Genomic DNA, 119266 nt, shown 5'->3' with positions numbered 1-119266 from the left:
GAAGCAACACTGCACAGTTGAAGTGGAACGTCAAACGCGAGCCGCACGAAAGCCATCGCTAGCTCCACTCATCTTAAAAGCTCCGCCAAAGAACGGCCTCAGCAAACTCCGATGGCTGGCAACGATATCACCGTGCTAACAAAAAGCCGCCACCGCAACACACACCACCAGCAGCTCTCTTTTTTCCTTTTCTTTTTTTCTTTTTTAAGAGGAAACTAGAACACCTCGAATTCAATTCAGCATCCAACATGCATGCGCGTGAGATTTCAAAACGACGTCTTTGAGAAAGGACATGTGTGCCGTAGGCGGTCGTCCAACCAGATAGTCTGAATTTACACCTTGAAAGCACACGACATGGGGGCAACGGGCAACTCGATGGACGCTTCCGACGACACCTCTCACCTCGCCGCGATGCGACCAATCCAACTCGCGTACCGAACGGGCAGGTCTCTCCGCGATGCATGCAGCGTTCGACCGGTCCCAGTCCAAAGCATCAAAGCAGCCAATCCGGCGGCCGAGAGGGGTTGGTGAGTGGATTCGGACGGAAACCTGGGCTGTGTCCATCCACTTCCAGGCACCACATGCTCTCACGTCCGTCTCACTCACCACTCTACCCGGTGCCGGCCGGACTGCCACGGGTGAACGAAGCCAACTCGTCCTCTGCTTTGGTTACTGACCACCAGAGTTTCCCCGTCGTACTAGTACACGTGAGCGGATCGGATGAGATCGCACATGGAGAAACAGGCAAAAATTGGCCATGCCGCCAACCAATATGGCAGTATTTTATTGCAGATTTGCAGTAATCAGTGCCCGATCTGGACATCTGGTTGGACAAGTCCCAGCAGGCATCTGATTTGCCACCTCCTCTCTCACCTCTGCCCGTAGGAGTGATCCATCTGCATGATGATGGTAAATTGATAAATCCCTCACCAAATGGCGGGGTTTGGTGTAATGGCGTTTCCTTTGTTCGCAGTGCGTGCCACACGGCACAGCACTACGCATGTCCCGACCAATTGCTGCGAAAGTATGGTGCAGGATCACCAATCTCAAAGTCTTGGCACGACATCGAAGCGAGACGATTTAGTATACACCCCGCTAAAGTTTAGCACCTATCATATCGGATATTTGGATGCTAATTAGGAGTATTAAATATAGGCTAATTACAAAACTAATTGCACAGATGGAGTCTAATTCGCGAGATGAATCTATTAAGCCTAATTAGTTCATGATTTGACAATATATTACTACAGTAACCATTTGTTAATGATGAATTAATTAGACTTAATAGATTCGTCTCGCAGATTAGCACAGGGTTCTGCAATTAGTTTTATAATTAACTTATGTTTAATCCTTCTAATTAGCATCCGACATTCGATGTGATACTGCTAAATTTTAATACCTACTATCCAAACACCACCTCTCGTTATTAATAAGCTCCCGCGTTTTCAGTGCCGTACTGCTACTCCCAACTAACCTCACCGATCAGCATGCGCCAAAATGCCGGCCAGTCATCCCTTGCGGCAGAAAGATACGGTTACGATTGTATAAGCGTGGCAACACGCCAGACTGCATCCACTGACCGAAACCAAACTCCATGTCACATCACCTTTCTAGTTTACGAGTCGAGACTGTTTGGACGCGGGACGCTAAAGTTTAGCACATGTCACATCAAATTTTTGGATGCTAATTAGAAGTATTAAACATAGTCTAATTACAAAACTAATTGCATAGATGGAGTCTAATTCGCGAGACGAATCTATTAAGCCGAATTAATCCATATTTTGACAATGTGGTACTACAGTAATCATTGTCTAATAGTGGATTAATTAGGCTTAATAGATTCGTCTCACGAATTAGCTTATATTTAGTCCTTCTAATTAGCATCCGAATATTCGACGTGACACTGCTAAACTTGAGCACCTGGCATCCAAACGCCCCGAAAGCATCAGCTGGGACCTAATGATGATGCACGCTTCATATTACACAGAATAATCAAGCCATACCATAACAAATAATGACGGTGCACACCAAGTCATCCATCCACCACCGCAACACAACCACCAGACACGGGGGAAATTATATGTCCTCCGTATGAGTTAAGCGTGCACAGCTCAATGCTACGTGCAGCAGCTTTTTACCCTGCAAATCGTTCGACATGTTCGGACGACAGCCAAGTTCTGGTAACTTGCAATACCAGAGTGAAACAGAGGTGAGGCATGCCTTACAAATCTACCGTTGTTTTAATATAGAACTAAAATTTTAGTTTCATCTGGTCTCGTTTAGATTCTATAGGATAACACCTTCATCGACATTCACAATCTCTTTGTACTACTGATCCTAAATATCGATGTGTAGCAGCACCAATGCTGCACCTCATACACCCAATTTCAGTTCTACTGCATTTGAATTCTAGAATCCACCGCCCCAATCGCCATAGACATGCTAAAGTTTTTTGACAGTGCATCATAGATGAAGATACTGGGAGGGGAAAAAAAATAGAGAGCGCATCATTCATTCAAAACTGAACGGTATTGTCTAAGCGAATGGGCGCTCGCCGTTGCAGTCATGGGAGGACCCTCCTCATTGCTATCTCAGTCGAGTGGAACCAATCAAGTTTGACCCCCGCCTTGTGAGCTTCCAAACTCATCTAAGCAGCATTTTCCAATCTGACCCAGAAAAGATTAGGGCCGGTAGTTTACACAGGTGTTGAACCCAATACCTGGCTACCAAACAACCCTAAAGATGAACTGTCTGACATGGAAGGCCAACTGACTCTTCACAGGCACAGCTTAGTAAATTACAAAACTTTTCATTTGGATACTCTGAAAGAGCAAGATGTAAAGCTAGGAAAACAGGTACTCCCTCTGTCCACAAATATAAAGCTTTTATAGGTTTCTCAGAAGTCAAACTTATTAAACTTTAGCTATCAATAACAAGAAATTCATAAAGATTACTCCCTCCATCTATATGTTTATAAGGCATGGTATGAATTGGCACAGTCTTCCAAATAACACTCTGACCATTCATTTATCTTATATTATATTTTTTATGGTTATAAACTTATAATCATTGTAAAGTATATATTTGATTACGAATCCAACTATATAAAATTTAAATTATGAAAATAAAAAAATAGTAGTTAAATTATTGGTCAAAGATTACAAAGTTTGAATCTTGATATGCGTGTGCGCCTTATAAAAAAACGGAGGGAGTACTACCGTAGAAATGATGTTACTAGATTCATCATGAAACCAACTATCATAATATGTAATTGTTTCTATTTGAAATAATTTATTTTTATAGATATTATTGGTCAAAATAGTATATTGAAGACAGCGTCAATATCCTAAAATGCTTATATTTGTGGACGGAGGGAGCAGTCAACAGCTAGTAAACTACACACTAATTTTATGATCAGCTAGAGAATGACCTATGGATAAAAAAAACATACAGTATATACACAATAACAGATAGAAATTACTAGAGACCCAAACCACCCCAACCCAGAAGCAGGATAATGGTTGAAACCTATATTGAAGGTCATGTGTGATCCCAAAAAATTGTGAATTTGAAAATATAGTAGCAATGGAGTGGGTCAGTGTCACGAGCAAACAGCATATCACAAAATCACCACAGAACAATTTAACTTAACATGAATGTCAGTTGAAACAATATTGATCCTGACAGCGGAAGTTGAAATGAAACTTATAGCAGTAAAGAAAAAAGAACATAATATACAAAAGAACCAGTTCAGAGTTCAGACCTACAGTCAGCAGTTCAGCTATAGTATGATAAAAAGATAAAGGAGCAACAAGCAGCAGAAATGATAACGCAATTATTAAGACACAATCATTGCACTCAGAAACAGGATAATGGCTCAAACTTGAGACAGCATTGAGAAAATATGGTAAAACTCAAAGCATTAGAACTTATAAAACACTGTGACAGGTGGCAATATGAAAAGGGAAAAACAGATTGTTATGCCCCCAATACAGGATAAGGGTTGAAACAATGTCGATTTGAATGGACAACGGAATTCAAAACTTAACTTAAGGAACACCGCCACATTTTAACTTATATCAGTAACAGGGAAAATAAAATATATGATAACTGACAGATGCGACTCAGGCATATGCATATGACCTGCAGTGAGCGCCAAGCCTTCCCAGTGAGCAATGAAGAAACAAAGTAGCAATATTGATCATTCCACCATCCCAGATTGAACGATGCCTGCTACAGCTTCATCCCCTTCATCCTCCTCATCATCGCCAAGGGTAAGGTCCTCAATCAGCTCCTCAATTGGCACTGTAGGGACATCATCACCAACAGTTGATGCCATCTCTGACCTATAGTCCTCATTCTTGTACAGATTTATCGTAAACCTTAACTCTGGGTCCTGCTCCAAATCCTTGAGGAAAGACTCATACTCATCTAGCCTCTTCTCTTCCTCACCCTTGGCCTTGTTCGCAGCATCTTCCTCCACTGGCAACCTCTTCAGCTTCCATCTCCGTGTGCGTGGCCTCTTCTCATAGCTCTTCTTGACAAGAACCACCTCCGGTAAGCTGTACCGTGTCATAGCCGTGTCCATGTCATCATCATTCAGGTTCGCGCCATAGAGATCATACCCAAGGGCATGATCACCAGGATTCAGCAGATGGCCAAGATGCGTCCTAACTGTAAAGATGGTGTCGTTCTTCCCAAAATCCGACACCCGGGCAACCTGTGCATAAGCCAATTGGTACCGAGACCCATCAATGGAAATTTCCGGCGATTCTTGCTCAATGTCCAGCACAATGTACTCCACGAGCTGCTTGCTAGTCAGAGCTGCTTTAAAGTTGTACACCCTGTACTTTTTCTCCTCCAGGTGGTGAACACGCAGCGTGAGGGGATCAAGAAGAGCAATGGCATTTGTGACCTTAACACAGAGGACGAGCGGGCCAAGACCTCCCATGTCCCGGGAGGCCTTTGGGCTGAGCGCGATGAGGTCCTCGCGGCAGATGGGGCATATCTCGACCGAAAATGTGTACTTGTAGTTGTAGACGCTGCTCTTGGTGTCGTGCGAGACGAGCTGCTTGGCTGTCTGAGTTTGGATAGGAGCGACGGTGGCGAGGAAGTCGACCAGGCGAGCGGCATGGGAGCGCGAGCCGAAGAAGAAGTCGAGGCCGCCGGGAGCGGCGGCGACGCGGATCGCAAGGGAAGCCTGGCCGTGCTTGAGGAGGAGCTGCTCGAGGTAGAGGAAGGTGCGGCGGTGGGGCACGTGCTGGCGGAGCTGGACAACGGCGACCCACTGGTCGGGGTTGGCCTGCGCGCGGGAGCAGGAGTCGCAGAGTCGGTCGTGGACGACGAACTCGACGGGGTGCGTCTGCTCGAGGACGACGCCGTGGAGCACCTCGCGGCGGAGGCGGAGCTTGAGGCGGAGGCGCTTGGAGTGGGGCTCGGAGAAGACGAACTCGGCGCCGGAGAGGGAGACGCGGAGCCGGGCCAGCGGTCGGTTGATGCGGCGCAGCAGGATCTGCATCAGCTCGGGGGATTCCGGGGTCGCGCGCAGCCAGGAGCGCGGCGGCTGGAGGTAGGAGCAGCAGTCGGGGCAGTAGACCACGGCGGCGTGGCGCGGGACGCCCTCGGTGATGTCGATGCGCCCGCGGAGGCAGCGCGCGCACATGTTGGCCGGGTTCGGCTGCATCGCCACGCCGCACATGCAGCAGAGGACCGTGCCCGCGGTCGCCGCCGGGACGAACATCCCGGCGCCCCCCGCCGGCGCGGCTGATCCGGGCATCATCCTGGTCGGATTCTTCGATTGAATCGCAAGGCGGGTTTGAGTGATTGGATGGAGTGGTGGAGAATTTTGCTAGGGTTTTGTAGTTGCGGCTGGGGAGAGGAGGGGAAGGGAAGGGGAGAAAAGGCGGCGGCGGGGAGGCGGCGGCGGTGGTGACGAATGCGATTACGAGTCCACGGCCGCCTGGGCTTCCGGGTTAAGAAGTGCTGCCGACTTGCTGAGGCCTCTGGATGTAATGGGCTTTTGGGCCTTTATAGTTTTCTGGGCTGTGAAATCAAGGAATCGATTGTGAAGTTTCGGTAGAAGGGGGAAAATGTTGCAGTCATCTTGCCAGTTCATCTTCTTTTTTGATAGAATCAACTCGTGTAACACTTCAATTCTGATGCCACCAGATAAAAAAAGGGACAAAATTCGATGCTACCAGGGCTCTCTCATTCAGCAAGTTAATACGTACTGAACATACGTTAAGTATAGCATGGGCTGATTTTCTGTAAAGAACACAAGAAAAAACCATTTTACATAGCTCATATGTAAAGCTGTGAGGGAAGAAAGAAAACTTCCTCAGTACGGGTCTGTTAGCTGTATCTGATTCTCTATGAAAGCTGATTCTCTATGAAAGCTGATTCTCTAAGAGAGGTAATAATATGGCTAAAAATGATTCTCTTTGATTCTCTAGCATAAACTTCTCTGAGAGAGGTAATTATGTGGCTAAAAGTGATTTTCTTTGATTCTCTCGCATAAACTCTTAGAATCAGGATGGAGAATCACTTCACAAAATTAGTCATTCCAGAGAATCACTTCATATAATCAGCAGAGATTCACTCTTCTCTAGAAACTCCTCTCTAGAAAAGTGTTCAGCAGAGCTCCCTACAACTGCATACAAGATCACTATGTCACATCAATCCTATGCAATCTTTAAATTACAGGTTCTGTCAGAGGAAAAATGAACTCATGACGCTACATTGCAGTGTCTTTGCATTGCAGGTTCCGCCAGACATCGGAAAAACAACAATGAATTCATGACGCTACATTGCTGTCAGTAACAATTCATTCACTAGCAATTTCCGGAGCCGGCGACAAGACAGTTGGTAATCACTTGAACAGATAATTGAACCATGACAAAGTATCTTCTAAATTGAAAACCAGGGCAATGTTCTTGCTGAAGAGCAAGAATTCTTTGTTAAGCCAGGCCTTATGGGCATTGTTCTCTCATCAAGTCACAAGCTAGGGTCTTGAATAAGCATCGGAAGAATGCAGAGCAGGCTTTCAATTCTGAGCTTGAAAGTCTCCTTCAATTTTGTTCCCTCTTTCATAATGCACATTTCTATTTACATCACATTACGGCACCTTTATATAGCACCCTGTCCACAAAATGAAATCAGGTGAATTTATAGATTCAATACCTCAAAAGAGAGCAGCTAAAACAGTACAAGCAGAGGATATGATGTAAGCTTTATACCTTCTAATATTCTCAGCAAAGGTCATGAATCAACATGCTTCTCCAGGAAAGCATTAGCCATGTTGCTGAAGCTGGTGTTAATAGCTCCAACTGCAGCATACTCTCTTATAATCCTAACTACATCAGGTTTCAGGATCTCTTTCTTAGTGGACGGGTTGCACAGATAATACAAAGCCCCAAGTGCATAAGTCACCTGTATGTAACCATAAGAGGAGAATTGCAGACATCAGCAAAACGTACTGTGAAAAGCACAGAATCATCAGAAATAAAGCCAGCCCAAAAAACAAAACGTCATTTTGTTAGCTTCAGATCTACTTACAGTATTTCGCACCGGGCTTGATAAGCATTGTATAACCAATGGGATTCCACCGCACTGAACAATGACTGAAGCATTTGCAGGATCTGCATGTACATGGATGGAAACACAAAATGTAAGTGCTTACTTAATTCCCATTAAATAAGAAATAGAGTCCAAGGTATTGTGTTGCTCACCAACACATGAGTTACATATTCCACCAATGCCAAACTCGACAAGCCTTTCATTTGGCTCTGTAATGCAGTCCAAGAACAACTCAAGAACATTCAGCTGAGAAAATAAAAACAGAGTTATTAAACGGTAAAGCTAACTGAAGATTGTCATTAAAGAAAATTTGCTGCAAGTGTTTCAAAAGAAAGGTTTAGGATAATCAACAACCTGACGCATAAAGGCATAGTTAAAAGGGTCATACGCAAAATTTGCCAAGTTTGCAGCTATCTTCTCTTTAGACTCTGAAACAAGACGGATGAACTAAGTGAGAGTACAATTTATAAAAGCATGTAATTTATAAAGTGCAATAAAAAGAACACATCACTCCATAAGCTTCTCCTTTACAAATTGACCCATGTCTAGTTGTTCTTTGTTGTGTTAATTGGAACCTCTGTTTCAGTTGTATCTGCTTTTCCTTCAAATAAATTTCTCACCAAATCTTTTGCACCCTTTTCAAAAAAAATTGACCCATATTTATCAAAAGTCTGAATATTTATGTGTAGGGTCTATCGGAAGTCTAAATATAGTATCCAGAAAGTATATGTATAGCCTACGCAAGGACCAGATTTTCTCCCTGTTGTTTTGATTAGGGTGTTTGGATACGAGGTGCTAAACTTTAGCATGGTAGTAAGTAAGGATCGAAAAGGAAATGTCCGACACAGTGGAAAATGAATAAAAGCATATCGTTCGATGTTTTGGTTCTATTCCCTTTGACGATTGAAAAGTCAGTCTAAAAAGAATCCTGGGCACTAGAGGATAACTTCTTACTAAACGACTTAGTCTCAAGCTGGATCATCAAGAATTTCTTAACCTTGGATTGGTTGAGAGCTTAGTGGGAGGGCGCTAAGCTGGGAAAAGAAGATATAGTCAGTTGTAACTTATTCTGGTAACATTTCTGGGAAATCCAGAGAGAGCTATTCTAGATAGAGGGCTCCGGGGCACGAGTTGTAAAGAACTAGTTCTGGTAGTTCAGCTCACCCGAGGCAACTAAACTAAATAGGTCTAGCTGGGGTCTCTATCTTCAGGTTCAGGACGCATAGACGGAGCGAGTCTGCTTCGGTAGCGTGAGATGGCATAAGGAGATTGAGTCTCACTCTTTTTTTTCAAAAATAGACCACGAACCCCTGTCCCTGCCAAGTAGAAAGCTAGTAAGCAAGTACTGAACTTCAATCCAGCATTCCCACTTTCGCTAATTGCATTCATCAACAGGATGCTTCTTTAGCTTCATGGGTTAGAAAATGGGAAGTTATCCACCTATCGATGGTTAGAACCAGCTGAAGCCGATTGAAGCGTTCTTGATACATTATTGCACATCTCAAGCACAATAACTTATCTAATTACAACGTATTAACCGCTAATGCACCTTTCCTATTTTTGCATTTCATTCTCTATTTGGCCCGCCTCATGAAAAATGCAGGGTCACATCGGATGTTCGGATGCTAATTAGAAGGACTAAACATGAGCTAATTACAAAACTAATTGCATAGATGGAGTCTAATTTGCGAGACGAATCTATTAAGGCTAATTAATCCATCATTAGCAAATAGTTACTGTACCACCACATTGTCAAATCATGGACTAATTAGGCTTAATAGATTCATCTCGCGAATTAGACTCTATCTGTGCAATTAGTTTTGTAATTAGACTATGTTTAATACTCCTAATTAGTATCCAAACATCCGATGTGACAGGTGCTAAAGTTTAGTACGGTGTTCCCAAACACCCCCTAAATCTTTGTGCTGCATATTTTCATTTTACCCTCTAGATCTTTACAAATGTTGCATATCTTCCTTAGGCCCTCTAGATCTTCAATGCAGGTGCAATATGCTATTCTAACTCTCTAACATATTCAAAATTAAAATGTAATTCATTAGTAGATACTTCTCCATGAACCAATCCATGTAGTGGATTCCATTCCAACGAAACAATCAAACAGTAGCAACAAAGCATCACATTTACACGATGGTGTTTAGGCTATAGTAAAAACAAGTTAAGGTTCTGATCAAGCAAATTACCAGTACAATTCAGACTAAAACCAGTTACTCTCAAGACTGCTCCCTATACTGACACTCAAGCTGCTAGAGAATTACACGGAAAATGAGCTGCACGGCAGCGTGTGAAAGAAAAGAACTAAGTAAAAACCAGCCACAAACCTTCATCCGTGGCGTTCTGGAACTGGGTCACAAGATCCTGGACACGCGCAATCAAACGGAACGGATTAATAAACGCGAGACGGATTTGCAGGATGGATTCCAGCAAGAGGACTCGCCAGCCCCGATTCCTGGGGAATAAAAGAAGGGAGGGGGGACGGGACCGACCTGAAGGTACTGGTTTCGCGGGGTGCCAGAGCGGCCGGTGCGCTCAACCTGGCGCTGCGCGTTCGTGAACATAGATCCCCTCCAGCCAGAACCCGGCGATTGCCCCCTCGAGGCCGCGGCGGCTTCCTTCTCCTGGGTTGCCGGCGAACCACGAGGTAACGAGGAGACCGGCGGCGCAGTCGAAGAACTCGTCGGACTCTTTTGTGTGGGCCTCACTTTGGTACGTCTGGGCTTTCTCACCTATTCTCTTTATGGGCCTCAGTGTCATGGGCCTCGATTGAACAGCATGTATGCACCACAGCACAAGTTACAATCTTGGTCCTCTCATCCATCTACAATACAAGAATGAAAGAAACACGTGTTCTTAGATACCATTGAACCAGGATGTCCTGCTCAGTGCAATTTTATTGAAATAAGATGTTCTGTAATAGATATAGCTGTTGGATTGTTTGTTCAATTCAACTCCCACAAGACTATCAACCAGGAGCATCCAAAGCCAAATAGTAAATATCAACCAAGTCAAGCATCTTCCACAAGACTATCTAGAACTATGGTCCAACAAGATGAGTTCGAATTTCTACACTATAGACATGGTAGGGTTTCCTTACCTTGGAGAGCAGGGGAGGCAGCGGACAGGAGGGGCGGCGACGGGCGTCGGGCGAGATCCAGCCGGAAGAGATGGGTGACCGGGTGAGGGGAGGCGGGCGGATGGGAGTGGAGGCGGCGGAGAGTAGGGAAGGCAGACGGGAGGGGTAGCGACGGGCGTCGAGCGAGGTCCAGCCGGAAGAGATGGATGAATGTGAGGGGGGGCGGCGGATGGGAGTGGAGGCGGGCGGAGGGTAGGGGAGGCGGCGGATGGCAGGGACGGCGGCGGATGCGCCTGGCGGCGGGGGCGGAGTGACGGGGGTGGGAGGGGAGAGGATACGGCGCGAGCGGTGAGCACGCGCGTGACGCACGGGGTCTACTCGGCGTGGTCCGTTGGTTTTGGAGAAACTCAGTGAACCCGCATCTCGCTCGACTCGTAGGTCGAACCCAACCCACGTACCTTTTGAACCAACACACATCGATCCGGTAACAAACACATGCTCAGTCAAACACATGCTCAGTGACTCTCGGGGCTCCGCAAGCGGAAATCCTATCCATCTTTGGAAGATTTTTTCCATCTTACCTTCCGATGTTTGTTGGTGCAGATTCCCTCCGCTGTCCAATCTCCCAACTCAGATGCATAGACTTTTTTCTTTTTCGTTCGTTTGATTTTCCCATTCCGTTCCGATCTGAACCTCACCTTCCTTCACTCGGGGCTTCGAAGAGGCAACGACGCGGTTCGCTGCTGCCGGCTCGCTCCCCGCGCCGCCTCCCTACCCCTCGCCAAGTCCTTCAATCCCCACATCACGATCCCCTACGGCCTGCTTGTCCTTGGTGGCGGCATCGCCGGCTACCTCAAGCAGGGGAGCACCGCCTCGCTAGCCGCAGGGGTCGGATTCGGCGGAGCGCTCCTCCTCGCCGGCGCGCTCAGTGCCTGGGCCTTCATGCGCGGCGGGGGTGGCGCCGGCGCCGTCTTCGCTACTGTCCTCCAGATCGGTCCGTTTCTTGTTGTTGCCGCTCTTCTCCCTCCCCTTCCCCTCCTGTCTCGCTTGCTTGACCTCTCCGCCATGGCGTACTCAATACTACTCATGAATCATTATTGTTTGGTTGATTGGTGGAGCAAACAAAGCAAACAGTTTCGAAAATCCTGACTTACGCATAGATTGTAGTAATTTGTACTGTGTAAGGAAATCCACTGTGACAGTGACATTAGGTTTGAAGCTGAATGCAGAAGGATTTGTACTCTGTGTGAGGAAATCGGCTGTTGGCTGTTGCAGTGACATTATATTTGACGTTGAATGCATATGATGGGATGTTCACAATGCATTTCTCCCCCGAATATACCAGTTTTCCAGCTCCTAAACTAATTGACTGTGTAGAGACAGGTAGCTTTAGAGTTCAAAATGCTAATATCTGAATGCAAGCATGCTATTATCATCCCTATTTCCAGTGAATTAAAAACTCTTGCGGAGTTGATTACCACTCTGGTAATGTGTTATGCTAGTTCCATATTGCTGCTTCGCTAGTGTATGCTCTACCTTATTGCACGTGTTTTACATGGATTTGTATGATATGTTATGTCTGTTTCCATGTTTTGATCAGTAACATTGATCGTAGCGGCTGGTCTTTTGTGATTTTCTATTTAGAATGTATCAAGCTTCTCTGCTGTCTGAGACTTAGTATGCATCAGATAGTATCTTCTAACCTTGTTCTTGTTTGTGCTGTGGTATTGACTGTTGTCATGGGAATAAGATATTTCAAAACAAGAAAGATAATGCCTGGTGGAATTATTACTGCTATTAGGTTTGTTTGAATTTCTCTCTCATATGGGCATATGTTTGTTGTGCCAAGTTCTTTTATATGTATTCTAATTTCCACATTGTACATGATTTGGGCCTATATGTTATGTCAATAAGTAAATTTGGTTTCTCTATATGGTGCATAAAAATATTTGGTTCGTTGAAGCTAAACTTATGTAACCCATTACATAATAAGGCTTAGCCTCAGTGAAAAAAATATGGCTTCAGTTCTGCAGTTTAGCGCTAGTGTTTATTTGAGTGCACTGCGACTTGGTGGTTCACATAAATCTAAAGAAACAATGGAGCCAAGCAGTTTCACAGCTTAAGGAAAGCATTGCTACAATCAAATCATGTGGAAAAACATGGAAAGGGACAGAGGAAGCGAATTTTCTTCCAAGGTTGAATGGTTCTGCACATAATGCTCTGCAGTTGCTCAAATCACTGCAGTTTCGGCTTGATCTTCTAGCATAGTAGCTTCCCACTTTTGAAGAAGTGCAGTCTGGCCAAGCAACCTTAGAGTCATGAGATGAACAATACAAGAAGTAAGATAGTCTTGGAATCTTCCATGTTGCTTTTTTCATATTGACCATCATTTCTTAATGTACAACAACATTCTCATATTTTTATACTATAATCAACAATTTTTTAAACAAAGATCAACATATTTTTACGTAAACCAGCATTTCCACTCAACTTGTTTTGGACTCATCATCAACATTTCTTGATAATTGTCAACATTTTTTACATACCCAAACCTTTTTTAACTTATTTCTGGTACACTCATCAACATTTTTCTTGATATTCCACTAACATTTTTTCACGTATACAACCTTTTGTTCCCTTTAACTTATTCTACACTCATATCAACATTTCTTGATATTTGCCAACAATATTTTCTACATAAATCAACATTTATTGATGTTTCTACAACATTTCTATACAGTAACCAACATTTTCTTGAGAATGAGTCAACAATTTTTAACACGCACCAATTTTTGTTCTTTAATGTAATTTGAAAATTCACCAACATTTTCTTGACATTGACCAATATCTTTTTCACATACATAACTTTTTTTCTTTAACTTGTACTGCTTTACTCACCAACATATTTTAATATTGACTAACAATTCTTTGACACTCATCAACATTTTGTTTTCCTTTTTTCTATTTTTTACTGCTATTTTCATATTACTTAAGACACAATCTAGTAATTGTGTTCAGATATTATTTTCAGGAGCTATTAAGCAACAATTTCCTTTTCCATAATGATCTCAAAGCCACATTTGCACAAAATGTTCTTGGAGTTAAGCTTGAGAATGCTGATCATATAAGAGATACCCTTTTCTTTAATGTGCACTTATTTACCTCAAATATTTGCCTTTGCTACTCACATTAATTCTTCCCTGAAATATTAGTGCGCTGGTCAGTTCCTGCCTGTAGGTACTTTGTTCATCTTTGCTATGCACAGAAGTCGATGTTTTGGTTCAACATTTTGTAGTGGTTCAATGTAACATTCTATACATCAGTTTAATCATTTCCAATTATAAGTTTAATTTATTTCAACAATTCCACTCTTTGGTCCCAACATTTTATACTTCCAGTTTCAACATTTCCAATGATATGGTTCAACATTTAGTATTTCAATGCAACATTTTAAAATTCAGTTTAAATAGTTCAGAAACCAACATTTGATACTCAACTTCTACATTTCCATTATATTCTCTGACATTTTATATTTCCAGTTTCAACAATTCCGAAATGGTATTGAATATTTGCCTTTTGTTGCTCATATTAATTATTCCCTGGAATATTAATTTTTCCTATTTCCAATTACTCTTTTCATCAATGTTATGCACAAAAGCTATTAGTTTGTTTATTTACAAGACCGATCAGAAATTGTTCCATGTCTAGGTATCTGGAAGTACGAGCTATTGTTTAACTCAATATCTCAGTCACCTATTCTTGTTTAGAATGAGCCTCATTGCCAATTGTTAATTTAATCATTGCATAAAGCTTTGTTTAGTTTTGCTATGATGCCTAATTTCAACAGTTTTTAACACACTCAAAATTTTTCTTCATATCATGTGTTGCACAATATTTATTTAAGTTGCCCAACATCATTTTAAATACACCAACATTTCTTGATATCGATCAACATTTGTTTAACATGCACCAACATTTTTTCTATATTATTCAAATAATTTTTATACTCTAACCAATATTTTTCTTGAGAATGACCAACATTTCTTTTCATACACAAACATTTTCTTTAACTTATTTCTGGACACACACCAACACTTCTAGATATTGACCAACATTCTTTTTACATAAATCAACATTTTAAATGTTTGCAGAATATTTTTTCACACTCTCCAACAATTTATTTGACATACACCAATATTTTTCTTGATACACCAACATTTCTTTAAACAATTCAACATTTATTGATGGCAGCCAACATTTTTTGAGCATGTACCAATATATTCTTAAAGCTGTTTTTAAACTCTTACAAACATTTTAGAATATGTTCAATTTATTTTTGAACACATCTCCAATATTTTCTTTATATTTCTCAACATCTCTTTCCTAAATCAACATTTATTGATGATCGACCAAGATTTTCCACAATCTCCCACATTTTCTTGACCATCATCAACAATTTTTTCATACACAGTTTTTTCTTGAACTTATTTTTTAAATATTATCCAACATTTTATTAACATACACTAACATTTTTCTTTAACTTGTTCTGAACACACAACACCATTTATTGATATTGACCAATAATTTATCTGACATTCACCAATATTTTGCTTGATGGACCAACATTTCCTTTCTATAATTCAACATTTTTTAGCATATACCAATGTATTCTTAAATTGTTTGCCCAACATTTTTTTTACATACTCCAACGTTTTCCCAATAATAGCCAACTTTTTTTTTTGACATGCACCTAACATTAATCGGAACCTTACTTTGCAGGCTAGGGTAGTGTGATCGTGATGCACTAGTCATTTTCGAAACAGAAGTGTTGTTGTCAAGATTAGCGGATCAAGACTACAGCTAGTAAATTTCTTTTATACACGTAAGGCTTCGGATGGTGGCGTGGGAAGACACGGGATTAGACTGGTTCGGGCAAGGAAAGCCCTACGTCCAGTATCAGGAGCTGCTCGTGTTGCCCACGCGGGGTCTGTAGTAGGGGGTTACAGGTAGGCGAGAGAGGGAGCCGGTCCCAAGTCTCTTAGGTGTGCACTGATGCTCTCGTGGAGAGTGTATGTGAGTTCTGTTGGCTTGAGAGTCCCCTGTCTCAGAGCCCCCGGTTCTCCTTTTATAGTGCAAGGAGAGTCAAGGTTACAGATGAGTCAGGTGTGAGGAGAAGTAAAAGAGATAAGCTAAGTCAAGTAAAAATACAAGGAGGAGGACCAAGTCCCTGGGTCACCGCCTCCTGCTCTGGCCTTCGGCTCCTGTCAGCGCATCCACTGGAGGAGGGCGGCTGCCTTCGGATCCTGTCGATGATCTCCCTGGCGACCATTGCCGCCAAGCATGATGATGGTGTCCAGTCGTGGTGACTGTGCACGTCGGGGAAGACGGCTGACCCACGGTCCCTGTTGCTAGATACGCGGGGTGCGAGAACGGGCGGAACTCCCTCCTGTGCCGGGCGGTGTAGGCCATGAGTGCCTCTTGACGAATCAGGGGGAGCCACGGCGACTGTAGCCTGTGGCTACAGTGTTCCGCCCAGGTACTTGTGGCGGCCACGTCGAGGGGCGCGGGCGCCTTTCTGCGCATCAGAGTCGCGGTGCATTTATGGCAAGATCTGTGAGGGGCCCACGAGATCCGCGCCCTTGTCTGCAAGTCTGCACCCGAGGCGGATTCTTGTCTTGTAGGCTAGGATGAGTCCGACCCCCTACGCCCGGGGTCGGGCGAGGTGGAACCTTGCGGCGAGGGGTCAGGCGCATCCGACCCTGGGACCGTGGGTCGGGCGAGGCGGAACCTTGCGGCGAGGGGTCGGGCGCATCCGACCTTGGGACCGTGGGTCGGGCGAGGCGGAGTTTTGCAATTGAGGGGTCGGGAGTGTCCGACCCCGGAGCCCTGGGTCGGGCGAGATGGAGCGGGATGTTCCCTGCCCATGCTGGGCTGGCGGCAATTTCCAGTATCGCAGCTGGGCCTGGGCCTTCATGATTGTTGTCTTAGGTGTCATTGGGAGGTCATTCATATTTCCCCCCAACAGTAGCCCCCGAGCCTGTGGTGGAGCGTGAATGCTCCTCCAGAGGCTGATTTCGTCGTTCGTTGGGGATCTCTGCTCGTCCTGCAAGCTGCAGTTAATCAGGGATAGGGAGTGTTGTTTGCTCGGTTTGGTCGGGGAGATTGATCAGGCGAGGTATCCTGCGGGCGACTTGGCGTGTGAGGATTTCTTGTTGTTCCATAGGGCACCTTCCGTCTGGAGACCTCAAGTCGTGACCGTTCGTGTGGTCATTGGTTGCGATGCTAGCCCCCGAGCCCCCGCGCATTGCAAGAGACCGGTCGGGAGGCTAGATCGACTTTCGAACCTTACCCCTCAAGCGTCCGTTCGCTGAGACGGAGGGGGTGAGCCGTGCCACGCTATCCTCGCCGGACGAATCGTGGTGCTCGTTGAGCTGCAGACGGGTCGATTCGAGTGGGGTCCCGGTCCCTGTTCGGAGGGGTCTGGCTCGGGCCAAGCTGGTGGCGTACCCCAGATTCTGGTCGGCCAGTTCATATAGTTCCCGAGTCCGTTCGATCGGATCCGGGGGCTCGTTGCCTTTCTTCGGGGAAAAAACATGAACTTTCGTGCCGGTCCGAACTCGAATGTGAGGTTGGGACGCCCTAGGCTGTCGCTTGCCCGGGTGATGGTCGCTAGCGGACCCATCCCTTCTCACCCCTCGCTCGGGGGTATCCTAGGGCGGCTGTCGAACCCGTAGTGGGCCAGCCTTCGAACCCCTGGACCGTAACCGGCCGTAGGGGCGTTTTCAGCCCCGTATCCCTTTTTTACCTTTCGGTGGGCCTTGGGCCGGATGTGGAGGAGGTTGTGCGTGTACGTTCTCTGGGGGGCGAAGTTGCGGAAGATGCTGGCCCGTGAAACGAGGAAGGAGGGGATGTTTCCTGCAGCGGGTCGTGCGCACAACTTCCAAAAAAGACGGGCGTGACGGGGCGTACCTAGCGCTGCATTTACTGCGATGGGGTCGCCTGTTCTGCTTCCCACGCACCTCCCTATAAGACGGGGAGTCCGCCTCGCCAGTTCCGCCCGCAACTGCCCCAAAGTCCTTTCGCCTTCTCGCACGCCCTTCACCTTCTTGCGCGCCGTTTGCCTTTCTCCACCTAGCGCATCAGTTTCCCTCGCCCTCCGCCGTCGAGCTTTTCACCCCCTAGCGATGGAGTCCTGGTCGCACTCGAACTTAGGGTCCTCACGCGCCGACGGCCTCATGAGGAAGGGCATCCTCTGCGAAAGGACCGAGAGGGACGAATGGCGGTGGCTACGTCATCTCCTTCGCGCACTTCCACGAGAGGGGGTTCACGTCCCCGCCAAGCCACTTCTTCCGCGGGCTGGTGCATTACTACGAGCTCGAGCTGCAGCACCTCAATCCTAATGGGATCTAGCACATCACGGCGTTCGTCGCGCTGTGCGAGGGGTTCTTGGGCATCGAGTGCAACTTGTCACTCTGGAAGTACTTCTTCATGGTTAGCATGTACTAGAGGACCGAGAGGAAGGGGAGCCAGCAGCGGACGACCCCGGTGTCGATCGGGTGCGCCACCATCCATCTCCGCCAGAACCGCGCCAAGGAATATATGGCAATGAAGACCGCGGCGTCCCACAAGGGGTGGCATCAGCAGTGGTTATATGTGAAGAACTACTCCAACCCCCCCTTGCCGGTGTCCACCAGCCACGTCATCGAAGCGGCGCCGGAGCTGTGGTCGTACGGTCCGGTGGAGAAGGAGAAGAAGCGGATCGCTGGTTTGCTTTAGGCCATCGAGCACCTGAAGGAAAAGGGGCTGACCGGGGCCGGAGTTATCGGGGCGTACCATGCGCGGAGGGTGGTGCCGCTGATGCTCTGGGTCCGCTTGCTCGCTGAGATGGCTCCCGGCACGCCGACCGAGGGCACCGTCCTTGCGACGGGTGTGCTTGCCGCCACCGAGATCCGGCAGCGAGTCTGGGAGGCGCTGGATGATAAGGACGCCGATTACCCGGTGCCCGGTCACCCTCCAATGCGCCTGGACACGAATTTCGTCAAGCTGGTGAGGACTTCGTGCTCTCGTTCTTTTCTCCTGCATTTCTTGGTTCGTTGCTCTGACACGAAATTTTCGTGTCTGCAGGGCCACATGGCCAACGTCATGGACTCGCGCCTGCCGGTGCCAGAGGACGCTGAGCGGCGGCAGCAGAACCGCTTCCTTGGCCGAGAGGAAGAAGAGGCGTAAGGAGAAGGAAATGGCGAGGAAGAAAAGGAAGGATGCCAAGGAGTTACGACGGCGACGGTGGGACCTGGTCGTGTCGGACGACGATGACGACGATGAGGAGGAGGAAGACGAGGAGGAAGAAGAGGAGGAGGAGTTCGTTTTGGCCCCCCCGGCCGGGCGCGCTCATCATCCGGGAGTAGCGCCCCCAAAGGGCCGCGGGGGACAAGCCGAGCGGACCGCCTGCCCAGGACTCGACCCCGCAAAGCTCTTGGGCCGCGCCCTAGGGGTCGGCGCGGGGCGCACCTCGGGAGTTGACGGAGCCGACCCCTGATCCTCTGCTTGCGCCCCAAGAGCAGAGGAGCAGCGGCAAGCGGCCGCTGCTAGATGCTCCGGGGTCGGCGTCGGGTTCGGAGGCAAAACGCGCCCACCGTCCTCGCGCTGAGGGAGTGTAAGTGGAAATTCCTTGCGCATCTCTTTCCTTCCCAAGCCGTTTTTGATGATGTTGCTGTTGCTTCACAGCACCGCCCCTCGGGACTTCGTCCCGCCGCTGGCGCCAAAGAAGGCGCTGAGGGTGTCGTCCATGTCCGCGGGGCAAGCCGCGACCCCACCGGCAGCTAGCAGCGGTGTCGTCGGGGAGGCCATGGAGCCCACCACGGAGATGGCCACCTCGACGACAACTGGAGGAAGGATGCCACAGCCGGGCACGGGGCAGGGTCCATCTTCTGCCTCCGCGGCCGACCTTGCGGGACAAGGTGTTGCCCCTGGGGTCCCTCCACCCGGCGAGGTGATAGACCTCGACGACGAGGCGGAGGAAGAGCCTGCGGCTCCGGCGGCGGCGGCGGAGATGGGGACGGTTGCCCCAGTGACCGCGACGGAGACGGCGTCCACCTCCGTGGCTGCGACGGGGGTAGCGGTGGTGGCGAAGACAGGGACATCTACCCCAGCGACTGTGACGGAGACGGCGGCGGCGGCGGTGGGGACGCCTGCCCCAGCGGCCGCGACGGAGACGCCGACGGTGGCGGGGGTGGGAACGCCTGCGCCGGAGATCATGACGGAGGTAGGGATGCCTTCCCTGGCGGCTGTGACAGAGGCCGCGATGGCGGCAGGGACGGGAAAGCCCGCTCCGGCAGCCACGACGGGGACGGTGGCGGACGTGCGGGGGCCGTCGTCGAGGCTGGCAACGTCAGAGGCGATGGCCCCTGCCCCGGCGGCGGCGTCGGGGGCAGCCAGAGCGGCTCCCACCCTTATCCTGGTCAATCCCGTTCCCAGGGCGTGGGGTGGGCCTACCCTGCGCTGGAGGTTACGCAATGACCCGCAGAGACCCCTCTTCGTGCTGGACGATGCCGAGGAGTGGGGTAAGTGGTAGGTGGTGCAGGGCGGGCTTGCGAATGTCCGCGCTGCCCTGTCTTCCACGATGGGGAAGCTGGACGACGTCGTTGTCCCTGGTGGCCAGGTATGGTGTTCTCCTCGGTGGTTGTTTTCCTCTTATCTCTCCGTTGCTGAGCATAAAATGTTTTGTAGGCCCTCCAGGAATGCAGCCGGGGGAAGTCCGACTTCCTCCGGCTTGAGCAGGGGCTCTGGGAATGGTTCTCTACGGAGAGGAAGCGGACTGGGAAGCTGACTGCGCAGGTCGCCGCTGCTCAGCAAGTCATCGACGACCTGCGCAGGCGTGAGCAGGCGGCGCGGGAGGACGTGCGGCGGGCGGAGGACAAGTTCCAGGCCGTCATCGAGAAGGCTCGCCTTGATCTTGAGGAGTTCCAGGCTGCTGCTGAGAAAGCCCACCTTGATGCCGAGGAGCTCGCACGGCTGAAGGGGGACTATGAGGCCCTTCAGAAAACCGTCGAGCGTATCCGACGTGAGCGGCAGAAGGCTTTGCAAGATCGGGACTTCGAGGCAACTTGGAAGGTCGAGGCTGAGAAGGTAGCGGCCGAGGTCAGGGCGAAGGTCAGTCAGCACCACATGCAAGTGTAGGGGCTTTAGAACACCGTGGCCCAGGGGCTCGACCGGGAGCGTGAGCTGAAGGCTCGGTCCGAGGGTAAGGCTCTTCTCGTTCTTTTGTTTTTTGCTACTTTGTGATGGTTTCTGACTTGGACTTCTGTGGACGGACCTCACAGATGAACTCGCCCAGCTGAGGGAGGTTCTCGACGCGGAGCGCGCCGAGCACGATAACCTGCGGGACGCGGTCCGCGTTGTCTGCGACAGCCTCGGTGTGGTCCAGGGGGAGGGGACGAGTTCGTTGGCGGCTCGTGTCCTTGGGGCGTACCGGCGGGCCCATGAGATCTCTCGGGAGGCGCTTCACGTCGGCGTGAGGCGGGCCTTCGGCGTCTTCAGCTTCGACTACTCCGGAATCAACTTCGCCGGGATGAGCGGGGTACGCCTCCGGCTACACTGAGGCTGAGCTGTTCGAGATCGACGCGTCGTAGCTCAACCCAGCGGAGGCCTTGGCGAAGCTTCTGGAGGATGAGGCCATCCTGCTGGAGGACCTGGGGACGAGTTAGCTGTATCGGGCTTAGATGTCCCAAAATATGTAAATATGTTAGTCAACTTTGAACTTGCTTTTGTTATGACACCAGAGGCCTTTTCTATAGCTTGTTGAAAAAAGTTTTCGATCCTCTTTCTTGTTTTTTGGGTTTTGAAAGTTTAGAGCGCGGGTCGGGCGCGTCAGTAAGCGCTGATGGGCGAAGGCACCGTAGCCACTGGGGCGTAGGTTTTTTCGTAGTCCGGTCAGTCTTGCCTGAATGCCATTCGTGCACTCTCTCCTTTTCACGCCCAAATGTTTAGGAAGAGGGTCGGTTCGGAAAGAAATGGCGTTTTGACAAGATGTCAAGTGACTTGGGCCGGAGCCCCTGATAGCCCCTGAGGGATATGCGGCCCTGGGGCAGAGCCAGGGTCGATACGAAACTTGAACGAGATCGACTCAATATTCCCTTTTCCGTTGAATAAACAAGTTACAGAAGTATTTATGTACAGAACTTGGAAACAAAAACTAAGGGTAGAAGCATCTTAGCTGCTCTATGTTCCAAGCATTGTTGAAGATCTGTCCGTCAGGGGTTGCCAGCTTGTACGTGCCTGGCCGCAGTACTTGCGTGATGATGAAGGGGCCTTCCCATGGAGTGGTCAGCTTGTGCCGGTCTCTGTTGTCCTGGACGAGGTGAAGCACCAGGTCGCTGACGTTGAAGGCTTGGCCTCGTACCTTACGGCTGTGGTATTGTCGTAAGGCTTGTTGGTACTTGGCCGAGTGTAGTAGGGCCACATCGCGCGCTTCGTCAAGCTGGTCTTGCGCGTCTTCGAGCGATGCTTGGTTCCCTTGTTCATCATACGCCTTGACTCTCGGCGACCTATACTCCAAGTCTGTGGGGAGGATTGCCTCGGACCCGTAGACCATGAAGAACGGGGTGAAGCTGGTCGCCCTACTGGGGGTCGTCCTCAGAGTCCATAGGACCGGGGGAGCTCCGCGATCCACCGGCCGCCGAACTTTTTGAGGCGGTCGAAGATCCGTGGCTTGAGACCCTGGAGTATCATGCCATTGGCCCATTCAACCTGCCCATTCGTGCGGGGATGTGCCACGGCCGACCAGTCCACTCGGATGTGGTGGTCATCGCAGAACTGGAGGAACTTCTTCCCGGTGAACTGCGTGCCGTTGTTCGTGATGATGGAGTTGGGGACTCCGAAGCGATGGATGATGTCGGTGAAGAACTGTACTGCCTGCTCGGATTTGATTTGCGTGACGGGTCGCGCCTCGATCCACTTTGAGAACTTGTCGACGACGACAAGCAAGTGGGTGAAGCCCCCGGGCGCCTTCTTGAAAGGTCCGACGAGGTCTAGTCCCCAGACCGCGAACGACCATGTGATGGGGATGGTCTAGAGTGCCTGCACGGGCAGATGGGTTTGGCGCGCAAAGAATTGGCACCCCTCACAGGTGCGCACCACGTGGGTGGCGTCGGCTACTGCCATCGGCCAGTAGAAGCCCTGTCGGAAGGCGTTCTCGACGAGGGTTCTTGGCGCGGCGTGGTGGCCGCAGCCCCAGCGTGGATATCCTGTATCAATGCCTTTCCCTGCTCGATCGGGATGCAGCGCTGGAGGATGCCGGTGTGGCTCCGTTTGTAGAGCTCCTGGTCGATGATGACGAAGGATTTGGCGCGACGTGCAATCCTGCGTGGCTTCGTCTTGTTCGCCGAGAGCGTCTCGCGAATGAGGTAGTCGAGGTATGGGGCTCTCTAGTTGGGCCCCTCTGCTAGGTTCACCTCAATCTCCATGACTTCGGGGTCGGAGGGGTCGGCCTCTGTGTCCGAGGCAGTTGGAGAGTCGCCGACCCTTCCGGGGTCGGCGCCTGAGTCCGGGACAGGTGGCGCGTTTCCGACCTCTCCCGGGTCGGCGCCCGACTTTGGGGTAGGTGGCGCGTCGCCGATCCTTCCCGGCTCTTTGTAGCGGATGGAGGGCTCGTACTGGTCGCTGACGAAGACGCCGTCGGGGATGGGCTTTCGGCCGGATGCCGCCTTCGCCAGTTCGTCAGCTGCCTTGTTGAAACGCCTTGCGACGTGGTTGAGTTCCAGTCCATCGAACTTGTCCTCGAGTTTGTGGACCTCGTCGCAGTATGCCGCCATCTTGGGGTCGTGGCAGCTCCACTCATTCATGACTTGTTCGACGACTAGCTGAGAGTCGCCTCGGATGTTCAGCCGTCGGATGCCCAGCTCGATGGCGATGCGAAGCCCGTTGAGGAGGGCCTCGTACTCAATGACATTGTTAGATGCAGGAAAATGGAGACGGATCATGTACCTCATGCGCACGCCAAGAGGAGAGATGAAGACCAGACCCGCTCCGGCGCGGGCCTTCATCAACGACCAGTCAAAGTACATTGTCCAGTACTCCTGCTTCTCCGGCGCGGATGGCGTCTGGATCTCCGTCCACTCTGCGACAAAGTCGGCAAGTACTTGGGACTTGATGGCTCTGCGGGGGCGTAGGTGATGCCCTGGTCCATGAGCTCGAGTGCCCACTTCGCGATCCGTCCCGTGGCGTCCTAGTTCCGGATGGGAGGTGAAGTAGTGGCACCACTTCCTCTTTGTGATGAGGACGGCGTAGTTGAGCTTCTGGATCTGCGGGTAGCGAGCCTTGGACTCAGACAAGACCTCGCTGACGAAGTACACCGGGCGCTGCACCTTGAGGGCGTGTCCCTCTTCCTCTCATTCCACCACCAGAGCCGCGCTGACCACCTGAGTGGTCGCCGCGATGTAGAGCAGGAGGGGCTCCCCGTCGGTTCGCGGGACCAAGATCGGGGCTTTCGTCAGGAGGTTCTTGAGCCGGTCAAGCGCCTCTTGGGCCTCGGTGGTCCACTCGAAGCGGTCGGTCTTTTTCAGGAGTCGGTAGAGAGGGAGCCCCTGTTCGCTGAGACGCGAGATGAAGCGGCTCAGGGCCGCCAGGCATCCCATGACGCGCTAAATTCCCTCTATGTTTCGAATCGGCCCCACGTCGCTGATGGCTGCTATTTTCTCCGGATTGGCTTTGATGCTGTGCATGGAGACGATGAATTCCAGCAGCATGCCCCTCGAAACCCCGAAAACGCACTTTTCAGGGTTGAGCTTGATGCGCTTGTCTCTTAGCCTTTGAAAGGCTAGTTCGAGGTCGGGGACGAGCTGGTCGCCCCTCTTGGACTTGACTACGATGTCATCTACATAAGCCTTAACGGTCCGCCCGATGAGGTCCCCGAAACACTTAAGCCTGCATCACTGGAACGTAGCCTCCGCGTTCTTGAGGCCGAATAGCATCTCAACGTAGCAATAGGGGACGAAAGGGATGATGAAAGAGGTCGCGAGCTGGTCGGACTCTTTCATCACGATCTGATGGTAGCCGGAATATGCGTCAAGGAAGCTAAGGGTTTCGCACCTGGCGGTTGAGTCGATTATCTGATCTATACGTGGAAAAGGAAACAGATCCTTTGGACACGCCTTGTTGAGACCGGTATAATCAACACACATCCTCCATTTCCCATTCTTTTTGCGTACAAGAACAGAATTAGCTAGGCACTCTGGGTGGTACACTTTTTTGATGAATCCGGCCGCCAAAAGCTTCTGGAGCTCCTCGCCGATGGCCTTGCGCCTCTCCTCGTCGAAGCGACGCAGGCCTTGCTTCACCGATTTGGAGCCTCGGCGACTTCCCTCGGGATGCCGGGCATGTCCGAGGGTTTCCACGCGAAAACGTTGCTGTTCGCGTGGGGGAAGTCGACGAGCGCGCTTTCCTATTTGTTAGATAGGGTAGCGCCGATCCGTACGGTCCGCCCGTCGGAGCTGCTGGGGTTGAGCGGGACCTCCTTGACGCCTTCGGTGCCTCGAAGGAGGTGGCAGACTGCTTGGAGTCGGGCTGGTCCTCAGCGTTTCTGCGAGTTGGACCGCAGGATCCTCCGTGAAGGTGATGGCTGCGGCGTACTCGCAGCATTCTACGTCGCACTTGTATGCCTTCTGGAAAGACGTACCGACGGTGATGACCCCGATGGGCCTCGGCAGCTTGAGCTTGAGGTAGGTGTAGTTGGGGATGGCCATAAACTTAGCGTAGCACGGCCACCCCAAGATGGCGTGGTAGGTTTCATGGAAACCCACCACCTCGAAGGTGAGGACCTCCTTCCTGTAGTTGGAAGGATTCCCGAAGGTGACGGGCAGGTCGATCTGCCCGAGAGGCATCGCCTGTTTCCTCGGCACGATGCTGTGGAATGGCGCCTTGCTGGGGCGGAGGCGGGAGCGGTCAATCCCCATGGCATCAAGAGTCTCGGCGTAGAGGTTGTTATGGCTGCTACCCCTGTCCATGAGCACCTTGGTGAGGCTCATGGTGCCGACGATAGGGTCGATGATGAGCGGGTAGTGTCCTGGCTGCAGGACGCGCCCCGGGTGGTCGGATCGGTCGAAGGTGATGGCGGATCCTGACCAGTCGAGGAAGGCCGGTGTAGCAGGCTCGGCCGCGTAGACCTCGCGGCGCTCCAGCTTCCGGTGGCGCTTGGAGTCGTAAGCCACCGGTTCGCCGAAGATCATGAAGCAGCCGTCCACCTTGGGAAAGCCATCTTCCTTCTCCTCGTCGTCCTTCTTCTCTTCATCGAGCTTCCATCTCCGGTCGCCCTTTACTGGGTTGCCTACAAAAATACCTCTTCATGAGGTTGCAGTCCTTGTAGGCGTGCTTCACTGGGAACTCGTGGTTCGGGCACGGTGCCTCGAGCAGCTTGTCGAAAAAACCGGGGGTGCCCTCTGGGGGCGGCTGTCCCCGCTTGCGTTCAGCAACACCCACGAGGGGAACCTCGCACCGCTGCTTGTTCTTCTTCTTCTGTTGATGGTGGGAGGTGCCCTCGTCGGCGTCCTCCTCCCACTTCGCCTTGCCCTTGGAGCGGCCGAAGATCGCTCCGACGGCTTCTTCGCCTGAGGTGAAGCTGGTGGCGATGTTGAGGAGCTCCTCCGTGGTTCGCGGGCCTTGGCGTCCCAGCTCATGGATAAGGGGTCGGCAGGAAGTTCCTGCCAGGAAAGGTCCTATGACGTTGGCGTCCGCGACGTTGGAGAGCTCGGTGCGCTTCCTGGAGAAGCGCCGGATGTAGTCCCGGAGGGACTCGTCTGACCCCTGGCGGCAGCTCCGGAGGTCCCAGGAATTGCCAGGGCGCATGTACGTGCCCTGGAAGTTCCCCACGAAGATCTCCTTCAGGTCGTTCCAGCTGCGGATCCGACTCGAAGGGATGTGCTCCAGCCAGACTCACGCCGATTCGGCCAGAAAGAGTGGGAGGTTGCGGATGATGAACAGGTCATCGTCCGCTCCACCGTCCTGACACGCAAGCCGGTAGTCGCTGAGCCACAGCCCGGGGTTCGTCTCCCCGGAGTACTTGGCCACGTTCTTGGGCTGCCTGAAGCGCGCCGGGAATGGCGTGTTCAGGATGCGTGCGGAGAAGGCCCTGGGTCCTGCTGGGTCGGGGCTCGGGTTACGATCTTCTTCGCTGTCATAGCGGCCACCATGGTGGACGTGGTAGCCGTGGTCCACGCCCTCCTTCCTGTCCGCGCGGGAGCGCCTCTGCGCGTCCAGAGTGTCGCGGGCGTCGCGGACGAGGCTGACGCGCCGGTGAACGGACTGAGCCCTGCCTCCTGCGGGAGGCGGTGTCCGTGGAGCGGGCGCGGCCTGGTTCGCCCTGGGGAGAGTGAAGCGTCCCCACATAAGTAGAAACTAAATGTGATCCAATTATCAGTCCCAGGAGGCTGATAACTGTAACAGCTGCCATTTGAGGCATTACAATGACTTTGAGAAATTAGAAGCAATTCCAAAAGAAAAAGGAAAGAAATTGGCAAAAAAAAAAATCAAATTTGGTCAAATTTGGTCGAAATTTGAATTTTAAATTTGAAATTCAGAAAAATTTGTCAAACACATGGAATACAAGTGTAAGAGTATTTGGAACTGAGGGATCAAAAATTTGGAACTGAATTAGTGCTAAATATCTCAAAGGAATCAGAGAAAAGAAAAAGAAAAAGGATGTTTACTGTTCACCGTCCGAAAACAGCAGTCCAGAAAAACAGCAGCAGAGTCTGTTTTCAAAATTGATTTGTGGAGAATTTTTCAAATAAGTGCACCAAGACAACTACACTATACTGAAGTATGAACCTTGGACTACAATATTCAGGTGTTGTTGGCCAGGAACAGTGAAGGGAAGGAATTCAAATTTGAGCCCAAAGTCAGCACCTTGTCACACTTATCTGACACTCTGAAAAATGACTAAGTGTGAACAGCAGCACAACATCAACTTTGGACTTAAATTCAGAGAAATGTAGCTAAAAAGGGGTACTTGTTCATGAGCAAAATGGAACATTGGGACATAGTAGAACATGTTTGGGAAGAAGTTGGACTTAAAGGAAGGGAATTGGATGACTAAACTCGAGCACAAAGCAAGGTCAGTGACACTATCATGAACTGATGAACTGAAACTCGAAGTTCAGTAGAAATTCAGTGAAGCTGGTAAAAGAATTCAAATTCGCACTATGTTTGATGTTTATCTCGAGCCCGAGCCAAAACAAAACATGACGGGTTTGAGATTATCTCCAACTTCTGTTAAGGCGCTGGAGGCCGTCGGATTGAAGATCGACCACGACTCGGCTCTGAAGATCACGGGAGGTGACAGAGCACCCAGACGTGTCGCCGCCGCCGTCGTCGGTCGTCCGCCAGCGCGTCTAGCTAGGCCACCTCCTCACCACGCAAGCCTAGGGGTAGACCACGGTGGCAGCCATGCGCGCGGTAAACCGTTCGTATATTTACTGCTCCCACGCCGCCGTTTCACCGTCTTCCTTTTTACCGCCGCCAGCACTCCTCTGTCAAAGCACCGCCGCCGAGCAAAATTCCACCGCCACGTCTCGCCTCCCGTCGATTCCTCTCGCCCACTCCTCCACAGACACCCCAGCTACACCCCAGACTAGTTGTTGTCCAATATCCCTGCCGGAGTAGCCGTGCTCGCCGCCGCTTCTGTCCGCCGCCGTCGCGCCGCCCGCTCATGGTGAGAACCACCTTGCGCTGCTTCTCTTCTGTCTTGAGTAGTCGTAGTTGAGTCTCTAGGGTCCTAGGATGTAGTAGAGGTAGTTGTTTGAGTCGGTTGTGCCGTTGTCATGAGTAGCCACGGCCGGCCGAGGGAGTCGCCGCCCGTCGCCGTGGAGGGGATGGCTCCGGCCATCTCCCGGGGAACTGTTGCCGCTCGCGGGGCCGTATAGGTGTAGAAATGGTGTCGTGACCTAGTCCCACCGCCGGGAGGGCGCCGGCCAGCGAGCCGCGCCGCCCCCTGTCACGGGCGAGTTTTGGCGGGAGGTAGGAGAAGACGCTGGAGCCGGGGCCCGCACGTCAGTGGAGAGAAAGGAGGCGCAGCAGGAGCAGGCAGGCCGAGCGCGGTCGGTTGCTGGGCCGTGGTCGTGAGGCCCAGTGACGCGTGCGCGAGCGACCGTAAAAGAAAAGGGCCGGCGCGTCGCGGAGGCCCAGGGAGTTAGCGTGCGAGTCGGCTGGGAAAAGAAGAAGAGGCCAAAGGCCCAGAGCAGTAACAGGCCGGCCCGCGGGAAAAGAAGAAAAAGAAAGAGTGGGCCAGTGGGCCGCTACTGGGTTGCGAAGTGAAGAAGAAAGGAGAAATCGGCCCACGGAGCCCGTCGGGGAAAGGAATAGGGCCGGCGGGTAAAAATGAATAGGAAAGGTGGGGTCCGCGCCGTGGGGCCCAGTGCACGTGAGAGAGGGTAGAAGGGGGTTGAGTAAGAAAAGTTTTTCCGGGTGATTTTCGGAAAAAAATTAGATTCCTTTAGATAAATAATTCATTTAAATCCGTTTTACACCATTTTAATCACAGAAATTTGTAGGAGTGTCCAAAATTAGTGAAACCAATTTTGTTAGGCTTATTTTATTTTCCTTTATGCATTAAAATTTTTACACCCTAGAAAAATAATAAAAATTCGGGTATTTATTTAATGTCTTCCTTTTAAGGTAATTAAATAAATACTTAATATTTATAAAATGTATAAAATATGAATAACACTTTCTTAATCACAAATTATTCTTAACTCATAGGAAATTAGATTTTCAAGTTAGAAAATAATTATAACTTTTTCTAAAAATAAAAGAAAAAGCTATAAGAAGGGTTAAATAAGAAAAATAAAATTATAGGTTAATCTTTTTAGATTTTTGTGTGTTGGCTTGCAACTTTATCATGATAAGTCGTATAGTCCTTGTTGGCTTGCAACTTTATCATGAAGGAAAGTTGTATAGTCTGTATTAAAAAATTTTGCATTCTAACCCCTGCATGTATTTATGCCGTAGATCCCGAAGCACCGGAAGGAGATTATTGGGAATTCTCAGAAGGACCTTCGGAATCCGAAGAAGTGTTTGAATTTGTTCCCTGTGAAGCAAATCCGTCAGCTTCTACTAATCTTTTTAGCGAACAAGGCAAGCCCCGGTGCATTTATACCTATCTATTTTGGAGTCGTTATTTCATGTGACTAGTTATAGGTTATTTGCTTTATGTATGCACTAAGTCTAGGAATTGCTTGAAACCTATTCTTGTGTATGATCATGCCTTATTTTGAGGACATCTTTGCCACTTGTTCAAACCTTAGAAGATACCCAAGTCTAGAATTGCTTACTTGCTTACATGCTTGGCTTACCAACCTTAAGGAAAACTTTTAAATCATACATGTTGCTTAGAGAAGATAGCTTGGAAATTGAAAACGGACAGAAGCTAGAGGTATAGTTCTGTCTGCTAGATTAATTTGGTTAAGGCCCGATTCGTTGTCTTAACCTTTGATCAAGTGATAAGCATCTGATCACTTACTGGGTATGGGACCAGTAAAGCCCAGTAGGTTAGTAAACTCTGTGATCAGGAATACTTCGTACCTGCGCTTGACGTGCTGGAGATTGGCAGGGGTGTAGCCTGAAACTCACATGGTGATCAGGCCAGATGTGGGGTCTCATGTGGGGGTGCATCCCTAGGTCCGGGTAGTCGTATTCCTAATCATTGAATTTGCTAATCGAGAGGTTGTTAGATACGACCTGGACAGTCGTATAACGCTGGTGATCAGGGTACTCTCCTGCAGGATGTAATTAGATCCGGATCGCCGTAATTCTCGGTTATGAATGCACTTGATCACTGTTGAGCATCGTAGTATCAATTCATGCAATATGTATTCTCCTGTTATCAATAAATGTATGATTTAACAGCTATGGTTGCTTTTACTTCTGTTATCATTTAGAATGGTTAGGTAATGACTTAACTCAAATAAAAGATAAAACTAAGGCCTTACTCGTAGTAAGCTTTTCGGCAAAAATTGTGTCAACCAAGCACACCCAAAAGCTGGCATGCATTTCAAAAGAAAACTATTTATATTGGTTAGTCGGGTAAGACTTGCTGAGTACCCCGTACTCAGGGTTTTCCCCTTGTGGCTATCTTTTAGAAGCTCCATAGGAGGCTACAGAGGAGGAGACCCCGAAGCCCTAGGGTATTGACCCGAGTCTCACAATACCCTAGAGAAAAGTTTACCTACGCATCTTCTCCTGAACTATTTATGTTTAAATCTTAGAGCTTGTCTAACACTGCATCACTAAGTTTGTTTCAACTTACGTCCTGTAATAACTCGTACCTTTTATATATGTATGTAAAAATGTAATGTTTGTTGATATTATCCCATCGCGGATATTATCCTGATGTATGGTTATGAAACACGTCGTGGATCCTTCGAGGAGTCCTAGGGACACTCGACGGACTACCGGACTTATGCTGTTTTAGGTGCGTTCCGGATAATTATTGTTCCGACAGCGATTAGGCGCACTTAAACCAGCTTAAGTTGGGCGGTTCCGCCACAATAACACATTTATTCAACAGATAGTTCAGAAACCGTACAACTCTCGAAGGAGCGGGCGAGCAAGCCACACCCAAAGCAAAACTAAAGCGATAACAATACAAATCCAAGTTGCAGTCCAGTCGGACTCCGGGCTGCAATCGGAAATATGCGTCAGTGGAAGCATCCTACAAAAGGACCCACACCGCAGGCAGCGTTGGGTGCAGACGCAACCTCCTACTCTAAGTCCTCGGTGACGTAGTCCGGATCCTCCTCTGAAGCAGCAAAACAGGGGTGAGTACAAAAGTACTCAACAAGTCCAACCCCATCCACGGAGGGGGATACAACAAGAATATGCATAGGATTCAACAAGGATAGGGTTAAGGTCCATTTGCAAATAAGCTATATTTTCGACTCATGCAAGGGTTCATTTTCAAAGAGTTTTCACAAGTATTTTATTTAGTAACCGAAATATTTAGTGGGGTTGATCCTACACAAAGGATCCAAGTTTTATCGCTACCGAACTCCCCGTCCGCCGTAGCGCACGGCACAATTGCCGCACACTTCCAAAATCCAACACACGCCATAAAACCCACCCATCTCCAAATTCTAGTTATGTGACCAAGCCATAACTCGTCCGATACCGTGGACACGGCTACCCGGATAGGTTTTAACTTTGCAGAGGTTGTACACTTTTCCCACAAGTAGGGTACCGCATCACGATCACCTTAGTGACGGTGCGGATCCTAACAAAGCCATTACCCACCTTAGCCAACACTGACTAGTCAACACGGAAGCACCCAAGGGGTTAACGACCCATCCACGAGGCCGAAATCGGGACCTAAGTCACCAAGAGCTTAATCCTTTTCCATGGGCCCCTGTCGCTCACCAGTACACCTGAAGCCTAGTAGTTTAGCGAGTGGGGTTTAAGCTAAGCCGTTGCCCATACAATGGTCGAGTGGTTGCACGATGGTTGAATTAGGCAAGATGACACATCAACTCGGTCCTTAGCCATGACAAGATGGATATCTCCCAACTTTGCTCAACCACTAAGGTACGAGCTCAACAATCCGGCATTTCACACAAGAAACGCCCATCCATCTCATCCACACACCACTTCTTCTTACACCCGAAAACCCAACTCCTTAGTTAAACACACTCACACATTTATTTTCTGAATAAACAAGTGTAGTCATGATTGATTTTGAGTAACGAGTTCCTAAGCATTCTAGCCGTGTTTATCATCTAAACAGAGCAACTCATATTTAGAGATAAATATAGGACAACAAGGAATAATCATAACAATCAAGGGGTGGCTATCCAACCATGTCTTGCAATAAAAACAATATGCATGTTATAAAACAGGCCAATAGGTTGTGTTTGAAAAGCTGGGTATTAAATATGCATCAAAGGATCAGGTTGGACTTGCCGTTCTCAAAGCCTTCCGGGAGCTCCTGCTCGCGGTACTGGTCCTCGGGCTCAGGCTCGCGGTCGAACTCCTCCTCGTGCTCCTCCTCGGGTACTCCGCGATCTACGGCACACACAAACGAGCACACAATAAATAAAAAGGAAAAAGATTTTACCCGTTGAGCTCCGAATAGGAAATGTGAACGGAAAATAGGTAGGAAGGGTATTTTCATGAAATTTGGATATGCCTCGGCGGAAATATATGAGAGGAGGCTGCGGTCGAATTTGGGATCGATTGAAGGAAGTTTGGCGCATGAAATGACGAGTTAGAGGGGTATTAGGGGCTTTAAAACAAGGTTTTAGGACTAAACTGTGGGAACGAGGGACCTATTTGTATTTTTTTTGTAAGGTGGAAGGGCGTATTCGCGAAACTTCTTTGAGAGAGGTGGGAGGGTTGGTTTGTAATTAGAGGAAAGGAGGGGGTTAGATCGAAATTGAAGGGGATTCTCCCCTTCTTCTTCCTGGAGCACGGGTACAGGGAGGTAGGAGGCAACCCGGCGGTGAGCCGGCCAGTCAAGCTCGCCGGCGGCGAGACCAAGCGGCGGGGGAGGAAGAGGAGACCGAGGGGACTCCATTTTGACCCTCACCTTGGGGATTCGGCGATGGGAAGCTAGGGGGCTGGCGTGGGAAAAAAAAGGCGGTGGGCGGAGCTCTGGTGGCGGCGCACCGGGTCGGTGGCGAAGGGGGAGGCGAGCTAGGAGGCAAGGCGAGGTGGTGGCAGGGGCCGGACTTCCGGCCGGTGGCGTGCCGGAGTGGACGTCCTCATGGATGGCGTGGTGGTTCGGTCGACGAGGAGCACAGGGAGTCCACCGAGGTGATGGCCGGCGTGACGTGCGGTGGGACGGTGCCGACCGACGGCCAGCGACGCGGCGCTGCGGCCAGGCGCTAGGCGCCAAAGGCCGGGCGTGCGGTGCGCAGGCGGGCCCTGGGCGAGCGGGCGCGCTGGCGCAGGCGCTCGGGCAGGCGAGTGCGGCGAGCGGCGGCCTGGCGCGGGGCGGCGAGCGGAGTGCGGGCGGCCTGGTGCGGGCAAGCGGCGTGCTATGGTGGAGCGGCGGCAGGAGCATGGGCGGGCGCTTGGGCGAGCGGGCGCGTGCGAGGGGCCAGGGGTGCGCTAGCGCTGGCGCGTGCGCTGGTAGGACCGAGGCCAGGCGCCGGAGGTGACTGAGCGGGTAGGCGCACAGGGCCCGACGCCAGGTGCAGTGTTGGCCGCGGTAGAGGATAAGTGTTGTGCGCATGGGAGCCACGCAACGCTGCATGCAGGGACCAGGCAGGGCCAGGTGCAGGCACGTGTGCCAAGGAGAAGCAAGCACTCGGCCAGTAAAAAGGAAAGAGAAGCCTGCATGCGGAGCTAAGCGGTGCATGCGGCCAGCACCAGGTTCCAAGGGAAAGAAAAAAAAAGGTGCATGCATGCATGCATGCATGCGTAGGAAGAAAATAAGGTGCTGCTGGTGCGAGAAGCATGCATGCATGTGTAGGAAAAAAAAATAAGGTGCTGCTGGTGCGAGAAGGAAAAAGGAAGAAAAGAAAGAGAAGGAAAAAGAAAGAAGGAAAAGAAGGGAAAGAAGGAAAAAGAAATAGATGGCGGCGATTGCGGAAATGGTCGCGGGCATGCGCGGCGGTCTTCCGTCCGGCACGCGGCGAAATTTGCGGGGAACGGAAAAACAGGGTTGACGACGTCGGGTGCCGGGATGGCGGGTCTGACAGAAAGGAAAGGATTTTTCGGGAGCTCAACGGTCGGAAAATTTTGGAATGCATTTTTAGCGAGTGATTTAATTTTGTAGATTTTTTTACGGGCGTTACAAACCTACCCCACTTAAATTGAATCTCGTCCTCGAGATTCGACTGAACTCTGAAAAGATGGGGAAACTCCTTCTTTAACGCATCCTCGCGTTCCCAAGTAGCTTCTTCTTCACCATGCCTACTCCATTGGACTCTGCAAATCCGCACTACTGAATTCCTTGTCCTTCTGGTGACGGTGTCCAGAATCTTGACGGGTACCTCCTGATATCGTAGATCCTTTTGTAAATCTATGGTTTCCACCGGTACTTGCTCTTCTGGTACTCTCAGGCATTTTCTTAGCTGGTACACATGAAATACCAGGTGTATATCCGACATTTCTTCGGGCAGCTGAATGCGGTATGCTACAGCCCCAACTCTTTTTAACACCTGGTATGGCCCAATATACCGAGGGGCTAATTTTCCTTGCACTTGGAACCTTCGGGTACTTCGAATCGGAGAGACCTTAAGGTACACGAAGTCCCCTTCATTGAAAATCAACTCTCGTCTTCTTTTATCTGAGTAGCTTTTCCGCCTAGACTGTGCTGCCTTCAACTTCTCTCGTATTTCAGCCACTCGTTCTTATGCTTCTTTGATAAAGGCAGGTCCCACTAGGGTGCGCTCTCCCACTTCCGACCACATCAACGGGGTTCTGCACTTTCTCCCATAGAGAGACTCAAACGGTGACATGCCTAAGCTGGCTTGGTAACTATTGTTATATGAGAACTCTGCATATGGTAGACTCTGTTCCCAGTCCTTGCCATAAGTAAGGACACATGCCCTCAACATGTCCTCCATAATTTGGTTCACTCTCTCCGTTTGGCCATCGGTCTGAGGGTGATAAGCTGAACTAAAATCCAGTTTGGTGCCCATAGCTTTATGCAGACTCTTCCAGAATCTAGAGGTAAATTGGGTCCCTCTATCCGAAACAATTCTGCTAGGCACACCATGCAGCTTCACTATGTTGTCTACATAGAGTCGAGCTAGCTTTTCGCCACCATAGGTGGTCCGTACGGGCAAGTAGTGGGCAACTTTAGTGAGTCAGTCCACTATTACCCATATGGAGTCATTCCCTTTTCGAGTCTTGGGCAAACCCACTACAAAATCCATGCCAATCTCGTCCCACTTCCAAACTGGGATGGGTAGTGGTTGCAGTAAGCCGGCTGGCTTCTGATGTTCGGCCTTAACCCTTTGGCAAATATCGCATTGAGCGACGAACTGGGCTATGTTCGCCTTCATCCCATTCCACCAGTACTTCTGCTTTAGATCCATATACATCTTGGTGGATCCCGGGTGGATGGAATATGCTGAGTTATGGGCCTCATCCATGATGGTTTGCCGGAAATCTCCTTCCTTGGGCACACAAATCCTATCCTTATACCACACGGTCCCTTTGACATCCACTCTGAAGTCTGGGGCTTTATTCTCTCCGGTTTGCTTGCGAATCCTCATCAAGTCCTGATGCAAACCTTGGGCCTCTCGGATTTTATCCTCCAAAGTGGGTTGAATGCTTAGCTTGCGGTTAGTATTCTGGGGAATAATGTGTACATTTAATCGGGCCATTTCCTCTTGCAAGTGGGTGTCCTTAGGTCCGATTTGTCCATAGGATTTTCTGCTTAAGGCATCCGCTACCACGTTAGCCTTACCGGGGTGGTAGTAAATTTCCAGGTTATAATCCTTGACCAACTCTAACCACCTTCTTTGCCTTAAATTCAGGTCTGGTTGGGTGAAGATATATTTTAGGCTCTTGTGGTCTGTGTAAATTTCACACTTGTTCCCAATCAGATAGTGTCTCCAGATCTTGAGAGCATGCACTACTGCTGCAAATTCAAAATCATGGGTGGGGTAATTTTGTTCATGGGGCTTAAGCTGGCGGGAAGCATATGCCACTACTTTCCCATCCTGCAGCAGGACACACCCTAACCCTTGTCGGGAAGCATCACAATAAATGACGAAGTCCTGCTGGATATCCGGTAGGGTTAATACTGGGGCGGTCGTCAATCTCCTCTTTAGTTCTTGAAAACTCCTCTCACATGACTCTGTCCAATTAAATTTCTTGTCCTTCCTCAGCAGCTCTGTCATGGGCCGGGCTATCTTAGAGAATCCTTCAATGAACCTCCGATAATACCCAGCTAGACCGAGAAAGCTCCTGATTTCACTAACATTAGTGGGTTGCTGCCAGTTGGAGACGGCCTCAACCTTCTCAGGATCAACTGCTACTCCTTCGGCCGTTAAGATGTGACCAAGAAATGCCACCTTCTCGAGCCAAAATTCACATTTACTGAATTTAGCATAGAGTCGGTGGGCTCTCAATTTCTCCAATACTACCCGGAGATGTTGCTCATGCTCTTGGACACTCTTGGAGTAAATGAGTATGTCGTCGATAAAGACCACAACAAACTTATCTAACTCCTCCATAAACACCTTGTTCATGAGGTTCATGAAATAAGCAGGGGCATTGGTCAGTCCAAAGGACATCACTGTAAATTCAAACTGGCCATAGCGGGTGACAAAAGCCGTCTTCGGGATATCACTTTCCTTGATTTTGAGCTGATGGTACCCTGATCTCAAATCTATTTTGGAGAAATACTTGGCTCCCTTCAACTAGTCAAATAGGTCATCTATTCGGGGAAGGGGGTATTTATTCTTGATGGTGACTTCATTCAGTGTGCGATAATCCACGCACGTCCTCATGCTTCCGTCTTTCTTCTTGACAAAGAGTACTGGGGCTCCCCACGGGGATGAGCTAGGTCTGATAAAGCCACTCTGTTGCAGTTCACCTAACTGTTTCTTCAGCTTTGCCAACTCGGACGCTGCCATTCTATAGGGTCTCTTGGCTATAAGGGAGGTTACAGGGATAAGGTCGATTACAAACTCTATATCCCTGTCTGGGGGCATTCCAGGTAGTTCTTCAGGAAAAACATCACGGTATTCACTCACTACCGAGACTCCTTCTATGGCCTTGGCTTCCATGCTAAAAACCATTGGGTCGGGTCCACTTCCCCGAGTGTGACAGGTCACTTGTACAGCATCCTGATTAACCAGGCGTACTACCTTATCAGCACATCCTATGTGACCATCATGTAGGCTTAACCAATCCATTCCAAGGATCACATCTATCCCCTTAGACTCAAGTACTACCAAGTCTGCTAGGAATTCTACCCCACTTAAATTGATCCTTACCCGGGAACAACCTAATCGACACTGGATGTCGGCTCCAGGTGTCCGGGTTATTAGGGGTACCTTTAGTAGTACTGTAGGTATGTGGTGCTTATCCACAAAGCTCGATGATATAAATGAATGTGATGCTCCAGAATCGAAGAGTATTGTTGCTAAGGCTGAGCTGACTAGAAACTCACCGAGTACCACGCCTTGAGCTTCTTGAGCCTCTTGTGCGTTGATGTGGTTGACGCGGGCTTGTCCGAACGACTGCTGGGGTTGCCTCATCTGTTGGCTGTTGTTGTTGTTGCCGGGGTTGTTGTTGCTACGGACGGGAACACGGTTGGCTCCTGACACTGTTGCCCTTGGCCCAATCACTGCGTTGGAGAAGGCCGACGCAGCTGGCTTGTTGGCGTAGGGGCAGTTGGCAATGAAATGCCCTGGTTCACGGCAGTTGAAGCATGCCCTGCCGTTGTTGGTGACTTGACTGGCGCTGTTCTGTGGGGCCTTGATAGGGTTCTAGCTTCTGAATGAGGCATTGGTCTGATGGGAATCGGAGGCTTGAGACTGGGTCCGGTACTGCATGGGAGCTTGGGACCTGGGCGTGGGGTGACCAAAGCTCCTTGGTTTCTGGAACCTATTCTGCTGGTGGGCCTTGCTGTCCAGGAACCGACGCTTGTTGTCCATCCTTTCATCTGCCTTGGCCCTCTCAGTCAGGATGGCCATGTTCATCAGAGTATTGAAGTCAGGGTAGATCTGAGGAGTAAGTAGGGTCCTCAGTTCTGCGCTCAAACCCTTCTTGAACATGTCTTGCTTCTTCTCATCCTTGTCTACTTCTTCTGGAGCATAGCGGGCCAACTCCATGAACTGATAGGTGTACTCTTCCACGGACTTGTTGCCTTGGTGCAGTTCACGGAACTCATCCGCCTTGCGCTTCATGGTAGCCGCAAGAATGTGATAGCGGCGGAACTCTGTCACGAACTCATCCCAGGTGATAGTGGAGGCATCTTGGGCGGCAGTGCAGTAGTTCTCCCACAAGCTAAAGCAGTCCCAGTGAGTTGATGAGCAGCCAGGAGAACCTTGTCCCTGCTCTCAAAGCCAATGGCTCTAGCTTCCTCTGGATGACCCGCAGCCAGTCATCTATGTCCAAAGGGTTGATGGACCCACCAAAAGTGGGTGGCTTGGTCCGGAGGAAGTCTGTCAGTTTCTCATTCATGCCCTATCCGCGGGGCCTTTGGCGAGTGATGGCATTGGCCAAAGCTTCCAGCAGAAGGGTCTGGTTGTTCATGACTTGTACCAAATCAATGACCGGTTGGGGCGGTGGCTGCTGTGCTCCCACTTGGCTTTCCCCCCTGCCCTCGGGCTGATTCACCTCTTGCTCCTCATGGTGCACCACTCGTGGGGGTTCCTGCCTTTCCAGCTGTCTTTCCGCACTAGGAGTGGCACGTGCTTGACTCGGGGAGGTTTTGGTGGCACGCTTGGGAGGCATCTGCAGATTGAGTGAACTTTCATGAGACTTGGATTTGGATATTAAAGTGATGTTTAGTTAATTAATTCGGATTTTCGAAGAGACAGAATCCACCTCCTGTCGACAAGCACACAGACTAACAAACAACAAGCACAAATGATTTTATTATTTTGCCAGGGCGGTTACAACACTTGGGGTAGGGCCAAAACACGCACTACTTGACCGGTACAACAACACAACAGGGGGGTACAAGTCTAGACTCAGGACAGCTTCTGGAGTACAACTCTAGGTGGGGCACTCTACTCGCGGGACGAATCTGCACACTGCGCGGAGTGGTCTTCTGGCGGAATAAGGAGGGCTAGCACCTCGTCCCTTAGGGTCCCACCTGCGGGAGGGGGTTCCGAGGCTTCTCCATTGGCCACCTCAGAGTCCCTTTCTGAAGGCAGTGGTGCTGGTGGGGCATCGGGGCTCTTCCGCTTCCCGGACCCCTGGGCAACAGGGACTCCATCCAATACTGGGGCCTCGTCGTCCTCCACGACCCGCATTTTCCTTCTCGTGCGGTTCGAGTGGTGGACTTCCTTCAATGCCCGCGCGTGCCGGTCCTCGGCCTCTTTGAGGGCCTCGATGGCGAGGGCCTCATTGCTTTGGGTGGCCGCGGCTCGTGCCTCAGCTGCTGCCAATCTCACCTGGAGTCTCCTCACCATAACCTCTGCGTCCTCGGCTCTGCGGATCTGCTGCTTCAGATGGGCGGTCTGCTCGTCACAGAGTTCATCCAAGGTGAGGAGGTAGGCAGCCATGTGGAGTACGGTGGGGTCATCCTCGCGCTGTCCACGTCCTTCCAAGGTCCTCACCCAGGCCAGCCAAACTGGGCGGTTCTTCTTGACAGGCGGGTAAAACCTTATCGGTGTGCGACCGATGTGCCTCTCATAAATCTGGCACAGGTAGTGCAGGGCTTTCCGAGCTGCCACCTGGTAAGTGTCCTTCCGCCCGAAACCAGTGGCGGACACATTCCAAGGCTGAATGTCGAGGAAGCGGCTGCTCCTGCTCACGTAGATGGTCATCTCACATCGGAGGGTCCCACGGTCTTCATACTCCCGGCTAGAGTACTCCGGACGCTCGTAAATCCCGAGGCGGTCCATGCAGGCAAACAGCAACCTGGGAAAATCGGGCTCCTCCAGGCAATGGCTGTTGACCCAACCTTCTTCGGCCATCTGGAAAGAATCGGGGTGTAAATCAGTTTTGCAATTGAGCAGAGGAAGCAAGAAATTTTGTAAATCATTTAATTTGGTCAAAAAGGCTTTTCCAGTCCTAATGGTTACGTCCTACGGCCAACGACGGCTCTGATACCACCTGAAGCGTCCCCACATAAGTAGAGACTAAATGTGATCCAATTATGAGTCCCAGGAGGCTGATAACACATTTATTCAACAGATAGTTCAGAAACCGTACAACTCCCGAAGGAGCGGGCGGGCAAGCCACACCCAAAGCAAAACTAAAGCGATAACAATACAAATCCAAGTTGCAGTCCAGTCAGACTCCGAGCTGCAATCGGAACTATACGTCAGTGGAAGCATCCTACAAAAGGGCCCACACCGCAGGCAGCGTTGGGTGCAGACGCAACCTCATACTCGAAGTCCTCGGCGACGTAGTCCGGATCCTCCTCTGAAGCAGCAAAACAGGGGTGAGTACAAAAGTACTCAACAAGTCCAACCCCATCCACGGAGGGGGATACAACAAGAATATGCATAGGATTCAACAAGGATAGGGTTAAGGTCCATTTGCAAATAAGCTATATTTTCGACTCATGCAAGAGTTCATTTTGAAAGAGTTTTCACAAGTATTTTATTTAGTAACCGAAACATTTAGTGGGGTTGATCCTACACAAAGGATTCAAGTTTTATCGCTACCGGACTCCCCGTCCGCCGTAACGCACGGCACAACTGCCGCACGCTTCCAAAATCCAACACACGCCATAAAAACCACCCATCTCCAAATTCTAGTTATGTGACCAAGCCATAACTCGTCCAATGCCGTGGACACGGCTACCCGGATAGGTTTTAACTCTGCAGAGGTTGTACACTTTTCCCACAAGTAGGGTACCGCATCACGATCACCTTAGTGACGGTGCGGATCCTAACAAAGCCATTACCCACCTTAGCCAACACTGACTAGTCAACACGGAAGCACCCAAGGGGTTAATGACCCATCCACGAGGCCGAAACCGGGACCTAAGTCACCAAGAGCTTAATCCTTTTCCATGGGCCCCCGTCGCTCACCAGCACACCTGAAGCCTAGCAGTTTAGCCAGTGGAGCTGGCGCGGGGCGGCGAGCGGAGTGCGGATGGCCTGGTGCGGGCAAGCGGCGTGCTATGGTGGAGCGGCGGCAGGAGCCTGCGCGGGCGCTTGGGCGAGCGGGCGCGTGCGAGGGGCCAGGGGCGCGCTAGCGCTGGCGCGTGCGCTGGTAGGAGCGAGGCCAGGGGCCGGAGGTGACTGAGCGGGCAGGCGCACAGGGCCCGACGCCAGGTGCAGTGCTGGCTGCGATAGAGGATAAGTGTTGTGCATGTGGGAGCCAGGCAACACTGCATGCAAGGACCAGGCAGGGCCAGGTGTAGGCACGTGTGCCAAGGAGAAGCAAGCACTCGACCAGTAAAAAGGAAAGAGACGCCTACATGCGGAGCTAAGCGGTGCATGCGGCCAGCACCAGGTTCCAAGGGAAAGAAAAGAAAATAAAATAAAAAGGTGCATGCATGCATGCATGGATACGTAGGAAGAAAATAAGGTGCTGCTGGTGCGAGAAGCATGCATGCATGCGTAGGAAAAAAAAAATAAGGTGCTGCTGGTGCGAGAAGGAAAAAGGAAGAAAAGAAAGAGAAGGAAACAGAAAGAAAAAGAAAGAAGGGAAAGAAGGAAAAAGAAATAGATGGCGACGATTGCGGAAATGGTCGCGGGCACGCGCGGCGGTCTTCCGTCCAGCACGCCGTGAAATTTGCGGGGAACGGAAAAAGAGGGTTGACGACGTCGGGTGCCGGGACGGCGGGTCCGACAGAAACGAAAGGATTTTTCGGGAGCTCAACGGTCGGAAAATTTTGGAATGCATTTTTAGCGAGTGATTTAATTTGGTAGATTTTTTTACGGGCGTTACAAAGAAGCTGGTGGACAGATGGCCCCCGCCTCTCGGGGGGTGCGGTGGGCGCTGCCCTGCTAGCGTTTTGCCCGCGTCTCCAGGATGCGGAGCTCTCTGCCTGCTGGATGGCGGCACACTCGAGCACGTTGCGCACCTCCTGGTGCGCCTGACGCTCCTCGGGCGTCGCCGGCTCGGGGAGTCATCGGAGTAGGGCTGTTGCTGCGACGATATTCTGACTGGCGCGGGTGAAGAGCTGAGGGCGATCTTCATACGCGCAGATGCGTTGCTGGACGTTGCGCGCCCGTTGTTGTGCACCGCCTTCGTTGCGGGGGCGCTCAACCTCCTGACAGGACGCCGCGCGCGCCTCTGGCTGTCGTGGTCGCACCAGGGCCCTGGCGAGGGCCCCAGTCGTGGCCACGACGCGCGGTGGGGGAGTCCGCTGCCTCCCTCCAGTGCCGTCATCATTGGATCCCTCGGAGTGCACGTCGGCCATGAAGCACTCGCGCGAGGGGTGGTGGCTCCCGTTGTTGAAGCCAGCGTTGGAAGTTGTCCTCGCCACGCCCACGAGCTTGTTGCTCGCGGGCGGTCATGGACCGCGCCAAGGAGCGACCGTAGGCCACCGCGGCATTGCGCAGTCGAAAGGGTCACTCCTCCGAAGGAGGCCCCGTGGCGCGCGCCCGTCCGCTCGCCACTATCCCAGCGGCGGAGCCAGGGATGACGGGGCGAGCGAGCAAGACAAGGAGAAGGATCAGCTCGATCCCCTCCCCCGTGGTGAGGAAGTCCAAGCTCCCGAAGCGGACGAGGGAGCCCGGAGCGAAGCTGGCGTCATGGCTTGCCATCTAAAGCCGGTGATGTACGCGCAAAGGTCCCCTACCTGGCGCGCCAACTGTCGTTGTCAAGATTAGCGGATCAAAACTACGGCTAGTAAATTTCTTTTATGTGCGTAAGGCTTCGGATGGTGGCGTGGGAAGACACGGGATTAGACTGGTTTGGGCAAGGAAAGCCCTACGTCCAGTATCAGGAGCTGCTCGTGTTGCCCACGCGGGGTCTGTAGTAGGGGTTACAGGCAGGCGAGAGAGGGAGCTGGTCCCAAGTCTCTTGGGTGTGCACTGATGCTCTCGTGGAGAGTGTATGTGAGTTCTGTTGGCTTGAGAGTCCCCTGTCTCAGAGCCCCTGGTTCTCCTTTTATAGCGCAAGGAGAGCTCAGGGTTACAGATGAGTCAGGTGTGATGAGAAGTAAAAGAGATAAGCTAAGTAAAGTAAAAATACAAGGAGGAGGACCAAGTCCCCCGGTCGCCGCCTCCTGCTCCGATCTTTGGCTCCTGTCAGCGCATCCACCGGAGGAGGGCGGCTGCCTTTGGATCCTGTCGACGATCTCCCTGGCGACCGTTGCCGCCAAGCATGATGATGGTGTCCGGTCGTGGCGACTGTGCACGTCGGGGAAGACGGCTGACCCCTGTTGTCCTGCTCGTGGTCTGTGGAACACGGACGTCGCGTCCCTGTCGCCAGATACGCGGGGCGCGAGAACGGGCGGAGCTCCCTCCTGTGCCGGGCGGCGCAGGCCATGAGTGCCTCTTGACGAATCAGGGGGAGCCGCGGCTACTGTAGCCTGTGGCTACAGTGTTCCGCCCGGTTACTTGTGGCGGCCACGTCGGGGGGCGTGGGCGCCTTTCTACGCGTCAGAGCCGCGGTGCATTTATGGCGAGATCGGTGAGGAGCCCAAGAGATCCGCGCCCTCGTCTGCCAGTCTGCGCCCGAGGCAGATTCTTATCTTGTGGGCCCGGATGAGTCCGACCCCCTACGCCCGGGGTCGAGCGAGGCGGAACCTTGCGGCGAGGGGTCAGGCGCATCCGACCCTGGGATCGTGGGTTGGGCGAGGCGGAACCTTGCGGCAAGGGGTCGGGCGCATCCGACCCTGGGACCGTGGGTCGGGCGAGGCGGAGTTTTGCAATCGAGAGGTCGGGAGTGTCCGACCCCGGGGCCCTGGGTCGGGTGAGACGGAGCGGGATGTTCCCTGCCCATGCTGGGCGGGCGGCAATCGCCAGTATCGCAGGTGGGCCTAGGCCTTCATGATTGTTGTCTTAGGGGTCATTGGGAGGTCGTTAATATTTCCCCCAACAAGAAGCTCAAAAGGTCTTTTTAAGACATTCAATTATGATATTCTATGAGGACAATAGCTGTTCATCTTATCTTTATTCCAACTCCTCTCTTACAAGTCTAACAAATTTCATGAAAAGTTTATCGACATGCTACTTTAATTCAAATGTTCTCTACCTTTTGCTTCCAGGTTTGTCACGAGTTTCCTATCAATGATTATATATGTTTTATACTTTCAATGTTATGATATAAAAACTGCATCTTTCTAACATTTTGTTACAATTACACGACTAGTAAATGTTTTGAATATTTCTACCTGCATGGTCACCTTTTATGATGAATGTTTCCAACATTTCTAGTTTCCAACATTTTTTAGTTACCACTAGATATGAATGTCTAACAATTTTACACGAATAGGCTCAACTGTCCTGAATTCAACAATTTTTTCACCATTAGGTTCATCAGTTTTAGAAAATTTAACATTTACTATTTAACAATTATCTTATCAAAGTTATTCTGATAGTCAATATTTCTAACAATTTCTTTTTCATATCCCAACATTTCTAAAGCTTACTATAATTCTATGCTTATTATTAACAGGTGCTCAGTTCTTCATGAGGAGATGATTCATTCTAGGGTTGTTGATGTTTCTTAGTTGAAGATCAAATAGACCTGGAGTTTATTTAGTTAATTATTACTGATTTGTTAGTTCTCAAATTTCTGTAATAACAACTTCCTTCTGACTTGTGTTTTTTTGGTTGGGCATATCTTACCGATCACATGTAAAAATTATATATTAGTATATTAAACTTCAAACTTTAAGTTGCAAGTGCCCAACCTGTTAGTATCCCACTTTAAACCACGTGCCAAGAAAAAAGTCAAAAAAATGCGGCAGTCAGTTAAGAACTGGTGTCATGTGAAAAAAAAACATCCTCAAAAAAGTTAAAAAAGTCCGACGCTGCTATATGTCCGACACGGTGCGAGAAAATTAATTAGTCCGACGTGGACTTATAGTTTAATCCCTTAACCATCTTCCGGTAGAGAGCCCCTCCGCAAGTACAAGCGTAACAAACAATTATCAAACTTCAAATGATTTTTTCTGGCCATTGGTCAAAGTAACTTGAAACTGTCTGCCTTCAAGCAGTAGCAGGAAGACTATGAGTTAAAAAAAGGGGTAGCAGGAGACCAAGCTTTTAGATGGACTAAGTCGGTGTATAAAACTGAGTAAAAAAGGGAACACCACGTCAAAAAAGTGTGGAATTCGTGTGATTTTCAAGGGCAAAAATGATTCATGTGAAATACTGATGTCCATACATCGTCTCAGCATCTTAGATGATGCAAGTATGCAGGTTTCACTCGACTCGATGCAAAGGCGCAGGAGGCATGAGTTTTTCCTACCCAGACCGTGACCATCACCGGCGACCGTACCTCGTGTTCGTGGTAAATCTCTGACGTTGCCACAGAGGGAAAAAGTGCATGGCGGCATGGCGCCCACCCTGCCCTGTTTGAGCTCGCTACTCCTCGGCATCAGACGTGGCAGCGCGGCTGTCATCGACCAGCGGACCCCAACAACAGGCGAAAAAGAAAACAGAACCAAAACGCAGCTCAAATATAGCAGCGCGCGCCCAGCCGCCCACCACACGCCATGGCACCAACCACGAGTCCACGCACGACGCGCGGCTACCTTGCCTTGCGCCCTTGCCGGCCTCCTCCCACCGTCCCACGTCGCATCACGTCTCCACCGGCCGGCGGGCGGGGGGGCCAAGCGGCTGTGCGCATGCGCGCCTGGTGCATGTCGGTGTCGTGCCGTCCCGGCGTCGCCTTCGCCTCACCGTAAAGCTCACGGCTCCACCACCCGCCATAGACACCGACGACGCCCAACCAAACGCCCGCTCGCCCGCCCGCCCTCCCGCGAGCACCATCAGCCACACGCGCCCGCGCGCGCCTAAAAGCCTACCCGGATCGCCCCTCCCCATGCGCCCATGGACACGGTCGTGGCCACGGCCGCGCGCCGCCTCCTCGTCAATGCCAGCCACGATGACCCCCGCGCCCACCGCCGCGCCGCCGCTGGGTCTCCCTCGAGGCCGGGTGCCCCGGAGCGGCCGCCGCCGGCGCCGCCTCGGGAGCCGTTCCCGATGCTGCTGCCCGTGTTCATCCTCTTCGTGCTCCTCCTCTGCTTCCTCTCCATCTTCCTCCTGCGCGACCTCCTCCACTTCTTCTCCCTCTGGCTCCGCCGCCGGCGCCGCCTCCGCGCCGGTGCGGACGCCGACGAGTCGGGCGCCGGCGAAGCCACGCCGGACGCAAACGCGCTGCCCAAGCCGGCCGGTCTGGACCCCGCGGTCCTCGCCACGTTCCCCACGGTCCGGTGGATCGAAGCGACGCCGCGGTCGCCAGCGCCGGCGCTCGCCGAGTGCGCGGTCTGCCTGTCGGAGTTCGCCGCGGGCGACGCCGTCCGCCTGCTCACCGTCTGCCGCCACGCGTTCCACACGGCGTGCATCGACTCCTGGCTCGGCGCGCACACCACGTGCCCCGTCTGCCGCTCCGAGCTCGACGCGCCGCCGCCCCCGCCTGGCGACGGCGACGGTGGCCGTATCTCTATCGTGGTTGACGGTCAGCGAGCAAGCACGGCATCAGACCCGGCGAGCGGTGGCGTGCGATCGCGACCTGAGGACCGGTGACATACATGGTGGCCAAGCGCCGAGTGCCAGGTCGTCGGCGAGTTCTCTAGATTTCCTTTTCTTTTAGAAATTTTTAGGGTGTGGTTTGAGGATAGCTAGCTGCCAGGATCTGCATCCATGGTGATACTGGAACTGTGAATTTTTGCGAGTGAATTTTCTGTATATGTTACACCAACGAACGAACTGTACCCCATGCACATACACAGTTACAGATATATACATGCATGATAATGCATAGCATTCATGCAGATGTAGATATTGTTCATTAGCGTTGTGATCAGAAAATCGGAACTGTAGATGACGGTTCATTACTAACTGCAGCGTTCTGAATTTCAGCAATGGACAGGAGGTAGACGAACCAGGGACTCGAATGGTTGGAAGCCATGCATGCATAAACAAGGATATTCTAAAGTTAGGACAGCACTAATTTTAAACTCCATTACTGGTGCTAGTTGCATTCGTGGCTCCAAACAAATTTTGCTTCACACAAGCCTCGGTTTTCAAAACCTGAGACTACCCAGTTTCAGCAGAGAACTTAAACTGCTGTGGAAAAATGCCTAGACACGTGTTCCAAAAACACAGAAGAATTTGCCTAGCTAGAAAGGGAAAACATTGTCCATACTATATATATAGAATTCTAATTAATAATTTACAAATATAAAAGGATAGCCAAACGTTCAATTCTTGCTATTGGTTGGCTATCCTTTTATATGGGCATCCATTTGCAGTTTCCCCCTTTGGCAGCTGTAGACATCATCTTTGTTATTAATATAATTATATAACAGTAGCAGCATATGTGAAATTGGACGTATTATAAATGCATACAGGGTGTAGACATAAGACCACCATATAGAGGCACTTCAATTATGCAAAGACGCATCACATCTTATTTAAGTACCAGTGGTACGGCAGATCTGAGGAGATTTGCCGACCAAAGCGATGAGTCGTTCTTCATTGAGCACCTCCACTATTCGATTTCTTTGCTTTTAAGGATCTGTAGAAGCTCAGGAACCTCACGGTGAATTCTGCGAGCATTATCACATGGTCAATTTAGTGCCTCACCGGACTAGACTTCAGAAGTAAATTGAAAACAAAGAACTGATAGTACCTTCAATCTTTATAAAGCATTGGATGCTTTCACCATGGTCACGAACCTTCTCGGTAAAATCTTCTACGTTCATATTTCTCATTTTCAAATCTGCCTCCCGAGATTTGCATCCTTTGCTCTGCTCTTTTAGGTGCTTGCATTCTTTACACTAGCCAGAGGGTACCAAACAAAATGTGTGTCACACTAATTGTAGTCTTGTAGCTGACAAATGAAAACTAACAGTCGCAGGAGATGCCACCAACTCTTACATGGTTCACATCCGAGGCCAGTTCATCAATACTGTGCTGAAACTCTTCATCCTTGTCCCTTTTCAATTCTGCGACTAAGTGCTACATCAGGGAAAAGGAAAACAAAAATAGAGACTGAACAGTAATAAAATATGGCAAAAGCAGATTCTGACTGAAACATAGAAATCACAGATACATTAGCTAAACAAAGCTTACCGAGAAAATGAAATGAGGTGACACATTATGTTCAATCAATTTTCTGATCTTTCCCCGGATAACAAACAGTCTGCACATGCGACAAAACAAAATATTTCTCTTCAGATGTTTAAAGAAGTTCACATTTGCGCAAGGTGGACACACGCACACGAGCACTAGCTCTCGGAGATACTCTGAACTCTCACCAGAAGAAACACGCACGCACAGGGCACTTGAAAAGAACACTCAGAGCTTTTCCACTGCACAACACTTGTACTTTTTCTCTATATTTTTCACACCCAAGCTGATTATATGATCTCGTATTTAAACACACACACTAGTAGCCTTGGCCTCTATTTAGCGACGTGCTCAACCACTAGCCGCAAGAACCAGTCAAGAAGCTAGCTAATCCCTACACTAATGCATCGAACATGCAAAGCAGTATCCAAGGTAACAGCTCGTACACGTTCAACTCCAACAGCCGCCAGAGTGCGCACATACCGCTTCCAGCTCCTGGACGTGCACCACGACTAGGCCAAGCACCTGACCGAGAAAAAACTGCACAGCTGACTCTGCGTCACATTTGGCACTGCCACCTGGTTGCCAATCCGCTCACTTCGCATCGTCGATCCAGCCACTACACCATGCAGCACACGTATACCACTAACTAGCCAACGACACATAACGCTGACACACACACGACACGATTAACAACTCACACAAATCAACAAGATTAAGTCTAACAATCACCCCCTAATCTTGTTGGCTTTATTCTGCACCTTCGCATTGGGCTTCACAGCAGCGTGGGCTCGTCATCGACGTCCGCCACGACGAGTTGCGCCACACCGTTCTGCACTTTCTTCTCCACGGGACACTCATCGGCGAAGTGTCCGAACTCACCACAATTGCAGCAGTCGATCTTGGACTTGTCGAACTTGTCGCAGTACTTCTTCTCACCGGTCTTGTTGCCGTTGCTGTTGGAGTCATTGCTGCTCATTTTCTCTTGAGCAACCATGGCCTCCCACTCGGCACGCGTGAGCCGTGGCTCAGCACATGCGGCCAACAGCTGCTGCTCCACCTCCTTGTCACGACGCCACCCCTTTGAAGACTCCTCGAACGCCCTCAAGCGTCCAATCGTCTCCATTACCGACATCTCCTCCACATTCCCCCATTGCTCACTGGTGCTGATGAGGGGTCTGAACTTGTCGGGGATAGAATACAGGAGCTTCTCGACCACTGTGATCTCCTCCACTTTCGTGCCGAGAGAGCGAATCTCGTTCACGATTGTGGTGACCTTCAAAGCAAAATCATTAATTTTCTCGGAATTGCCCATATACATACAAGCAAGCTCCCTCTTGAGGGTTTTTACTCGGGCCTTCTTGACGCGCTCTTCACCGACGTGCATCTCCTCGAGAGCTTTCCACGCCTTCTTCGCCGTCTTCTCCTCGGAAATGGCCATCACCACGGCCTCTAGCACAGCTTGGACAATGGCGGCAAGAGCCATTTGGTCCATCTTCTCATCAACCGGACCTTTGCTCTCCACAGCCGTCCACACACCTTGTGCGCACATGAAGATCTTCATCTTGACCGCCCACACGCCGTAGTTGTTCGCTGCGAGCATGGGGTAACGTAGTGTCACCCCCGCCTCCTTCACTTGTTGCACCACCAGCTTGCTGTCGTCGTTGCCGTCACCCGCAACACCTTTGCCAGGACATCGGCTCGGCGGCGTGTACGCTCCATTGCTAGACATCTCCTAGGCTCTGATACCACTTGTTGGCCCAGCCCCTCAGCTCCCTCACATAAGGTGGACACACGCACACGAGCACTAGCTCTCGGAGATACTTTGAACTCTCACCAGAAGAAACACGCACGCACAGGGCACTTGAAAAGGGCACTCAGAGCTTTTCCGACACTGCACAATACTTGTACTTTTTCTCTATATTTTTCACACACACACTAGTAGCCTTGGCCTCTGTTCAGCGACGTGCTCAACCACTAGCCGCAAGAACCAGTCAAGAAGCTAGCTAATCCCTACACTAATGCATCGAACATGCAAAGCAGTATCCAAGGTAACAGCTCGTACACGTTCAACTCCAACAGCCGCCAGAGTGCGCACATACCGCTTCCAGCTCCTGAACATGCACCACGACTAGACCAAGCACCTGACCGAGAAAAAACTGCACAGCTGACTCTGCGTCACATTTGGCACTGCCACCTAGTTGCCGATCCGCTCACTTCGCATCGCCGATCCGGCCACTACACCATGCAGCACACGTACACCACTAACTAGCCAACGACACATAACGCTGACACACACACGACACAATTAACAACTCACACAAATCAACAAGATTAAGTCTAACAGAAACATCAGGACGTATGGGATGCTTACTGCTTTGAACTTGGCTCCTCGATGATATTTCTGGCCACATTAGAGATATCCTCTTCCCATCCTGTCAAAATAACTTGGCCGTCTATGAATGGGTAGCTGCGTTTGTAAGCAGAGTTACTGATATATGCAGAAGTTCCACTGATAATCACTTCATTTCAGCAATATGAACACATAGTTGCAAAAAGGGAATCACTACAAGGAGAGCGAATTATACATACACCTTGATAGGCAAAAGATTAATAACTTTCATACAAAATAATGTCATACCACTTGCGACATTCAGAAAACAACAGATAATTCAAACACATTGTAACTATCATGTGCGTTTGTTTTTTATTCACATAATGATATCAGAGCACATATTTAGATGTTTGGAGTTAAATTGCAATGTCCACCCTAGTTGCTGCGGATTCCAGAAGTTATACTTCATCTAGAAAATATGTGAACCAATGTTATGACAATCCCTACTATCCAAATATGAAATTTTAGATTCTTTTGTGTAAAATAGTTGAGAAAAGATCTTGTTATGGTGCTTACTTTGCCTTCCAAGTAGCTTCAAAAGAACGTATTGCCTGTCGGAGATTATTACTTGCGCTTACTGTTATTCTCCTAGCAAGATCACGAGGCAAATCAATGCTCTCTTGCGCTGCAATGTACTCTAGAACCTTTATTATCTAGGTAAGAGCAAATCATCTTTCAGCAGACTGTCCAGCACAATAAGTGAAAAAACATCATGCACTTAACACAGGTCAAAAAGTTGTGCAGCGAAGTACCTCGTCAAATGAAGGTGGCTGAAGAGTCACGACCTTGCAGAGATGTTTTACAGCTTCAAGGTTAGAAGCATCAGAGCAGCAGAAAATAATTTTGTTACACCCTGCGTACCTCCCCAAAAACCAACCAATATAATGTTGAAGATCGGACGAGAGCTTATCAGCGTCATGGATAACAACCACTGCACATAAAATAAACCACCGATGCTTGAACACATAATGTCAAAATGCCACTGAATAAATGTTGAACATACAGTTCAAATTCCAACTTTCATTAATAAAGTATTGCAAGTTACCTCTGCAGTTAGTATGGTCACAAACCAAGTTTGGTGATGGGATCGATTCACTCAGCAAATTCGTTATGACATACTTCTCATAGCCATGTAAATCGGCCAAGCTAACCTCCACATGATGTCCTGAAATCTTCACTCTGACATCGATATGCTTTCTAATTTCTCCCTACAATGTAGAAATCGGTCAGTAGATGACTATGGAACATGATTCTAGAATAGATTGCATTCTATGATTTTGGAACAACAGCATGTTCCTTCATAGTACCTTCAATTCAAATCTCTTTGTCTGTTCCTCTATCTGTGAGATGGCAGGATGAACAAAACATAACAACATGTGAGATAACATGATGAACAAAACACAAAAAGATTGTGAAAACCGAGGTTTAGCTTCTCAGAATGAGGACTAGTAGCTTATCCCTCCAATTCACAAGGAGAATGGGTGCACCCAAACCAGCCCTAAGAGAAGTTTGTAATAGTGACCTTGAGACCATGAGGACCAAAAGCATCCCTTATAAGTGCCAGCACCATGCTTCTTTTCCCAACTGCCGGCTGCCCTTCAAATATGAAATGTCCGCAATGGTGTGCAATAACCTACATCCAAAAAATGAGTAAAAGAATAATTAGTCACGCGAACCTGCTTTAAGACGAAATTGCAAATACCGAACCAGCTCAGATTGACAAGGTAATCTTGTAACATCACTAGTTCACTACATCGGAGTTCGGTGAATGCTTGCTTGACTTTGAAAGCCAGAATGTTACGAGAAGGAAGGAAGGTTTGCAATGTGACGGTGTTGATCACCAGCTGGTGGAGCTCGTCGGCGACGGCCCTGTTGCAGATGAACTCGCTGAGCACATTGGGCCGGTACTTGTCCGCCCACACGAACATGTCCGCGCTCTCCACCGCCAGCGCGGGGGAGTCGGCTAGGGACCGAGGGGACTCGTCGCTGGTGTCCGTCTGCAGCGACAGAGATCTCACTGTCGTCTTGGGCGAAACTCTGAGCCAGGTTCCCCCGGCGGGCGTTGCTGGCGCCGCGTGCTCGTTGCTCCCGGCGCTCTCGCCGCCGACGGACGTGTCCGCTTCGGCAGTGGCTTTGGATCCAGGCGCCGGCGCGCGGACGGCGGGCTCCTCTCTCTCCCTCAAAGGCCTCCCCTCGGGGACACTCGCGCTCATCACGGCGGGCGCCTCGTGGCGCGGCGGCGGCGGCGGCGGCGGCGGCACCACCACGTGGGCCGCAGCGGGCGGCAATGGTCGAGGCCGTGGCGGCGGGCTCGGCGCGCGGCGCCTGGCCTCGAGCTCGCGCGAGACGGCGCCGCCGCCCTTGGGCAGGAACGAGGCGCCCCAGCGGTGGAGGCGGAGCATGAGCTGCGAGTGCGCCGTCCTGCCGCCCACCTGCCCGGCGGGGCGCCCGCACGCCGGGACGAGGAGCGGGAGGACGCCGCCCTGCCCGAGCCCTCCCGGGCGGCGGCGTCTGGCCTCCCGGCGGCGGTCCTCGGCGATCACCGCGGAGAGCGTGGCGCCCGGCGACGGCGGCGGCGCGGGCGAAGGCGAGGAGGCTTTCACGTCCATGCCGATCCCGGAGCCGGAGCGTGGGGGTGGAGTGGTGGACCGTGGACGCGGCGGTGTGTCGTGTGGCATCGCCGTGGCGCGAATTTGGAGGAGGGGAGACCAATGCGCGGCGAGAAAGCCAAGGACGGCGACGGGGAGACCAACGCGAGGAACCGCGACCGGGCGATGTGCTCCGCTGGGGGGTGGCAGGCACTGGAGCCAGTCAGGATACGCGACCGCCCGCCGGCCGTTTCCTGTCGGTGCCGGGCCTGGGGATTCCCGAATTGTTCTTTCCCCTCTCGACACCCGCGGCCGGCTTCTGAAGTTCTGTGTGCCGTTGCAGTTTCAAAAACGAAGCTGGCGGCGGGTACGGTGACGTCACCGTAACATTGAGCCGCTGACAGGCCGGGGCCACGCGCCAGCGACAAAAAGTCACGCCGACGTATGTCTCCGATCGGAACGCCTGCATGCATCACGTCAAGGTTCAGAAGATGTCGAAGGCTCCAATTTACAACTTTATATCATGCTTAATATAATGAAACAGGCGATGCCGCAGAATATGCGGCGAATCCTTCAGGTGATTAGCGGATGAGTCATCTTTCTTTCGAAACAGAATTATAGGTCGTGCCGCCTATACTGTACCCCAGAGGTTGTTCCAATCCAACTCCACATGGAAAATACTGCAACATTTATTTCAAAAAAAAAATACTGCAACATCATTGGAGAATGCTTAGCAGCTGGAGCCTTGGAGGTAGTACCTAGCAACGTCACGAGCCGGCCTGTTTGCAAATCCCTGCTGGCTACCATGGGAACAGAATTTTTGGGTGGGTGCTGAAAATGGGTACCGGACAGGCTGAGCTTAAAGGGGTGTTTGGATTTTTAGAGGACGTTTGGATCCTTGAGCTAAAATTTAGTCCGTGTCACATCAGATATTCGGAGGCTAATTAGGAGGACTAAACATGAGCTAATTATAAAACTAATTACACAGATGGAGGCTAAATCCCGAGACGAATCTATTAAGCCTAATTAATCAATCATTAGCATAGATTTACTGTAGCAACACATTGTCAAATCATGAACTAATTAGGCTTAATAGATTCGTCTCGCAAATTAGCCTCCATCCGTGCAATTGGTTTTGTAATTAGGCTATTTAATACTCCTAATTAGTATCTAAACATTCGATGTGATAGGAATTTTAGGAGCTCCTAAAGAAACAAACAAGGGCTAAGTTTATTCTGAAGAAATGCTGTGGCAGAATTTCGCGGGAACTGAAGCTTGTCACGGAACCGTCAAGTCTGATGATCGTTGGCTTCAGTGAATCGTTTCGATCAGGTCACCCGAACACCATGATAGCCTGAAGCTATTCACGCGCGCTTAATGTACTACACTTTCAGTGCTTAAAACAAGGAATTCTTTCCCCAACCATGCAGCAGAACAAGGACATATGGGATGAAACATATGGCGAACAAACCTGACGCACGCATACAAGCACAGCGACATCACTCTCCACATTTTTCCAGTGAAAGGAAACAAACAAAGAGTTACAAACGTGTCATACCACTCACTAGAAAACATAATAGTCCAATGACTATTGTTATCCATGATGATTATAGAATCCATCGGATTGATGTCCGGATGTTGATGATTTTTGTGAGAATTTTAGAATTTATCTTTTTTTAGCACTTGTCTTGTGAGCATTAACATGGATACTCTAAAAATACCCTCCATTTAGTAATAGCAGTAAGATAGTTCTATGGCCTGGATCGTGCTGTTTTCAAGAAATTTCTTGTAGCTATCACTCTATCACACATTCACCGTGACTTCACACCGAGATACAAGTAAATTGAAACAAAGCTGATGATTCAGTTCACATCAGTAGCGAGCTTCCTCTTTCTGACCACTGGAGGGCAAGATGGATACATTACTGACTATTAAAGGTGTTCAACTGATCATATTGGTCAGAGAAGAAAACTTGCATCCAGTATCCCATAGCTCATATGCTCACAGCTGTTCTGCATGTTCAATTTTTCTGTTTGCGATCACTGAAGATAGTTGATGGAATCCTATGTACTTTGAAGGCCATGGCAATGGAAAGTGTGGTTTGCAGTCTTGCATACTGTGTGCCCCGTGGTACCTAATTCATATCAGACATGATAATGAGTTAAGAACATTTCAGGAAACTTCAGTTGTTCAATTTGTCAGACAATGGTGTGACTGTCTTCTTCTTCTTCTTTTTTGGTATTCACTAAAGTGTGCTAGATTATTGAACTGCTGTAACAACTGCATCATCCACAATAATGCTGCCCAACTGAACTGACAAAGTTTTTATACTTGGCCATTGCGAATTTCTCAGCTGCTGAGTTGAGGCAGCCAGATGCCGTCATGTCGATGCAGCATGCATGCATATAAATGAGAGCATGACTTCTGACAAATTTGCAATTCATCTCCTCAGAAATAAAAAGTATATATAGCTGCTTCGGATAAAATGACACGAGAATTTCTTTCTCCGTTCAGATGGCTTCAGGAAAACTCGTCAAACTGATTCGATGCATTCTCCTGATATGAAGCAGATCGTTGTGTCCTTACAGTTTCAGAACTTACAATGCTGAGAGCACCATGTGGAAAATGATTCTCTAAGGTTTTGCCGTGACAATGAACCATATTCGCCTCAGCCGGATGATGACAGGAATAGATATTGGCTGGTTTGCTCGGCAGCTTTCTCCAGATTCATCAAAAGATTGCACTCAAGCAATGCTTTTCAGCACTTAGCTTTCAGGCATGAACTGAATGAAAACCACGGCTACATGATTTGTTGCTGAAGCACTAGTAGAAGTTCATGAGCTCGGCATTCCTTGATTCTTTTTCCTCAGCAAATGAAAGCCACATTGTGTTGACAAAAGGTCATGGCAATGCAGATTCAGAAGCATATATGATAGTGTGTGTGTGACCACCTTTTGAGATGAAGAAGCAGGCTGCCGATATATATATACTGTCAGACAAAACCTGTGATAGCTGCTCCTTTCATTTCTGTTTGGATCATGCGCTAACGGGTGAAAATTCTAAAGTTTAGCACCTCTATGCAACGGGAGAGCCCATAGTAATTTCAGAATTCCAAATAAATCTCAAAGGCTCATGTGGGCAAGAGGTGGAGTGGTGCAAGTTTTTAATCCCACATTACTAGTGGAGGGAAGGGATAACCAACTTAAATATGGAAGTTGTCTCCACTCCTCCAAGCTATGTGTGTGGGGAGAGAAGGAGAGCTCCACACGCGCGCACTCACTCGCCACACCACGCCTCGCCGGGTGGGGCGAAGGGCGCGGGCGCGCGGCACCTGCGTGAATGGTCCGCCGAAATCCGGCCCCTCCCTTGCGGGGGCGCGGCTTCCTTTTGCCATTTTATTTTTTGATTACTTGGTCTTTAAGTCAGCGAGATATATGAAATCCTAACCAGTTTAGATCACGATCGCGACGTGAGAATCGTGGGCTCTCCTATATATACGACCTACCGGCCTCTACCAAAAATAGATCTATTTGAGCTAGGGTTTTTGCCTCCTCTCGCTGCTGCGCCGCCACCGTAATCTACTCCATCCCGATTGTCGGCGTGCACCGGCGATTGGGAGAGCAGGTCTCCAGAACCGTCGTCTTCAGCGATCCTGCACCGGGAGAGGGCGAATAAGGTTTTTGGGAAGCGCTCTGCGCGACTGCTCGATTGCTTCCTCCACTTCGTCAAGTTCTTCGTCGACTCCTTCACCACGGCTCGTCTACCTCTTCGTCACTCGGGCGTCACTCGCCGTCGCGAACAACGTCAGGCTGCTGATCGTCGTCGCCTGCTATACCCGGTAGTCGTCCAGGAGCCGGTCTTCATCAAGAAAGAAACGTACGATCTCTTATCTCAGGTTATATCTTCCATACTAGCTATTATGATCTGTTGCAGTCTGATAGCACTGGATAGTATGGTAGAATGTGTGATTCTATTTGCAATGATAGACTTGTCTAGATCTTGCGTAGACATGTCTAGTTTAATCTGCTATCTGTTCATCGTATTCATGATTTATTTTTAGATTAAATTAAAACTAAAAGTGCTTATATATCCCACAGGCTAAACTTTAGCCCATCTCAAAAAAGTGCAAAAAACACTAGCTGGTGGGGAAGAGCTAATGTGTCCTAATAGCTTGTGAAAAGACAACAAGAGGGAGAGAGAAAGGAAAAAGGTAAGAAGATAAAAGGGTATAAGTGATATTTCATGAACTTTAGTACTATCTATTAGCCATATCTCTAAATAGGTGGGTGGAAGTGGTAAAGGCGCCCTCGGTTCACTCAAGGAGTCTTTTTATTTCTCTCTCGACAGCCAGCAGAGCACCCCACACAGTACGGCCCAGCTGCGAGCGTGATGCCCAAGTCCAAGCCGTCCTGTGTGGTTCAACTTTCAACGATGCATATCTCTGACTCTGACCGTTCTTTTGTTCTCTCCTGATGAGAATTTGACTCCTGACCTTTGACCGACCGACTTGGCCGGACCAGGCCAGCTTGTACTCCCAAGGAAAGAGCCGGAGCAAAGCGCTCTTCCTCTCTGCAGCTTTACTTACGAAGGCCATCTGTCCATCTGTGTAATTGATTTTATAATTAGTCTATATTTAATACTTCTAATTAGTATCTAAATGTTCAATGTGACAGAGATTAAACTTTAATCCGTAGAACTAAACACCTCGTGCATCTCTATCCATCAGCTAGCTTCCCCATGCACACGATGATCATTGGGTTTAGCTGGCAGCAGACACCATGCATAGTATACATGATGATCGGGATGCCAAATTAAATTACGCATGATTAAGCTGAACCACTGCATGATTAGCTTCCGTTCCGTTCTTTATTAGACATGTACATCCTTGTTTTCCGTTGCATATACTAATCCCAACATTGATGCAAGCAGCAAGCATCGGTACGATCCTACTAATCATGCCTAACGCCTACCCTTTTCCTGCAGCCACGTCACCTTGCCTTCATTTCCCTACCTCTTTCCGAAAAACAAACCTGCCACAAAAGTGCCTCGCCAGTCCCCACCTGTCCCGTAACACCCCAGGTGTTAATCTTAGAATTAGATAACTTCATTAGTGTATAAAGAGTATCATGTCAGTGCATCAGTTTAAACTCCTTTAAATTGTCAGTTATTGATTAAATGAAACTTTGTGAAGTAGTTCAAAATTTTGCTATGTAGCTATGCCTCCTGTTATTTTATTTAAATATTTGATGCAAAATGATGAATTTACAGAATTTTTGCTTAATTTTTGGGTGACGTGTGCTAGTGATAAAAATTAAGTGAAGTTTCAATTTTAATTGTTTTCCTTTTCAAATTCTATGCAATCCTTTTTAGCTCTGCAGTTGGTTCAAGCTTCTTTGTGTTCTTTGTGATTTTATCTTTCCAATGGGTATTTTTGGAGGATTTTTTATCAGTAGTAGCTTGCTCTTTTGAAGGAGGAAAGATCTTTTCAGAAAAATATCGCGAGCCCACTGTCACTCCTCCTTTCTCCCTCCTCCCATCTCTCTGTTCTCCCTGCCGCGGGTGACAGAGCAGGTCTCCCCACCGTGCCACCATCTGCCTCCAACCATCCAGCCTCACAGTCAACGCGTGTGCGCTCCGTCAAAACCCTATGTGCACCATGCCGTCGCTGACCAATCGTCTACCAGCTCCGCCGCACCATACCGCTAATGCCACGCCAGCGCCTCCTCGCCTGCGCTCGCCACTATCATGTCGTCCTCGCTCCACTACCGCCATCCCCTCACCTTGACGCAGCACCCAACCGTCTCTTGCCCGGCCTTATCCTCTCCAAGCTAGTCAGCCTCCTCTTCCCTCTCCCATTCTTCTTCCTTCTTCTTGCTTCGGCCAAAACGAAGCAAAACAGAATCGAGCCGAGCAGGGCGCCTTTGCCGGCCAAATCCCGCCATTGCCCTTCACCAAAATTAAATCACCGCCACCCAAATCTATAAGGCCTTCCCATCTACCTCCTCCATCTCTTCTTGCCCACCGCCATGCACCCTAGCGCTGGGGATTGAAGTCCCCGCGCAAGCCATTGCCGCCGGCCACAATACTCCACTCCACCGTCGAAACCCACCTTCCCGGCTTCCTCTTGCCCCACTAACCCCACAAACGGAGCCATGATGAGCTCTTGGTGCCCTAGCGCTCGCCGCTTTGCCTTCTTAGGTTAGTTGCCGTGCGCGTTCGTGAGCTCGCCACCGGCCATGCGTCGCCGCCAGTCACGACTAGGGCTAGCGTTAGAGTTTTGAGGAGAAAAGAGGGGGAGAAGGTGCGCCAAGTCGTGGGGAAGGCGAAGGGGTAGTTTTTGGTGAGGGAGGCGGAGCCCCCACGCCGGTGCTGGCACGCCGTCGCCGCTCAGGCGCGAGCTAGAGGTGGAAGAAGGGGCGAAGGGCGCGGGTGAGAGAAGAATAGAAGTCTAGGGGGTGATGCGTAAAAGGTTAGGGTTTAAGTGCTGAGGTGGAAAACTTCAAGGGACCTAAGTGCTAGATTCAGGGGGTTTAGTGCAAAAGCAAGGGCAGATCCGCTAATATAGTTTTGTTCCGAGGACCTTGCCACGAAAGTAACTTTTCTTTTTTCATTTTAGTTTTGGTTGAAATGGCTGAAATTTTGGAAATCCGTATAAAATTATAGAAAAATGATAAAATATAAAATAAATTTTGTTGGGTTCCTGATGCTCAAATATACTTAGGAAAAATACTCGTCCTTGTGAAATATGTGCTTCTATTGCTGATTAAAATACATGTTGTTTAATCTCCTTAATTTGGAATAAATAGCTCTAGTACTCATAAAATCCTGATAAATTCACAGTATCATACTCCTATGTTGAAAAGTATTCTAGAAAGTTTGTAGAACCAAATTGCTTATATAACTTTAGGTATAAATTATTCTTCATATCTGTTGTTTTGCAATGTTTGATTTGTAATAAATTCTGTGGAAATCCAATCATGCTGAAATGTCTACAGTAATATTTTTGGGTGATTAGTAAACTCCTGTAAATGATTTATGTTCATATAATACAGAATGCTTCTTAAATAATTATTCTTGCTATAAACTAGTTTAAATTATTACAAATACTTGCTGCTAGATTTATGGGCTAAAAAAATATTTTATGCTCTTTATCAGTAGCATCTTCATCCCTGAAAAGTTTGCTAGCAGAATCTCTATGGTTGCTTATTTATGTCATTTATTTGGCCTCTGGTATGTTATTACTATAGTTTCACTTATGTTTTACCTAGGTCTTGTTGCCATCATGACATGCTAAATCACTTATTTACAACCTGGCATTCATACCATGCTGCAACCAAAGTTACTAAAATATTACTGGCTTAGTTTGATAATGGTATGTCTCACATGAAAACTCTAGTGTTTCCTTGTGTAGATAATGATATACTTGTATGGTCTCCTTTGGTTTTTAAATGTTGTATGATTGAGTTGCTGCAAAGTTAACTTGATGTATGATTGAGTTACTGCATAAAATTTGAAGTTGCATTGTCGTGTTTACAATTTATTAACTCATTTGCATTGCGTCATGGCATACATGTAGATTCCGTAGCTGAGGACGTGGTGTACCAGATTATGGGTGAACAAGGAGAAAGGATCAACAGTAGAAGCCCGAAGACCTGGCCCAAGGTCGGAAGGGCCCAAGGTCTAGTTGACTCTAACTCTACAGCTTGGGAGTCAAGCCCCGGAGCATGACCCCTAATTTCAAAACTATGCAATTATATTAAATACGTGTTTAGTTTATGCATGACCCCTAGTTACATGATCCCTAGGACTCCCAAGTTCAAATACTAGTATGTGTAGGTCAATAGAAGTGCCATGCTTAATTAAGAACGATAGAAATCGAGTGATCTTCTATCGCTCGTGAGACATAGGACCTTTCGATATCTATGGCAAGTTACTTGAGAATGAATCACTGATGAAAGAAAAGTTGGAGATCAGGCGAAGATAGAAATGAAGTGGAAGTTAGTGTTGTTGGTTGCGCTCCGCCTGTGTCGATTAAGATCCGTTCGTTGTGGTCCTGCTGATCGAGTTTGAACTGTACTATACACATGCTGGAAGTAAGAGGTAGTTGAAATTGATAAAACTTAGAGGGTGTTCGGATACTAGGTGCTAAACTTTAGCAATGTCACATCAGATATTCGAATGCTAATTAGGAGGACTAAACATGAGCTAATTATAAAACTAATTGCAGAACCCTATGCTAATTCGCGAGCCAAATCTATTAAGTCTAATTAATCCATCATTAGCAAATGGTTACTGTAGCACCACATTGTCAAATCATGGACTAATTAGGCTTAATAGATTCGTCTCGCGAATTAGACTCCATCTGTGCAATTAGTTTTGTAATTAGCCTATATTTAATACTCCTAATTAGCATCAAAAATCCAATGTGACAGGTGCTAAATTTTAGCAGGTAGTATCCAAACGGGGCCTTAGTACCTTATGGCGTGATTGTAGATTGAGTTGGTGCTGTTTCCTATTCGTGCTAGTCAATAACTCACGGCTGGCCTAGGAAGGTACCGGTGGGGATTAGCACTCGAGGGTCGTAGGAGTTCTCAAATGCCATCACTCTTTAAGGAAACTGTTTGCCATATGCGGCTCGACGGCGCATGCATATGCCGTGTGTATAGGTCCACCTTGCAAGGTTATAAATCGAATTGATTCACCGCCGCTCTCGGTTAAGAGAACCTTGATCACCATGTCACATCGTAGTAAGAAGTGGAATGAAAGGAAATGTGAAATGATGTTGATGTTGTTATCTAATGAATTTTTTTTCCATACTGAAAAGTTTTGAAAATATTGTTCATGTAGAATGGTTAGCTCAACTTTAAATTGGATGCTAAAACTTGAAAGTAAGGATCCACTCTTAGTCACTTTCTGGCAAAACAAACCCCTAAGCCAAAAGCCTTGCATACTAGGAGTCGACTAAGTATGTACCATAGTTGGGTAAGTCTTATTGAGTATTAGTATACTCAGCCTTGCTTTGTTGTTTACTTTCAGGTCTTAGTGAGGAAATGATAGAGTTGGTTACCGGCCAACCTTGGGATGGCTGTCCTTTACCTGAAGGGTGGACGGTTGAGTGATCTCCGACCTCACCTTGAGGTGGTCCCACATTTGATGACATGTGGTGGGCTACTCATATCGTCATGTATCTTTATTCTCGCTTTATCATTTAGACTTCCGCTGTATTTTAGTTAAGAACTCTAGCTTGTAATCTTTTATGAATTTCAAACTTGGTTTGTAAATTAATTTTGAACTCTATGTTTGTAAACCGAAATACCATGGCGTATCATCTGCGCTCACCTTCGTGTGAGACTTGTTGCATGTTCTTTTGATCGAGGTATTCAGTGGTTGAATCGGGCTTGACTCGATGGACTGCCGAATTACACTGTTTTAAGTGCGTGTGACCGGATTAACTATTAAGATGATGGTTAGCGTAATTGAGTCGGTTTAATTTGGGTGGTTCCGCCACATGTCCTCGTCTCTTTCCAAAACTTGCCACCTCGCCCGCATCCTAAACTGCAGACATGCATAGCTAGTCAAAGCATGGAAAAAAGAAATTGCAAAGGTGTTTAATTACTTGATATGCTTAGGTTCACTAAATTCATGTACTATAAACGTGCCCTGATCAAAGCGTTCCTTCCATCCGCTTTCGATCTAAAATCCGACCGGAGGGAGCAGGTCCACTCCCAACTCCAGCACGCAGTACTGTAGCAGTTTGTGTGGAGGGAGAAGGAAATGTGATAAGTGGAGGTGCCGCGGCACGGTATTGTAGCCTCGAGTGGTGGCCCGCTGGGCGAAGAAAAGGTGATGGTGGCAGCCCACACGGCCATACCACAGCATTGGCCGGCACAAGCCAGGACCAACAGGTGAGCCACGTTGACGTGCCAACCACACCGGCAGGTCGAGCTGGTCGGTACTCAACTCCGGCGATTTCCGCACAAGTATGCATCAAAGCGGTTTCCACAAGAATAGAGCAAAGCTCTTCATCCCTATCCCTTCCGCTCTCTACTGTAGCTTTCTACATCTCGCCACTTCCAGCCTCCTTCTTCTCCTCTACTGGCACTGCCAGCGACAAGAGGGAGGTGGGCCGACCCCCGCCACCCGTGTATATATCTTTTCTTAGCATGTTTCTTCGGTTGGAGATTCTTCCTCTCCCTCTCCGAAGCCGCATCCCTGTCACCGTCGTTGTGTTCCTCGCCATCCATGGTGAGCTCCATGCCGGTGCTTCCCTCATCACTGGTGGTCCACAGGTGCGGAATGAAATAAATCCCCCTCGCTGCATGGATTCAGCTTCCACTCCATCCACCCGCCGCCGCTTGGATCCACTCTCCTCCACCTTTGATTCGGCTGTGCTGGAGGCGATTTCGGCTGCTATCATCGTTGGTACGTGCGTCTCTGCTTCAGTTTGCTCAGTCATCGGCGTTGCTCCAGCAGGCTTAGCCTCGATGCTCGCCGTCGCCTTCGACTTCATGCCGCCCACCCCGAGGCAGCCCCAAGCTCAACTACAACTAGCTTGCGACCTCGTCGTCTCTGTTGCAGCAGCACGCCTTCCATCGGCTTTGAGGTTGTCGTTCAAGAAAGCTCCGACGATCGCTTTAACCAAATCTTTGGTTCGTCAGAGAAGATGGACATCGTCGGCTACCTCATCCACTTTGAACCGTCGCTTGGCGTGGTTCCTCCACTTTGCCTCCATGTGTTTGTGGCGCCTCTAGCAGCCCAACCACTTGGCTTTGCTGCTTGTCGTCGCCGCCGGCGACTTTGCTTGCTCTGCTCCTTTGCTTTTATCAAAACAAAGTAGGTAGCAGACAACTTGATAGGTTACTAGTTTTCTGGTCTTGATAGGTTACTAGTTTTCCGGTCGACCGGGACCCAGGGTCCAAGTCGCCCAAGTCAAGTGTGTTGTTCGTCCAAGTAGAGTAGCTCCGACGATCCATATTGATCGCTTCGCTTGTGCTTTTCTGCAGTGCTGTGAGGCTGCGACTGTGCTGCAGCTACAGCCGGTCAAGAACCTCTGCTGCAACCACACAAGCGTGTTCAATTGCTGCAACCACTAAAAAAATAACATAATGGGAATAGCTAATGGAAACGAGAGTGGAAAAATAACTTTTCTGGACGTTGCAGCCGAACGGCTGCTGCTTGGACTTGCAGCTGCAGCCGCTGCCTGGACTTGCAGCTGCAGCCGCTACCGCTGCAAAGTAGCTCAAGCAATCGAACATAGCTGGCTGACCCGGTTGGACGGAGAGGACAGAGTCGGCACCCTGGTTTGCGATCCAATTAAGAGTAAATTGATGCCTATTTCTTCCCAATTAAGGGGGGTGTTTGGATATTAGATGCTAAACTTTAGCAGTGTCATATTGAATGTTCGGATGCTAATTAGGAGGACTAAACATGAGCTAATTATAAAACTAATTGCAGAACCTCGAGCTGATTCGCGAGACGAATCTATTAAGCCTTATTAATCCATCATTAGCAAATGGTTACTGTAGCACCATATTGTCAAATCATGGACTAATTAGGTTTAATAGATTCGTCTCGTGAATTAGACTCCATATGTGCAATTAATTTTGTAATTAGTCTATGTTTAATTCTTCTAATTAGTATCCAAACATATGATGTGACAGATACTAAACTAACTTTAGCAGGTGTATCCAAACATTCCTAAACCAAGCACTGGCTAGCTTCTGTGACCATTGCTCGAGTGCGTCCCAGCTGCTCTGACCCTCGCTCATTTGCAGCAGGTACATCTGGTACACATCAGCTGCCGTCATCCGGATATCTGGTTATTGGTTGGGATCCATCGACTAGCTAGCTACACCCACGTATCATCGTAACTGATCAGCTATCACTAAACAATATAGCACGCATTCCGTGATTGTACAAGTTGCCATGCATTTGGAAGCTTTGCCTGAACTCGTTTCATCAGAGCGGCTAAAAACAGCTTGTGATAGAGCAGATCGAGTAATCGACTAGTCACCACACAGGCTTGTTGCTTCAATTCTTACGCGCAGCTCGATCCTACTACGATCCGCTGCAGTTTTTGGCACTGACAAACGTGTGCTACCTCAAGATTCGCAAAACGGGGCTCGAATTGGCTGTGTTGGTCGCTGCATGGTGTTAAGCGAACTGCTAGTACTGCTAAAGCTCCCTCCATGCCTCCTTCTAGAAAGATCCATCCACCTGCCCCCACCCTGCCATAGCCCAGAGCAGCAGCCAGCCACCGCCACGTACGTTAGGTCTCATTTGGAGTGAGGACTAAAGTTTAATCCCTATCACATCGAATGTTTAGATACTAATTAGTGTTAATATAGGTTAATCACAAAATCAATTGCATAAATGAAGGTTAATTCGCGAGATGAATCTATTAAATCTAATTAGTTCATAATTGACCATGTGATGCTACAGTAAATATGTGCTAATCATAAATTAAATAGGCTTAATAGATTTGTCTCATAAATTAATCATGACTTATACAATTAGTTTTATAATTAATTCATGTTTAATCTTTTTAATTAGTATTAAATATCCGGTATAACCTGAACTAAAAATTAATGGATGGATCCCGCACCGCACCCGCGGGACACGTCCCGATTCGAGCCGGAGACCAAGAGCGCCTCGTGGAGACCGAGAGACCCTGGAGCCTGGACTGGAGTGCCTCATCCCCACGCCACGCGTGACGTCACCCCGCGGGACCCAGCGCCAGCCCGCGCGTGAGGGCTCCACCGACCTGTGAGGGCTCCACCGACCTGGGACGGCACCTCCGCCGTCGGATCGAGATCGCACGCCTCCGGACGTGCCCGGGCCCAGTCCCGCGCCCGCACGAGGAAAGGGTGCGCGGGCGGGGGTGGGTGGTGGGTCAAGGAGAGGCGGCGGCGGGCGGCGGCTGCTGCGATGATCTTTGCAAGGAGGCGGCACGTGGCCCCACACGAGCCGGGCATCCGGGCAGGCGGCGGGGACCAATGGGCGGGCGACACGTCGACGCCCCAACCCACACGTGTGGACCACGCGGCGGAATGACTCGCGCATGACCGGCGACGGACGAGAGGATGCTGGGGCCCGGACCCGGCGCGCGTGGGGCCACCGGGAAGACGCCGCCGCGGCTTGCACACGGGGAAAGCTTTCGCGCGGCGGCTGCCACTCCGACGTGCACTCTGCGGGCCGCGTTGCGTGCTTGCTTCCGGTTGATTTGTGCTCGCTCGGTTCCAGTGACAGAGGGGGGAAGGGGACCGAGGATTTGCCGCATGGCTCGCCAATTGATGACACATACACGCGTCAACGAGCGCTGAAAGAAATGCCTTTGAGGCTTGAACCGCATCAAAATTACTCCAGCTCCGTGTGAGCAGGAACTTGCGATTTGAGTCAAATGTCTGCCTGTCCCCTCTTCGACCATGGGACTAGCATGATATTCTAATCCTCCATTCTCGAGTAAACATGCCTAATGTGCAGCTGATGCGTTGAAATGCGATACGTGTAGCCAGGATATCGTGTTAGACAACTTCGAAGAGAAAACATCATCAGAATTGGGCACTGCACCTATATGTTCAATTTTGCAGCACCTATACATGATCCATCCTTGTGAACAAAAGAAAGATGCCATCACCAAATGGAGATGGCACTCCTTTCCGCACAACCCAAGAGATGGAAGACACATCCACTCCGATTGAGCTAATAAGATAGTATGGCATATCTTGCGCAGCTCCTGCAGCCGAACCACCAAGAATTCCCGACCACGTCCATGTCGACATCGCCCACCACTTTGAATTCTACACACGCGCACAGGAAAGAAAAAAACCTCCTTCCATTTCTGCCCCCCGTCCTTTTGGGAAATGTCACACCCCCACTTTCATTTCCTCCCCTTTTCATGTCACTACCACTGTGGCATCCCCTCGAGAAAAGGGAAGCCCCTCCAAAGCCGATTCGCCTCGCAAAGTTGCGTGGAAGCCAGAAAAGAATGCGTGTGAGCGGCAGCATATGTTTCAGCTGCTGCCGCCGCCGCTCCTCCCAAAGCTGATGCTGCTGCCATCCTTCCTCTAGTGTCCTCTCCTCTCTGCATTAGATGCTTCTGTTCCAGGTCGTTTTCATGGCGTTACCCACGAAGCCGTCCGTTTCGTCCCCTCTGTTTATAATAGTCTAGGTTAGGTCGCGAATTGGTCAGTGTCCCTCTCTTTGGCCTAAACTAAACGAAAAGCCAACCCTTGTTCAATGGCTTCATCGATGCCGTCACTGACTATTCAGGTATCAGTATTATGTCAGCAGGCACCCCCCCATTTAATAATCCAGGATTAGATGAGCAAAGAACGATGCTAATTGTATAGATAATCCGGGTGTTCAATCATACATGGCCAGGCAATCGCATTCGTAGTGGCTTTCTATCAACGCAACCCTGTTGGGCAGTAACGTGACGCCATTTCCTAGCTTGCTTCCTGATGGTACTATCATCAAGTGGCAGCAATGCTATGCGCTAGAGTCTGGACTGACCTGATGTTGAGAACCTTCAGTTGATCAAAAGCCGACGAACGGAAGTACATTATCCATGGACACAGATAGAATCATAGAAACGTGTTCGGGATCTATCATCTCATTCTCATCCTCAACTAGGCAATGCATACTTGCAGATGAAGAAAGCACTACTGCTTATATAAGTTGTGACTGACACCAATCAAGCACAACAGGTCCATCACAAAACTCTGAAGGAGGATGCAAGGGAGCAGAGCCACCTGCATTGCTTATTAGCACTGACTGATTATCTCCTGACATTCTTCAGACATCTAATCTAGTAAAGGTAAGAGCATCACAAAAGCTAGGCTATACTGCTCCACTATGGTGATATGAAACAGAACAGGACTAAACATGTACATATATTTCTATCAGAAATATATATCTTCTGTCCTAACAGCAGTAATTAACTCTTAGTAATGGAAAGGCTAGTTTGATTGACATAGTTGCGGCAGGAGTAGTTGGTCTAGCATCAAGCACCCTCCTTTCTTTCTTCTCCACATTTCTTTCCCTCTCCCTTTGTGGAAAGCAAAGCCAGCGAGCAAATGGCATCCACCTCGAGAAGCACCACCAACCCCAAAGTGCCATGGCAAAGGAAGGCGGCCACCGAAGTGGTGGCCATCCCATTGCCGTAATGGCGGACTGTGATTCATGCACGGATTCAGCGACTCGCACTGCGATTCCGTTGGTTGAAGAGTACTTTTACTTTACCGCGCGCGTGTAATGCCAATGCCGCCGCCGAGGACTAGTACTCGACGATGAGGCTGCCGAACGGCGCGCGGTGCGGGATGCCCTTGCGCCGCTTCGTCGGCAGGGTCGGCGGCGTCGGGGGCGAGAAGCTCTGCTTCTTGTCGGCATTCCGCAGGGCGGAGGAGGAGGCGTTGCCGTCGGAGGCGGGCCGGAGGAGCCAGCTCCTGGCCTTGGCGGCGTCGGGGGCGCAGCCGACGACCTTGCACCCGAGGGAGCAGAAGCGGAAGTTGTCGAGGAGGCTGCGGGCGCATACCTCGCAGAGGTTGGCGGAGGCGGAGGCTGCCTTGCCGCCGCACCCGGGCTTCTGCTGCTGGGGCCGCTCGTTGAGGAAAACGACGCGGGCGCTGTTGATGACGTAGGTCTGCACGCCGGCGATGTCCATGAAGCGCTGTATGTCGGAGACCCGGATGACGTCGTGGTAGGATGAGCGGCGGATCTGGATGGTGTGGTGGTCGCGGTGGCCGTGCGCGAGGCAGAGGGAGCAGAGCGCGCCGGTGCCCGCGGCGGCGGAGCAGTCGAGGCAGAACATGTTGCACTCGCCACTGCGGTGCGAGTCGCTGTGGGTCTTGCAATGCGCGAAGAAGCGCGCGGAGAGCAGCGGCTGCAGCCAGCGCGGCCACTGGTCCCCGTACGCCGCTGAGGCGGCCTCCTCCTCCGGCTCAGGGCCGCCGCCTCCCTGCAACGACAAAACAAAGACGGGCGGATTCGTCAGTTGACTAGTAGCCACTTTGCTCAATGGCGAAGCATTTGTATCGTACTAGTACTCCAAATTGGTTGTCTGTGAAGAAAAGCTGAAGGATTGAGACACAAATCAGATTAGTCCGCAAGGAAATTTCTCTCCTTGGAACCATCGCCAAGAAATTCGGTTGCTTTGCCTTGGGAACGGAATGGATGTGATGGCAATACAATTAGAATGAAACGCAGGTACCAGATAACCAATGCGGACGACCCAAAGCCAGAACCAAGAAAAGGTCGAGAAACATTGAATCTTTCGCATCGCCATTGCCAAAGGCAGGCAGGCAGCATTCATCCCCAACCCCAACCCCTCCCATCCAACAGTAACAGAAAGAAGACTAATCAAGAAACCGTCCTCCTTGGTTTGACAGGAGGGCGATGAATCGCAAGCATCAGTAATCAAGAATGGCAGGGCCCTGGGCTACAGAAAGACGGACGGAAGGGGGATGGGGGTGGCTGACTCACCATGATCCTGCGGTTCTTGAGGCGGAGCTCCTTGAACGGGGACTCGTGGTCGATCGCCATCTCCTCTCTTCCCCGAGACGCTTCTAGTCTTGTCCAAGAAGGCCCTTCCTTCTCCTTCCTCTCGCACGCAAAGGGGAGACGGCCGAGCAGGGGCGGGCGGAGGGAGCGGCGGTTTCTGCTGCGTTTCGCGTGCGGAGGCGGCGAGGCGACGGGACGGAGGAGGAAATGTTGGCAGGCGAAGCAAAGCAAAGGGGAAATGGGCTGGGGACTGGGCTTATATGCACGCGCGGTGCGCGGAGGACTCGAGTCGAGAGGAGACGGGGAATCCCCCTCAAAAAAAAAAAGGAAAAAAAACAGAGAGGAGACGGGGAATCGGAGGAGGAATTGCAACGGGTCGCCGTCTGTTACTGTTGGAGGAGGAGAGAGCAAGGAAGGCGGCTGCGGCCGGAACAGCAGGGGGGTCGCCGTTCTTATCCCCTCGCCCCCAGGTCACCTAGGTCAGCCGCCCCGCCCGCACCCAGGTCTCGTCGCCCACCGGGCCCACCAACCCCTCAAATCCTCTTGTTTATACTGCCACGAATAAAATAAATGCGAAGTGCTACCAAATGTAGGACCAATCCAATCCATTTTGAATTCGAAATCGCAGCTGCCAGCGGATGCGTTACTCGCAATCAGAGAAGGGAGGAGGCCATTAGTTTTGTTGAGCCTGAGCCTGAGCCTGGGCCAGGCATTAGTTTACTCCAAATATCTCCTCCCTTGGGCCGATTAAATACTCGCCACCACTAATCTGTTGGTTTCCCTCCCCCGGCGACCATTAACAAAGGAGTCAGGAGCGGAAGCGCATGGCGCACCCGGCGCGGTGCACACCACCGGCACCATCCACCAGAGATGCCGACGCGACGCACACCACTCCCGTTGGCCATGGCGCGTGGAACGGAAAGGGAAAACGGCAGCAGCAGAGCCTCGGCTGCCGTGATGCTTTTCCGTGCAGTGCCTGCGCTGCGCTGCCGACCAGGCGCAGGGCAGGGCCGGACAACAGGACTTGACCTCGGCGGCCGGCACGTGTTCCGGTTTGAACCGCCGCGAGGCCTTGCCTTACTTGGCGCTCAAGTTGGTCGGCTGGCTTGGAGTAGGAGGACATGGATCCGTCAGAATCCAGAGCGGAGTATGTCACTTGGTTCAGCTGCAGCCACCATTGGCTTCTCGAATGCTGATGGCAGGGAGGCATGGAGCAAGCTCTCCAAACGATCTCCATGCGTGGTAGTTTCTCGTGTTCATGTAGCTAGGCTAGTATAGTACGGTCGAGCTCGGTTTTGAATTGTTTTCTTTGATTAGTACGCATACACAATGCATCATTTAGAATTCAGAAACAAATGCTGCTCCACGCACCTGCACCATAAGTCCATCATCCATATCGGTTTTGTTTTTTGCCACCTGACATTGCTTCTCGCTGCCCCCCTGCTACTCCATTGTTTTTTCCTCTATCTATTCCTTTCCTGCCTCCAATAATGCTGCTGCTGCTACTTTCTTCCAAAAAAAAGTTAAACAAAGGGAAAGAAAATGCTCCTGCTACTCTACTAATAATGCAACCACTGGCAATACAGCTTTGCTCCCTAATCTTCTTCACTTTCTCTCTAACCTGCCTGCGAGGCTAGGCAGAGCACGAACAGAGTTTGAATTTTGAAAAAAAGATTCTGTCTCCTCCCATCTCAAAGGCGCCTTTCCAGTTCCACCACAGCTGCCGAGCGTGGGTATACGATATAGAGACGGAGGGGCCGTCAGATTCCTCATCGCCCTACCCCTCTGCGGTCCTGCTTTCAGATGCCCTTCTTTCTTCACATGCCTTCTGATTCTTCTGCCTGCTTGTCATTTGTTGCTAAACAAACAGGTGGAGCCCTCGGTTAACTAATCCCGCATTACCTGAAGATATCTGCTAGACTAGCAGTACCGTGATTACTAATTGGGTAGGGCAGGCAGACATGAGGAGAGGAGGAGGAGGAGGAGCCATGCCCAGGAATGCAGGGCCGGCACATGTTCTCCATGCTACTTGCAGCTCCAAAAATGTGCAAGCTCAGTGCAGTGCAGCCACTGCAATGAATGCGTGATTGCTTCCGGAACCTTGTTAATAATGTAAGCACTCTTCTAATAGCGTGATTTGCAGGGCATCATCTTGTCCTCCCTTGGAAAGGAATCCCCCTGTTCCGTTTCAGCAGGTCAGTGTACTCTGCACTCCTGTCCCCCCTGATGGATCAGTTTCAGTCATGCAAATCGTGCTTGCCACTTGCACAAACGCAGTGGTTTGAACTTTTCAAGTTTGAACATGCCCATTCGATCTCTTCGTTTCACTTTCACCGCAACGGAAGGGAAGGGACCCTGCTGCGTTCACCACTAGACCACGGTGTGTCCGGAAAGTCTTGAAGATTTTCTTGTCGACCGGATAGTGCAGTGTGCATGCCACCGATGAAGAAGACGGGCTCTGAGAGTGAAAACGGCCTGATGGGATTGGAGATATGCGTAGCGTGCATTGACAAGTCCGTGCATTGACAAGTCCAGCTCCGGCCTTTTACAAACGGAGCAGGGGAGGAGGAGGACGAAGAAAGTAGCGGCCACTAGTTGACGGTTACAAGGCACGTCGCTGCCATCCCACCCGCAACTTGCTCGAGAGATATGTTGCCGAGCGTGGACGGGAACCGGGCAGGACTGTGGACCAGGCAGGCATGATTCGGACCGCTTGCTTTCTCTGAAAATTGTGTGTCGTATCAGTTCTTCTACTTCTAATCTGCAGAAAACAAAAACTCTGAATTTAAAGACTGTGTGCAGGTAGCTACTACCCACACATTTTCAGGCAGGCAGTTTTAGCGTTGTCAGAAAGGCTAGCACGCATGAATCCATGAAGAAAAAGGAACAGAAACTGAAATGTGAGCAAGTTTTCAGACGTGGCGTATGAAATGTGAGCAGGATTGACTGACCGTGAGCAGGTTGCGACTGCTTCTTTTCCTTGTCCAATGACCGCCGGGTCCAAGTCCAACTGGGGGCGATAGAATGAATACTTTTCACATCCCATCGTTTCATCCATCTGAAGACAAATCTATGTACTAGCTTGGAAGGAAAACTGTCTCTCCGTTCCCCACAAGCCACAGTGGGATCATCATTAAATTCAGTGTTATATTAGTACTTTGTAAGAAAAGTTTTGTCGTTTCTTTTTTGTTTTTGGAAACGTTGCTGCATTTTTATAGAAGGAACCTTTGTGCATTTTTCATAAACCTTGTGTACATCATACGCGCTGTTGGAATCTCTGAAAGCAACAGGCCAGAGAAAAGAAAACTAGGAGTATCCTGCAATCAGTGGAAATATCAGCACTGGAAAGGGACAACCCCAGCCCTGTTGCAGTGTCAGTCTCATTCTCTCTCCCCCTCAGCCTCTGGGTGTTGGCTAGAAATTGGATGGAAGTTCAGAACCTTCAAGTCATCGCCAAGTTGTGATTGGGCGTGTTCATCATCGATCAGGAAGTGTGAAAAATTCCCTTTGCTTTTGATCAGGAAACGAGTAAATTCCTTCCTGATGCCGAGGGCACAAGGAAACGATGTCTACATTTCAGTCCTGAGCTCAGATGAATTGTTCGCACTCATATATAGTACTTTTGTCCTGCTGACATTTGAAAGAGCAATGGGGGGCAGGTCCACCATGTCAGCCGTAACAGCGAAAGGACGAAGCCGCGTTACGGCTTAGGAAACAACGGCTTACGGCTAACTGCCGCGGCATCTTAAATACAGTACCAATACTCTACTAGTATCTATTCATTCGAGTGGCAGAGCAAAGCCGTGGCTTCGCCAAGATCGATGGATGCAGCCTGCAACCGCCAATCGGCGGCTAAACCGGCTTTGTTTAGTCGCTGATCCAGCTGGTTAGCAGCTCTGCTAGCAACACACTAGCAGCATAATGTTAGTTTATGCACACACTGATGACTGGCCTGGAAACTGGATGTAACACTGAAGCCTGCCTTGCCGTTGCCGTAGGGTCTGGGGAACGTTGAAATGGGCAAATGGCTCAGGGCTCCAGGGTCCTTTTTCCCCTTCTGACTTTGTGGATCCTGACTTGTACGCACAACAACTGCCTCTCGCAGCTGAACTTTTCTTCTGCCAACGACCATTGCATCGGTCAGGTACGAGTAGGATACTGCAGGTCGTTATTAAAGCTAATTTTAGCACGCATTTCTCCGTCACCAGTAGCTAGGTGAGGATAAGAGGAAACGGGCGGCGTCTACAAGATCAGAGAAACGAGAGGGAATCATTCCTGGCCGTCGGTTGGGCCGTCCGCCGTCGTCTGACGCTGATGCGGCCCTGGAATATGGACGCGTGCTTAATTAATTCTCTCCACCCGTGACCGACTACGATTACCTCAGGAGATGGATTTACTAGCGTTAAGCATCTGTGCCTGGCCAATGGGCAGCTGGGTTTTCTTATGTGCGATGATGATGCGTACTTGTAGTGGTTAGGAAGAGGAATGTCGTTGGTCGTTGGCTACCAGAGAAATCGATTCGCCGGAGAAGAAGAAGAATTGGAATCCAGACAATGCCTGCCTGGGGCTCGAACCAAAAAGCTAGATGGGAATGGAATGGAGTTGGGATTTCCTGTCGCTGGCTTTTTATGGGCTCACCACGCCTGTGCCGCCCGTGTAGGTGCAGCTGCCCTTGCGTCTGCACAGGACTTGCCATATTGGTTTGGTTCGTTCGCTGCCACTGCAGATTGCTTGCAGCGCACAAGCAGTGACGCGGAGGCAAAGATGTCCTACTACTTCTGACGGAAACATTGAGCACAGGAGAAGAACCTGACAGAGACCTACAGGCTAAACTACAACTGACAAGTAAGCACGGTGCACCGGCGAGGCAATTTCACAGGAATTCACAGGGATTTCCTACCTCAAGAAAGAAACGCCGCTCCAACTTTCCAGTTTCCAGACCTCCACTATCAGTGTCACTTGACTTGCTGTGAGCAAAAACGTAAAATTAAAAATAGAGGCGGCTTCTTATAGCTCGTCGGACACTGACAGGATGCTACTTTAAACAGGCAACGATATTTCTTTGTTCCCTAATCAACTATAACCATAAGCATACTCGTCCGGAGCAATCCAGCTTGTCGCTATTCAAGTCGGATTCGAGTGATGCTACTTTCTAAACAGGCAATTTCAGACCAAGCACCTTCTGGCCTTTGGCAACAACTGTAAGCTCACGGGAAATTCCAATGACTTGGCGATAAGTTGACAGAAACTTGCATGTCTTAGCGAGCGCATGTTTTGTTCGGTCATAGACTAATAACTAGCTCAAGAAAGAAACCCGCGCTTCAACTTGCCAGACTTCCACGTCAGCTGGCCATGCTCCGAGCAAAAATAGGAAACCAAAAAGGGAAAAAGAAGTCGAATCCGAAATGAAACAACGTTTGGCCCAGATGACAAAATGCTACTTTGTATTTTCTAACCAGGCAACAACGTTTGTCCCAGCTGGTCGCTACTCATTTCAGACGGCCGTGCTTCATTCCTCATCTTCATCAGGGGAGATCTTCATCAATTCAATTGCCTTACTGCAAAAATCCAAATGAATTATTGTTCCTTGACAGAATCAGTCAGTCATCTTAATGGCATGCAGAAATACTGAGAAGGAAATTATTGTTCGATTTGTGTGGACTCGTGCTGCCGGTCGTTCGAGTCCTAATCAGTATCATGACAAGAGTACATTACTAATATACTGCCGTTTTTGGGAACATATATTCACAAGAGAAACAAAAAGCAGCAGGTTACCTTAGCGCTCTCTCAATCTCCTCATTTCCGGGATCCAATTTTTGCGCATCCAGGAGAGCGTCACATGCTTGCTTGTACTCCTGAACATAGCGTATCCAGGCGGATAGTTAGGACAACCACAACTCAGCTAGATGTCAAGTAAATGAAGTAATGAACACAGATTGGCAAGAGCTCATAAGTGTATCCCACCTTGAGTAGCATGTGAGCTTTAGCCTGACGATAGCAAGCCTTTGCCCAGTCAGGTCGCAGCGTCCTGCACCGGTAAGCATCTGACAGGGCACCTTTGCCATCACCCAGTTTCAGTTTACAGAGGCTCCGGTTGGAATATAGGGTAGCGTCTAGTCCATCACAATCTATCACCTATGGTCAAAGATGAAAGGTTATACAATAGCATTTCCACTAGATTTTAACACTATCTGTAGATTGACAGCCCACATCACAACAGATAACCTATCTACAAACTTGGATCAACCAACGTTGTGTGGCATGGTACATAGCTGCCTTTCAAAACGCTAAAGAGAAGTTTACATGGATTACCACAGCATGTTCTGGTCTGCTAACTGAAGCTTGTCAGAGAGAACAACAATATGACACTCACAATTGGCCCTAGAATCTAAAAGGAGTTAATGTTGCGTCCGTTCTGCTCCCGATTGCGCCTACAATCTAAATGGATTTCATGTTGAAATTGCATCCGTTCTACTTCAAATTGTTACATGTGCATCTTTCTTCAGAGCATTTTATTTACTGAGATGATATTGATTTTAGCTGGTCCATTACCAGATCTACTCATAACTGCATCAAAACACGTAACCACTTCAAAACAGATTAAACTCCAGCATCATCTTTACTACTTAGTTACAAGAACACAATCTATTGCTTAACTAATGGAAATTACAGAAAAAACTAGATGTTGACCAAGATAATGTTATCTCCAATGCTTTAGAGAACCAATAACATTTTCTAAATGGTACCCTTGTAGACAGAATACACTACATTCTAAAGCATTGTTGGTGAGGTGCAAAAACTTACCTCAGTATAAATCTTTGATGCCATGGCATACTCTTTCTACCTAAATGCCTTATCTGCCAGTGACCTCATTGTAGCTTTTCTTACTTTGACATGTTCTTCTTTCTAAACAATTAATTAACAAAAGTTGAATGTGCAACCAGATAAAATATTTGAATTCTTGAACAAAGCAATTGTTCAGCATAGTTTGCACGAGAGAAAAAAAGAAACTTGCATATTAATAGATCGGTTGCTAAGTTGGATATCTCTTCTACATGCTTATGCAGCAATCAAAGTGCACATGCTGACATCTTGAGAGCTCAAAGCCTCAAAACAGCTCAGAGCCACTGATATTCATCATCCGTAGAAATCCATATGTGATACTAGGAAGGGATGGGAAAAAATGGTAATCCAATACTGATTAGTTATATACTTCAATTTATTGATATGGAAGTTCTATTTCTATGTGGAATACAGCTGAAAGGCAAGGTATTAGAAGGTACAGTACCACACTTGAGCAATAAGAGAGCCAAAGGGAATCATGCAAAATTAAAGGTTCAAAATTAAGTCTCAGAATTGAGGGATAAAAAAAGGGTCTCACTCCCCGTTGACACCGGCTTTTGGCCAGAGTCAACCGCTGTGGATAAGGTTCTGATAGCCGATGAGAGAGAGAAAGACCGTCGATGACTTCGCGTTGACCAAGACTAGCCGTGGAGGACTAGGGTTCCAGAAGCCGATAGAAGATTGGAGGAGGTCCGATCAGAAGTGAAATCGACTCCACCAAATAAGGGTAAGCGTGAAGATTTATCTTTAGTAGTTTTTAAGAATAGTTGTAATAGTCATGTCGTAATCGACTAGGATTCTAGTTTGCTCCAGGGTATAAATATAAGCCTGCGAGCCTTGTAATGAATAATCATCAATCAATCGATACAATGTTTCGACGCCACGCCGTCAAAACCCTAGGAGTAGGAGTAGAGTAGTTTCGACGAGTTCCTTCATGCGCGCACGGCTGCATCGGCACAGTTTCTATCTGAACTTTCTAAGTTAAGTCTTATATTCTGATATTCGGTTGTGTGGCTAGTTATCGAGTTATCTTAGATTGCAAGTAGAACTTTCTAGGCTTTGTCTAATATTCTGCTTGTTTTCGACGTTGCTCACAGTTATCGAGTTGTTTGGTTTTATTAAGTTGCATCGTATCGATCTCTTTGTTTTATCAAGCGCTCTCAGTTATCGAACGACTTAGATCTGGTTAGGTCGTCTTCATCGGCTCCTTGACCTTGTTTAAGTGTTCACCAGTTATCTGATGGCTGGTTAGATTTTGCATGCTTTTAATGCTTTATATATGCTAGGTCTGATCGATCTTTACCCCTGCCCCTCGTATTACTAGCCATCGGATCTCTGACTTCATGATGCTACTGTTGAGAGCCGATACATCGGCTGGGTATCATCCATATCTCACAGAAGCACGGTGACATCATCGAGCCGATTGGGGCGCGTACAAGGCCTTGCTGCATCAAGTTTGTTTGTTAAGTTAATGGGCCGAAGTTAATGCCCTCTCATCGTGTTACCTTGTCTAAGTTCAATTACACGGTCATGACATTAATTAAGTTTCATTAGCTTAATTAGCTCGTAAGCGGTAGACAAGAGGTCCTTGTTGTTGTGTTCTAATCTTTTAGGTTAATAGATTGATGTCAATGCCCTCCCATTCGTGTTATCTTGTCTAAGTTCAATTACACTTATCAAGACATTGACTAGATCTGTTAGTCTATCTATTATGCGCATGGTTAGCAAGGGCTCCTTTTATGGCTGTTGCTTTACAATGCTTCAGCTTAGCCTATCGGCTCGTATAGCCGATGGCACATGCTATTAATGCTTTATTTATTCACACCGCATGATTACACTGAATATCTATCTATCTATCATGGTGTTTATTCCAAGAACGCCTACCCATGAATTCGAAAGGCTTCGCCGCCGATCGACTCAGGAATTTAACGTTTACCTTATCAATTTTCAGGTCAAATTGACTGGCGCGCCTTGCACCTTCACGAGCCGATTTGGAGTCTGCACTAGAGTTAAGCAAATCTCCAAGGTCCTCCGTGTTGTTCAACGCCTGCATGAGGTCCAGATTTTGCATCAACACTCCCCCCAAAGGAGTATTACAGAAGAGCAGCCTATCTACAGCATTCAAGCAATATTTTGTATGACAAAAGCATTCCAGCTACACATAACATACCATTGGCTTTGCATTTTCCAATTTGGCATGAGAGATTATTCCGTCAATACTCCGGTTCCTGACATTTGGAATTGGTGAGGTCAAGGGAAACAGCATTTCAACTTCTTCTCGGCAATCACGTGCCGCAGCAAGCTCAATTGGCAAATTACCCAACTACAAAAGGAGGGGGCAAATGGTTAATAGATTGAAATTATCTATGAGCTACAATCACTTAATAGTAGTGTCTTGTCAAAGCAATCCAACACACTGCTAAAACAGCTCCACGCGGCGTGCCAAAGAAGTTGAAAAATACTCAATGTCATCGGAACCTTCAATAAAACAGAGTGGAAAGGATATAAAAATAAGGAGAACATCTAGAAAAGATATAGAAAACATACATCATCTGGAATATTAGGGTCAGCTCCAGCCTTTAACAGTAAGCGAATGAAGTTGGTATATCCTCCGTGCCCTGTAGCAAACACTAGAGGAGACACAACAGAACATTTGCCATTAACATCAGCACCAGCCTGTCAAAAGGATTGTACAGTAGAATTTAAAGGGGGGGGGGGGTGGATGGCACAGATGGTTTCAGTAAGCAAAATTGTAGCTAGCATAGTGGTAGTTGAACGGAGAGAGTAAAAAATATACTGGCCTTAATGAGTAGCTTCATGCACTTCAATGAACGGTAAATAAGAGCACCATTCAGGGGAGTTCCAACGCCACAGAAGATGGTGTTGGGCTGAAAGCAAAATATGAGTATTTCACCTCAGTAACTTGATGAACAAGATGATTCAAATTTACAGTTATGGAAACACAGTGTAAGAGGTGAAATAAGTGAGTAACTTGATGAACAAGATGATTCAAATTTACAGTTATGATTCAAATTTACAATGTATGATCTGGAATAGCATCGTCTAAACAGCCCAGTTGAGTAAAATGATAAATATTCTTTCTGATTCTCTCAGATGACATTACATAATAATACAATATATACTCACTGATCAAAAGTTATTAACAAAAAAGCTACTGGATAAAGGATAGGTCGATCAGGCAATCAAAACAACCCTGGTAAAACACATATTGTCCATGTTATCGAAGTAGTTGTTCAAGCAAAGCAAATTCCTATCTATCCATATTCCACAATAACCTTGAAAATACATCAAAATAAAATAAGAAAAGAGTGGGGCTGCTTACATTTGCATAATGGTTCAACAAAATTTCACGGTCTTATCCTACTTATTGATAGAAGCATGATAAAGTGGTGTCCCATCACCAAAGTCTATGTCAACAGGTTTCCTTTTGAAAGCAGGAACTCTGTTACTGTAGAGCTTCCTGCGGTGAATGAGAAAGTCCATAAGTCATGACCAGTAGACTAACAGAGTGCATATTGATAAACAACCAGTAATTACTAAATTTCTGCACTACAAGTTAGCATGGTAATAAAAGAGCAGCATTATCTATCTTTGGAAAGTAATATATAAAAAACAAACATGTAAGAAACCTTGCCACACAAAACACCAAATAATAAAAAATGGCACCAGCAGATTTCTAGTTGAAAGTACATTCATGACACTGGTGGTATCCATAAACATAAGTAGTGTGTTTCTGTGGTGGGAGAGCAACCTGTGCACACGGCATAGCGTAGAACATTACGTCCTTGTGCATCTGCCTTCATTAGATCACCACCATGATCAAATAAATACTTCACAGTGGAAATATCGCCAGACTGAGCAGAGGTCATAAATGGTGTCACACCTGCAATGTAAAGAGTAGAATCACAACAATTCAGATATCTCATATTTGCAAGGTGCCAAAGCTACCAATACATGGGGGGGGGGGGGGGGGGGGGGGGGTTGCTACCTTCAAGTAGCCCTTCACCTCCAGCCATGTTTGGATCCCCCCCTAGTTCCTCCACCAGGTACTTGCAGACCTCCAAATGGCCCTGGCATGCTGCGCAGTGCAGCACCCCAAAGCCACCCATGGTAGAAGAAAGGACTGCTGCTCAGTCGCTGTTTTGTATGCCAAGGCTTTTCATAATACCTTTGGCCCAACATAACACCAAAACAAATCAGATTGAGGGTAGGAATAGGAAAGTGAACATATGCAGTGCACAATCACAAACAACAGCCTCACTAGTGCAAAGTGAACAACAGAAGCTAAGTGCATCAAACATTCAATTTGCACGAAATATATCGTAAAGACTTGACCACAATATGAATAGAGTATCTAATGTAAACAAAAGATGATGGCATGGCGATAATCTCATGGTTAAGATGGAGCATTGGAGCTAAAGCAAGCAATCTTGCAATCAGAACTAGGTGAAAAAATAACTTGGACATACACAAGCTAATCCAAACCCCTAGATAAGGCAAACCTCAGTTGCATGACCAAATCAGGGCGGCTATTTACAGTGCCACCAAAAAGAAAGAGATTGATTTCCATAGGCACTACAAAGTAAATTTATTTTAGAAAGCGGCAAGTGGTTATCCCCATCAAATTTCTACCATAGATGGTGCCAAAACGAAAATTGCAACAAAACATACTGGCTGGTCTCAAAATAAAGAAGAAATAAAGAAAATTAAGCATATGGGTAGGCTAGTAGGCTACCTACGAAACATCAATCTAATTTTCCCCACCATCAGCAAAATAATCAAGAGCTATATTGCTGTTCGCTTTGTTTTTCTTTTCTTAAGCATCACTATGGCGGCCTCACCTGCGCACACACAGGTGAGGGGGCGAACTTTATACGGGATGGATCAATGGCTCAATGCTGCGAACGAAGGGAGTGCTTTTAAAAAATACGGAACGAAGGGAATGTGGCTTGGCTGTACCTTTGATGCGGCCAAGGTCGCCGTCCATGGCGGCCTTGAGGAGCGCGGCCTCACCTGCGCACACACAGACACAGAGCGAGAGGTATCGCCATCAACATTACATTGCAGATCGCGGTTCCCACTCACGCGGGGAGAGGTCAGTGGCAGGAGAGATGGAAGGGAAGGTATCAGCGCGGGCTTACTGTTGCCGTCGCTGGAGAAGCTGCGGTAGACAAAGGGCGCCCCCGTGTCCATGGCTCGCCCCGCCTCGCCGCCTCCGCAACCTCGCCCCCGGGGCTCCATCCCTCGCGCCTGTCCGGTGAGGAGGAGGAGAAAGGGAAGGAGACGGAGAAAACCCCTGCGCCGCGCCGGGTGGAGTGGGGTTTTGCGCTCCTCCTGTCCTGGGCTCCTGGTCAGGCCAGCTGCCCTGCCTAGCTTTTCGGTGGTGCGTCGGGCGGAGGTGGTGTTGGTGCGCCAGCTGCGGTGGCAGCCGCGCCCCTGCTCCCTGGTCTACCAACGCCGGGTGCACTGAGGTCGTCTGTACCGGGGCGGAGGACGTCAGCGCGCGGAGCCCAGGCCTTCTCTCCTCCTGCTAGCTTCACTCGCCGCCGTGTGGTCGTGGTCCATGACGAGTGGCCCACCTTGCGGCGGGAGCCACTGGCAGAGAGAGACCGGGAGGCGCGTCGAGACGTGGACGGGTGGGTGGTGCGGCGGAGAAGCGCAGCAGAGGTTGCTTGCGCGGTGAGGAAGGCCAGAGCCGAGAGCGCGAGCGGGCGACGCGTGGCGGTCAAGGGCGAGGACCGAGCAAAAGAAAAGCTGCTGCGCCGCGATGCTCGACTGCTCCCACTGTACTGCCGTGGCGTGCTGCCGTTCTCGGCTTCTCGCAGGTCGCGCAGCGGTAGCGAGTGCTCCGTGCCTGCAGTGTCGACGTCGACGGCTCAAGTGGTAGTAGCACGGCAGTCTGCTGCTGCGGACTGCAACGACACATCTGGCTCTGGGACTTGATGATAAGCCAAAATGGGCAAATGGCAGAACGCTATAGCTTTTTGCATGATTACAGCTTACGGGTACTTGTGATTGCAAGGGAGTTTCGGTCTACTTTAGTTGCCCGATTTTGAATAACCAAAATCACTGTATCAACACTGTAACATACTGTAGCGTTTCGTTTGTATTTGTGAATTATTGTTCAAATATTGACTAATTAGGCTCAAAAGATTCGTCTTGTAAAGTAGAACTAAACTGTGCAATTAGTTTTTGATTTCGTCTACATTCAGTACTCCATGCATGTACCGTAAATTTGATGTGATAGGAAATCTTGTTGTTTATAGTGTCAAAGTTGGGATTTTGGGGTAACTAAATAAGGCTACGTGTTGTACGGGATTGGCCAGCATAACAGCTCTTTACAGCAATTTCAGGGCGTGTCCGTACGAATAGTTATGGTTGATTATTACCAGTAAAAACAGAAAACAACATGCAATTCTTGCAGCGCCGAGTCCGCGGACGAGGTTTTGGCTTTGCACACCTTCTCATAATAGCAGATTCTTCGGTAGCATAGGCAAGGCACGATGTGATCTCGGATTGGAAATCATTGACATGAACCCGTGGTGACAGCTATAAGGAGAAGTAGAGGTACGAGGCTATCGTAAGGATCGATTGATGTCATAATGTGAAACTCCTAATTATTACCTATACCACATATTCGGTCCATCAGTTGTAATCTTATTTTTAAGTGCATGAGAAATGGGCATATGTGACTTCGTTATTTGATTATGACATATTTCGTTTGTTATAGATTGATGAAACCCAATCTTAAAAATTATAAAACTAGGAATAATTATTCTTATTTAGTTGCATGAACAGATATGATAGTACCACAAAGCAGTAATGCATCAGTTGATTCATTAGGCAAATTCTACAATCATGCATAAGCGTAACTGAACAATACTCATAAATCGTGCATGTATCAATGAGGTAAATATGTGCATGTATATAAGCATATACTCCTTCCGTCCCAAAAAGAATGACTTTCTGTGATTTTTCAAACAGAGTAGGATGAATGAAAAAGACGCATGTAGCCTTAGTCAGTTTAGTTTGCATATAGAAAATGGAGAAAATATGTTATATGCATGCACGATATCAACGTGCCAAATTATGCACGCATAAGATTTAAATCCTAGAACGTCATTATTTTTAGGATAAATTTTGAATGTTAAAATATCATTCTTTTGGGGATGGAGGAATATGTTTGTATCATATATTTCATAAAAAATCGTGCAAAACAAGCATATGTATGCAAAGGCTGCGCATCATGAGGTCCTTGTTCTAAGGGTCGTGCATGAACACACGCCTACTCTGCCAAACTCATGGGGTCTGCATACCTATTTCTGACCCTCTATGATCCGTCATGCGCCAAGCTTAATGTGGGCACAATGTGGCTGCTAGAGCGGGAGGTCGCAGCAGAGAACCTAAAGGAGAGGCATGCCGATTAGGCCTACTCCGATCCTGTCACCTTCGTTCTCTTCTCTACTATCGTGCTCATCCTTAACACAAGAGTCCAGAGATCTCCGTGCTTCTTTGTTTGTGGGTTGTTCATGTGGTGACTTAATGATATTGCAGCAGTTAATTTGTGATGTAGTAATGTTGATTTTTTTATGCAACAGGAGGGGAAAGATCCCCTATTGATTATATAATATATTAATAAAAAGAGATCATCAACTTATGAACAAGGCTTAAGAAACCAAGAACGAAAAGAAAAAAATTAAAAAGATTACAATGTCTGCTCTAGCCATGAAGATATTGGAAGTTTCCAATCCTCTTTTACTCTAAGAATAACATGAGTAAAAACCGATTTGAATCTAATCAAGCATGTTTGCACAGATGGAGCGACCCCTTAAAGATTCAATCATTTCTGGCCATCCAGATGCTCCAACTCATGATGATGATGATTTCCATGAAGAACTACACCTGCAGCTAGGTTTTGAAGCTTTCTAAAATTACATATGGCTCATCAGAAAGGTTTAAAAACAGGCTAAGATGAATCCAACATTCTTGTGCAAAAGAGCAACCAAGTAGAAGGTGGAATAAAGTTTCTTCGCCCCCATATTGACATAGAACACAATCATATGAACGAAGGAACATGTTTTTCCTCCTAAGGATGTTCCTTATGTTGATCCTATCTTTAAGTACCAACCAGAAAAATACTTTATATTTATTCTGACATCGTGATTTCCATAGCCACTTGAATACTTGATGGACCTGTGTGTGGCTAGTGAGATAGCGATATGCTTTTAATGATGTGAAAAAAGAATTCCTCCATATATATGTCCACACATCTGAATCATTATTTAACACTATGTCCTTCAAATTATGTGCTAGATGAACCAGTTGATCAAGGGCTTGAGCTGGAAGAGGGAGATGGAACAAATGTTGTATATCCACTATTTTTTGAGCTTTCTAAATCGTGATATGTTACTTTTTGGTGAAGGAGAAGAGATGAGGCTATGCTTGGGTAGAGACTCATTCTTTCCATAAATCATTCCATAATGAACATGTCTGTCCATCATTAATGGTAACTAGAGCCAGGCCTTTGAATTTGTCCAGCAACTTTAGCACATGTTTCCACCAGAAGGAACCCTTCTTAACGTTGTTTAGTATCTTGCCATTAGAGTAGTATTTCTCCCATTCGAGGTGAACCCAAGGAATGTCCTGTCTATTGAAGAACTTATGCAAAAATTTCAGAACCAGAGCCTCATTCTGTGTTTTGATATTTAGTACTCCCAAACCCCCTCTTTCTTGGGACACGTACCATCTCCCACGCTGCTTTAGGCGGTGCTTTGTTGTTAATATATGATCCTCTCCAAAGGTAGTGCCTTCTGTACTTATCAATTTGTTTATATACTGATTTGTGAAGGATAAACGTACACATATAGAATATAGGCAAAGCAGTAAAAACTGAATTTGTTAATTGCAGTCACCCAGCTTGGCTAGACACCATTGGAAGGAATTCTTCCACTTTTAGCTTTGTGAGGTCTAGAGGCAAACCCAAATAAGTGAATGGCAAAGCTCCTATAGCATAGCCAAAAAGCTGGGACAGTGTTTGGAGTCTTTCATCTACGATATTAATGGGCACCATCATGGATTTGGAGTAATTAAGTTTGAGACCTGTGGAGAGAGCAAAAGACTAAAAGATGTGTTTGAAAGTTTGCAGTTGTGAGGGACAGCCTTCCATAATAATAAGCGTGTCATCAGTATACTAGAGAATTGGGAAGTCTTGACTGTGAATAAGGAGTATTGGTGATCTTAGGAGCCCCTGCCTCTTGGCATCATTAAGAAGAGACTGTAATAAATCAGCTGCTAGAACAAAAGGAGTGCAGAGACGGGGTCCCCTTTGTCTCACTCCTCGTCTGCATGTGAAAAGTTTTTCCTGGTGCTCCATTCAATAAAATTGATGATGTGCCTGAACTAAATATTTGCTTCATCCAACCTAGCCAAACTGCCCCAAAACCTTTATGTTTCATGATAGTCAGCATTGCCTCGTGTTCCACTCTGTCAAAGGCTTTTTCAAAATCTTAAATATCACAATTTTCTTCTTTGATCTGTGACATAAATGTAGATACTCAAATGCCCAACCCAAGCAATCTTGAATGGTTCTTGTTTTGATAGATCCATATTGATTTTTTGGATAATTTGCATAATGACTCTCTACAATCTATTGGCTAGGAGCTTCGTCAGGAGTTTCATGGAGGTATTCAGAAGAAAGATTGGCCTGATGTAGTAATATTGTTTATGTTGTATGAGATGATTTGAGATATTTTATTATTGATTTTTGATGTTGCATGGTTGTTTTCATGCGTTGCTGTATCTTAGATATTCATGTGTGTTGTGATACATGATTTATATTGTGGAGGATTTTTCTTACGAAATTGGATAGTAGTGACTAGTGAGTTATTTTTTTAATATTTTTTGGTGTTGCGAGTTGTGTTTTGACATGTTCTTAAAGAAATTTGCCGATGTTGCACGTAATACTTCTAGATATTGCAGCAGACTACACTTTACCTAAGGTCTGATTGGTTTGGTTCCAAAATTTGTCATGCCAAATCTAGGATATGTCAAAACGTGGGCATAACAAAAAAATTTGGCCAAAATCTAGGCAAGAACTTAAGGATGCCACTTGATTGGTTGCCAAAATGTGATAGCTAAAAATTTTTAGCTTTGAATCAAACAAGTGCCAAAATTTATTGGCTTCCCCTAATTTTAGCTGGGCAAGTTTTTGAGCCCGACATGATGCCTATGTTGCAATGGGAATTTTACGGATGGATCTATTGTCAATGCTTTGGCCGGGTATCCAGATGCTACTATGTTCCTATATTTTCATATTTATTGATGTTGTAAATTATCATTAAAGAAATTTGCTGATATGCAATATTGCATATGAGATTTCTCAATATTGCAAATAGACCTTACCGTTCAATGCAACTCGACATCTGTCCGTAAAGGCACTATCATATGAAAAAATGTTAGCATGTTCAGATAAGTATGTGCACCTACCACGTATGTACGCTATGTGGTGCATTCTTTCAAAACATTCGATGACATCTCAACATTTTTCAATGCACAATCCATTGTCTGAAAAACGGTAACCACGCGACATCCGGGAGCTAACTTGTCCCTAATAAAATATATAATAATAGTAATAATAATAATGAATAGGGCACATATCAAATTTTATTGATATATGCTGTACAAGCTTAGGCACTTATCTTTCGCATTGTGCATTCGTGCTGAAACAATAGACTGCATCCAAACCATTTCCATATATTGCACAACCCAATTCAATTAGACCTGCCACTGGAGAGGGTATGAACAAGCTCACTCTTGTTCATAACCAAATTAAAATATATATTATCCAATCCTCACCCTCCCTATTCTAACCCATATCCAGTGAATAATTAATTTTATACTAGATACTATCTATATCTAATTGATTAATCATACTCTTTTCATATCCTACTCTCTTCATTTCTAATGGGTATCTAATTGATTAATTATATTCTTCTCATTTTTTATGGGTTACCCATACCGTCTCCATTTGATGAGGGCGTGCATTTAGGTACGAATTACGGATACCGCAACACGTCCTGAACTCAACCGAAAAGGCACCCGGAGCAGCCAAGGCAAGCCACCCATGACCCACCGGTGCGTCGAGGCGACGCACTGTCGCACCCCGCCCCGCGCCCGACCCATCCGCGCTGTGTGCCGCGCCGGGCGGCTCGTACCACACCGCCTTCAGCGTATATAAAGCCAGCACGGAAGCACGCCCGCCGCCTCGCCTCCCTTCCCTCCGCCCGGCCTCCCCGTGCGTCCGTCCCGTACCCCGCGACGCGGGTTGGAGTTGGGCACATGATTCACCACCGCCCCAATCCCCTCCTCCCCACCTTCTAAACCCTCGCGCTCGCAAGCCCAAAACCCCACCGATGGCCGCCGCGGAAGCCGCCGAGGCCGTCATCGCGCAAATGCCGGCGGAGCCGCCGCCGGTTGCCGCGGGCGCCGTCGTGGAGCCGCCGCCGGTTGCCGCGGACGTCGTGGAGACCTTCGTCGAGCCGCCGCCTATCGCCGCGGACGCCGTGGAGACCGTCGGCACGCCGCCGCCCGCGGACGCGGACGACTCGGAGGCCGCCGCCGCACCGATACCGTTCGTTCCTCTTCCTCCGCCGCCGCCGCCGCCGCCGCCGGAGCAAAAGGTAGTGAGTCGCGCGCTTTGCTCCCCCAACCCCTTGACTCTAGTCCTCGATCGTGTGTGCATGTGTTGATTTTCTGTGCGATTGCTGGGGTTTTGGAATTCGGACTATTTTGCTGTGTATTTAGTGCGCGCACCTTTCTTAGTATTAGTTCGGTTGCCCTGCGCCCTTCACCTTATATCGCTAGCGTTTAGTCGAGGATGTGTTGTTGCTAGGAGATGAACCTGGTTGGTATTTGGAATCGTCTAGGGATTCGCGTTGCCTTGCTGCGGTTGTTCCTATCTATGCGTAAGCGTTTAGTTTATTAGATTGGTATTACTGTTTCTACTACTATTCCCCCCTGGATTTTGTAGATCGTCAGGTGCCATAACCAAGCGACACCCCTCTCATTTACTGAAGTGTTTGATTTTGTTCAGCTATTCCAAGTCTAAAAGGGTCCGTGTTATAGCTGGTTCAAACTCTTGATTTGGTGCTTTGTGCTGATCCTAGCATACAAACTTGTTAGAGCCACCAACTACACTGCGTTGTACTGCCTTTAACTATGCACGGCAATGTAGCTTGTTTTGTCATTGTGTCACCATATCTTGCAGTACAGTTTGTTGATCTCACCTTCCCGAGGTTGTGTTCTTTCTAGGTTCAATCTGTGATGGACGGTGGAGAAGAGCTTTTGCCAAATGAAATCCTCAAGGTATAACTCTAGTACCAACAATGTTGGATGTGATTGATCAATTAAACCCTCATCATATTACTAATTCTGTTGATCATTGCTAAATTTGATTAATTGATGACTGGTCTGGTACTTGCAGGTTATTGAAAGCATTGAGGTTCAACTCCCTTCTCTTGCTGATGATCAAAAGCCCTGCGACATGGTAACTGCACTCGTCTGTTTCTAAATCTATGCATATGGGTGGCTAATGGTTAACTTGTGAATGAATTTCTCAGATTTGCCATTTTGTTGTGTAGATTGGTCATATCAAGTTGTATATTGTTTGCAGTAACAGTTTAGTTTCTTTAGGATCTATACTTCTATAGGTTCAGCGAGTTGTTGCCTAACTTGATTAAACTTCCCTTCCATTTCTTGTTATGCTTGTTTGTGACAGAACTGTTTCATGTTGTGATGAACCTTAGCATGAACGATTATTGCATCTCTGAACTGTAAATGATTTCATTTACTACCAAAGTTCCTGTTTCATCTTTAAAAATTGTTTGTGAACTGTGATATGGATTATGAAGCATTTATAAGAGAAAGTTCCATTGTAGTATGCCATCAAATTGGGAATTTTTATTATCATGCTTATTTCTGTAATATTTACTTACATGCAGCATTTGCCTGATTATTTGGTCCCTCATTCTTAGGTCACTGATGTCATCTGTGAACTTATTATCCATTTAACTTCCTTTTTTTTCTTTTCTTTGCTTCATTACCTAGGTTGTTTCTGACAACAGCAGCAGAGAAAGTGACAAACAAGTACCAACACAACCATGTCCTTCAAGCCAACAGCAAATACCTATGGTGATAGTCATTTCTGTGCAGCTTATTCCTCAAAATATAACACTAGTTCCTTGTAAAGAATCGCTTTTACCTTCTCAAGCATGCTGTGTTCTTTAACCCCTATATTTTGGTCCTTAGTTGGGTGGTGCTGTAAACAAAGAAAATCAGGATGTTTCTCCTATGAGTTCCAGTATGGTTTTAATAGACAACCGCCCACTGCCAGCTACTGAGGAAGACCAAAATTGACATGGGAAGAGGCAATAAATGGAGATTTGAAGGGATGGAATATACCCAAAGATTTAGCCCTGGATAGGAGTGCTTGGAAAACAGCTATTTATTTGCCCGAACCCTAATTTGTAGCTCTTGTTGGATTTCAACTCCAGCCTACCCCAACTTGCTTGGAACTGAAAGGCTATGTTGTTGTTGTACCAGATTCTGGTTTTCATTAGGAGCTGGCAATGACAATTCTCAATGACTTCCATGAGTTGCTATCATAAATTCATAATTGTGCATTAGCCAAATACTCGCACCTTGATACCTTTCAGTATAGTACTTGTGCTGCCTAAACTCTTTCATGATAGCAATACTTTGGCCCACAACCCTGCACTTGTTTCTGCTGCTATTTATGGTCTTTGTTAAAAAATCTACTGCTTTGTCTTATGATGCTATTTTGAATTTTAATTCTTTGCTTAGAATTCATGTTCTGCTTAATTTCCTTGCCAACTGGGACTTTTTTCATTGTCAGGCCTGTTGTATTCTATCATGTACTCATTCCTTGAACTAAGCTGCATGATTACTTTTATTAAGCAACACTATGCTTTTGTTGCTTGCACTCATAACTTTCACTCACGATGACCATGGTTACGGTACAAAGAGGGATTTATCTCAGCATTGTCATCCCTGGTTACGTATGAAAGAATCATCCTCTCTCAAACACACAGGAGAACTGCGTGTCATTGTTTTAATAGATAGAAATGGTCCCAGTGCATGCCGATTCCACGGCTGGTGTTAATTTTTTTTTGTTACATTCGCGCCTTTGCATTATGGACATGGATCTATTTCTTTCAATGATCAGATTGAGCTCCACAGTGCATACTTGTTCTTCAATCTCTGGGGCAAGGACACTGCATCTGCATGGACACATGCACAAGCCAATACCATTAAAGTGCTATATTCTTTTCCATTTGTTCTACAGGACACTGATGATCTTTCTGACGATTCTCCTACGAGGAACCCTAATGACGATAGTGATCACAGTGATGATGGTTGTTGTGATGACCCCTTTTATTATCGATTTATCCATGGAAGAGAGCGGAGATATCGTGGATATCGATATATTTGTGATGCTAGAAGAGACTATTGGCTTCGTGATTACCCATTTTTCTCGGGTTTGGAAAGTCCATGCAATCCCATGGTAATCCTCTATGTTCCCTTTGTTTATATAACTATTTGTATACATAAGAAGTCATTGTTTTAGCATCTCAGAGTACAGTGTAGTTTTAGTTTGCGATTTAAACCTTCATGTCTATTTGCAGCCTTCTGACTTCAGATTATACAGTGCAAATTTCATTGTTTATATTGATACTTTGATATCCTAGCTTGGATTGTTTGATTTTCATATATTTACTTCTCTTTTCTGCCATAGGCTTGTCGTGATACTGAGAGTTGGAGTCATTGGTCCTCCCCTGAACCAGACCATGTAAAGAAAAGATACCATGCAGTAACCTAGACTTGTTGCACTTTCATGCTTGTCTTTTTTTTTTGGGTGCTCTTGAAGTCATGACTGAATCAGTTTGATAGGCATTGCAAATTTCACTGTTTATACTTGTGATCCTTTGATGTCCTAGTTTTTTCTTTCCCTTTTAAATATCAGATTTTTGACATCTTCTGCTTTTGTTTTTAATCGTAGACTTCTGCTAATACTGGACATCTGAGTCATTGGTCCTCTCCAAAGCCAGATTGTGGGAAGAAAAGATACAATGTGGTAAGCTAGATTTATGCTGCTGTTTGATGCGTAATGCAGCTATACCTCTTGAAATCAAGTTCAAGTTTCTATACCGATTTGTGTTGCTTGCACAGGGTGCTGGGCTATTCAATCCTCGTTTGTGGACATGTTTTCTTAATTGCATCCTCCAATGTATGGTTCACACCGTTCCTCTTGTGTTGAAGCTTCGGAAAGCTGATCACCCAGATCCGTGTCCTCGTAAGGAATCTAGTTCAATCAGTATGACATTGTTCCGCATCATCTTCTCTCCATTCTTACCTGCTTTTGTGATTTTAATTGGGATTCCATAGGTGCTTCTATCGGATTCTGCTGTTTCTGCTCCCTGAAACTGCATGCTGATGAATCTATCAGACTTTCTGGAAGTGCATTCTACCCTGAGAGATTTGTAAATCACCTGAAATGTATGTTTGTTCCACCAAACTTCTATTTTGAAGTAGCTGTGGTATTATGTGCAGCCGAACTGGTACTCTTGTTATTAGAAATTTGAGGCATCTAGAACTACTTGAAATGCATGACTCAATAATACTTTAACAGGATAATGATAGTTTGCACTGAACCTAATTCTTCACATGTTATCTGTAGCAATTTCATCAAATTTTGAGAGTGGAGTACAGCAAGATGCGCAGGAGTTCTTTTTCGACTTGCTTGAAAAATTGGATGAGGCATATGTCTCTCCCAGGTCGTCAGAGGAACCCTCTTCAACTGAAGAAGGGGGCATTGCAAAACAAATATTTGGAGGCCGCCTAAAAAGCCAGGCAAAGACTTGTAAACTTAACTTTGCCACTTGAATCCCGATGATCTCTAATGCCTTACTGTTACTTATTTCCCTTTTTTGCTTTTTTACTCAGCTGCGATGCCCAGAGTGCAAACGTTGCTCGGATAAATCTGAGCCTTTTATTGATCTTAGCTTGGAGGTTACCATGGTGGAGAGTCTGATGGATGCATTGCATTCTTTTACAAAAGTTGAGTTGATTGAAGACTTCATGTGTGATGGATGCAATTCTCGTGTGAACATGGAAAAGCACTTCAAGGTAGAGCAGGCACCTGAAGTTCTTGTAATCCATCTGAAGAGGTTCACTAATTCTAGGGGTAAGATTTGGGACAAGGTCAAGTACCCGTTAGAGCTGGATATAAACTCCTTCATGAGCTCCTCGGATGATGTGAGTTCCAGATTCTTGTAGTTTGATTTTAGTCCCAACCATTTGGCTCATGTATTGCTGTTTTGTTGCAGACACCCCAAAAATATGATCTATATGGAGTTGTAGTACACCATGGCATATATGGCAGGGGTCACTATGTTTGTTATATCCGGTCATCTGTAGATGATTGGTACGAATTCAATGATGATAAGGCAAGAGAATCTGTCTTCTTTAGTAGCTGATTGTTTTCTTCTCTGAGCTGTTGTTTAGTTGCACAGTTCTTTTTTCTTAAACACGCAGGAGAGCTGCATATCATTTAGTTGCATGGTTCTGACCTTTCAGCTGTGCAGGTATGCAGATGTTTTGAGGCTAGCGTTTTGGACAGTGCAGCATATCTTCTTTTCTATGTGAAGCAAGGTTCATCCCCTTGGTTCTCTACCTTGCTTGAGAAAGAAGACAAGTTTCCACAGGATGGTTCAGTAAGCTTGGCAGAACAAGGTACCAGTGAATTTGCTCTCGTCAACAACAAAGATGAGTCAACATTTTCTCATGGGCAAGATAATTCAGGTTACTGCTTGTTTGGACCAGCAGAGGAGAATGGTAACGGGTCTAGTTTGCCGGAATTCTCTCAGGACATACAACAGAATGGAAATGGCAATACCTTGTCAGATTCGACAGACAAACTGGCAGAAGGTTGCTGCTTGGGTGGAATGTCAGGAGGAACACAAGAACTGAGCTGCCTTACTGGGTCAAGCGATAAGAATGGCCATGCTGATGGGTTTTTGGAGCCATGGGAGAAGGAAGATGTTAGCCTAAGGGGCTCACTGGACACAGATGAAATAAACCCAAGCACTCATGGATCTTCAGAAATTGATCCCACAGTCACAGAGGGAGGTTCACCGCCAAAGATCTGCAGCTTACTCCAAGTGTCACATAAATATGACGACAAGCCATGGGAGAAGGAAGATGTCAGCCCAAGTGGGTCACTGGACACGAAGGAAATGAACCCAAGCACACATGGATATTCAGAAGTTGATCCCGTAGTAACACCGGGAGGTTCACCGCCAAAGGGTGAGAACATCTGCAGCTTACTCCAACTGTCACATAAGTATGATGACAAGTCATGGGAGAAGGAAGATGTCAGCCCAAGGGGATCACTGGAAACGAAGGAAATGAACCCAAGCACACATGGATCTTCAGAATTTGATCCCGCAGTCGCAAAGGGAGGTTCATCGCCAAAGGGTGAGAACATCTGCAGCTTACTCCAACTGTCACATAAATATGATGACAAGTCGTGGGAGAATGTCAACCCAAGGGGATCACTGGACACGAAGGAACTGAACCCGAGCACACAGGGATCTTCAGAAGTTGATCCCGCAGTCACACAGGGAGGTTCACCACCAAAGAGTGAGAACATTTGCAGCTCACTCCAACTGTCCCATAAATATGGCAACAACTGCGGTTGCAGGAATTTCTCCTCTCAGGGTAAGTATGGTCACATTTGTCAGTCAATAGAAATGATTTGATACTTATGCTAATACAGTGTCCACGGTACTAAGGCTGATTGTTACTTTCTAGAAAAAAAAACTGTGTTATTGGTAGACTTACTGGTCTTATTTTTTGTTTTTATAGAAAATGAAACCGGGGCTTATTCTGGAGCACCACCTGTGGGGATGTGCACCTCAGAGAACGAAACAGTAGAGTCCAAGTCCAAGTCTAACCTTGAATTCGAGACAGCAGATGGCGCTACTAGGGGCAAGTGCAATCAGCTCTAGTGAGTTAGCCGAGTCCATTCACATAGAGTAGGCGCCTTCTGTAATTCAGCCACTTACTGCTACATGTGTACCTTGGTTCTTTTTGTTTCTCCTGAAACCTCGAGCCGTGGATATTCTTAAGCACACAAAAGTAGAAAGCATCATTTGTGAAACAGAATTTCTGCTATCAATTTACCATGAACTTACAGATGCGTGCCCGCACCTGTGTACCCCCGTTCTGAATTTTATAGTCAATCTGCCATGAACTGTGTTTGCATTGCATGGCGTTCCTATTTATTTCTATTGTGCTTCTGTGGTGTGCAGGCTGCCGCGAAGAAGGCAACGGAGGGTGCAAGGGTGAGAAGCGGAAGAGGCCCTCGTGCGCGGATACAGGCGGTGGCGGTGGCGGGATATCGAAGGCATCAAAGCGGAGGACAAAGCTCCGCGCCGTGGCAAGGTACTTCGATCTGTGTAGGCGGAGAGCATGGGCGGCTGCAGGAGAGTGGAAGAAGAGTGACGACGACGGCAACTATCGGGGTTCGGGGGCTTGCCGCTCCTGCACTGCACCTCCCTAAGCTCTCATGTACAGCACGGATAGGCAGTCAGAACCGCGCGCAGCCGGAGCAGTTAATAATCTAGAATACATAGAACCAATAGGCCATCACTCGTGACCACAAGCATTCGAAACAGGAATCGTGTTTTGGGCACTTGCTTTAGACACTAGGGGAGGTCTGTGTCGCGCTCTCAGTATAGAAAGCATGTTAGCCTTTAACTAGTGGAGATGTAATTTAGCGTCGCGACTTTCCTATATGACATCTTTTTACCGGAGACCCATCACCGATGCATAATCGAAGGATCATGATGAGAGCCCAAGGTCTACAACTGCTTACCACAAAGCTGATCCTCAGTCGAGCTAGGAATGCCATGTTTAGATCCATTAGAACTAATAAGTTAGCACTTAATGGTTCAAATTGGTAGATGGGGATGCAAACAATGGCTGCAAATAGATCTACTAACTATTAACTATTATCGGTCCACTGTGTTAATAGTTACTCCTTCCGTTCTAAATTATAAGTCATTTTAGCTTCCATCAAATTAAATTTTTTAATAAATATCTACTCTCTATGTCCCACAAAGAGTGTCCCTTAATGTTTGTCCTAAGTCAAGCTATTTTAAATTTAACCAAGTTTGCAATAATTAGGTATGCTATAAAAATATATTTCATAACGAATCTAACGAAACTTGGTAGATATCAAAAGTATTGATATATTTTTATATAAATTTAGTTAAATATAAAATTATTTGACTTAGAATAGAACTAAAGGGACCCTTTTGCAGAACCTCTTTGCAGAACAAAGGGAGTACAATGATATAATGCTGGGTTGGTGGGCCGAACAGAAACTCAAGCCCACGATTACAGGCGAGCCTTTTTTGTTTACGCTAATTAAAGAGTGGAAACGAAAAGTGTGACCCTAGCGGCTCAATTCAGCCCAAAGCTGAGGAGGAAAACCCAAAAATCCTATCCATCTTCTGGAAGATAAATTTACCAGTGTATGAGATTCGTGTTGCAAGTGTGGACAGATTGGATTCACGCAGAGGAGCGCCGCCAAGCATGCACCCATGCAACAGGCACGGCATCTGCACACACGTGGCGAGCAACTGTTGGTTGCCAGATGGGTGGCAGGTGAGCAACGTTACTTCAAGATTCAAAATTATTTATCTCCTAAGGGGATGTGTGGATACACCCCTAAACTTTAGTACCTGTCATATCGGATGGTCGATACTAATTAGGAGTATTAAATATAGTCTAATTACAAAACTAATTGCACAGATGGAGTCTAATTCGCGAGACGAATCTATTAAGCCTAATTAGTCCATGATTTGACAATGTGGTGCTACAGTAACCATTTTCTAATGATGGATTAATTAGGCTTAATAGATTTGTCTCGCGAATTAGTATAGAGGTTCTGCAGTTACTTTTATAATTAGCTCATAGCTCATGTTTAGTCCTTCTAATTAGTGTCCAAATATCCGATGTAACCCTCCTAAAATTTAGTAGGTTGTATCCCAACAGCCCCTAAACTACTTATCATTTTTCGAATCCGTTTGAACCATGAGATTATTTAGAATTAATGAATAAGATGAGATCCAATTTGCATATTTTTTAATGAAAAATAAATATTTTAATATTTGCCTGAACCATTTCAACATTTAGACTAACTGTTTCAACATTTTTATGTTGTTTAAATTTTTTTTCTATATTACCTTAACATTTAACTTTTTATACTGTTTCAACATTTTTTCTATATTACCACAACATTTACATAAAAATGTTGAAACATTTTTTTAACGAAAATGTTGAATTAGATCTAAGAAATGTTGAATATGATATTTTCCAACATTTTTCATAAATGTTGAGGTAGTTTTTCTAAGAGTTGAACGGTGTTTCGAGAATCGTTGAATCTGATTATTCAAAATGTTGAAAGGATGAAAGTATAAAATAGTAACTTATAATCACATAGATTAAAGCAAATGGGATAAAATGAGCAGGATGTTGTTATAGTTGTCCGTTCGTACTTCGTAGTACATACAAATTAAAAAAACAAAAAGCAGCAAGCTGGCAAGCTACTGCCTCCGGTGATTCTCGCGCTAGTTTCCCACGTAAAAAAAAAAAGTAGCAGGCCATCCTTGACGCAGAGTATTGAGCCGTGATGGGCTGTGCGACGATTAGCTTACCCATCCTCCGGAATACAGATAGGAGCGCCCGGAAAACCTACATCCTTCCTGCAGCACCCCAGCCGTCACTCTTTCCCAAAAGTAATAGCACATCCTCGCAGCCGAGCCGCCGCCGCATCTCCAAACACACTTCTCCTTCCATCAAAATCGTATCCAAACCCTGATCTTTGTGCGTGCATCGGTGTCGAATCGCTGCATTTGTTCACCTTCGTAAGCGCATCTCACATCAGGCGGAGTCCAGGTATTCTCAGAATTTTTTATTTGATTTTATGATGCTTTCTTGACAGACATCAAGATCTTTTGTTTGAATTCCGATGCAATTTTTTTTTGTGTCGCTCTGAGTAGAATTTCGTCGCATGTTTTTGTTGCTTCTAGTAGAGAATTGATAAGAGGAGCCTACCCTCCAAGTGGAGAAGAAGGGCAGCAACAGTAATCTGCAATGGCGGCGAGCTTCCTGCGGCGGTTTGTGTATCTGGTGTTGGACGGCCATAAGCCTTGCACTTTGGACCTGCACCGCATCAACATTTCGGGCTTCTTTAATCCGAGATCCCTGCAGGCCTTGTCTGCGGCCATGGTGGACGCCCGGCTGCCTCGCCCCACCATAACCTTCTACGCCCCCTCGTCGGAGCAGCGCAGCGGCAACATGCACTTCATACTCATCGATCGCGACAAGGTGCTCGCCACGGACCAGACGGGCCGCGCCAGCATCTACGACGCCGGCCTCCACGCCATGTGCACCGTGCCCAGCTTCAGCAAACCCAAGGATAGGCCCGTGTCCGTCGCCGTTGGGGACAGGCTTTATGTCCTCGACAATTTCCATATCGTGCCCTGTTTTGGTGAGAAGCAGCATTGCTTCGAGGCTCTCGTATGTATGTGAGCATGGCGGCGTTGGCTGGCACTGCCGCTCTCTCCCGACACCGCCCTACCACCCCGCCCACATCCAGGCCTACACGGTGGTTGGTGGCTCGGAGTTGTGGGTGTCCACGGAGGAGGACGAGGGCACCTACTCGTTCGACACGGGACGCGGCGCCTGGGCCAAGCAGGGAGACTGGACGCTGCCGTTCTGCGGCCTTGCTGAGTACGTTCCTGAGTTGAAGCTCTGGTTTGGCCTCTCCAGCAAGAAGGGCAGCTACCTTTTCTGCGCCTTCGACCTCGCCGCAGCTGTCAGGCGGCAGTCTGCCCCTACCCCTCGCAACGTCTGGGAAGACCTCCGGCCGCCCAAGGAGTGGCTCCAAGTTGGATCCTACCTCGTTCACCTGGGCTCCGCCAGATTTTGCATCGCCAGGTTGTTCTGTGATACAACTGGGAAGCCAGGCGACATGGATGACTTCCCGCCTTGGAAGATGCTTGCTGTTTTCACCGCCGTTGAGGTGGTGCCGTACGGCAACAAGGGACTTCGAATGATCGAGCACAAATCGGTTGGGGTTGGGCGCGCCAAGAAGTTGGGCACGGGCTTAGGCAACTGTTGGAGCCGTGTTCTTTTCTGTTTCCTCCTGAAATTGAGTTTTGGGAAAGTATTTTGGACACTCTTGGAGATGTTTAGAAAAGACAAAATGAGTTGAAATTTGGAATAAGTTTTGATGGAGATCGGATGATTTTAAGGGATTGGGAGCGCAGCGAGGCGCACAAATTTACCTCCGCTGACCGTCGAATTAGGCGCGCGAGAATATTGGATATTGGTTTGCACGTCTATTGGAACTCGCGTTTTTCCGGTTAACGCTTCATCGTTTTCTCTGGAGGCCCATTCATATACGCAGGATCAAGAATTGCCTTTCCTTTGTGTTCGATTTGCAAATGCCGCTGCCGTAATGCGGTCGACGAGAGCCCCAGGTTGCCCCTGTTTGCCACAACAGAACCTCAGTCGAGCTAAGCTTGCCAGTTGCCACCGAACAGAACGTAATCTAGCTCGAGGATAAAATTGCAAAAAGCTCCCGTAACTTGGAACTACTCATGCAATTGGTCATTACAAAGCAAAGTATAATATATATGTTGAGTTCCTTCTGGAACAGAAACAGAACCAACGGCAAAAGAACGTTTCTGTTACAGCTCCAGGTGCATACATGACTACAGCATTCGCACAAGGTTCCTTTCTTTCGATTTTCCCTAAGTTCCACTTGAGGTTTTCAGACGCCTACGAACTCCTAGACAGATGGTGCCGGGCCGGCAGGTTTGCGACCCAGTTGACGGGTGAAGCCAGCCACTGAAGCAACGTAAAGGAGACTCCACTATAAGTCAAGCTCAGAGGATCCGGTCCTGAAGATCAGTGATGATGTTGGACGCCATAGATGTCAACTTCTTCCCCGTCTCCCCCGCCATGTTCTTCAGAGATGACAGGTCCTGAGTGGCCTGCCGAGACAACACAAAAGGTGTTAACACAGGTCCGCTAAGGAACCAAACGCTATCATATGCAGCCAGAGTGGTTTTACCTGGAATGAGATTCTATTAATCAGATCTGAAGCACTAAGATCCACACTGGAATTGTTCGCCGGGTGGCCAAATAGGTCAGCACTTGATATGGACGAGGAACCCTGCAAAGAGATCAAGTCGGTTAAGTGTAAGATTCAATGTTGTACCAACAGTACCAATCAGTATGGTGATTTCAAAATAGCAATGCAACAATACTTACAGAAAACTTTTGGAGAGAAACTTGAGCCTCCTTTTCAAAGCTGGCCTGGTCACCGAAAAACTGAGAGGATGAAATTGATTTCGCATTCGAGAATTTCTCTCTTGCTTCACTACTTTCCTCAACCTGGAGAACATTGGAACCAATTATTTCAAACTACTTGGAAGTCACCTCAAAGGGATGAAAAGAGTACTTGGAATTTGGAACAGAAGAAAATCTAAATAAGGTATAACGTATGTAACAAGGTTCTTCCTTTCAAGAATGTTGACACATGATTTTTTATGCATATATGAACTAAGGAAATAAGCATGATATCAGTAAGAACTTGAGTTGAATGTTTTAAAGGCATAACTAGAAAGAGCTGAAAGGCTTAGCTACATGTTTAAACGCATTCAAACAACTTTGAGATTCTGTTCATTAAAAAAACAATTTAGAGATTCTTGAGCTAGAGCAGCATCAATGAGATATGGTCCTCGATCCTCTAGCTGACAGTTAACTAAGCAGGAAGGTCAAAGTATTTTATACAGCATGGAGAACAGTCCAATCAGAGAGAATTCAGCTTCAAATGCGTACACACAATTTATATGCACAACTATTTTACCACCCCTACATGAATTTAAACCTTTCACACTATCGTGTTACTCACAGATAAGAATTCAACATGGACATGTCAGTGTTCGTAGTAACAAACTAACTATTCCATAGCACCTCGCCAGAATTTGATGACCTAACAGTGGGAATGAACACTCCAAAAAGAACTAGAAGTAGCAGTGTGTATCAATCTCCAGATACTTCCCCGAGGATCTCAAATCAAGTGAAATAGTGGAACTAAGTACAGATATAATTACTCAAAACTAAGACAAATGGGGGCCACCAAAACATAACAGAATTCACATACTCGTGATTCATCATGTTTGTATGAATAAAGCAACAGTTACCTGCACTTTGGATGAACTGGAAGATTTTTTGTGATATCCACTGTCCATCCCAAATTCAGCAAAGAAGTTCGAAGACTTTGGGGGTGCAACATGTCCACTCATCTGGTTATCTCCTGAACTACTCCCAGTCCTAGAAGCAGGTGCATTTTCTACATATTCAAATCGTGAAGTATAGGATTTGCTCCTAGTTGTAGTACTCTCAGTAACCGATGGCAGGACAGGAGCTGGTTCCTCAGGCTTCTGCTCATAGAGACTTTCATTTGGCTACAGCAAAAACAGAAATTGTTGGAAAGGAAACCCCACATTACTTAAACAAACACGAAAAAAAAAACAATGAAATGAGTTATATAGCTACTCTTCCCTTTTCTCACTCCTTCGACACAACATAAGAAAGCAGATATTGTTACTTGGTGTCATATGGAGAATAAGGACCAAAATGCCGCAATGAGCTCTCAAGATAATGAAGTAAACACTCCATCATACACTGCATAAAGCATACCTTTGACGTAAGCTTCCGCGCCCCAAGTCCACCAGTCTTATTTCCAGGTTTCTTCGCACCAATTGGCTTCTTGAAAGAATGAGTTGGAGCTCTAGGTGAACGAACAGGCTCAGTCTTTTCGCTTGCATTTTCTTTGGATGCCTCTGTCGGCTTGAGATCGGGAAATGCAGCAGTTTGATTTGGGCCCTGGGGAGCTGAAACTGGGGAAGATGGCCAACTATTATTGCCATCTTCTGTGGAGCTTTTAGCAACCTCTTTAGCAAGCAACTGCCGGTACAAGTCAGCAGCTCTTGATGTATACTTTGCTTCAATTTTTCCACCATCTGTCCAACCATGCTGCTTAAAAAAAGCTTGTGCTCGGTGGTTTCCTCCGTAAACCATCATTTTCAACTGTTCTGGAGTCCACGAATCCAAATTTGTTGACCTGCAATTACAGAAGTTTTTTCAGTATTGATTCAGTTGTTCGATATGAAATTGGATAAAGCAGCAATGTTGCAGAAAAATTGTTAAACACTTCCAAAGGATATGATGTTAGGTGGTCAGGATCAGAAAGAAAAAAAGCAAGTCACGTGCATTCAGAGAAGCTTAAGTCAACTTGGACTAGAGGTCATATTAATTGTATCTACTCAAAGTCAAATGCCAATAACATTAAGTCCGTGATAGTAACATTACTCAGGATCATGAATTCATGATACAGGAAGATTACAAAATGTGCGTCAAACAGTTCTAATTACAGTGCAAAAAATTACTCTATAAACAAGGAACACAAAAAAATGGACTTTTGCCTCATGCCTCGCACGCAAACTGTGTATTAATCTGCATATGGGGCACCATACCACAACAGAGTATGGGACTACAGGTTACATGAAATCTGAACATGCGTGGCAGGCAAACCAGAACACAAGAAATTCAGATTTTGCATTCATGTAATCTTATCTACAGTATTATATAAAAAATGTGCAGTTGTACGTATGGACACGTGATCGAACAGTCACCCGCTGCAGCAGATTACTATTATGCACCGAGGCATGGCCACGCGCTCCCGTACGTGGACAGGTGTGAGAAGAGAAGAGAAGCAGATGAGGGGAGGGGAGGTGACCTGACGAAGGAAACGTGGACGCCGAGGCTGCGGTGCACCGCCGAGCAGTCGATGCAGAGGAAGACGCCGTAGGTGACGGACGCCCAGGTTGGGTTCTTGGCGTAGCAATCGAAGCACATCTGCATGCGCACAACCGTCAGAACCGGGAATTGCCCAGAGAGGGAAAAACATTTCACACACACACACAGACACAGAGACGGCACTCACACAGCCAGAGAAAGCGCGATCAATCTCGAATCCACAATCGAATCAATCACTGCCAAAAGAATAATACCCTACCTTGTTGTCCGATTTGGCGCGGAGCTTGCGGAAGACGGCGTTCTTATCTGCGGAGGCCTCCGTCGCCGCCATGGCGCCCACCGAAACCAGGCAATCAACCAACCCGATCGAATCGAAGTATCGAACGGGAGGAACCGCTCCGGATTGGGAGCCTGTGCCCCGTGCTCGATCGATGGATGGGCCGATCGATTGGCGCGGGAGGGAGGGCGAGCGGTGGCCCGGTGGGAGGGGATGGAACAAGGGAAGGGGTGGAGGCGAGGAGGAAGAGGAAGAGGAAGAGGAAGAAATGGTGGAGGTGGACGGTGCTGCCCCTCTCCGCCTCGCCTGCCTTTGCGTGCGTGCGTGGCGTCTTCTCTTGTCAAATGGAAAGCTAGTGGAGCAGTGGACTTCCCCCATATGTTTTATTCATTCACGTGATGTGCGCGTACTTCTTGGGCCGTCCTATTAGGCCGTCCGTAACCCATGTTGGGCCTTGAGCTTTAATTCGGCCTAAAAGAGGTATCGCGGAGAAAAATATGGAGCCTTTTTGACTAGCGACTTGTTGTAGAATAAGCGGATGACTGCCTACCGTGAGCTTGGTTGCTTGCCAAAACTTGGGCATGCCAAAGTTTTGGCAATTCAAAATTTGAGAAAAAACTTACCAATATTTTGGTAAGATAAGTGGGAGAAGTTGCCAACTTTTGGTAACAAACCAAACGGTGGCTAAAAAATTGACTTGCCAAAACTCTGACATGCCAAAATTTTAACAACAAACCAATCCAATCAAGCTCTATATATAGTCTGAACCCCGCGCATTTCTGCGGGAAGAATTGAAAGAATCAAATGTAGAGTTTAATGAAAAGGTACGAAATAATTATAAGACAGGATGCTGGTAGCAAATATAGAGGCTGCAGGCATTGTTTTGTGTTATATATAGGTTAAATGCAGAATTTACGTTGCAACAGCTGGGACATTTTAGGTGGATAGAGCAGACCTATTGTGGGTACTGCATTTTGTTGTACGAAGAAAAACTCCAACCAACAAAAGTAGTTCTTTTGCAGAGGACCATTCACAAGAGGAATCAATTTCCATGGGCCTGTTTGTGCAAACATGTAGGGGGGAAATTTGAAGAAGATTGGAATCCGGTTAGTTGGTTGGAGGTACATCAACAAATAGTATCGAAGACATTACAAATTCTAGGAGAACGAAAGGAACACTCAGTTTTCAGGTTTTCAGAGGATGCTCAGTATATGAAACTTGGCAAAGTAAATAGTGAGAACTTGGCCTCAGAAGAATAGTAAGAAGGATGATAACATGTGCTTCGATTATCTTGATTGGGTTTCGTACAGAATACTGCTGGTGTGCCAGATGACCAAAACGTTAGTACGGAGTGCATGTTCAGTTGTATACAAATACCGAAATACGGAACCCAAAAGCATGAGGGACACATAGAAATATAAGCTGAATAAGGCAAACTATATGAACAAATTGGCAGATGGCAACTTTTAATTTGAAACTGAATACCGTTCATCTGTCATCTCTACGAACCTTAAAGGAACTGATGGACCGCCAGGATATGTGAACAATTCCAGCGACCAATGTCCCGTAAGTCGACCTCCTGCCCACCCGTTGTACATTACAGTGCATCCATATTAATTTCATGTCCGGCCTCACGTTTTTCTTTCATTGCTGAGTGACCAAGTTGAATGAGAACAAGTGAAGATTGCTTCTCCGCGGCTATAATCCATACAAAGGCTGATTAGTAACATTTTTATATAATACCTAAAAATAGTAGCCTATAAACTAATTTAACGTAGTAAATACATACATGCGCAAAACTGCATATGGACATACGAAGGGGCCATGCCCCCTCCATCCTCCTACTAGCTCCCTTCCTGCCTCCATCATCCTCATTTTGATCTAGTTTTCACTGGGTGGGTACTACTACAAAAATTTGTAGGCACGTCCCGATTATTTTTCAGGGACGTTCCAAAAGGTCCCACGCTCCTACAAAAAGAACATGGTTACTGTAGCTTTCTGACCGCCGTCTAAAGAAACATTTGCAGGATTGGATCATGGAGTGAGACTCCTCTGGAATGTTAACTACTTTCCCAAAAATGATTTCTACGGATGGATGATGGTATGATCCGCCATAGAAACGGTCTCACGAAGATAAATGTTTCATATAATTTTGTATAAAGACAAATTTTATATCAAAATTGTAGAGTTCAGTGAGACCTAAAACCTTGTAGTTGATAAATTTTTCATTCAAGGTCATTTAATAGTAAAAAAATCATTACAAGTTCTCTAATTTTGAATTTTTCTAAAAATCTCGGATGTAGAACATCTTTATATTAAAGTTGTAGTGGTCAACATGATTTAAAATTTTATAGTTTATACATTTTTCATTTAAGATGGTTTAGCATCACAAGATCATTTAGACATTAGTTGTGCCCTACACGACTATTATTGTGAATATGGATAGTGCATTTATATACACCTCTGCAACTATCCTCATATGTGCCGGCATGAAACCATCATTCGTGCCAATGATGGGCCTGCTACCACGTGACCGATACAAATGAGGGTACGTTATTCGTGCCGGTGTCAAAACCGACACAAATATTTTTCTAAATGTGCCGGTGTACTTTCCACCTATTAGAATATGGTATTATTCTAATTGGGTTTCACTAAGAGCCGGTACAATTGAGTAGCTAATTCTACTGGTGTTTGTTAGCGCCGATACGTATAGGGGTACTAGTTGTAGCAATGTCGAATTAGGCCGCAATATTTGTTAACCTCTAACTACCATTGCAGATTAGCGCCAGTTAGACAAAAATAATTGTCAATTGTGTTGTCCATAAAATCCACGATTAGTACCGAACGAATTTCACAAAAAATAGATGCACATTCAAAGGAATATGCATGTGTACATACTAGATGTTCATAACAACAACATATTACTCTCAGCATCATTTGAACATCATCAACTGAACTAAACTGACCACATCATTATAGAGAATATACATTTATTTGAGCCTATTTTAAATTTAAAATTTTTCCGGTTGCAACGCATGAACATATTTACTTTCTCTTCATTTCAAATTGTAGGTCGTTTTGACTTTTATACGTTCATAGATATTATTATACATCTAGACTTACACTATATCTAAGTGCATAGCAAAAATTATATACCTAGAAAAGCCAAACGACCTACAATTTGGACGGAGGTGGCAGTACCTATAAATTAATCAACTCAAATAGGTATTCAGGTGCTAGAGTTTCATAAAACATTTGTCTTATTTTTTTAAAAAAGTTACTCCCTCTGTCCTAAAAAACAAGTCATTTTAGGTTTATCTTAAGTCAAACTTTCTCAACTTTAACCAAATTTATAGAGAAAAGTATCAATATTTATAGCATCAAATAGGCATATTATAAAAATATATCTCATGATAAATCTAATGGCACTAATTTTATACCATAAATATATGATAATATTGATTGAACTTAAAAATATTTGAATTAGAACAATTCTAAAATGACTTTGGACGGAGGCAGTATTCTACATGCATGTGCCATGTCACATGTTATATACGGCAGCTGCTTGCAAAAAAAATATTTGTATCGTCCATGAAACATGTGCGTGGGCTGTGCTGTGAATGATGCGAGTCGCGACCTGGGCTACCCAGTGAACCAACATCTAGCCCTGATGATGAGACGGGCCGGGCCTCGCAACAGCCCAAGACAAATCGTGTTTTTTATTTCTTTATAAGGAAACAAGGCGTGTTTGGTTGCTTCCAAGCACACCGCTAGACGCGAGTAGCTCTTATCTTTGTTTTTTTTAACGAATGAGCACAAGACGGTGCCTATTTCATTGATAAAGAGGGATAGTTACAACCGACTAACTGGTAAAATGAAAAACAAAAGCTATACAAGTTATGTGCTTAAACTCGTGCTAGTAGGCCCGCAAGACTTTTTGCCCCGGCTGTTATCCACAAACTGGCTGAGTTCTTGATTTTTACCAAAATTGACGGTACTAATGATTCTGGTGCCAAAATATTTTAGAGTTCTTTTCGTTCCATACTTTCCACATGATCAGTAGCATTATGCTATGTGTCGTCTTTCGTGAAATTCCTGGCGTCGATGTAATGTTAGTCCACCATTCCAGGCACGTCGTACTTTGCAGCTATTCGTGTCCATATTCGTCTGGTAAATCTGCATTTTACTAGTAGATAGTGCGCCGTCTCCATCGTGCATATGCATAGGGGGCAAGTCGGGGAGTGGTCCCAACCTCGTTTTGCTAGCCTGTCTAACAACCAAACCTTGTTCTGCAGAATTAGCCATGCGAAGAATTTGCACTTAGGAGGGGCCCACATATGCCAGATGCTTACCAGCTTGGGTGTCTTTGTGCATCTGATGAACTGTGCCTTATAGGCTGATGCCGCTGTGTATTGACCGCTTTGCGTGAGTTTCTAAGTGATTCTGTCCTCCTGCATAGGGTGTAACTTGTATGGTCATATTAGGTCCATAGTGTGGCAAACTTGCTTAGGTGTGTTGTAGTGAAACTGGAGAGGTGGTTGAGGTCTCTAATCTAGTTGTTGTTTTATAGTGCGTCGGCCACCGTCCTCTTTTTCTTCTTTGTCCTAGCATAAAATCCAAGGGTGATGTCTTTCGGTCATCTTCCCTGTATCCACGCATCATGCTAGAAATGTGTCCGCTCACCGTTTCCAAGATGGATTGTCGTACACGCGGCGAAGAGCAGTCTATCGTGATCGTTACACGGTGTTTTGGTTCCGACCCACGTCTTATCTGGGGAAACCTATTCATGCCAGAGCCATCTAATGGGCGGTGTCCTTGCAATTTTGTCGAAGTTTAGAACCCCTAGTCCGCCATGCTCCTTTGGCAAGCTGGTTCTTGTCCAGTTGATCTTGCATTTTCCTCTAGAGAGTTCCTTTTCACCTGCCCATAGGAAACATTTTTGGATTTTGTCTATCTCTTCCAATACTTCTTTTGGCGTTTTGAGTACCATTAGCAGGTACACTGGTTGTGAGGATAACACCACTTTAGTAAGATAAACACGGCCTGCCTGGGTTAAGTTCCTGCCTTTCCAACTTGAGAGTTTGTTTGTTGCTTTGTCCACCAGTGGTTGGGAATCTATTTTCCTTAGGTGTCTGATCGTTAGTCGTAACCCTAGGTATTTGAGCGGAAAATTCTGTCGTGTGACCGGGAAGTTGCGTAGCACTGCTTCAATATCTGTGTCGGTACAACTGATAGGTGTGACGCTTGTCTTGTATATTTGTGTGGAGGCCAATAGCTTCTCCGAATTTGAGTAGTAGGTCTTTCATGTTTGTTACATATCTTGTCATGGGCTTGACGAATATTATTGTGTCATCTGCATACATAGATACTCTCAGTCTTGCTGCTCGGCCGTTTAGCTTGTTTAGTAGCCCTCTTTCATGGCCACTGTCATAAGTCATTGTAGCAGATCTATTCCTAGTATGAAGAGCAGCGGTGAGAGCGGATCACCTTGGCGCAGACCTCTGCCATGCTGTATGGGGTCCATGGGGATCCAGTTTAGCTATATGCGTGATGTTGATGTGGTCAGAATGGCTGCAATCCAGTCTCTCCATTTCGTTGGAAATCCTCTTTGCTGTAGTAGAGTCATTAGGTAGTCCCATCGTACCAAGTTGAAGGCCTTGGATATGTCAAGTTTCATGAGCAAGGCTGGTTCCTCGTTTCTATGGAAGCGGCATGCCAGGTTGCGCATGTAGAGGAAGTTATCATGAATGCTTCGTCCTTTAATGAAGGCACTTTGGTAGGGCGATATAGGCTGCTTCATGAATGGAGCTAGGCGCAGGGCTAGGATCTTTGTTATGATCTTCGCTATAGCGTGGATTAAGCTGATCGGTCGGAAATCTTTAATGTCCTCCGCTCCATCCTTTTTTGGAATTAGGATGATGTTGGCCTTGTTGAGTAAATTTAGATTTGCGCAACGGGAGTTATGGAAGGAGTTGATGGCCGCGATTAGGTCGTACTTGATTGTCTCCCAACAATGCTTAAAGAATATGCCAATGAAGCCATTCGGTCCCGGTGCTTTATTTTTCGGTGTTTGATTGATTGCCCGTAGAATTTCATCCTCTGTGAATGGGTTATCAAGGGAGGATAGGTCCACCATAGGTAGGTTTAGCGCTGGCCAATTAAGATCGACCGGTCGTGGTGGTGGTTCTCTCATTATGTTCTCGAAGTGATCCTGCACGATTCGCTGCTTATCATTGTGAGAGAACACCCATCCGTTGTCTTTACGTAGCCTCTAGATGAAGTTCTTCCTACGTATTCCATTCGCCTTTAGATGGAAGAATCTCGTGTTAGCGTCCCCTTCCTTGAGGTAAGTCCCCTTCCTTGAGGTAAGTTATCCTGGTGCATTATTTTTCCCTTATCTTTTCAATGGCTGCCCATCCCATGAGTCAATGTTTCAATTTCCCCCGCAACCATGTTTTGCCTGATGTCTTGTGCCTCATCCAAGCGCAATATGACCGCCTGGGCCATGTGCATCTTCATTCTAGCCTCAGATAGCATGGACGTGCTCCATTGTTTCAAGGCCCTAGATGTTGCATGTAGCTTGTGACCGAGTCTGTGAAATGGCTCTGTGTGTTGAGTAGGAGTATTCCAAACCTAGAGACTACTTCCTGAAAATAGGGCACTAGCACCCAGAAGTTTTCAAATTTGAACGGGGTCGGGCGTCTGAGGCCTACTTGGTTGGTTAGCAGCAAAGGGCAGTGATCTGAGTACGAGGACAATAGCGCGTGGAGGAGGCAATTGCCGAATTTAAGGTCCCAATTTTTGTTGCAAAAGACTCTGTCAAGATGTATAAGCGTAGGTCTCCACCTTTTATTGCTCCATGTGAATTTTCTATTCTACAGGTTTATTCCTTTGAGGCTGCAATAGTTTATTGCATTCCTGGATCTTCTCATTAGCTTCAGGTTGAGGTTTTGGTTTTCTTATCTCTTGCGCGGTAGATGAGATTAAAATCCCCTAGTATGATCCATTTTGAGTCGTCGGAAGTCCACGCATGTCTCTTAGAAAGGCTTCTTTTTCGGGGCGTCTCGACGGGCCGTAAACCGTAGTAAGCGTGAAGGTCGTCATGCAGTGTCTAATTGTTACGTCTACTGATACTAAGTAGCGTCCAATCTGCAGGTTCTGAATGTCTACTGCCGTGTCATTCCAGAGCAGGAGAATGCCTCCTCTTGTGCCTACCGCCAGCTTGTACGCAAAATTATTTAGTCTATAGGCTTCAGGAAGTGTGCCAATGCCGAGTCTACGTTTTGAAGTTTTGTTTCTTGCAGACACACAATATGGCATGGTGTTGATTTCAGTGTTTCATGCACCATCAGGCATCGAGCTGCCGCGTTTAGGCCTCAGACGTTCTAGGATAGGATGTCTACATTTTTGTTCGACATGATGCTTCTTTAAGCACTCGTGCTGGCCCGTATTTCCATGCCTTCATGACATCGGTCACATCGATTGTAACTTTTAACGAGTCCCTGGTGTTGGGAGATGCCCATTCTAATCGTATACAGGTTCTTTGGTTCAGATTACACACAGTCGCCTGAAGGTTGAGGCCAGCAGGGCGTGCAGGTTCGATTGCCAGAAGGTCGCAGCCAGCAGCACTTTTTGAAATAGTAGATAAAGTGGACGAAGTAGATTGATACATGTAGTGCAGTTTGATGCTCAACACTTGCCGCTGAAGTTTCAGGTCGCGGACGCTTCATTTACCTCCTGCAGATCCGCCACTGTCGTGCCTGCGTGGCGAATCAGTGCCTCGTCCAGCATGTCCGCTCCCTCATCATCCAAGTCAATGATGGCTGTCATGGCCGCCATGATGTGCTCTAGAAGCGGTCCACGGAACATGGAGATGAAGTCGCGCAAGACCTCCTCGATGGGGGCCATCTCATCATTGGAGATGCCCAGCTTGCGCCACTAGTTCCTCTGAGCTTGCTCAGCGGTTGGGATGGAAGGCTTCTTTGCAAGTCGCGCGCTTCTTCTTACCACCACCATGTCGAAGGCACGTCTTTGCCGGGGGCAGCGCGACGTCGACTGTTGCAGTAGCGGCGGCCGTGGGGTGCAGAACAGGGATCCCGCTGGTGGTCTTCCATGTGTGGGCTGGAATCGTGGGCACCGTCTTGGGTGGCCTCTGGAGTCCCTAGAGCCTCCTCAGGGTTCTCTGTGGCCACCTGTGCGGCCTCCTTCACCTCCTGGGCCGCTCCAACCACCTGGGCCCCCTGCACCGCTTTGGCCGCAATGTCCGCCCCGGCCTCGGCCTGGGCGGCCTAAGTCTCCTCACCTGGACCGCCAGCTTCTTGGTTGCGCTAGCAGCCTCCGTAGCCACGCTGGCCACCTCCACGCGGGTCGCCTTCATCTCGCCTGCATGGGCCACCTTGGACGCATAGTCCACCTCCTCGGCTGTGTGGGCGGTCCTCGAAGTCACCTGGGCCACGTTCATGCGGGCTGCTTTCACGAGGGCCGCCTCGGCCTTGTTGGCTTCAGTGCAGGCCTCCACACGGGCCGCCTTCAGGAACAGCTCGGCCGCAACGGGGTGGAGTGCCCCTCCCTGGGCCTGTCTCGCTGCTTTGGTCCGTCGTCGAGTCCATCAGTAAGGTGTGTTCCACACCTATGGCCATGTCGTCCAGGGCCTTCTCGATGTCAGCCACCATTGGTGGCGGTGGTGCGGCGAGCAGCGCCAGCCGCAGCGTGGTGAAGGCGCGTGGCACCACCACCGGCTCAGACCGGGCTTGTTCCCCAGCGTAGGCATCTTCAATTCCCAGGCGGTCGGCGAGCTAGCAAGCCTTACGGATGTACTCGTCAGCGCCGACCATCCAACAGTTCTTCCTCGCATACATATCCACGGGGTTAGCTTCAGCAGGTGGTGTGGTGATTACCTATTCATGAATGTAGCTCTTTAGTGCATGTGCCTTGGACGTGAAGAGGGATTGCAGTTGAGCTTTGTTCATGTTGCCCAATCCCTCATCCTCCATGTCGTGCCGCCGTCCATGTCGTGGTGCGTAGTCGCAGCACGGTGGGGACCTAGTACGATCCCGGTGGAAGAGCTCAGTTGTGCCTCAGTAGTCGTCGCCGTACTTTTGCCCATGACCCGGATGTTCATATTCGCCGCCGTCTTCGTCATCACCGTCTCCGCGGTGCGGCGGCCAGATGAAGGCTTGATCGTTGCAGCTAGACCTGCCCGCCCGCTGCTTGCCACGTTCGCGTTCGCGGTTGTCCTGTGGCTCACGGCGTGCGCGCTGGGCACGTCCGCGTCCCCCGGCCCCCGCGTCGTGGGCGTCATGGGCATCGCGCCTGTCGCAATTACCGCGACCGTCGTTGTTTCATCCGCGCTCGTCCGATGGGCGTCTTTGTTCCTGGCCGCTGAGCTTCCGGCGGCCCTCATCGTTGTCGCGTCCCTCCGGTTCCCACGGTGACCGAGGTAGGCAGGTTTTGAAGCGTGAACGTGCATCCGGTGGCACGCCATCGACCAGCCCGTAGCACCACTCGTAACACCGGCGAATTGGCATGATACCCTCCGTGTTGTCGACCGCCTCCTAGAGGTTGCGTGCCACCGCCGTGTAGTCCTCGAGAAGCGGCATGTGGATGAACACTTCGTAGCAGGTGCCTTGTTGACATGACTCCGGCGGGGGCTCGGTGGACATGAAGATTGCCGAGGATCTGTCAGTAGGCTTGTGCGTGAACGCGAGCCACACCTTCTTGGGGATCTCACTCGGGTTCGCCGTCCACGCCCAAAGCTCGATGTGTCTTGTGTCCGCTGGCTGGATGAGGTCGGTGACGATGCACTGGAGCGCGCACTTGTGGTTGACGACCTTCTTGACGATCTCTGGCGTCCAGGCGTGGGACGGGATGCCGTCCAGGCAGAGGCAGATCCTGTAGAAGATGCGGAAGTCGAGGGCGTGCGTGAGGCTGCGCTAGGTGCGAAGGCAGATGTTGATGCCTCCTCCTATAAAGCATCCTTGGCGGCGCGCCTCTGCCGCGTGGGCGGCGTGCTCGAAGCGGATCAGGTACGGCTCCGGCTAGTGGACCGTGACGGAGACCTGCCCTCACTGTAGTTGGAGCTCTCGGGTGAGGAGGTCGGCGATGTCGCGTGCTCCGACGTCACGTGTTAGATGGAGTGCCCACAGGACAAGGGTGTAGGATTCCCAGTGCCGCACATCGTGCTCAAGACGAAATGAGTTGAAGATGAACATTTTATCCACATCAGGGTGTGTTTTGGGATCCCCTATTGCCATTGGCGCCACTCTAGTAGGCGTAGTTGGTGGTGGTGGTGGCGGTGGAGGCGGAGGATGCAATGGCTTTGGCTGTGGATGGGGCTACGGATGGTGTCGCGTTGTCGACCGGCGATGGTCAGCAGCGGAGGGGCGCGATGCTTTACAGAATCGCTCCCTGTGACTTGAGCGGCGGCAGCGGAAGCAACGTACCGGGTTGTGGCAGGTAGCAGCACGACGGTCACGAGCCAAGCAATTGAAGCAGCGCCCTGTGGTAGCTTGATTGAAGGTGCGCAGGGCTGCGGTCGGTGTCTGCCTTGAAACCTCTCTGCGGTGCCGGTCATGTCCGCCGTGGCATCGGAGTAGGTTGGGTGGCGCACACTGTGATGAATGCCCTCTATGGTGCTTGATTGGCACCCACTCCTGCCGCGCTAAGGCTTGCTGAGGTGAGACCGGTGTAGCATGGCATGTGGGCACCTGACGCAGGGCCCTGGCTCGCCATGTCCTTGGCGCCTCGCCGGAGTAATTGTGCCGTGTCCTCATCCCTTCGCTGAAGTAAATGCTGCTTCCTCGGGAGGAGGCGTGCTTGGCTTCAGTGTGGTGATGCTGTGCCATTGGCCGGAGGGGGCATTGAATCGCCCCCTCCTGACGACCTCCGCATAGGTGGCCCTCAGATCCGGCTTGGCAGAGGGCGGATTCTAGGCGGCAGGTTGCGGATCCGTCGATTGGGCCCGCAAATCCGGGTTCTCCGGCACGCATTCGTCGTCCACGGCGGCAGGCCGGCCGTGTTGAGGTGGTGGGCATGGGGAGTCGAAGAAGAACTTCTCCCAAGAGGAGAGGGTGCGTGGGGTGGCAGGTGGGGTGTGGGGTGGCTGGGGCTGTAGCTGGCAGGGTTCACGGTGCAGGATGTGTGGCAGGGTGGGTGGTGCTGCTCTCGCCGGCTGATGGTGGGGCAGCGGCGGCGGCGGAGGGGGTCGGGGTCGGGCAACATCATTAGCTCTTTGTGATGTTCGAATGTTGGATGGATGGGGATGGATTAGCTTTTAGCTAGGTTGGCGATTTGCTTTAGCTTCATTTGTTGTTGCAAGTCGCCACGACACACATGCAAGTGTGGTGTGGGACGCGACAAGCCATCTTTAGACGATGGCAAGCATCTTTACCGACCAAACATTCGTGTGGTTAGGAAAAGAGAGCTTGGCATTGGCGACAATACATACCATGCGCTGTACCTATGAATTTTTTTATTTTTAATACTAATTAATACGGTAATTACAAAAATAAACACCGAAAACAAAAAATATCGGAAGTATACCTAAGTCGTCGAACGAGCAGACGAAATCAACTTTTCGTCGACTCATCAGACGAAATCATCGGACGAGCGGCCGAAATCGCGTTTTCGCGTCGGTCCGGCGGACGAAAGGGCTCGCGTGTTGCGCGGCGAGCGGAGACGTTGGTCGTCGAAGAGGGCCAGAGAGTAAGAGAGCTCGCGCTTGGCGCCGGGTGCGGGCAGCGGGTGTCTGGGCCATGACTGCCGGCGGCATGAACTGGGCGGCAGCATCAAGGCAGGGCAGTGCCCGGCGTGTGGGCGCATGCTGCAAAGCAAAGCTCGGCGCCGCCGGCTAGAGGCGGTCTGCGCCAGTCGCAAAAGCCTCCTCCGCCACTACGGCTTGATCCGACGCGAGGGATCCGCTGCCCAGGCTTAAGCCCGCGAGCGCTCCGGCTTGATCCGACGCTCGGCGCGCAGCTCGAGCCCCGCCGCGTGTGCCCTCCGTATCTTCGCGCAAAAGAGGGCTCCGCCGGCGTACCTGTTACTCCTTCGTGGCCTCGTGCCACACTCGAGCCCCTGCTCGCTGGTTCTATTCCCTTTCCTCCATCCGCTCCCCTGCCGGCCGGCTGCCGCTGACAGCACGCGCGTGTGGCGGCAGAGCTGCGATGTGCGCAGCCCTGCGTGCCTCCGCCAGTCCGCCGCCCCTCTCTGTGTGCTATGCGGCTTGCGTCAGATAGCATGGATTTGATTTCCTTGAACAAAGCCGGCGGATGGTGCGGAGGACAAAACAAGCGCCAGTTGAGCAAATTTGCTTGATTAGAGAAGGCGGGTGGTGCTCGGCAGTCTCGGCGGTGAACGGCAGCGCTTGCGGGAGACAGCCGGAGACGGCGAGCAAGGCATCCAGTTTCCGTCTGCTGCTCGGACTAAAACTAATTTCGTCATGCAAATTCGTCGGCTCAGTCGACGAAATTATTTTCGTATTTGTAACGGACGAAATTCTCTAGATTTCGTTCTTCCATCAGACGAAAATAGATTTCGTCCTACTGTTAGACGAGATTAGGATTTTTCGTCCGCTCACTAGACGATAGTGCTATATTTTTGTAATTTTATGATATTAGGGTTTATTTTTGTAATTGATGTATTAATTAATATTAAAAAAACTCCTGCGCCTACTGGAGTACGTGTGCTGATGTGCCTAACGTAACGGAATGCATGAGGGGCAACGCAGGATGTCCAGTTAGCTCCCATCTGCTTTATTTGTCCATCTTTGCGTATTTGTCGTCCAGGTACATGAATAATAATGCATCGTACGTATTACACCGTGCTACATTATTTTCCCCACCCGGGCGAATGGAAGAAACGTGTCACGCGCATTTTAATTTTCTACTAGCTAGGATCGTGACCGTGCGTTGCTACGTGCAACAAAACATTTATATTGCAATATACTGATCGTTCAACGAGGCAACAATAATACGAAAATAAGCACAAATATTAAAAACAGTACACAAATGTTGCTACAGTCGAAATAAATTATCTCCATAAGCATTAATTTTCATATGGACGATCATGCACAAATCATTGTATATAAAAAACAGTTGTCTTCTCAAGCCAACAATGAACAAGTCAATTTCCATTGGTGGCCATCAGAACCTGCCACTGGAGTGGTCGACGATGAAGCTTGTGCACAGCAATACAGCTGCCCCAACTTCCAATTAGATGTGCAATGCTCAAACACCTAAGATATAAAATTTTGATTGGAATATCAACAACCACAATTATTTCAAAAAAATCACTTTCCCACATCAAAGACTCCTAATTGAATTGCAAGTTCTGAGCATCCAATTGACTTTACTTAATTCATAAATAGAAGTTATCTCCACTCATTACTTGAAATCGTGTAGGTACCTGGTGAATATCCTAGAACACAGAGGCACCATGTGCACCTCCGTTAAGATTTAACGTATATACATGCAAGGTATGAAACTTGCACCTCTATTTAAAGATAATATATACAAGCAAGATAAGATGAATAGACAAAGAAATTCTATGGAGTGCATGATTTCTTCATGGAGTTTTAAAACAAAAATGGAACATGCATGTTAATCACTGGATTTGGCCTCAACCTAAATCATCTGTTACAAAATTTGCGATGCACATGGCAAATATCGATCCCGGAAGTCTGAATCATTTTAGCATTTTTAACAAACATGTCATAGGCATGCTTCCTCCTGCTGATGCTAACTGATAAGGAACCAAATAAACAAATTAGACCTGTTAGGGAGGAGTTTGTCGAAGGGTTGCTAGCACCAGGTATGTTGAGTGTAGGGATGCAGCAGTGCAGGCAACTGCCATTGAAAAGTACGAACACCAGCAGCATGGCAGCATCCCGTGCGCCCCTCTTCCAGATGTTTACCATCCTAAGTACTGTCTGTCTCTGTCCACCTATTTTTCATATCAACACGTTACAACCATCTAGCTTAGGCCTGACTCATGAGAAGCAATAACACAGGATCGTAAATAGTGATTAAAGTGGAGCATGTAAAAAAAATGATCAATAAAGAGATCGGTCAGAAATCACTTGCATTTGGATTGGATACAATTGTAGAATGGGAGAGAAAGAGGAAACAGAAGAACTGGCAACCAACAACCGGATCACGAACTATCTAAAACAAAACTACAAACCCGGCAATAATGTACAGTACGACATTACCCGGACTCACCGGCAACTGAGCCAGAACCTGATGTGCCGCTCGATGTTGGAAGATAAGTTTGCGAATCCGAGTGTGCCATTGCAAAAAAGACCTGACATGCAAACACAGTGAAATGAATTGTAAGCTATCAAGCATCAAGTATTGATTAGAAGCTATGAAAAGAAAATATTCAAGTGGACCAAGAGGAACATATGAAATTACAGGAAAGTATTCTGCCCTTTACAAAAGAACCCTAAGCGATGACGGGAAAGTATTATGCCCTTTACTAAGGAAGAAGAAAAATTATATGGTAATTTTTAATAAAGCTGGTAGCATTTCAACCTTATGCACCAAATATTGAGGTTGGATGTACGATATAAGCTTGCCAATGTTTCAGTTATGAAAAAAAATTATTGAATAGTGTAATAGACTATAAAACTTCTGAACTTCAATTTTCTAATCTGAATGTAACCTTTTGAAAGTATGAGCTGGTCACGAGCTGATTAGCATTACAATATTGTAATATGAAAAGAGAACTCTTTCCAATCCGAGCTGATTATGATCTTTTTTCCTAAATCAGCGTTGTTCAAGATCTGTATGAAAATCCAAGAATCAAGTTCATGGACTGGCCTAACATACTATACAAAAATGAGGCATAGACATTGCAGTTAACAGTAAGAAAAGACACTGATTTTAGTTGTCCTCAACTGTACTGTCTGTAATGTAAGCAGCACACTACAAAGATAACCAGTGTAATGTACTAATGTCTGCCCAAATTCCACAGACAAAACAATTAATGACAGAATGTAGGAAAACAAGAATGATTAGGTGAACAAGTTGAAAACATCACCTGTTTTGGAGCAGGTCCTGCAGGAATTTGGACCATCTTCGACGTAACTTCCAATATATCTTTTTACTGGCAGGTAGTTCATTTTCCACAGGTAAATGATGCTTTTCTGGCCACAAGTGAATCCTTAATCCAGAACATGGAGCAAGATTTGTTAAAAAAACAAAGTGTCCTCTGCCATTTGATCCCTTCCACACGAAAAGAGCAAAGCTGTCAAAGCTATTCATCATATGTGGCAGTAATCCAATTTAAACTTCAATGAAAGTTTTTAAATGATAAACAAAACTTCTAAACACATATAGATAGCGATTGAACCCTAAAATGCCAGTCACCTACCAGCTTTTTAATATCCACCTATTTTTCTCATGCTCATGCTTTCCTGAGAGAACCATGGAGAGTCAAGATGAAAAGACACCTACCTAAACAACATTATAATTCTAGCTGCATCAAGCAGTACACTCCATTTTTCAATTTGCATTCTGGTCATATCTATTCCTACGCGAAATAGCAGGGTATATTTGAAACGCAGATGCTTACCTGCAGTAGTGATGGCTATCTACCTTTTCAGCTTGGTCAGTGTCTACAGCGAAGAGAGGCCACAAACAGCACACAGCTTGTTAATTATTGGGATGTTTATAGTTACTGAGCCCTACTTGTCCTGATTCTTGCTAAAATTTTAAGAATGCAAAGGTAAGATGCACCTACACATTCCTTGCAGTGCCTTGTAGTTTCCAGGTAGTGACATGCTCTTGTAGATTGAAGGTAATCTCATGAAAACATACTAGCGACTGGTAATCAAAGCCAACATGCAGTATTAGCCTATCAATGATAAAAAATGAAGTCTGAATTGTTTTACAGGCACTCTTACAGCAGGTTTTCTGACAACTGATATGCAAGACTATCACTCATCATTGCAGTAGAAAAATGATAATTTAAACTTGAAATGCAAGAGGAGGTTATCAGTGTTTCAGTTAATTAGATAGATCAGCTGGGAATTAGCCCATTGCACACATCTAGCTAATCCTACTTGTGTTAACACAAGAGCTTGTTAAATTAACACGGAGGAGATAGCATTTTTTTTCAACCTCTATGATTCCAATTTCATCAGTATATGCGTAGTCCATAATTGACTTATTG

At 47.8% G+C, this 119266-nt stretch overlaps 8 protein-coding genes and 2 pseudogenes across 10 annotated transcripts; 4 read left to right on the top strand and 6 right to left on the bottom strand.

The window, feature by feature from the left end:
- Positions 1-3957: 3957 nt before the first annotated feature.
- Positions 3958-5944, bottom strand: LOC117838377 (uncharacterized). Its single transcript, XM_034718383.2, has one exon. It carries the CDS (start codon positions 5777-5779, stop codon positions 4202-4204), a length of 1578 nt encoding a protein of 525 aa, XP_034574274.1. The 5' UTR covers positions 5780-5944; the 3' UTR covers positions 3958-4201.
- Positions 5945-6544: 600 nt separating this feature from the next.
- Positions 6545-10299, bottom strand: LOC117838380 (uncharacterized). Its single transcript, XM_034718384.2, has 7 exons — positions 10080-10299; positions 9915-9951; positions 7930-8003; positions 7728-7821; positions 7555-7637; positions 7236-7428; positions 6545-7137 (listed from the first exon to the last, which is right to left on the bottom strand). The coding sequence occupies exons 1-6, from the start codon at positions 10149-10151 to the stop codon at positions 7258-7260; spliced, it is 531 nt and encodes a 176-aa protein (XP_034574275.1). The 5' UTR covers positions 10152-10299; the 3' UTR covers positions 6545-7137; positions 7236-7257.
- A 35900-nt stretch (positions 10300-46199) lies between these two features.
- On the top strand, positions 46200-47255 carry LOC117835581 (RING-H2 finger protein ATL5). Its single transcript, XM_034714938.2, has one exon. The coding sequence runs from the start codon at positions 46249-46251 to the stop codon at positions 46942-46944; it is 696 nt and encodes a 231-aa protein (XP_034570829.1). The 5' UTR covers positions 46200-46248; the 3' UTR covers positions 46945-47255.
- Positions 47256-47521: 266 nt separating this feature from the next.
- On the bottom strand, positions 47522-53496 carry LOC117840140 (replication factor C subunit 5). The gene is made up of 11 exons (XM_034720598.2): positions 52729-53496; positions 52410-52520; positions 52195-52227; positions 51933-52095; positions 51640-51818; positions 51404-51540; positions 50867-50962; positions 48496-48565; positions 48301-48381; positions 48053-48200; positions 47522-47969 (listed from the first exon to the last, which is right to left on the bottom strand). Exons 1-11 carry the CDS (start codon positions 53494-53496, stop codon positions 47896-47898), a joined length of 1860 nt encoding a protein of 619 aa, XP_034576489.2. The 3' UTR covers positions 47522-47895.
- A 14631-nt stretch (positions 53497-68127) lies between these two features.
- On the bottom strand, positions 68128-70314 carry LOC117839649 (protein RGF1 INDUCIBLE TRANSCRIPTION FACTOR 1). The gene is made up of 2 exons (XM_034720038.2): positions 69958-70314; positions 68128-69433 (listed from the first exon to the last, which is right to left on the bottom strand). The coding sequence occupies exons 1-2, from the start codon at positions 70015-70017 to the stop codon at positions 68753-68755; spliced, it is 741 nt and encodes a 246-aa protein (XP_034575929.1). The 5' UTR covers positions 70018-70314; the 3' UTR covers positions 68128-68752.
- A 4849-nt stretch (positions 70315-75163) lies between these two features.
- Positions 75164-82273, bottom strand: LOC117836074 (uncharacterized; annotated as a pseudogene).
- Positions 82274-88273: 6000 nt separating this feature from the next.
- Positions 88274-92815, top strand: LOC117836483 (uncharacterized). Its single transcript, XM_034715918.2, has 9 exons — positions 88274-88517; positions 89149-89202; positions 89321-89383; positions 89944-90027; positions 91202-91420; positions 91916-91990; positions 92086-92209; positions 92302-92412; positions 92594-92815. Exons 1-9 carry the CDS (start codon positions 88290-88292, stop codon positions 92797-92799), a joined length of 1164 nt encoding a protein of 387 aa, XP_034571809.2. The 5' UTR covers positions 88274-88289; the 3' UTR covers positions 92800-92815.
- A 116-nt stretch (positions 92816-92931) lies between these two features.
- On the top strand, positions 92932-95876 carry LOC140221495 (uncharacterized). Of its 3 annotated transcripts, XM_072291191.1 has the most exons (5): positions 92932-93171; positions 93243-93362; positions 93501-94635; positions 94783-94924; positions 95229-95366. In XM_072291191.1, coding segments are annotated over exons 1-5 (1638 nt in total). In that variant the 3' UTR covers positions 95230-95366. The 3 variants fall into 3 exon arrangements, with proteins under 3 accessions (XP_072147292.1, XP_072147290.1, XP_072147291.1); XM_072291189.1 differs by lacking the exon at positions 94783-94924 and having other exon boundaries at positions 95229-95876; XM_072291190.1 differs by lacking the exon at positions 95229-95366 and having other exon boundaries at positions 94783-95179.
- Positions 95877-97563: 1687 nt separating this feature from the next.
- LOC117840447 (uncharacterized) lies at positions 97564-99449 on the top strand (annotated as a pseudogene).
- Positions 99450-99558: 109 nt separating this feature from the next.
- LOC117840446 (probable ADP-ribosylation factor GTPase-activating protein AGD8) lies at positions 99559-103453 on the bottom strand. Its single transcript, XM_034720955.2, has 7 exons — positions 103079-103453; positions 102800-102918; positions 101701-102124; positions 101202-101465; positions 100267-100389; positions 100067-100168; positions 99559-99986 (listed from the first exon to the last, which is right to left on the bottom strand). The coding sequence occupies exons 1-7, from the start codon at positions 103148-103150 to the stop codon at positions 99879-99881; spliced, it is 1212 nt and encodes a 403-aa protein (XP_034576846.1). The 5' UTR covers positions 103151-103453; the 3' UTR covers positions 99559-99878.
- Between the last annotated feature and the right edge of the window lie 15813 nt (positions 103454-119266).

This window comes from Setaria viridis, chromosome 9, assembly GCF_005286985.2.
Source record: "Setaria viridis chromosome 9, Setaria_viridis_v4.0, whole genome shotgun sequence".
Taxonomy (NCBI): Eukaryota; Viridiplantae; Streptophyta; class Magnoliopsida; order Poales; family Poaceae; genus Setaria; species Setaria viridis.
Note: the sequence above shows the minus strand (reverse complement) of the source record. Positions and strands in the feature narration are given on the sequence as shown.

Coding starts and splice junctions, on each gene's coding strand:
- LOC117838377 (XM_034718383.2), bottom strand. CDS start 5,779: ATGATGCCCGGATCAGCCGCGCCGGCGGGGGGCGCCGGGATGTTCGTC.
- LOC117840140 (XM_034720598.2), bottom strand. CDS start 53,496: ATGGACGTGAAAGCCTCCTCGCCTTCGCCCGCGCCGCCGCCGTCGCCG. Junction 52,228..52,409: donor TTGGTCCTCATGGTCTCAAG/GTCACTATTACA, acceptor GCCATCTCACAG/ATAGAGGAACAGACAAAGAG. Junction 50,963..51,403: donor GAAGCTACTTGGAAGGCAAA/GTAAGCACCATA, acceptor TTACAAACGCAG/CTACCCATTCATAGACGGCC.
- LOC140221495 (XM_072291189.1), top strand. CDS start 92,932: ATGGTGGAGAGTCTGATGGATGCATTGCATTCTTTTACAAAAGTTGAG. Junction 93,172..93,242: donor TCATGAGCTCCTCGGATGAT/GTGAGTTCCAGA, acceptor GTTTTGTTGCAG/ACACCCCAAAAATATGATCT. Junction 94,636..95,228: donor CAGGAATTTCTCCTCTCAGG/GTAAGTATGGTC, acceptor TGTGGTGTGCAG/GCTGCCGCGAAGAAGGCAAC.
- LOC117839649 (XM_034720038.2), bottom strand. CDS start 70,017: ATGGCGATCGACCACGAGTCCCCGTTCAAGGAGCTCCGCCTCAAGAAC. Junction 69,434..69,957: donor TCAAGAACCGCAGGATCATG/GTGAGTCAGCCA, acceptor TTGTCGTTGCAG/GGAGGCGGCGGCCCTGAGCC.
- LOC117840446 (XM_034720955.2), bottom strand. CDS start 103,150: ATGGCGGCGACGGAGGCCTCCGCAGATAAGAACGCCGTCTTCCGCAAG. Junction 102,125..102,799: donor GTCCACGTTTCCTTCGTCAG/GTCACCTCCCCT, acceptor CTGTAATTGCAG/GTCAACAAATTTGGATTCGT. Junction 99,987..100,066: donor TTAATAGAATCTCATTCCAG/GTAAAACCACTC, acceptor TTGTCTCGGCAG/GCCACTCAGGACCTGTCATC.
- LOC117838380 (XM_034718384.2), bottom strand. CDS start 10,151: ATGTTCACGAACGCGCAGCGCCAGGTTGAGCGCACCGGCCGCTCTGGC. Junction 7,638..7,727: donor AATATGTAACTCATGTGTTG/GTGAGCAACACA, acceptor ATGTACATGCAG/ATCCTGCAAATGCTTCAGTC. Junction 7,429..7,554: donor CAAGCCCGGTGCGAAATACT/GTAAGTAGATCT, acceptor GGTTACATACAG/GTGACTTATGCACTTGGGGC.
- LOC117836483 (XM_034715918.2), top strand. CDS start 88,290: ATGCCGGCGGAGCCGCCGCCGGTTGCCGCGGGCGCCGTCGTGGAGCCG. Junction 89,384..89,943: donor ATCAAAAGCCCTGCGACATG/GTAACTGCACTC, acceptor TTCATTACCTAG/GTTGTTTCTGACAACAGCAG. Junction 91,991..92,085: donor GGAAGAAAAGATACAATGTG/GTAAGCTAGATT, acceptor TTGCTTGCACAG/GGTGCTGGGCTATTCAATCC.
- LOC117835581 (XM_034714938.2), top strand. CDS start 46,249: ATGGACACGGTCGTGGCCACGGCCGCGCGCCGCCTCCTCGTCAATGCC.